Consider the following 144,179-nt stretch of genomic DNA (forward strand, 5'->3'; position numbering starts at 1 on the left):
GCCAAAGTTCATATTTTCGGCAAGCATCTACCGAATTGGTGATTCAGCATGTCAATAACAAAACTATGCACCCTTTTCAATAGGTTCTACTGAAAATATATAAAGTTTCACCAAACTCCTACGTAAGTGGTGCATATTTTCAATAGGATCCAACTTAAAAGTACATAAAATGTACAAGTTTTTAACATGTGTTTATCGAAATATCTTCACCTTTTCAGTCGAGACCTAACGAAGAACTATATCGGGATTTAGGATTTTAGAAACAGTAAGACAACATTCAAATTGAATGCAAAATGAAAAAAAAATATATGAAGTCATACCTCATGTAAAGTTTTTAGACTTTCAATTTGATATTTCATTCATAAAAATAAACTTTTTTCATTAATATTCAGATTATAAAAGTTTATTTAAAAACCTACCTAAATAGTCAATTCATATTAAGGCATATATGTCATTTTAAGTAGGATGTATTCAACAAAATGTGAGTTGTCAATAAAACAACCCATAATTTATTTAAAGTTTGAGTGATTGGACACATGACAAGTGGTGAATTATCTTAGTAGTTAAAGACTTCCTCTTTAACCTGCTATGTTCTGAGTTCAGACCCTTTTCTTCTTCCACACAATATAATTGCAAATTTGATTGGGAAGACGGATCTCAATGGTTTGACATTTACTTACAACTAAGAGACAAACCTAATTGTGTCAAGAAATATGAGTGGCTCATAATACCGAACGGTGCATGCCGGCTAATTGAAGGAAGGCCATATTTGGTGGACAAGTGCTATCCTTGGAATGAGAGTTCAAATCTTTTACACTCAAAATCGTATGTGGCTTATTTGTGACTTATCAAATTTGTTAACATTTGATCATTTATTTAAATCTTACTTACCAGTATTAACTCTTCAACTTATCTCCTTAATAAAAAAAAATTTAAAAAATTAAATCAAAATGACATGTGTCACTCAACTAAATAAGCCACATATAGTCTATAAGGAGTTTTGGTTACGAAAATTTGAACTCATGGAATGATGCCTCTTCATAATAACTTTGATTAGTGTATCTTTATTCTATCAATAAAGTTTGCTTTGTTGTATAAGAGTTTCTCTTGGGAGATTAGTGAAGCAAGCCTAGCTTTCTTTGTTTCTCATTAGAAAAAAAATTTAGTGATATCGTCTTTTTTATATACAATGATATTCTACATTTAAGAGAAGGAGAATTGGGTTAGATCACATAATGTGCAGGTTACTTACTAAGTATTATACTCAACACAAATAAAATAGATTATCGTCATCTATTTGTATCGAACATGAGACTCCTCAAGTACAAGTGAAGAGAAATACCACGTTAAATAGTATTAGTTGCAAAAATTAATGATGAGTGTTACTATTTTTCTTACGTGAATCACCTTCTAATTACTTATATATTTTATATTCTTTCTCTTCTTTTATGGAATGAGAGATTCAAACTCGATGTTAGATACCGTAGAAGTGGCAACAACACCTCGTATTAAGAGTAAATTTTAGTGTATCTGGAGTATTGCTATGGGGTTTTACAATTTTACTGAAATTATAATATATTTTTTTGTTGGAACAAACGAAATTATCTACACTAGGGGAGGTGAGCTTAGCCTTATAATGGGCTAACAATAATGTGGTTCAAATTATCTTTTGGCGAGAATCAAACTTAATATCTCTCACTTACAAGTGAAAATGAAGATCACCATATCGTAGTACTTAGTGACCTCATATTATGTTATATTGTTTTGTGTATCTGACCTGACCTAATAAGTCACGAAGGAGTTTCTTTTTGTCAAGATTGGGGTTTTGGGTTGTTTTACTTTTGTTGGCCCATTTCGACGAATCGTCATTTGTTTGATTTTTATTCTTTTAGTACAATTGATATTCTATACTAATTCATACTTGAGAAACAAAGATTAGAGGGGTTGAACTCAAGACGAAAAGGTTGAAGAGTTTGGCCCTGGTTGCAATCAAAGCTTGCAAATTTCATTTCATTTTTAATTTACTGGGTGGACGGGAAAGCAACAAAATTATTTACCCAAAAAAAAAAAAAAAGCTAACTTAATAAATAGCATTGAATATATTAAGGAGAGTACCTTAGGTGAAAAAGAGATCTATGGGATGTTGGTAGCTAACAATAAAATCAGCCCAAGGTGTAGGTGTTCTCAAATGGTTGATAAGTACTCTCACTGCCTCACATGGTGGTTCCAAATTCTGCAAACAAAATGACAATGGATCAGTTCTGCAGCCTCAGAACTACCACTTGCAACACATAACAAAGCAAGAAATGTATTGCATTAATAATGTTCAAATAAATCTGAATTATGAGATATTATTTCATGAGATTGTCATACCATCGCGTGACGTAATCTTTACTACTTAATAATAGAATACTCTTTATTAATAAATAAATAAAAACTAATAAAAATACTATTATACCCTTTCATGCATAATTGAAAGAAAATATCATAAAATAAATATCATGGGTATTAAGTAATTTTGCACAAAAAATACTCTGTTTTTTTTTTCTTTTCTCACCCACATGTTATCAAAACATGTCTCTAATTTAAAAAATCTAAACTACATATTAAGAAAACACTGTTTGTCAATCAAAAACTAATAAAATTGCTACTATACCCTTTTAATACAAAACTGGAAGAAGATATTAAAAAAGAAAATAATGTGGGCCTTAAAGTAAATTTGTATAAACAGATTTTTACTGTTTTTTTTTTTTTTTTTTGGTATAAACTTCACAGCTATATCAGTTTATCCATACCCTCTCAACTCATTCTCTTTCTCTCTCTTTCCTAATAGCCAACCCCTAATTTTTTGGGATGCCTGCCACCCTGTTAAAAACAAATAACTCCGCTCATAAAAATGTTAAAATACAAATATTTCTCAACACACAAGAGTACGTGACCTTTGCTAGTAAAAATAAAAATCACCCTCCCCACGCCCATGTTTTCGGTCCCTCACTCCCTCCCTCTTTAACATTTCTCTCCAACTTCTCTTTTAATGCTTTCCAACAACAAAATAAATCTTTCATATTTATACACATAGTGTGTGAACTTCATCTCATATTTAATAAGAATTATCTATCAAGGTGCAACATTTGTATATTAATATTACATCGTATGGTTAAAGAGACATAAATAAACAAGGTGTACGCATAAGAAGAAAACAATTGTGAGAAAACCATTTCTCTGTCAAATTACCCATTTCAGGTTTTGAGTAATTTTTAAAATAAGTATTCGAAATTATCTCTCATGTTGAACCATAACATATTGAAATTTGTCACCAATCTAATTGAATGTTTGATTCTTCGTTAAATTGATGACATAGTGAGCGAGATACCCATACTTGGGCTTTCGTCTAAGCCATATTTGCACTACATAGAAAAAAAAAAATTTAACATTTTGATGGAGAATTAGACGTCAAACAAACGACAAGTGTAAACTGTTACAATTTTCTCATGATGCAATGAGACAAAATTAGAACTTGTGACTCATTTTGAAAACTAGATCAACCGTGACAAATCATCACGCGATGGCCTCACCATAATAATGGGATATAAAATTCTCATGCATCCATGAGAGTCGAATTTAAGATCCCTCTCATTTACAATTACAGAAAAATATAAATAAACCGAAAATGAATGTTTCGTCTCTAAAGTGAAAAAAAGGGATAAAAGCCCTCAAACAAGTGGTACTGCCCAAAACGTTTTGTGGTGACATAAAGACTTGATTCCAAACTTTATCCACCATCATCCGAATCCCCACCGTCCAAGAGTAACAACCCCGCGCGCCACCCCCACAGCACCACCAAACCCCACCCCCCCCCCCCTCCCCCCCCCCCCCCAACCCCCCCAAACATCATCATGAACACATGTCAATGCATCAAGACCGTCCATTCCAAACTTTTAATTGAAAAACCAATAAATTATTTTTGAAAGAAATAAATTAGAATAAGGAGAGAGAATGGTACTGAGTAAAAAAGAAAAAAAAATAGTTTTGACAAACTACACTTGTTCTTATTCCTTTCAACAAGCTGTGAGGCTGTAAGAGTGTAAGTTCTCTGCACCATAACTTATCAATCCAAACTCTAAACTTAAAACTGCAAATCCTTTTATTTTAAAATAAAAAATCGTACCAGAAATGTACATTTGTATTCGCCCTTCCAACTTCACAGAAACAGCCTCCAGATTTTGAGCCAAAACCTGCAAATTGAAATAAAACAACACAAATCTACGTAAATTTTGATTCAACATCTCTAATTTCTATTAAACTCCTTTAATTGGATTATATTCGAAAACTAAAGAAAGGAAAAAAACAGAAACGGAGTACTCATGCATTAGAATTTACATTTGTCCTTGACTTCTCAAGAATTCAATTCAAGAAGAAGAAAAAAGGGTATCTGAAGAAGTTAAAGCGCTGTTAGAATTACCTTTGATTTGAGAAGTTTCATCAAATTCCAGAATTGGAGGCAGGGAGTAATCAAAAGGCTTATCAGAAAAACATGATGAAAGTCGAGAGAGAGAGAGATTATTAGGAGTTGAGAGTAGAATATATGAGCGAGAAATTGAGATGTGTTTGTTTGGATGCAGTCTTTTGTTGTAAAGTTGCAGTGTCTGTATGTTATGGTGGTGTCTCTATGCTTTTCTACGTTGGATTACCACTCTCTCTCTCTCTCTCTCTTCAAAAATAATAAAAAAGAAAGGAACACTTGGGCATGGCGTGGCGAATAGTGGGGCAAATCCTTTTAAATCCTTAAAATATGAACGAATCAATTCAATTTCGTCCAAAAAATGATGCGACACCAAACAGCTCTTGCCTCTACTTCTACCAATTTTTGTAACACTTTGCAAGTGGTTTTGGGAGTGTGCGAAGCTCATCGAAAGTGCTTTTATATATTCCGTGCTAAAAAATTAACAGTTAGATTTCGATATAAGTATCTAATGCTCGTACAATTAAGCGGTACGTACTGTTTTAGGTAGATTCATAATGGGCCTAAAATGATTTTAGTAGTGACATTTTAAAGAATGAGCAATACGGTAGGACTTCTAACTTTCAAACTTCGGCGGGCAATTTTGGGGCGGGACACTATTTAATGCTAGGTCGGACTGGACAATTTCCGGCCTAAGCATGAATATTTCATGTTTGCAAAATTGGACAGCATACACCCTTCATTTATCGTCTGTTTTTCCAGTCTCCGTAGGTATTAAAATAGTGTTGATGTAAGCTCCTAATAACGACCATTGATGGATGGTTTACACAGAAGTGGAAGTGGACCAATTCCTAAATAGAGAAATGGAAAGATAAAACAAGTCGCAAAGCTAATTAACTAACGATAAAATTAATTAGTCTTTATATGTGGTAATTATTTGTGTATGACTTTTGTTCATTATGCAAAGGGAAATGAATAATGATTTATTGTGAGGCTTATCTCAAATATCTCACCTTTTAGTGTTGTTGTATATCATATAAGGACGTGTGATGTTGTACAAAATTTATGAATACTATATCAGTGAGTTTTGTTGGCTATATGTATACATGATATCTTATGGGGTACCCATTTTTCATGGTAAGCCAAGGAGAATTCACTTTCAAGCCTTGGTAGATAAGGCTAAAGCTTGTCTATCAAATTGGAAAGGTAAACTTCTTTTAATGCCAAGACAACTTCAATTGGTGCAGTAAGTTTATGAAAGCTTCTTTTTTTTTTTCATGGTTTCTAGTTTATCAATTGTCAGCGTGCCTTTTAAAGCATCTTACTGCTTGTGCGTGGAATTTTCTCAAGAGACCTGGCTTCTCGAAAGTTGGTAACTATTATTGACTAAAGTATGGTATATGGACCCAAGCAGGAAGGTTGGCTTGGTCTACGTGATTTAGCTTCTTTGGACTTGATGGCTTTACTTAGTTTCGGCTAGGATGATTTACAATCCTTTTTTTTGTGGGGCTCTTTTGCTTATCAATATTGTCCTCTTGTGCCTTAAAAAAAAAGATATCTACTTACGATCTTCTGTGTAGCATGGATTGAAGCATGCTTTACCTATTCTGAATAATAATAGTTATTAGATTATCAGTGATAGGAGGTCAGTTTCCTTTTGGTTCGACAAATGGTTGGATGACCCAATTATTAACTCTTCATTGTCTCCAGTCATTTCACCTATGATTCTTCCTTGGTTTTCTGATGCTATTGAATCTCAAAGTTGGTGATTGCCAGATTTGTTCCCATCTATGGTGCAACATATTTTACGTCTTCCTTTGCCTTTAAATGTAAAGGATGACAAATTGATTTGGAAACCTTTGCCTACTAAGATTTTTTCTTTTTTCTTTTGGATATTATCTTATTCGAAGGAAATATAATGATTGTGCTTAGGCTAAGGTTATTTGGCGACATTTTATTCTGCCTCAACTATCTATTTTGGTTTGACGGATTTTTCATGATAAACTTCCTACTAAGGGTACTATAAATCGACGTGGTATTTCTTTGGCATCCATTTGTTGCTTATGTCATAATTTTGGGGAATCTACTGCTCATTTTTCTTCAGATGTTGGATATCTAGGCAGCTTTAGAGGTGGTTAGCATGTCATTTGGTATTTCTTTGCCTCTTTTAGACTCTTTGGTTGCGTTCTAGGATGTCTATGTATGTAAGCTTTTTTCCCAATAGATACATAAATCTTTGAATTTTTTGGGGTTTTTCTACTTTTTTCGGCTATTTGGAAAAACTCGAAATAAGTTTATTTTGAGGGTCGACCAATCTACTTTCATTGTCTTTACATGTCTATCAATTATGGGATCATCCATATTGGAAAGTTTATTCCTAGTTACTCTCAGGGTTTGGGCACTCGTATCATTTCTTCTATGAGGATCCAACTTATCCCTCGCAAGGCGCCTACTGTTCTTCCTGTGATTTGGTCTTCTCCTTGGTTTCCCTGGATTAAATTTAATATAGATGATTTGCCTAAAGGAAATCTGGGTCTTGCTGCATGTGGAGGAGTTTTTCAGGGATTGCCATGATCAGTTTCTTGGTGGTTTCTGCCAATGGATTGGTCATCACAATTCTTTTTTTGCAGAATTATCAGCAATTATTATTAGTGTCGAGTTTGCATATCAGCGAGGTTGACATTACCTTTGGTTGGAAAGTGACTCTTCAAGTTTTATTTCTACTCTCCAATCGACTGATTTTGATCCTCCTTGGCCTCTTCGTACACGATGGTCTATTTGTTTGGACCGCATTCAGAAGACGACATTTCTATGCCTCTCACATATATCGTGTAGGAAATGTTGTTGCAGATAATTCTGCTAACATGAGCTTGTCTTCTCTAACTTTGGTGTGACATGACTCCCTTGCGAGTAACTCGTGCTGCTTTCGTTTCGGACAATGTGGGCTTGCTTGACTTCTGCTTCTCAAACTAATGTGCAACTTGCCATACAAATTTATCTCCCTTCCTTTTTTTTTTTTCTTTCTAACCTTGTAGTGTTGTTTGACTTGTTTTGCAGGTTTAGACCTTTAGGTTTTGCTTTAGAGAGGTTAGGTTTCATGTCTTTTTCCCTTCCCTCGCTCCAACTTCCTTGTATCTTTTTTGTTTTCATTTCTAGAAGGGTAATGTTAATGTCTCCCCTTCTTTTGCATGTTTTTTTTTTCTCCATTTCTTTGTATAATGAGGGGTAAGTTTATATTCCTCCTGGATAGGTATAACTTTTTTTTTTCTTTTTTTTTTTTTTTTTTTTTTTTGTTATCTATAAAAAAATTCTCATACCGTCGAGATTTTCCCAAAAAAAAAATGACACATTAAGTGTTTGTTGTTTGTACAAAACAAACATTTGTTTGGTAGCCGAAAATTGCCATTGTACATTTGGTCAATCAATCTAATTTCTTTAGTATGGAAACTCTTTTATAATATTAAACTTTGATTTGTTTTATCAAATTTGTTTCCTATCGAACTCACAATGCCGAGAAGAAAACCAAAACTTAACAACACAAACTTGATTCAAAGCAAATTTATTCAAATATGAAAATTCCATGCATGCCACTTAGTACTACGGTCTAGTGATATTCCTCAGCACTTGTAAGTGAGAGGTCTTAGGTTGGATTATCGTCAATGACGAATTTGAACCACATTATTGGTAGCCCATTGTGAGGCTAAGTCCACCCCATCTCCTTAGTGTAGATAATAACGATTGTTAAAAATAAAAAATAAAAAATCCATGCAACTCAATTGGTGGTCAGTCGAAGCACTCAAAGGACTGTGACACTGTCAAGAAACTTCAATTTTTCTTCCAAAGAAATTCTTCCCTTCATTTAGCCTCCCCTCCCCTTCCCCCCTAAAGAGAAGAGCGGGAGAGGTCCTCTAGATACAACGACCATAGTCACAACCATAGAAACGTAGCGGAGTTTGGATACGAGAAATCATACACGAAGTGTTAGAGATTTCAATAATAAATATATAAATTATTGCTTACTGCAAATGCGATATCTGGCCTGATACAATGCATGACATACATTAAACTTCCGATTACATTAGCATACTCAAGCTGTGCAATATACCTACCAGAATTATTAAGCAAAGTTTGAAAAGTCACATTGCTTTAATCTGATGAAGAGCAACTGTTGGGCAAATACCCAACTTCTTCCATACGAATATATCAATATATTATTAAAATATTCAACAATTCTTCCCTATTTTAAGAATATATAAAAAAATGATATTGCAACAATTCTCTCTTTTATAATTATCACAAGCATACCGATATAATCATGCATACAATAAATGTGTCTTTCGAATTAAACCTTTAATTGGTGTAAGTAATTCGAAGTTATAATGAATGCGATGATGACCTAAGTTTAAACCAACTATTCTTATGTTAAAACTAGAATCACTACACACATGACTATGTCTTATTTCCTTAAAGAAATTTCTGAACTAATTAAGCATTGTTGTGGCCTTGTGCTTCATCCTGGTTTCATAAACATTTACAAGAGAAAACCCAACTCTTGGCAGAAGCGGCACCACTTCTTATGTTCATATAGGTGAGGTTCCTTCCCATGTCATTGCTATTATAGACATAACTACAAATAACCTCATTAAGAGATAAAACTAATCCTCCTAAACATAGCAGTCTTGCACTGATCATCCTGGAATGAGTTATATATTAATTTTCAGTACTTTCACAACCACTTAACAATAACTTGTTATTACCCATTAAACTTTTAAACTAGTGATGTTCTAGACAAAGTCGGGTTACCATTATTGGTGGCTAATTTTCAGTAAAGGGTTTTAGTCCCATTCCACTAGATGTACTAACTACCAAAGCTCTTGAAAGTGCTTTCATTAACGGATCCGCCAAGTTATTACTTGATTTAACATAAATAATATTAATAACTCCATCAGTTATTAATTGCTTGACATATTCATGTCTCAAGCTAATATGTCTAGACTTTCCATTGTATACCTTATTGTATGCTCTAGACAAAGTCGTCTCACTATCACAATATCAAGAAATGGATGGCATTGGTTGTAGCCACAACTCTATTTCCAATAACAAATTTCTAATCCATTCCGCTTCTTTACATGCTGCCTCTAATGCTATAAATTCAGATTCCACAGTTGAATGTGTTATACATGTTTGCTTCTTCAAAGCCCAAGAAATTGCTCTTCCGGCAATTGTAAAAATCCACCGAGATGTAGACTTAGTATCATTAGCACTTGTTATCCAACTTGCATATGAATATCCTTCAAGTATTGCTAGAAACTCATAGTAAGTTAAACTCAGGTTAATAGTTCTTTTAAGATAACCAAAAATTCTATTTATTGCTTTCCAATGAGCAGTACCTGGATTACTAGTGTCTTTTGGATCAACACTTTTAAGAAGAGTTGTATATCTTCAACTAAAATGAAAGGACTCGATGAACGGGTGTCTTAATACCTATAAATACCTATTGTGGCATAATGTTTTACACACAATTTCATAAATGTATTTCTACCTTCCTTACTCTCTTTTCTCTCCATCACATTCATACAATTTCTTTCTAGTTATTTCTAAGGGAATACAATTCGGTTTTGCTAAACGAATATTCCATACTTTGTTGTACCTTGGAAGTGATTTGCCAAGAACCCTTTAGCAAACTCATTCGAGTGGTGGCAAATAACACTTTAAAGAAACGATTCAAGTCGTACCTCAAAGTCATCTTTCGGCTTATTCTCCATAATTCTGCATTTACTCTAACACGAAGTAGAGTTTATAATCACAAACAGTAGGGCAATAGAATGACAAGATCATGACAACAATACAAGAGCAAGGCACAGTCACATCAAGACAACAACATGGCAAAGCAAGCATGGCAATGCACACACACAAAGCCCCCAAAAAAATTATAGGGTAATTACATAATACCTCCTCAGGTTTGAGGTCTATTACAACCCCACGCAACATCTTTAAAACATTTCACTTTCATACCTCACCTACTATTTTATTTCAATATAGTACCTCCGTTACATTTTTCATCCATTGATTCGTTAAAAGCTAAAGTGGCTGCCACATTTGTGCCATGTGGCAAAAAAAAATTTAATTTTTCTTTTTTAAAAAAACATGAATCTTCTCAAAAAAAAAAAAAAAAATGAAAAACGCAGAACCCACCCCCACCTTCCCCGCAACCTCTCCCCACCCCTCTTCTCCCTCCAGAGCCGAGCTTCCCAACCACCTCCCTCATCTCCAACCCCTTCTTTCTTCTCACCCTCGTCTCCTTCACATGCGTCAGAACCCCCGCTGGTATGGCCTCATTTTGGCTCTTCTCCAACACCGAGCACAGCGACAATAGCTCTCCTGCCGCGTACTCTGTCACCCAATCCTAGATCTTCATAAACACAGAACTCACGCTAATTTCTGCCACATCCTACCTCCAATGCCAACTCTGACGCCATCCACGTCCCAGCTATCCCAGCTATTCCAACTCATGCTCTGCAAATCTAATGACTCTTTTCCATTATCCAAACTAAACCACCCTTTAAACCCATCAATGCTCAAGTTCAACCCGACCCATGAACCCCTATTACGACGAGGCTCCAATCTACTCCCAGACCTCTCAGTGCCTTGAGCAATGTGGAGCACTCGAGCCCGATGACCGAGCTTCCTTAGTTGCTTCGTACGAGAAGATTAGGGTTTTTACGAGTTTGAATCGCATATAGAAGATTGAATTGCAGAGAATCGGGGTGTGGTTTCGAGGGTTTCAAGGGTGTGGATGTGGTTTTGGTGGTGAAGGCAAAGGGGACAGATGGAGGGTGAAGGAATTAGGGTGCAGATGTGGTTTTGGTGGTGAAGGGAGGGGTGACGGATGAAGGGGGAAGATGAGGTTTTGCTGATGGATGGAAGGAACACATAGAAGGGTGGGAGCCAATGGAGGTGAGGTGGCCAACAGCTCTGTGGGATCTGAGGAGAGGGCGCCATTTTTATAGGTGTGAATTCTTCTGGGCATCAGCTGTGGAGAGAGAAGGGAGGGTGGGTGGGTGTAGGAGAGGGAGGTGAGTCAGGGGGGGGGGATAGGTTTTGGGGATTTTTTTTTTAATTTTTATAATAATTTTTCTTTAATTAATTATTTTTAAATGTATATAAAAAAAAATTTGCCATGTGGCACAAATGTGGTAGCCATGTCAACTCTTAATGGATCAATGGACGGAAAATGTAGCGGAGGTACTATATTGAAATAAAATAGTAGGTGATGTATGAAAGTGAAATGTTTTAAAGATGTTGTATAAGGTTGTAATAGACCTCAAACCTAAGGGGGTATTACGTAATTTACCCAAAATTATATGACAAGGGCAAAGGCACATCGAATCTTAGAAAAACAAAATTTTATAGCTAGAGAAAGGCAAAGGAAAAGCAAGGAAGTGCCAAGTAAGGCAAAGGCAAATGCAAAACAAAACCCTATAAATTTCGGATTTAGAGTACGGACAAAACAAAGGTACAAGTAGGCAGGGCCAAAACAGGTTTCATGCACCTAGATTCAGGAAGAAACTTAGCTTCGTACACCAACCGAGAGGCAAGCATAGCGGGTTCAATGGTGGTCATGGCTCCGATTCTTTATTTTTTAACAAAATATTCGAGAATTTTCTCAATAAAGACACTCACACATACATTTATTCTTCTTGATAAAGAGTTATTTATAAGAGATCAAGATACAAACATTAACTCAAAAAGATATTAGAAAAAATCTTAATTAGACAAGTAAACCTAAATGCATATTACTTCTTCCTAAAGGTAGGAAATAAAACACAATCTCAAATGCTTTTCTATTTTCTCATTCTCCAACAATATGTAGGAACTAGGGATAAAAGGAGGAGAAAAAAGGGGAGAAATGGAGTAGAATATGTCAAACAAAAACTTGAAAATTGAACGTCCCTTCCCATTCTTCTTTAAATATTCTCTCTTTTCACTAAAACTATGAATCAAAATTGAAAATGAAAAAGCTACCGAATTGTAGTAAACATGTGTTAGTTATCAATTTGGTTTCAATTAGCTCACTCATTTTTAATTACATTCAAATGGAAGTTAATGTGCACCATGAGAATTAGAATCGGATACTTGACATAACAAATTACAACTTATATTGAATGGTTCCTCCTAATTGCATTGAGACTTTTTTGTGATAAAAGTCGACACATGTGAAGCTGTACAAGTGATTTAATTAATAATGGATCATTGTCCTGACCTTGAAATCTTGACAAATGCTTCGTAAGAGCACGAAGGGTTATAGAAATTTGGTGAAGAATACACTTCATCAGAGCACAAGGGGATCATAAAATTTTGGTTAAGAATACAAGATCATTCTTTTGACAGTTAAAAGTTGAGCTTTATATCCTTAATAATTTATGCAGATACTGAATGTTTGCAAGTTGATGTGCACCATCAGAAATAGAATCGGATACTATATGCTATAGCTAGTATTTCATCGAAACTGAAACCTCAACAACTACTAGAAAATTTGACTTTACCGACAAAAGTAGTTTGTCGATAAAAGTCAAAATCTGTCAGCAAAGTGTCTTTCCCGAGAAAAAAATTTGTCGGCAATTTTGTCGCGCAAATTTTGGTATTTTGTCAGCTAAGATTCAACTTTTCCCGTCAAAATCTTATTTGTCGGCATTTCCATCTTTTCCGACAAATATTTTCGTCGGTATAGGCCTTTTTAGCCGACGAATAATACTTTTTAGCCTACAAAATGTTTTTGTCTCCATGGATATTTCGTCAGCACAACCATCTCTTTGCCAACAAATTGGTTTTGTCAAGAAGACATTTAATTTATAAAAAAAATGCTTTGATGATCAGCTCTTACATATGCATATCCAAATATAATAGACAATTGTTAAGAAATAATATTTTACTGATTGATAAATGTTGAATGTACATCCAGAGTGCTATACAAAAGCATCGTTAGTGAAATCATAAAACAATTGAAGGATGTTACACATGAACCAAATAAAAAATATCAAAAGTCGTGGACTGAAACTGTTCATACAAAAGCTCCCATTGTCCTGGTCTCTCGTCCATCTCTGCAGCAGGATTGGCTTATGGCTCCTCAGACGACGCAAACTCTCATGTAACTCAAACTTGAACTCCCTGCATCGACTAGCCATGAATCTGTTGAGGTAGTCATAGTTTTCGTAAACAGTTAGATTGAAATAATGATTAGAAGCTCTCAAATGTGCTAAATATCATTCCACTAGATTGAAATAATGATAGAGATCGTAAAAAATATACTGGAAGCTTCTCAGAGTCTAACTCCTAAAATTAGAGTCTTTATTTCCACACAACACAAGAAAATGAGCATTCCCAGCTTTAGGTCAAATTACCTTCAAAAGTTCAATAACCCCACATATGCAAACTCAAACATTTAAAAAGATTATATTACGAGTGCAATTATATATTTCTCGTTTAATATTAGCAATATCAGAAATGTGAGCATTTGGTGGCTTACCGAAGAGCATCAATTGCGACCTTAAACCTTGGACGATACAGCACCATAGTAGAAAATGGGGCAGAGCTGCAATAAGACCATAGTAGTACAATAAAAGATGAAAACTTAACGTCATATTAGTATCAAGCATATAGTGAGTTTGATTAAGCATCGGACATTTACCATACATAGATTCTTAGAGGGCAGGACAAAGGTTCATCCAACCCTGTAATGAACATTTCAAACCACCTGCCAATTGAGAGGTTTTCTTTAGTCCCTTAATAAGATGCAAATAAAAATGAATGAAAGGAGGTACAATAAGTTACACAATAATTAAGATTAAGAGATGACCGATGCCATACAACAACTGTTTTCAGCATAAGAACTCCATGTACAAGTCTCGCATTTTCTGTGTTGACATTGAATCCAAGTCCAATTGCACTTCAGGACAAGATCCTAAAATGCAACATACAATAAATTTAAACCACTGCACTGTTCAGAACCAAATGATACTAGCATAGTACTATCTACATGGTTACCTGCTGAATGTGAAGCAAGGTGCCAAAAAGACTTGCTTCTTGGACAACATTGGAAGGTTTCTTTGCTCTAACTCACTTCAGAAAGCACACATCACCAAATGAAAAGTACCGTTAACATCACTGTCAACAAACACGAGCAAATAAAAAATATGAAGCCATTTTCTAACCTTGTTTGACAACCTATTCAATTCCCTTCAACTAGTACTTTTGAAAAATTACAAGAACCAAGCATTGACCCTGCTCCATAAAAATCTTTCAAACATACCCAAATTAAACCATTACAAGAACCAAACATTGACCCTGCAAATAAAAATCTCGTTGCTTCTAAGACAATTTAAACCCAAGTTAATATCCAAACACAAAGAAATCATTCAAGGCACCTCCATATCACCCAAAATGGCATCTAGTTAATTAAAAATGATATTAAATAAAAAGAAAATAACTAAACCGCTATACCTTTGGCACATTGCGGGTTTGATTGGGAATTGAACAGATGGGCCGAAGGAGAGAGAGCCGGAGCAGATCGAGGCTGAAGGAGGGGGGCTGTGCGAGAAACAATTCGGTATTTGTGGAGATTTGGCGTTTTCGTGTTTGAATTGAGAGGGCGATGATTGCAAGGCCGTTTTAACCAGATGATCGGGATGAGAAACCAATCTAGAGCCTAGAGGGTGATGACTGCAAGGTAATTTCAGAGTTGGAGTAGGAGGTGGCATCGACGACGTTGTACAATAGGAGCGCAGATTCGAGTCCATGAACGGAAGACGACAGAGCTAGAGAGACGAGGCGGCAACAGATATGTGAGAAACGAGAGAGGAGCCCGATGCTAATTTTTTAATTAATTAGGTTTAGGAATTTGAAGACTACCAATTTTAATTCTAACCGGCAATTGTTCAAAAATAAAATTTAATTTAACGGCAAAATATTTTTTTTGTTGCCCGCTTAATTAAAGAAAACGCGCAACTTAAAAAAAAAAAATCATTTTCAAGAAGGCGGGAAAACTCCCACCATATTCTAACCCAACAAAAATCAAGTTTGTCGGCTAACAATATCTTTGCCGACAAAATATTTGTTGGCCATAACCTTAAGTCGTCGGTAAAAGTCTTTGCCAAAACCTTAAACTTGGCGCGCCTATGTAGCCGACAAACCAAAAAAATTGTCGGGTAAAAACTTTTTTGCCTACAAAATAAGTTTTGTTGGCTCAAAATTTGTCGGCAAAATTAGATTTTCTAGTAGTTAACGTTAGTAATTTCATAAGTTCTTAAAGTATGCGTTTGTCTTTCCAAATCATTCATCCCTATATATATATATATATATATTTATAACGTATTTGCTTCGATAATGCATGTTCGTTCATTATCGCTATTGTACTCTCAATTCATTAATAAATAGATATGAATTCCAATTGGGAGTTATTTAGCTGCTCATGACCCCAATAGTTTGATAATTTTAACGTGTGTGTATATATATAAATATATATATATTTATATATGTTCTCTATACACAGCTGCAGCAAACTAAAAGAAAGAGAAAAAAAAAATACTGAATTACAATCTGCGCTTTTTTTTTTTGTGTAACTCCATATATTGTTATTTGTATATTTCTACTTTCCTTTGACTTTCTTCTTCCATCACTTGTGTGCATGGTGTGCAACAAGTATTTGATAAAATGTCTCACTTGATAGGTCTCGACAAAAACTGATAGAACGCAACATAAATTTACGAGTTTTTGGGCAAAATTATGCGTTCATATAAATTTTTGGCTCCATCATTTTCTATGATTAATGATTTTGCTATACTTTTTTGTGTGAAAAGACATAGTATACTACATTCTTTTTGCCGAAAGATAAGGATTCTCATGAACTAATCATCTTTTGACTTGTGAGGCCCTTTTGCTAGAGAAAAGTGATAATTAAAACGATGAATGAGCGATGATGAAGGGCATCTTCAGGAAAAAAAAAATTTATATCAAAAGATATGGATTCAGAGTAAGGCCCTCACTAATAAAAGTGACTACAAGTTTAAACAGTGGGATTCAGAGTAAGGGCCTCATTAAAAACTTGCCATAAAAATCTCAAGAAGAAATCAATCAAGAAGTAAGTTGTGAATTGCCCTGTCGATTAGAGTACATCTTCTTCTTTAAACTCTCTCCTTTTTTTTAAGGGTTTTCATCACAATGGTCCCTGAAATTGACTCTTACCATCAAGATAGTCTCTGAAATTGAAAATTAATAAATGTAGTTCCTGAAAATAGGTGTCGCAAATTAATGTGGTTTTTCTGTCACAATTCTGTTAAAAATTTCATTCAATGTTGATATGGCACATAAATGTGCCTCACATGATTTATAGGTTTTTATCACAAATGATCATTGAAATTGACCCACACCAAGATGGTCCCTAAAATTGAAAATCGATGAATGTAGTCCTTAAAATAGGTGTCGCAAATCAATATGATCTTTCTGTTGCAATTTTGTAAAAAAAATTTGTTATGTGCTGATGTGGGTTTAATAATTAATAAAAAAAATTGTCTAAATACCTTTTTGCACAATAGAATTTTGTTCTTATAGTAGGGCCTACTCTGAAGAAATATTCCTTCCATAAATTCTGAAAAGCACAAGACTTAACCAAGGCCTAAGAGGGGGTTTGGAAATAATTTTCAACCAACAATAGATGCACCTTGATTATAACCTCATTATCTCAAGGCAGACCTTGCCGTTCTTTGACTCACCAGACCACCACGGAACCGCCAAACAAGTTCTCGAAGATTAAGGTTGTGAGGATGTTGTTCGCTTAAATGTTAACAGTGATGTCCTAGAAGTTGTGTCAATCGGCCAAGTTGTCACCAAAGGTGATCTTGATCTAGGTTCAATTCGGTGAAAGGTGTTGAAGTGTGTAAACATGTGTGTACTATGATTTTTTGTAGAGAATAGACAACAAATAAGGTAGAGGAATGTGGATTGGGATCGGAGGTGATTATAGGACTGGGTTTTTTGGTTGATAACTTTTTATTAACTATTAAATTATTACACCTATTTGTAATTTTTTTTAAAATTTAATTAGACTTGTGCGACCCATTTATGTGTCACATCAGCACATAACAGAATTGTGACAAATGGACTACATTGATTTGGGAAACTTACTTGTGTGACTACATTGATCGATTTTTAATTTTAGGGACCATTTTGATGTTACAGGTCAATTCCAGGGACCATTTTCATGTCACGGTCAATTTCAATGACCATTTGTGAGAAAGAAAAAAAAAAGACTTATGAGATATATTTATGTGCCACATCAACACTTAAAAGAATTTTTAACAGAATTATGATGGAAGAACTACATTGATTTGCGACATCTATTTTCAGGAACTACATTGATTGATTTTCAATTTCAAGGACTATCTTGATGATGAAGGTCAATTTCAATGACCATTTATGATAAAAACACTTTTTTTTAATATAGATTAGTATAAATTATCGCTTGTATTAAAAAAAAAAAATCAGTTAAGTAAAAGAGCACCACAACCATCTAACTTAACAATACAAAGCTAACCAAACTAGAGAAAGGACACCATCATCATTCATCACAATTCTACTCTTCATTTGATTAACCCAAAAAATTAACTACATTCGTAGCATCAGTTTCAACCATACGATCAGAACGTCCCGAAATCCCCATTCTTGAGCAAACTTGAGGACTTCAATCTATATATGAGTCTATGACAACGAACTCCATTGTTTAGGGGTGGAGCAGTAGGGCCTTAAAGGTGAAACAATCACAATCTCAAGAAATGACCGTACATATTAAATGAAAAAGCAATTGACTGTAAAGGGTAAAAATTTTAGATTAAAAACTTGTAAAATAAAGGAAGTTGGTTGAGAGGAAGATAGTTATGCAGAAAGAGCCATAGAGATGTGATAATTTATAGATGAAGCTGTACAACTCTCATAATTTTGAAATTTCAAAACTAGTCTGAATTCAGAAGTTCCAAATTCAGCATGAGTTTATGAAATTCCGTACTTCCGATTTTGATATTTGAAATGATACTCATCTATGAAACTTTTTTGAATTGGAATTGAAAACAAGTATTTCTGATCCGATCTAGCCAAAAATAAAGCCTAACAAAATACTTCCAAAATAATCTTTAATTTCTTGTGCAATTTCAAGTATACTATAAATCTGAGTTGGTGTGGATGTCAAGTTATCAACTGAGAATCAATCCTAACATTATCACATATTGTTTAACCTCTGAAGTGCTGGTTAAATTTTCTTGCTCCCCATTTGTTGGGTGCTTTTGAGTCCCACTACTTTCTTTTGAGTCCACTACTTTCCAGTTGGGATATATACTAATTTCTTTTTCTTTTTGGTCGGAATATAATATAAACACATTTATGAATTTCAGACCTACCATAATTAACTTGAACACATAAGTTTGACTGCATAAAGTCTAGAGGATTGACACTGAATGTTTTAGTTGACAATTTAAGGCAAATGATGTTAAAATCTGTAGTTGGACAGTTGCCTTGAGATATAGAATGATTTCCCTCAACCTATCAAGGATGGATTCGGTTATATGGGTGCTGTTAAAAAAATCAAAGGACCAGAAAAGAAGAAATATTGTTTATAAACTCTCTTCTTATTATAAAAAACAATAAGGAGAAGACTACATATTCTCAATACTGTTATACAAGGCGTAACCAATTGAATAAAAACAATTTCAGTTATTTTAAAAACGATTTCAGTCATTTTAAAAGTACTTTCAAATGAGTTTCAAACGAAGTTGAGCTTAAGGTTCTTTCTTTTTCTAATATGGGATTTGTACTCTTAACATGCACCTTCACGTGAGAGATTTTTCAATGTGTCCGGTTTCAATATATCCAAAATACAGGGTAATACACCACCTATCACTATACAAGTGGTGAGATACTTGTGTTAAAAAATTTAACAACTTAAACTTCTCACCACTTATATAATAACCCGTGTTGTATCATATCATGTTCCAGTCACAATGAAAAGTTTCACTGATGTGAGATACTTCTATCTTCGTATCCTCATGAACCATACGATAGTTTTGTAAGCCCTTGAAAAAAAAAATTCTTTCACTGATGTGAGATTCTTCTATCTTTATATCCTCATGTACCATTCGACAGTTTTATCTTTAAAATTGTCAAAACCTAATTCATATTTGTAAGAACTGTATTTATAAAGATTTAATTCTATAAACACAATGCCATTGTTCTTTCCTTTGGAGAGGTATGGATAACCGTAATGATATATTCCACCTCACACACATGCAGTTTATGGTGAACACTATTGCTTGGTCCAACCTAAGACATGGTGATACCAACTTACTGTAATCACGCTGAGTGATGCGAGGTAGATTTAATTTATAAATTTAATTTGCAAATTAAATGATGTCATCAATAATAAATAAACACATTAATCTACACTTAAGTAATAATCTAATCATCAACTTTCATGTCATTTAGTTTACAAAATTTAATCTACAAATTTCAGCTCCCTATCATTACCCTTGCCAAGCCTAGGCATCCAAGAGCAAGTCCAATGTGGGCAACAGCCCTGTGGCTAGGCAATAATTGTAAGACAATTGCCTCCCAAAGTGGCGCTAGCCCATTCGACCAATTGGGCTAACAGAGAGCCCGTGGGAGAATTTAGGCGGAAGTCCAAGGCCCGAGCCACGGTATAAAAAAACTTGCGTCAGCCGCGTGGAAAACATGCGTGCGTGGGGGCGCTTCTCCGACAATATTTCAAACGATGGGCCCGCGCGGCAACCCATTCAGTTACCGTTGACATGGTAAAATCTGGACCGTTTGATTTCCATATCAATAGTCCACATCTTTTAGCTTTAAATTTTTAAAAAATTAGTGAAAATTTGATATGTTACCGTTACGCCACGTGTCACAATCTAAACTATTGAATTTCAAATTTTTGTAATCCCACGGTCCATATTAATTAAGTTATATAAAATTTAAAATTATCAAAAAAAATTATAAATTATAAATTTTTTTCTATAAATAGCTTACTATTATCTTCCACCTTACACCACATTTCCTTATTTTCAAGTACTTTCAACCACATTCCAATCTTTATTCAAACAACATAAACACACCAAATAAACCTCATAAAAATCTTATCGAAATCTATCCACAAAAATTGTACGTTCAGATAAGAACACGTGGCGTGACGAGATCGGTTAAAAATCCTATCCGAAATTAAAAATAAATTTATTTTTTATTATTTTATCAAATAAAAAATACTAATATTTTAATACAAATTGCCTAGACTATTCAATTTAGGAGTAAAGATGCAATAGACAATTACTATTAATTAAAGACGATTACTATTCACTTGAGGGGGATTGAATTGTCTATTGTCAAGGAAGGCAACCTTCCCATGGAGAGTACGCGTGTTGCGGTCGACTTTGTGCTTACATCACCGTCCATGCATGGTTCTCCACCTGAAACGACTACATATTTTCCTAATTTGGTGGGATGCAGCTACAAACAATGGGGATCTATGCTGCTGACAGATTATCACATCAATCCATATAAGTGTTGTCCCCTTGTAGTACATAGATACTATTTCTGAAGCAGAAACATGGGATTCAAATTTAATCCGGATCCTCACATCTTATCTATTTATCATATATTATTCGGTTATAAATTATTTTGATTTTTTTATTTAAAATTAAATACAAACAGTACCTAACAAAAGTTGGTAACACGATATACGATGAACAGATAGAATATGAGGATCCCAAAATATGGGGAAAGAAAATTATTACCATCCACATCTTATTATATGTTCTCAAAATCGGCCTAGGTAATGGAGGATCTATGCAATTTAGGGAAAATGTGGAGAAAAATCGGGTGGGCACTAGGCGGGTTACGCATGCTAAGTGACTAGGCGAATATGCGGGCTAGGCGGTGACTAGACGGTTCCATTGTTTTTAATTTATTTTTTCAATTAAGTTAAAGGGTTTTCTGGGTAACCTACTAAAAAAGAACTTATATATGAATTAGTGAATAGGGGTGGACAAACGGGCCTTAGATCCACTGGTCGGGGAGCGTTATAGTGACTCAGGGCGGGTCTACATAATTTATAGAGAAAATGGGGCGGGGCGGATCCAAATTTCTAAATACACAGGCCCCCGGCCCAAACCATATCATACACACATATAATTTCACATGAGTCTTCTCACTGCCTCAGTCCTCACTTTCACGATCTCTCTCATGAACCCAAACTGAATCTCCTCAACCCTCCTTCTCAAATCTCGACAGTCAACAGTTAAGTGCTTCTGCCGGTCCACGGATCCAGGCGCCGAGTTTCCAGGCTCATCTTGTTTGATATGCTCTCTAATTGCAAGTACTAAGTACTCCGTAGCCACTGCCGCTTCCTCCTCCTTCTACTTTAATCTTAGTACTCCACCAAACCTCTACCCTCACCACCTCCTAGGCCCATGCTTCTCTTTTTCTTGCCACCTAATTTCAGTTTTATTTTCTGAATTCGAATTTGGGGATTTAGGAATTAGGGGTTAGTTTGCTAAATTATTCAATTAAAATATTCAATATTGCTATTTGTGTGTTGAGGCTTTATGGATTATCAAGTGGACCTTTAGTTTTCAATTAAGCTCTTGCTTCTCTTCTTCTTGCCACCCAATTTCAGTTTTATTTTCTGAATTCGAATTTGGGGATTTAGGAATTAGGGGTTAATTTGCTAAATTATTTGATTAAGGGATTCAATATTGCTATTTGTGTACTGTGGCTTTGTTGATTATCAAGTGAACCTTTTGTTTTCTTTGATTTTTGTATGATTTTATTTTTTTTGTTGATTTTGTTTTCAATTGATATGTGGTTAGGGCTTGAGAAATGCTTGAAAAGTGTTGAATTTTTTTTGGATTAATGCGTTTCATTTCACTTGTTAGATTTCTTCTAGGTTGGGGTCTGAGAAATGCTCGAAACTTAGAATGGACCCAACAATCAGTTATTAAAGAAAAAAAAAAGTAAGTGGGCTTATGGACTCGGCCCGAACCAAAGGGCCAAGTTGGATCCAGTTCCAGATTCAAAAATTTCATTACCCAGCCTGGCCCACCCCGTTGCAATTGAAAGCGGGTCCTATCACACCCTGATCTCGACATACGTCCAGGATTGACACGTGACGTTACGAAGTATCCGTATATCCAATAGATCCCGCCTCCGGGATATGTACAAAGCATAATTCAAGATTCGAATTGTGTAGCAATTTTCGTATACATTATGGTTGCATTTAACCTCCTCGTTGGGCTGCCTACGTACCCTAAAAATGGATCAAGTCATTCGTAGTTCACCATTCACTACACTTTGACGTTTGTCACAGTGCGTTCAAGCAGAAAAGTATAGCATTTCTCAATCAATCATTTGGACTTGACAAACATGAATTATTTGATTCAAGCTACATAACAAACCCACGTGACAATCAAGGTTTCTATTTCCTCCATCGTATAAATCACTATGTTTCAACATAAAGCACAATAGTATCCAACATCATATAAAGCACAATAGTATCCTCTAGTCACATTGATCAACTAATCTAATCGTACTAATAACAATCATATCCAACATCATTCCACAACCACTTCAAGTAACCAATTCCATGAATCAAGGAGGCACAATAGTAACATTTAATTACGTTAATCAATCAACAAGATCACATATCAATGCATGAAATTAATAAAGGAATTCTACATAATTCCCTGCCTGGATTCCAAGTAATAACATGATAATTCTAATTTATAACCATAATGTCTACTGTGAGCAATTCGTACTCACTCGAATCTAGGGTCGAACTAACTTTATGGAAATGAGCAAGAGTAGGGATTCCGAACCACTCAACGGAATCCAACCCGAAATATAATCGCCTATCGGAATGTACCAAGTACAACTAATCCTCATCACCCCTAGAATGCGTATGGTCCCCCATCACAGATATGCCAAGCAGAACCATAATCATAATCTCATTGTGCAATGAGTGATCACCCATCGTGGATATACCAAACATGATCACCCCTGAATACGTATGGTCCCCCAACACGGATATACCAAGCAGGACCACATCCTAACTCTAGGTAGTGATCACCAACACGGATATGCGAAGCATGATCACTCCTAGAATGTGTATGGTCCCCCAACGCGAATATACCAAGCAGAACCATATGCATAGTCTAATAACGTAGGCAGTGATCACCCAACGTGGATATACCAAGCAGGACCATTTCATGTACGACTGCTACATGGTGTAGTAAATTCAACACATAACCTACCCACAACTCAACCCCTATGAGTTACAACATAGTCACATACGCCATCAACTTCTCATGGACACCAACTAACATGTCACACAAGCATATAAGTTATACAAAATACATCTAATAGGATTCTAGGATCACATTGTCATAACATTTATCATACTTATCATTCACATTAATAAGAAGATAAATAAACACACACACACACACACACACACACACACACATATATATATCACAATATGACGCCCCATACATGTAAACCGATGTATATATTATATGGGATAACCCATTAACCCATATAGGCCCACTAAGCCCTACATAGTCTCTAGTAATACAAATTTTAATATCTAAGATCATTTCGTAGCCTATTGACCAAAAATCGAGTCTCAGTCAAAGGTGGGGTCCACAACCCTATACAAGTCAATTTGGAACATCCACCCATGTATTTCCAATCCATAACTTTCCAAGGTTCTCATTTATCTTCTAGAACAATATTCTAAAATTTCAGAGCAATCCAACGGTCGGATCTCCACCAATTGGTAGAAGTAGGTTGCTATGAACGTTTGGTTTTACAAACTTAGAAATTTAATTTGGGAAGATCCGTACATCGGATTCCCAATCCGTCAGTTTCTATGGTCCTCAAATATTACGTACTATAACGTAAGGTTTGGTGACGATCCAATGGTCGGATCGTTGAATCATAAAATGGATAGGTGGCCTAATATTCCATACTAGGTTCAAACTATCGAACAACATCAAATGGTTATCAAATTTGAAATCAGAACATCGAATTTAACTTTAAAAGGTAGCATCGACCCACTGGTCACGCGCTGTCGTGGGTGGCTGTTTCCGACAAACAGAAACCCAATTTTCCGACCTACTCTAAAAATTACCAAATTTTACAAAAAATGTAGAACTCAATGAGGCAAACATTTTTTCATACCTGGGCCGAAGCCCAGTTCAGTCGGGAAGTCGCCTAAATTCGCTTTGATCCACTGGAAACCCTAAAAATGATGAACTTTGATTCAACATCAAAATGACCTCCAACGCCCTGATCTTGGCTTGGGTTTTGTTCCTAGTCTCAAAAGTGTTTGAATAATGGTGGTGGTCGATGGTGGTGGCTTTAGAAATGGCAGATTGCCATCGTGGGTACCCTCGAAGTTGTCAGCTTCGATCCTCACGAAACCGAGGCCAAAGACCCTCTGATTTTTGGTGGAAAATAGAGAATGGAGGTCAAGGTTGTGTATGTAGGTAAGGTTTGGGTAGAATTCGTAGGAAAAACAGACGAAAATCGCCGGAATTGGCTACCTACAACCTGGTCTGTCATTGGGTCAACAAAACGGGTCATTTGGGATCCAGGTTGGCTGCTACCCTCTTCTCTCCTTTCCCTCCTTTTTCTTCTTCCTGATTGGCCATCCCTTCCCTCATTTTCTCTCCTGCTTCTCTCATTTTTCCCTCTCTCTTATTGCCACTTGGCAACTTCTATTCATTTTATTTATTATTATTTTTTTCAACAACTAAAACATCTCTAATTTCTTTTCAACTCCAATTTGCAAACAGTTTTCACCTATGCACTTAGGGCTGGAAAAATATCCCAAAAATCCCAAACCAAACCAAAAAAATCCCGATCCCAAACCAAAAAAATCCCAAACCAAAATTCCCGAAATTTTCGGTACGGGATTCGGTATTGCATCTCCATTTTTTTCGGTATTCCCATACCGAACCGAAATAAATATTATATATATATATATTATTTTTTTATTATAAGAGAATTATTTCAACCGTTCATTGTTTTAGATTTAATCTGTGCCGTTCATTTGTTTTTAGGTCAGATCCCCCATTTCAATTTTCACTTCCGTTCCATCAAGAGCTTGAAGCGCAGCCACTGTGCCACCATTCTTCCTTCACCAGAAGCACCACCCAGCTTGGCTTATAACTATTATTTTTGCTTTTGAGTTTGTTACTTTATTTATTTTAAAACCTTGGCTTGTAACTATTATTTTTGCTTTTGGGTTTGGTACCTAATTTATTTTTATTGCATGCATGATGCATGTGTAGTGGGCAGATTGAAACTTTGTTATTATTGAAACTTTGTGCACAAATGGGCAGTGGGTAGATTGAAACTTAATTTATGAAACTATGTCAAATTTGTGCAGTGGGCAGTGGGCAAATTAGTAGAAATAACAAATTGGCAGTTTGGGCCCAAAAGCATAATATGTCAAATTTTAGTCCAAAAGCCCAAAAGTATTTCGGGATTCCCGATTTGTCCCGAAATCCCGAAATTATTTCGGGATTCCCGAAAATTGGGATTCCCGAAAATTTGGTTTGGGATTGGTATTGAATTTGGGATTCCCGAAAATTTCGGTTTGGGAATTGGGACAAGGGTTTCGGTATGGGATCCCATACCGAACCACCCCTATATGCACTTGTAGAATTGAACTCTATCCAATTATACTTAGTGTGACCTCGTAAAGTCCACCAATTTTAATGATTACTGACCAAAATTCAAACTTCGTAGTTAGTTCAATTAAAACCTAAATTTAATATAAATTCACAAAATAATATAAAATCTCCTTAATACAGATACGTAGTTTGCAATAGTGAAATCCAAGAACGGGATTTCACAGGTCCAGTCTAGTCCCTCCAAATTTGGGCCCAGCCCTTGCCCATTTCTATTAGTGAATTTTCGAATTTGGTTTTGGGTTTTTCTTATTCTTGATGCATTAGTTTGTGATGATGGCAATGCCATAATAGCTTAAGTTTTAAGTTTTAAATTTTTTTTCAAATTCTCAATACATGTTTAGTTTTATTTTTTAGAGTGTAAGTAGGCATTTATTTATATGTTGTATAATAGATTTAATTAAATCCGCCTAGTCTGCCTAGGCCCTCACCTAGCTGCCCAGGTGCTAGGCCTCAGCCGGCCACCAGACTAGCGCTTAGCATCTTTTAGAACATTGATTTTATAAGACCAAGCAAAACATTGTGTGTAAGTAGGTTTCTTATTTGCTTGGATAATGCTAAAGAGACCAAATTTGCAAATCAAATGATGTGTCACTAATAAGAAACTAGCAAAGAGCACATACTTTGTGTGTGTGAACAATTTTTCTTAATAAGTGCATCAAAAGTGAGGGTAAATTGGGAAAATATGACTGTCATTATCTCAAAAAAAAAAAAAAAAAAAAAAAAAAAAAAAAAAAAAAAAAAAGAAAAAGAAGAAGGGTAAAATAGCCGAAAATAAGGATATGATTGTCATTTTGTCAAAAGGTACAAAATCACTATTTTGCCCTCTTCATGTCCATATTGTGTATTGAAAAGTAATGGCAAAATTGGAAAAAGGGGGAAAAAGTTGACAATGGCTCTTCTCTTAATAGAATATAGAAACACGTTAATCGACACTTAATTAATAATCCAATCATCAACAACCACATCATTTAATTTATACAATTTAGTGTAAAATTTGATCATCTTAACATTACTCTCTCCCCCTTAATGTAATAGGGTAGTTCATCTAGTGGCTTCAATTGTAGCTCAAATTGGCGGCCTTCATAAATGAGACCATATTAAAATAGATTGGTTGATTAATGTGTTAGCATCTAATGTAAATGTTACTACATATGCGGATCTAATAAAATTTCTTATCGTTTGACAAGAATAAAATTAAAATAAAATAAAAAAATCGTGTGTGTTTCTAGTGACTAAAATTAAAATCTATCAAATTATATATGGTTGAATGTAGGTAGTGTTTAGACGAATGAATCGAGTCCAAATTATTCCTTTCTTTTATTGATGTAAACCGTTTTAATGGAGGATAAATAAAACACGGGACTTCAAGTGGAGGAGTTAATCATACTCTTAATCACTTCAACTTTTAATCCCCTTGCCAAATTTTAGGATAGACATGAGACATCAACAAATATGTATGTACCAATTCAACACCATTTTTCTCCCTTGGAGTTTAGACAGTCGACAAAAGCAATCAAACAAAAACATCTCGCTCAGGAAAAATTTCAATATAGTCACCATGCACTTCTTCCTTCGTTATTTTCTCCATTATAACATGCAAAATTACTATTTTATAATGCGAATTACATATCACTTGATCGATTGAATTTCATTTAAGAACTAAAACTTCCTGCAAATGAGGGTGCAATCTTTTGTGATTAATCTAACTTAATGCAACAACCACAAAGTCTTGGAAATAATAATTTAGATTACATGCCATAAATCCCTAGAGTATATGGAGTTGTTTTTACAAAACTAGCGGAGAGTAAACTCATGATCCATCATTTAGATGAAAAGATCTTATTCTTGGAGAAGGCATCAAAAGACAAAGCCAAACTCCACGACATGTCCAAGTTTTCAAAGCCTTACAAACAATGTCTCCTTTGTTGGAAACCATGAAAAACCAATCCCCTTGGCGGGTTGAAGGAAAATGACGAACTACGTGAGAAGCTACAACCATCTTCAAGGAAAATAGGAAAAAAATTACCTTCAGCCGTCAAACGAAAGTATAAAGTGTGTCATTGTCTTCATCAAGGTAGAATTGCTATCCTGGAATGTAGAAATGGGCGCTTTCCCCTTCAGAAGGTAGGGCGAACTGAGACAGAATCAAATGAAGCATTAGTTAGATTGCAGATGAGAAGCTAAAAACAGTGGACATAAGAATATAAACAGCAATACCATCTGCAAAAATGAAACTAAACTGCGCCGTTGGATCCTTCACTTTGTATGCTGTTGAGGTACAAAGTGCACTCCTAGGTGGTGGAAATTGTCACTTTCACCTTCAAGAACACGGACAACCTGTTGGAAAGAAATCTTGTAAGTTCATATTGAAATTTGAAATGCAGCATGGAGACATTTGTAGTAAGATATACACAGATCTCTGTTTACGCAGTGGTATTTCTAACTACCAACGCCACAACATATATCTAATGTGTGTTTCATGAGCATGCATTTTTCATTTTTGAGAAAGGCGGTTCACATTGTTGTCAAACCAGGTTAGAGTATATCACTTGATCTTGCACCAACTTCATTAACAGTTCCCACAAATAATAAGAACCACATGGGTAAAATTTTGATTACCTCTCCCATTGATGGACGCATTTCAGGACTTCTTTGTATGCATAAGTATGCAGCTTTAGCCATAAGGTACACTCCATATGTCTCATACAAATCTCCTAAACGACGATCAATGAGTTCATGTAGTGCTAGCCTCTGGATTATTGGTTCTGCCTAAAATTTGCAGATATGGACTAATTAGTTGGAACCGGAGAATAAAGCACAGCTGTTTCTGCAACGAGTAAAAAATGGTTTTTCTTTTTGCCCTTTTGCCATAAAATAAGATGAAAAAACACATCATGAAGTCCAACATACCCACTCCCGTAGGGATTGAACTTGCCCTTCTCCATTTGAATCAATAATCTTGCGGCCGGTTATTAGTTGTAACAGAACCATACCAAAGGCATATACATCTGTCCGTACAGAAACAATACCGTTCTCTGCATACTCTGGAGCAAGGTAGCTACAAGGACCAAAAACTAGCACTAGTTTAGTGAAAGTTACCAACACCAGAGAATGTGGAGTGTGAAATCAAATGTAGGAAAAAGCGTATAGAAGTCCTCACCCTAGTGTGCCAATTATCCTTGTCGGGTCAGTGTCATCACCCGTTGTCTTCCATTTGGCTAAGCCAAAATCACCTAACTGAGTTTAGAAAATCATTCAATTAGCTAGAATAGTTTTCATAGTCTTCAGATCTTTGATAATAACTAGTCAGATCTTGCAGTCAAAACCTATTCTTCTCAGAGACGAAAACGAAAGATTATACTCCAAAGTCGAACAAAAGTAGAAGCCAGAAATGCAAAACGTAAAAATTAAATAAATAAAACAAAAAGAAGGGAAGGAAAAAAAAGAGGAGAACTAATAATATTTGTAATATACAAGTCCTCAGTATTCTGGGTCATAGGTATCTACTAGTTCCTAATTTTTATGTATCAATACTCCATCTGAACCAACCGAAGTGCTTCATGCACCACAACCTACATTTTCGCATATCAAAAGAAGGGAATTGTTATCAGCACTCCAAAATAGTCGTTACTAAAAGATGACTTTTTTCAAGTGCAAAGAGCTGCTGGCTAGAAAGAAATATAAACATACATAATTCCTAGAAGTTTTGCAGCTCATTAGCATAGGACTATGCAGATGACTCTAGATTTTTATCACAAATCTGGAGGGCACCAAGACTACCCAACCAGATTCTTAGAGGAACTTTAATTTATTACCATCACTACCCGCTAACCAAATCTTGAGCATATTGATAAACCAGAAATTTAAATGCACACTATGCATTTCTTCAAAGGACCTCATAAAGAGACAGACATAAAAAATATGGCAATTAATTTACCATAGGAACGTAATCATGTGTTAGCAGGATATTGCTTGGACGCGTGTCTCGATGAATTATAGGACCTCCACGACATTCTTCATGTAGAAAACGCAATCCTTTTGCAGTTCCAATGGCAATAGAATGTCTTTGGTGCCACTCAAGAACTGCCGCTTTTTCATCTACAAAAATAGCCAATAAGAATTAGCAAAAGAAGATGCACTTATCATGTCCATATAGTATCAACATAAGAACTAACAGGAGGAAAAAAGAAAAGTACTGGGGAAAATTTTAACAGAAGTTTACCAAATAAGTGCCATTCAAGAGAATTGTGGCAAATATATTCATAAACCAAGATATTTAGGTTCTCCTTGCAACAATAACCCAACAGCATGACAATGTTCTTATGGCGTGCAAAACTCAAGACATAAACCTCAGAGTGAAATTCCTTAAATCCTTGTGTACTTGCTTCTTTTCGCACTTTTGCTGCAATCTGCTGTCCATCCTTAAGCTCACCTTTATACACATGACCATATCCACCTTCTCCTATTAAGTTTTCCTTGGAAAAATCATTTGTTGCAAGCAGTATCTCTGAGTAGCTGAATGTCATGGAATCTTTGACATACATTTCAGTCCTTGTTCCGCATCTGGAACACAGAATTGGGGCATCTGAGCATCTTTCTTGGAAGGCGTTATTTTGCTTCTGGATTTTTTGAGGAACAGTGGATGGTTTATTGTCTGCTTTGGTTTGAACACCTGAAAAACAGAAAATATAGTCTCAAATTGTACAGTTGTGAGTGCTACAACCCTGGTCATTACTAAAGTCATACTTTGTCACTACTAACACCTTGATGCAATGAGTTTTTCTAAGCTAAGATGAACATGAAAGAAGGCATCAAGAACTTCTTTGTTAGCGGACTAGCTTGGCATATATGTTTGATGTAAGGTTTTCACTTACTTGATGTCAAACTGAATGATGTAGATAGTTAGAAAGTCCAGTTTTTTCTAGTAACCGTATGAATCTATGTGATTCAATCGATGAAATTCAAATGTGACAGGTTACCAGTGTTAACCATTTTGACGAGAAACTTATAAAAAGTGTTAACTCCAAATATTGGAGAAACAAAGAAAAGTTCTTGCTTTGCTACCTACATACTGAGATACTTATGCCTTAATATTCACATAAAACAAGCAAAGGATTCGGACTGATAATTTTAATATTTTTAAATTTAGATAGATAATAGAGCATAAAAAACTTTCCTCATTTGAGGTTCGTATCACATGACGAAACTCTACCAAAAGTTCAAAGATGGCTAAGATTTAATGCATGGATATTACAGCTGAGATGAAATCCTTACAGCAGAATCAACAGTATATATCTTGAATTTGTAAAGCATCTTTTAGAAAGGAATATGACAAGATTCTGACCTGAATTTTCTTGCTTACAGGAAGACCCTAGATTCAATAAAGTACTGTCGTCTCGTAACTTAAATGTAGGTGAAGTCACAAAGTGTTTTTGCAGAATCTCAGAGCTTTCTGGTGAATCAATGGATACAGGGTCGCTTCTGCAAGTGATGAGTGGTTCATTGTTTCCGTTACCTTGATAGTTGGATAGAGGAACGGGCTTGGACAAAGAAAAAAACAATTTGTGTTCTATAGTTTCAGTTTCATCCGTTATATGAGGTCTCACAACTTCCACAGCCAAGCTATCTTGAATTATTGCAACCTTGCACGGTATCTGCTTAAGGTAGAACGTCAAATCCCGTCTAAGGTGCCTGTGATAAGCTCTGTGAGTTACAATTGAAGCTAATTCGAAACAGAAAAGAGAATTCAAAAAATAGAAGGAAAATCTTTAATTTGAAAAAAATATCACGTTTAATGATTTTTTTTTTTTTTTTTTTTTTAGTACATCTATATACATTAGAAGAGGGGAAGTTCGGTTAAGCTACACAATGGGCAGCCTAGTTTGATATCAAATTCGCCATTCACGAGATTCGAACCTAAGACTTCTCCTAATTTGGCCCTATACGTTTGATGATTCTTAGTTTAAGTAGGCAATTAATCTTTAAGCGATAGTCTGAAGATACCCATTTCTTTTTACTAATTGGATAATGACGGTTTGCGGTTCAGCACTAATATGGAGTACTCTGAACGATTTACAACAGAGATAAAGAATAGTGATCTTTATAGTGTAGGGCCAGATTCTATGATTTTTCACTTAACATTCCAATCACATGGAAATATAGCAGCATCATTGAAGCAAGGATCCCTTTCCCATTCATACCTACTCCAATATTTGGAGTAAAACTCAAATTTTAGGTTATAAACTCCAACCTTAGGGCAAATATGAGTTTTAACCCAAAACTCATTTATGGGGCAAATTTAGGCCATGATTCTTCCTGAGTTAGTGGGCCCACCATATATGTGTATTTTATTTTAGTTTTATATTTATATATTAATTGAATTCAACGGTTAAGATTTAATATGATCACATCCAACGATAAAACAAAAGATCTAACAGTCCAAATTTAAATTCAACGGCTAAAGTAATTAAAAAAAATCTTTCATGCATTTCATACTCTTTCATAGTTTTCCACGAGTTTCCTAATGTCGGTTTAATGATTTTTTTAATATTTATCGGAATTTAAATATTTTTAGGTTAAAATGTTCATAAAATTAAATTAGGATAGTTTACATAATCACTATTTTTTAAAGTTAATTTAAGGAAAAAATTATCCTAAATTTATTTTTTAATAACCTCAGGCTAAAAATTAGTCCAGAAGGATTGGAACAGAAAAACTATTTCTGGCTTAAAACCTAAATTTTCTGCATTAAAAATTTCAGATTTTAACCCAAGGGTTAGAGATGGTCTTATCATCTAAAGGGGTGAAGAATAGACTTTATGGGTGGGACTTAAGTCATGAATCAGCACAAACAGATCTGATATCAACTGTAAGTTTGTAACTAAAGTGAAATCTAATACACAAGTAGAGGTAAGGAACTACCTATCAAGTACAACCCAAGCTGCATTGCAGGCCATAATCTCTTGCAAAATAACCTGTTTAACGGGAAAACCAGCAGTAACTTTGACTTCAATGCTGACCTGAATATAGCAGGGAAACTAGCAGGGTGAGCAAAAATTGAAGCAGCATTCAAATCTTAATGTTCAGGTTAACAATGACGAAGATGATGTTCATTACAAGTACGAAAAAGAACCGGCACATCCATGGTCACCATGTTAATTATAGTGTTACAAGTAGTACAAAACGCATACTAACATACCCCAAATTTTCAGATTGTGACACAACATTCAGCTCAAATTGTTAGATATGTCATCATATTATTGCAAGATTTGCTAATATCATGAATTCATGATAAGAAAAATGAACTTTCAGCAATCTCGGAAAGAAGATGTCTTGAGTAAAGACACATTTGGTTGAGGGAAAGCCAACACTCTGTTAAGGCAGGGACATAACGAACTCACAACTTTACAAATCATTTAAAATAGTAATTCTTAGCCTCAGATAAATATGTTACCCCTTGATCTTCACACTTTCCCGCACTTTGAAGAAGCATGTTAACATACATGTCAACTTTCTCTGTAACTTCTTCCTCTACTGCACGAATGCTGCTTTCCAAAAAATCCACGCCTGGTTTTGTTCGATATCCCACTGCCCCAAACAAAGACAAAAGAAGCACATATAACACATGCCAGAAGAAGCAGACTTAGTTTTTGAATTCCTGCTCGTAATGTGTTTGTGGGATGATCTATCAAATAACAGCAGTGATCATTATAACACAACATATAAGTTACCGATACAAGCACAGATGCATTTTGCAGAAATACACCATAATGAGATGGATAAGATTCGAATGTGTACGTACGATCAATGTTGACAATGCAAAGATTTGCCAGTAGGTAAGATTCAAATATAGATTCACACAAACCCTTCACCTTTTACATCTTATTAACCACCCAACTAATGATATGAAATTCAAAAGTTGCTAGGCATTGATAAGAGAAGTTTCTTAAAAACCCCATTCAAGATTTCATGTCATTTTAGGAAAAAAAAAAAAAAAGGATAAAAAACCATTAAAAAAAGTGCAGTTCAGTGAGGCCAATTCATCAAACACTTACTCGGGTGGACAACCCTATGCAAAACTCCAAGCACAATGATGGTATCCCCTGAATGTAAAACGTCACCCCTTTTCTGGAGACTGTCAATTGCGAGCGAAAGCTCATGCATGCCGCGGTCCTTGGTGGCGTCATAGGCAATAACAACGTGCGATGGTGTCAGGGGGCTCGCCATTTACAGAATATCACACACACAACACAACAACTGGAAACTGGGTCTTGAATTTGAAGCTTTCTTTTGAATGTTATGGTGGTGAAAATCGAAAGTGCTATTTAAAGGAAGATACGTGGAATGATTTAGCAGTTGGAAATCGAAAAAATGGCATCGAAATCGGTATACGATTAAACTTGAAAGGGATTTTGATTGGTTGGCCAATGGTAAGTGTTGGTTTGGAGTTCTGGCAAAACTTTGTTCCATTTTCTTTCTTTGTGCTTCGAAGCATTCACTTTGGAGAGCGGGAATATATGCCATGGATATTCTTGCCTATTCCAAGGAAATGGCGGGGGAAAGTTGCCGTCTTCTTCAATAAAGCCAATGGAGAAACTCTGGCACTGTATTGGAATATGCTTTTTCACGGCTGGTGTTTTAATTTTTTTCGGTCAATTAACGGCTAGTGTTTGGACTGCTAAATCATTGATCGCCAGGAAAGATTTGGGGACTCATCTTTGTGTCATTGAGTCATGTCCCGCTGTCTAGGCATGCAAATATTGTTGCTGCATGCATGCAGTAAAAACAATGACAATATTTGCGTCCCCCAAGGTCCACTTCGTTGTCCTCCTAGTTTTGATTAACGAAGAATGTTTATGTGGAAATAACCCACCTCCATCGTGGACCCATGTCTATCGCCGTAGAGTCAGCAGCAATCCTTGTTAGTCTCTTCCTTCTCTTTCCCTCCCTTTTTCTCTTATTTTCTAACCATCTTCTTCCTCTAGTCGTCTCACTTTTTCGCTTAGGGCAAGAATAGTCTTCGTGGTTGTGGTATCTCTCTTGCTCTGTCGAGGGATAGCCTTTATAGCGGCTATGATTTATTGTTCAAACTCGGACCTTTAAGTGCAAGTGTCGTTCAGAGTTGAGGTGATGGTTTTTGTGTTTCTTATGGTTTTTCTGCATGACTAATGACTATGAGGAGTAAGCTTGACATTTGCTGAAAGTGATTTACACTGTAATGCTTTTATGCCGACCATTGCAAGATCATCAGAGGATGGTTCTACGGTAAATTATCTTTCTTTATGGGTTGGTGTTAGGACTCTCCCTAATCATGATAAAGATTAATAACATCGAAATAAATTAGATAAAGTCAAAACCATAAGGTTCTGTGTGAGTAAGAGGCTCTCTTGACCCTCGTTGCAATTCCATTCCTTCTCCAATGACATCTTCAGGTATACCCTTGCACATAATGTTATTCTAGTATGCTTAATTAAACACATGTTGATTTATATTGTAATCCTTGATGAAGACTAACCCTAATTAGGTATAACAGTGGATCCTCAGAGACTGAGGGATTATGTATGTGGTCCAATATTTTAGTAGATATGGTATTGAGTTTATACATGCGGGTTCGAAACTCCTCCTCCCTTAAATTATTGTAGTAATTTGAACTCTTCCCCTCCCCTTAAAAATAATAAATTTATATAAAATAAAATAAAAAGTGACTGAGGGGTAATATTTTGTCCCTAATGTGGTTATAATTTTAATTCTTCTTCCAACATGGGTACGTTATTGATTGTAGATTTGTTGCTACAACAAAAACATCAACAAAGTCTTTATTCTACTAAGTGGGGTTGTCAAAAGTAGATTCCTTACTAATAACAAAAAATTAGTTACAACATTTGGCTCCTTTACCATACAAAGGTCATATATAATGAAAATTGTTCATTATCTTTATCGTTATATAAAGATTATCTCTAAAAACACATTTCAAATTAAATGAATTTGAACTATACTAAAGAGAATGAATACTTCTTATTATATTATTTGTACCCTAAAATAATTGTATGCTGTTTAGTAAAAGATGAATAACTTCTATACACGTAAGGAACCCTAGCAAACAACTTGTCCGTTTATTACTAAAAACTCTAAAGTTCGTGTCTCCGCCCCCCGTAGGAAATAGAAACAAAAATGCTTCTCTTACTATATTTTTTTTTGTTGAAGATAACGAAAATGGAGATGGGACCTCACATATGTTGGTGAGCGTTGTCTTTATTGGAGACATGTTACATGTTATAAATGTGGTAAATGTAGCATTACTCAAACAAAAAAGCTATGCAATTTTAACTGTTGAAGGCCAATTTAGTATTGCTTTTTTCATCAAAAGCTACTTCACTTTAAAGTTAATCAGTAAAACAGTGAGCACCACCACCACGTACCACTACAAAAGTTGCTTCACTTTAAAGTTATGCAATTTTATCCTTCTAGACACATTTTAACCTTAAAAGTGACCACCACCTACCACTACAAACCTAACCTCTTACACCACCATTGTCATTACCACCATTGTTCTTGCCACCACCACCACTACCATAATCCCACCACCACCACCACCACAACCACCATTGCAATCATACCCACCACCACTACCACAACTACCACTACCATCGTTGCCGCCACCATGATGACCATAAACACAACCACCACTGCTACCACTGCAACCGCCACCATTTTTGTTGTCGTTGCCCCTACCACCATTGTTGCTTCTATAGCCCAACCACCACACCCCTTATTGGTATACCTCCACCACCACGATCACAACCATTTCCCTCACCACCATTGTCGACGTCATCACCCACACTATTATGTCTATTTTTGTCATTATACATGATTATATTGCTTTTACATTAAAATTTACCAAATGCTTTTACACTTTTTTCATACTTACAACACTTTTTGAAATACAGTTTATCAAACGCTCAACAGCTTCATTTTGCAACTGATTATTCTTAAAGCACATCAAGAGTAGTTTTTATAAATAAATAAATAAAAATAAAAAAAACCCAGCAATTCCAAATTGGCCCTAACAATCACCCTAAAAAACAAGAAAACAAACCAAAGAATTGAAGGGAGAGTATTACCAGTAATCTCATCTCTTTTGTTGTTTAATTTTGATCCATTATTACATGCTATTACATTTTTAATTCTTTCGGAATTTAGAATCATGTTGATTCTCTTTAGAATGTTCTACAAAAGGTATAGAAAATAAAGTAATCCGTATCATGAATTATATTTTAAATTATAAAAAATGTCGATTATGTGAAATGATATTCATATTCGAATTTTATCGATGTGCTGGACTGGAGGCTGGAGCATCAAAGTGGTTTGATACTTTGATGATTCTCTATTGTGTACACTTTTCTCTCCGAGATGAGAGATTTTCTCTCCAAGCTGAGAGTCTTTCTCAATATTTGTGTGAGACTTTTAAACCTAAGATTTTTCGGTGGCATCGACTCTAACTTTGGCTGGGGTCTGTTGCCGTGTCCTCTTCTCTCCCATTTCCTTCTTTTTTCCTTGCCTCTACTGTTAGTTTCTCCCAAATTTTAACTCCGGTTTATCCAAATCCTCTACCCCCGAGGATATTCCTCTTTCCAGCTCTTCCTTGGTTCGATCTTCAACAACGTTTCCTATTGAGTTTGTGTGTAGCGTTCCGGTGTTTACACCAGCTAAGGTGTTTCCAACACCACCACTTTCTCTTTGTTGTCTGCCGGTTCTCACTCTGTTGCCAACTATCCCTTGTTTATAGTTGTGCTCAAGTAGTATATCGAGGTTAGATGTGGTGTTTGGTGATGCAATACTCGGTGGAGGTGGACAGAAAATCATTTGGACGGACTGGAAAGTTGATGATGGAGATGGCAATGGAAGCTTCTCGGCTACTGTGTAGTTTTTTGGGCCTTATTGTTTGTTGGGCTCTCTTTCTGTTTGTCAGTATTTTTAGGGCCTTTTTTGTTTGTTAATAGGTGTAACTTGGGTCTTTGGTTTGCTTGTAAATTTGTGTTAGTTGTTTAATAAAATCTCCCCTTCACCCTACTTTGATGATTCTCTAAGAATTCTAATTTTTAATTGCTCGTTTGTTTCATACACACTTTGTGTGTAGTTTTTAAACTTTTGTTTTTAAATTTGAAGTAGAGAGGAAGAGAGGGAGAAAGGGAGAGAGGTTTTTTTTTTTTTTTTTTTTTTAAATTAGAGATGATAAAATCACCTGTAGGTGAGGCTCAGATAAAAAATAGCAAAATTTTATTTTGTAAAATTACGTTATTGTCCTTAACATTTTTGTTGTGAAAGAAGACAAAAATGTCTTTTCACATTCTTTTGGTTGACAATAAGAGTTCCATTAATAAGTAGTTTAGATAAAACAAATGTGAAGTAAATTAGTAAAATATTAGTAAACTATAGTTGAAAAAGTGTTTTTAGCAAAAGTACTCTCTTAATTTTTTTTTAAATTTAATTTTTAGTTTCCAAGCAATTCTTTAGTCATGAGCGTAGCCACTTTTAGTACAAAAGAAACTTACATCTGAGACCTGAACATTTTGTTTTGTTAGCAAATTGATTCAGCCACATATTCTAGCAATAGAAAGAGATTGGCTTCAAATTTTCATGTTGTGCAAATAACTTGAGGATGGTTAGTCCGCCATTTCCTTACTTCCTTAAACCAAATAAGTTTTTTGATTCATTCTTTCTCCCACTCATATTAGGACAAAGTTTGAAGTTTGATAACTTGCCTTAGTCTTTAATTCATTGGATCCGATGACAAAAATTTGAGAACGGTCTATAAGAAGTAACAAAAGGTGTTTAGATGACACATGCTCAATATTTATTGGGTGCATTGATCAAATTAGTGAGTGCATTTAGATGCCCCATGACCAATATATCTTGGGCTAATGCACTTAAGCTAAATGCTAAAAGCTTTACAAGGCCTCACTAAATTGGGTGAATTTGGGTTTAACATAAGCCTTACAAGGCCTCCAAATCTTCGCACTCTATAATTTGCAATTTTGACATGTTCATACACCTTATTGTCCGATTTTAAATAACATAAATCATTATTTGTTCAATTTACAAGTGAGGATTATACACACACACACATCATGTGGCAAATAAACACATGTCAAATAAGGACATATGCCAAGTCATTACAAAAGTTTGGCATAAATAGGGTGGACATATATAAACAATTAATATTTGGGGAATGAGATGGAAAAATAGGGGACTAGGGCTTGTTTGGAAATGTTTTTAAAATGAATGCAAACATTTTTAAAGAAAATACTTTTGTGTTCTAAACTTGAAGGGTATGTTTGATTGCCCTCCTTAGCTCTCACTGGATTGGACAAGATTACCATTTAGTCTAATCCCGTGTTTGTTTACGGAAGGGCCTAACTTTAATGGGACTCACCCCGACTAAATTGGACTAAACACTTCGCTAAAGGGGCTTAGCGAGACCCTTCGAAATCGGGCGGACTGCTAAGACCTTAGCTTCCCTCTCCCATTTAGCACATCCATCTACTTCGTCCTCGCTTCCCAAAACCATCCTCAAGACCAGATCCGGCAAAACCGAAACAAAATAGAAGAAAAATCTGCAAACATTCTATTTTCAAAACCACATCCAACACCCAAAATCTTAGAAAACCTAAAAAAAAATCCGAAAGTGAGATGAGCTTGAAATTTTCAATCACACAACACCGAGAAAACCAGAAACCCAAAAAATCTGCAGTGAGGTAAGCTTGAAATTTTCAATCACAGCACCCAGAAAACGTAAACCAGATCCAACCCCCATCTTCTACCTTCGGGGCAATCACACATGCAACCCGCTCCAACTCCTAAATTTTCAATCTCTTTCTTGCCTTGTGGTTTGATTGTGAAGATTTGCAGTCGATTATGAAGTTGGGAGATGAACAGCTTCTGGGTTTAATTTTGATGCTAATTTCTTTCATCAAAAAAGGGAGATGAACAGAGAACAAAAGGAAGAAAATAGGGAGATGGACAGAGAACAAAAGAAGAAGATGGAGATGAAGAGGGAAAGGGACGAAGAAAAAATTAGGAAGAAAACAGAGGGAGTGGGGCGGAGAAAATTAAGGAAGAAAAAGGGGATGAACGGAAAGGTTTCTAGAATGAGAAAATAGACAAAAGTAATAATAAAATATTACTAAATATTTATTAAATAATGTAAAATATTAATAAATATGAATTAAATAATATAATATTGGAATTTATTATTAGTCTGTTCCTTAGTCCTGACACTGCACTAAACGCTTCACTAAGTTAGTCCAGCTTAGTCCCTGCAACTAGTCCAATCCGAGATAGTTTGGTGCAACAAACGCCCCCGAAGTGCTTATTGGAAGAAACATCAATTTTGTGCTTCTTTTAGGAAACACCTGTTATGTGCTTCTTCTAAGAAGCACTTCAAGTGTTTTTTCTAGAATGCACTTGCATTTTTATTAAGAATTGGTTCCAAAACATTTTCACTAAAAGTGGTTTCCGTTATTTTTAAAGCACTTTCAAACAAGGCTTAGAGTTTTAGGCTGATTTATGTTTTGCAAACCAATGTGCACCAAAACGACTGTGTGTTGTGCGACAAAGACACACTTAATAAGTATTTAAATAGTATTATTTGGTCAAACTGGTTAACATTTATTTTCTTAAGATAAAAATTAATTTTTCTAGTTCAGTAAATTCAAGTACCAATTAAAACATGGAAACTTTTTTAGTAATGCCTTACATATCTTCTTACGATTTGCCCTATTCTGTCAAATTGGTGGTTACTTTCCACATAATCAAGTTGAGAGAACTTATGTAAAATGGAAAACTAACTCATAGTTGGTTGAAATTGGTACGTTTTAAAACTTTAGGGGTAAGAACTAAATTGAAAGTTTATCGGGCAAATCAAAAGAAAGTGTGAAGGCATTTTGTCCATTAAGGGTGTGTTTGTTTGGCATCACTAGCCCTCACTGGACTAAGTTTAGTGGGATTAGCAAGGACTCGCCTCGACTGAGTCCCTCGCTAACAGGTCTTAGCGAGACCCCCTAATTTGGAGAGGACTGCTAAGCCGCCCTCTAATCCCGTCATCTCCCTTATCCTGCAATTCGATCCTCGCCCTGCTCTCTCCTTGCCCAGCTCCCTCATCGTCGTCTTCCTCATTCTCATCTCTGCGTCTTGCTCACCCTCAGCTGCATCCTGCTCGCCCTCATCTGTTCCTCTTGTCTGGTAAACTTCGAATCTGACATTATTTCTTCGATTTGTTTTGCAGATCGTGATATTACTGGGCTTTATTTGATTTACGTGTTTTGTTTGATAAATTTTCAATAATAGACCTTTGCACTTGAACAAATTAGGGTTTTGATTTCTAGGGTCAAATTGAGATTAGAATTTGGGGTTTTCACATTTTATGCTATTTTCAGTCCCAAAATGATGATAATACGAAATTGTTGTTGTAAGGGTGGATGCAAAGTTAAATTCGTAATTTAGGTCTAGTTTCAACAGATTTTGGTATCAGAGTTTTTGGATTTTGGTATTGGGTTTGAGAAATGAGTTGAGTTACATTTAGTAACTACACTCACAAAGACACTCACACACTGTCCTGTATAAATTTCATCTTAAACCTTACGGGTGAGATCTCAATTATTGCAACAGGTTCACAAGGTTTAGGCAACTGACATGGAGGCCCTTAAATCTCCACTCATGGGTTTGTTTGAAAAGCGCCATGCACGCAAGTTCATCCTATATGTTCAAGATTATAGTGAAACTAATCCTAAAACACATGAGGGAATGGACTTAACAAGAGTGACAACTAGAGATTTCATCTTATGCCCTACAAGTATGCATACGTTTGTTTTTATTTATAGGTCTGCAAGGGACACAATATCTTCTCTGTTCTTCTGTATCTTGCTTGAAGGGTGAAGAAAAATGCTTATTCCCCAACACTTATTGAAAATTTATTGCATTTTGACAGGTTAGGAAGGTTGCAAGAGCTATTGCCCAATTCCAAACACCAATGAATCTCACTTAATGCAGGTTATCCTGCCACAGAAGTAGTTGGGTCACATATCAGATATGTGAGTTCTCTTATCTTTTGTTGGGATCAATATTTATTTTGCAATGAATGCCGTGTGCATGTTTGAGAAGGTCATTTGTAATTGTTGCTTTAGAAAAAACAATCCCATGACTAGGTTGTTTTATGGCAAGGAAATGGGTTTTCTTTAATAAGAACAAAGGAATGGTATAGTTTACATGCATACAATGTCTAAACCACAATTTTTAAATTTTTGTTATGTAATTGGATATGCAGTTGCAATGTTATATTGGGTGGAGGGTATAGTCAGTTATATTATTCTATAACTGTTCGAAAGGTTTCGTGGTAACACTTGCTTGATGCATATTAGTATTATCCTACTATCATTTCGACTCCAAACTACCGAGTAGGTCTCTGGGGAACTTGTGTATACTTTGAACCAATAGCTTGTTTGTGGATATTTATTCATCCCGAGTTATCCCTGTTTAGTTTTTGTTGTATTTTCTTATTACTAGTGGCCAATTCTTTGGTGCTTTATTGACTGAACAAGTATCTTTTCTGTTGCTCCTACTCTCACAATGTTGCTCCAAGGGGAAACTTTATTGCATTTGTATCAACAGACGCAGAGACTGATCATCCCGAGACTGAGCTAAAGCCAGGGATTGACCTTTTAGGGCCTATTGACGAGATATTTTTTAAGACTTATGACAGATGTGAGCTTGTTAATGAACCCAATTTGGACAATTGCTTTATATCAACCGTGAGTCTTATTCAAGCCTTGACCTGTACTGGGCACTCTTCAATATGATTTATGCACACTTGACAAAAGGCTTCTTATGTTTAACAGAGTTATGATGCCTCCACACACTTTGAGTGCACTGTCTTGGATGTACTCAACATGTACACCTTAATAACAGGGAAGGTAAGAAATACAATTTTATGCATTGCCCAATTAGTTTGGTTCTGTTGTTTTTGATTTCATGTCATCCTTGAAGTCGATGGACATTTCCTTGATTAACTAACTTGCGTTTGTTTCTTGTTTACTATTTCATAGAACCATGTATTTCATATAAGGTTTAACCAAATTTCCTGGAATGTTTAAGCAGGTTCTTGACCTCAGTGTGGACCTAAGTGCTGCTAGTGTTACAGAAGAATGAATAGCAAAGCTGTATATAGTGCTTGTGGTGATAATTGTGCTTTGTTCCAAGTAAACTGAATTGCTTAAGTTACCTTACCTATGGCGGTGGTAATCCTCATGCCGTGGAGGTTTATATGAGTTATCACTCAATTTTAATCATAGACTTGATATGTTATATATTGTCATTTAAATGTACTTCAAGTTTCAAACGTCGTTTCAAATGAAAACTATGTGTCTAGATTCCGGACATGCCCTTGTGTTGGTTCAATGTATTTTTAGGTTGCGGAGTATGTGTTGCATGTAAACAAAATGATAACTTGTCAAAGAACCATTTCTTTCAAGTTAATGATGTGAGGGGTGGATTCGGTTCTAATCTACTAACTTTAAACCAAAGGTGAATAATTAAGAGCAGATTGTTGGGAGAACACTTTGTTATATTCATGTTTGGAATAATGCTACTCTTGAATCATGTATGTTTCTTTCGTTGGCAAGAAAATTTGGTTTTTGTATTTTTATTGAGTCTCACTCTCATGCAATATTATTAATTTTAATAATATCTTTAATAAAAAAGCAATTAAAATAAAACAATAATGTAATTCTAGTCTGAGTAAACATCAAACTGGTGACACTATTGTTTTCGTTATCCTACTTCTTAGTCCGACACTGCACCAAACGCTTAACTAAATTAGTCCAATTTAGTCTAGTCTAAGCCAGTCCAGCTTAGTCCTTGCAGCTAGTCTAGTCCGAGACAGTCCGGTGCAACAAACGCACCCTAAAGTCATTTTTTGTCTCATTAAACACACTTTCAAAAAGCTTAGTTGTGTTTTTTTTATTTTTTTTATACAATGATATTTGCACTAAAAAATAAAAGAAAAAATTAGTAACAAAATTTTCATTTATGAAATCCAAACTTACAACTTTTTATTTACAACTAAAAAAAAAAAACTTTTAGGGCGAAAGAAAAGTTGGAGGGCTAAAGTGGAAATAAATTTAAAATCTTGAGGGAAAAAGTAAAAAGTTGAACCAAAATCGAATGGCTGGACGGCACCGCTGCGCCCCTTTGGTCATTTACAAATTTAAATTTGTATTTAATGGCATTTTCGCCTTCAACCCTAAACCCCTGCAAACCTAGTTCTAAAACCTCCGAGGCTGATAAACCCTAGCTTTTGGGAAAACCCTAATTTATCCGTTTCCTGTGAAATTGGTTTTGAGTTTTGCGTTTTCAAAACCTCGAGAATCTCTTTCTTCAAATCCAATTCTTATGAAAACAAAAACCGGCCTTAAAAACCTTTAATTCTTCGCTGGTTTGAAAAGTTTTTCGCAGTTCGTTTCTGAACGATATTATATATAAAATTTTGGTTCCTTGAGTCGGCGTTTGTATTGTGGTTTTTCGTTTCTGAAATTACTTGAAGTACATATTTTTCAAACCTAAATATATATATTGTTAGTATAGTTTAATACTCTTAATACTTGAGCTTTCAAATGGCCATTGATGGTAGTTTCAGCTTGGAATCAGCACTGGGGAGGTTTCTTGCTCGGTGCCCGGAGCTCCAATCTTCTCCAAACTTTGATTTTCTGTCCAAAAAGGTACGGAAATTTGCTGTCATTTGTCAAGCTTTATAGGTTGCTGATCAATTAAAAGAAAGACAAATTCGTGGTTAGGTGTTACAGAATTAGAGTACTAGAAGGATGAATGATTTGAACTAATAATATTGCTGGTAAAATTTACTCTGTTTTTCGGCGTTTGGGTTTGCGCAGGGAGATGGTGTGACCGAAGATGAAGTGGTCAAAGCGCTAGTTGGGGTGTTCTTACATCCAAAATATACGATTCCTTTGATTGGATGTTTCCGTCCAATAGCTCAGAAGATCGTGGGCAAAGCTGTCGATTTGTTTCGGCTTGTGCCGAATTTGAAGTCTAATTTTGATGGGGGATCGGTTTCAAAATTTTGCAGAGCTACTAGTTTAAAAGAGGTTGATAATGTTATTGAGTTCTACAATGGAGCTGGGAGGGGTCTAGATCTCCATGAGCTTGCTTGTCTAGCCTTCTGTCGATCCCTTGAATTGGATCCTTTCTTGTGGGAGTACGTTCACTTCTCATGTCTATATATGTGATACATGTATGCATATGTCTTTAATGGATTCTTATATGTTCGTATTATGTACTTGTTCATGACATTCACCCACCTTTTAATGGTTGGAAACAGTTACTTGTACCATATCGATCTTTCTTTTCTTCACTTGCAGGTCCATAGTAGGTTATTTTCAATTTTCTCCACCTCCATTTCAACGTGTTCTGCTGGGACCAAAAGTTTCTGATCTCCGTGTTGAGGTTAGTAAGCTTTGTATGAATAATTTGTGTGAAATGGAATGCTCTCTCTCCCCCTTACTCTCTATCTTACTCTCTTTCCCCCTCCCCTTGGCCAATTTTGTTGTCTGACCTTTAATGGTTCTTGATTCCACAATACCCATGGTTCGGCCCCTGTTTGGAATTTCTTTAGGCTGATATGAAGCATAAAATAACTGAACATTTTCTCATTGGTGATAAACAAAGCACCAAACAATGTTAGCAGGTGAAATATAAACTTGATAGAATGTGGTGAACAAATTGTTCAAAATTACACTTTAACACACTTTCCACACTTTTCAAGGATACACAATTGGAGATTTCTTAGCTGTAACTGATATTATGTAGAGATCTGAAGTTTTGTTTCATGAGAGGGTTCTATTCTTGAACTTCTTGTAAGTGAAGTGTTGGTGCTATCAATTATGTGGAAACAAAATAGACTTTGATCTTGCAACCCCCTGCATTCATGAGCTGAGCGTTCCACATTTGTTGAGCTGCCCCTTTTTGATATTTGGCTTTAATGTCATACTTTTTCTTTTGTAGGATGGAACTAGGGTATTGCTAGCCGTAGGGGTGTCCTACCGCCTCCTCATAGTGAAGTATGACTTTTTCTCTAAACTTCAGAAATGGTCCTGTTTCCTGGACCTTGTGGAGCAGTGTGCAAAACTTGACCTGCAAGATAGTACTTCAGAAGTTGTGAAGGTTATCAAAGACATAAGATGGTGTGGGCTACAAATAATTTCCCTCATTCTTAAGTTAAGTTGTAAAGCAACGGAGAACTTGGGTATTACAGATGAGGACGCGTTTTCATGTTTCTTGCGGTTGGTCTTATTCACTTCTTCCTGAGAGTTATTTCTTAAATAACAAATTTAATGACTCATTGTTGGTGCAATGTTTATCTTGATATTATTATTTCAGATGGGAGGAATTCTGTCAGGACGTATCATTAGAAAGCGCTGGCTGGTATGTTGAATCATCCAAACCAAATGAATCTGTGGATGGAAGCAGTATTTGCTGTCACAAAAGCAGTCTGCAGTCTTTTGGCCTTAATTCTGGGTCTGCTACTTCATCTCAAGGTCATGTGATTGACCCACAAGCAAAGCGCCAAAGGTGTGCTTCTTAGAGTATTATCTTTTCCTTTTGATTGTAACATGTTGTGTTATCATAATGCAAATTCACAAACTACTGTCCTTCGCTCACACTCTCCTCATCAGAAAAACTGTGTATCTCTTTTCTCTTATATTCTTATTCTACCTATTTGCATTTGCAACTGTTCTTTTATTTTCTCACATTGCCAATTAACTTTGTTGGTATATTTAGGGATGAGAGATCAACTGGCGATCCGTTTGTTGTGACATCAGCAATGAAGAGAACTGTTGAGATGGTGCTGTTAGCTGTGAAGCAAAGGTTGCCCGTTCTTCTGTATGGTCCCACTGGCAGTGGGAAATCTGCTCTCATCAGCAAGTTGTCCCAGGATAGTGGCAATCAAGGTATATATTGTTGTGTCCACTCTAGTTGAAAATCGGTTATTTAATTTGTGGTGATATATACCTGCAACAAACTGTTTCCATTGAAAATTTAGGGTGGGATTTAGGATGAAACCAGTGTTATCTAATACCTGCATTTGAAGCATATTTAAGTTAATATTGAATTAAAAAAATCAGTTTTTACACAAGATTTCATACTGTGACTATCCATACCTAATGTGCCTGCTCTATTGCAAGTGGTGGATTCCCTAGAGGTTAGGGTATTCCTCTTCAACCCACTTCGTCTTGGGTTCAAACCCTCCCCCTCTTAATGTATATTAATTGTAATGAAAAAGTCCATGCTGTGTTGCATTACATGTGTAACACTTTTAAAGGTCATATATGCCATGGTTTCTTTTTTGAAGAAAAGATTCATATTATATGCCATGGTTTCTTAAGAAGTCTCATCTTTGGAGTGTTTCCTTAGGTGTAAGCTCTTAGCCTCTTACATAATTATTGCCCTATGAACAATCCTTGGGTAGTTGAATATCATGTAGTTGAACATTATGGGAAAACTGGTCTTCTGTTTTAGAGAAATTCTTATGTAGTCCATATGAGTTCTTGGGTATCTGAACATGGTTTAGCAATTAGTTTAGCCACAAAAACAAACAACCAAGCCTTATCCCACTAAGTGGGGTCGGCTGTATGGATCCTAGAAAGCCATTGTGCTCGGTTTTACACCAATTCTTCCATTAGCTCCAAGTACTCCATATCTTTTCTTATCGTCTCTTTCAAAGTCTTCCTCTATCCCTTTTGCCTTGAGCCTTCATCTATAGTCTCATCTTCTAACCGGAGTATCTGTAGGTCTTCACCATAACTTCTACTACTTCCATAGATTTTCCCATTAAGGTTCCTATATTCCCCATTTCTAAACGCATTCTACTCTCTTTGACCCCTACCCTCATGTTCTAGTTTCTTTGACCTCCCTCGTCCAGTAAGATTTTAGCAATTAGTTTTGCGAATTATCTATATTTTTGCAATTATATATCCTTTACTTTCTGTTTAGTTTTCCTTGTTTCAGGGATGTTCCATTGTTGTTTTTTTTTTTAATTTTTTTAATTTTTTCGCATGACTCGTATCTTATCTGGTTGTTTCCCAGTTCTATCAATTCACATGGATGATCAAATTGACGGTCGAACATTAATTGGAAGTTACGTCTGTACGGAAAAACCTGGTGAATTTAGATGGCAGCCAGGGTCACTTACTCAGGTTTGAAATCCTTCAATCATATGCAAGTGTACTTGTATAGGTGCTGTTTAACCTCAGTTGCTCAAATCAATTTCTCATTTTTGCAGGCTGTTTCTAAAGGTTATTGGGTTGTCTTCGAGGATATAGACAAAGCACCATCTGATGTGCGTTCCGTTATATTACCTTTACTGGAAGGTGCAAACCTGTTTGCAACTGGGAACGGACAGGTAAGAAGGGTTAGGAGTATGATGATTTTTTCTTGTGATAAGAAACAAACTTTTATTAACTTCAAAAATAAGTACGAAGCGTGGATAAGAAATCCACCAACTATAACAAGCCTAAAGAATGTGAATTCAAGTCTTTAGGTTACTGGATTTTTATGTGAGAGCTTAAATTGAACACATTCAAAATTTGTATTAAAGCTTCAGGTTCTTCAAAAACCCACTTCGAAGAGATGCTTCTTCAGGAAGCAGTAAAATTTGCTTTTAAAGCCTACAAGTACTGTTGAAGTTTTCTAAAGCGCTTATGGAACTACTTCTTGTCTTTATCCTTTCTAAAACTGGCCAGGAGTTCTAGTACGGCACATTCTAGCAGATATTGAGACAGTTCATTAGTGTCTTTGGGATATTTTTAATCTTTTCTGCTTGTTACCTACCCTTCTGCTCTCTAGAGGTTTTGGTAGTTACCATAAGGTATCTTAAATTGATATATGTCCGTCCCTCTGCACTTCTGAGGTTGAATCTTGTTTGCAGAAAACCTTTAGCATTTCAAGTTCCTATCTTTTCCAATCTATTCGTATCTTAAAAAAAAGTTCCTATCTTTTTGTAATTGAAAGGTTCTTGCCACCGTAAGAATATATATATATAGGGAACTGTTATTAGCACTCTAAAATTCTCATTCTACACTCCTCACAAGTGTATTTTTCTTTCTAATTATATAAAGTTTGGATTGCCAAATGAGATTTTTGGAGTGCTAATATATATATCTGTGGGATTGAATTTTCCTATCTTTTTGTAATTGAAAGGTTAGTCACCATAAGAATATATGCACACACACACACACACACACACACACACACACATATATATGCGGGATTGAATGTTGAGAAACTATTTTTTGTCAACTATGATCTGCCCCCGATTATTGATTTCCATGTACACTGTATCTGGTATGCCCTTCCTGTTTTGTTTTAATTTATTATTTTCCTTTCTTGGGCTACAAAAGGGCTTTCTAGATTTTTTTTTTGTGTACTTGCATTTTACTAGTGGTTGAAACATTTGTGATTATTGCAGGAGATCACGGTGGCAGGAAGTTTTCGGATTTTTTCCACTATTTCAACTCTTAATCTTGATGCTTCGTGCATTTCGGGAGGTTTGTGACCCCATAGAGCCACTCCCGGTTTCTTTTTTGTCCTTAGGCTTAATTTACATAACACTATTTAATGTCATTGGTTTCAATATACAATTTGTCAGTATTTCATAAAAGTTTGATTGGTCAATTTCCATTGGTTAATTTCTTTTGAAATAGAATAAGTCCTGGTGTGGGAGAGATTAGTGGAACTAAAAGTCTTCAATTCAATCCTTGTAGGAGCATTGAAAAATGGTATTGAATTGATTTAAACAAGTTGTTGTATGCTGTCAACCATTGTAATTCTAGATGGCATAGTGTTGAAGGTTCATCTGTAAATTAGAACAATTCTCTCGTCGTATATAAATGCCAGGCCACATGATTAATGAACTTTTTGTGGCAGGTAGGAATTCACTTTCCCTTTTTTATAAAGTGAAGGTTCAACCCTCAACTAGCGAGGAGTTGCAAAGCATAGTGAAAGAATGGCATCCAAGTTTAGAGCCTCTTGCTGCGAAACTCACAGGTGTGTCCTGACTCCGTTTCTTAAAATTAGTTCATATTGGTTGATCCTTAGTTCTTACATACTTTTGGCTGGTGACTGTTCCAGAAACATTTGAAAGGATTAACACTGCCACATTACAACAAAGTAGTGGATTTCAATCTGGAAGTTCCGCTTCTGTTTATTACCAAAGTAGATTCTCATTAAGGTAAGTAAAGTTGGTTACTGGTTTTCATATTGGTTTGTTCGGGGTTTTTATATTTTTCTTGTTTGATTTAATGGTAGGGATCTCCTCAAATGGTGCAAACGAATAGCAGGCCTCAACTTTATATTTCAGGGAGATAATTTATCTTATAAGAACCGTTCTTGTATCTATCAGGAGGTCTTAATCGATGAACTTCCTTTTTGTCTTTTGTTTTATTTCGTGGCTAGCTTTCTGTATTAAGGTTTTGGAACATTGTATCATGATTTAGGCGGTTGACATATTTGCGGCCTTCTCAACCTCTACGAAGAATCGCTTAGCTTTGATGCAAGAGATCTCCAGGTTGTGGTTGTGGGAATCAACCATTCCAGACACCTTATACCCTTCTAATAAGCCGGAAGTCCAGGTCTAGTTGATTTCAGAATTGAGATTGCAATGTACTTTGTGTGTGATTAAGTGGAACTGTAAGTTTCTCATAATCAGAGTTCTACTGCAGGATTCAAATCCGTTGGATTTAAGAGTTGGTCGAGTTTCCCTACCTCGAGCAAAAGAAAAGACTCAAACAACTGTTAGTCAGAGCTTATAACACTGTCTATATTTAAGATAGCTTCAATACAGATTTGGTGATATTCTTGTTTCTTTTGCAGTCGCGTGGTAAGAAGAAACCTTTTGTTGAGATTCGTAGTTCCGTTCACTCGCTTGAAAGAATTGCTGGATCTGTAAATTGGAATGAGCCTGTTCTCTTGGTTGGTGAAACTGGGACAGGAAAGACGACACTGGTACAGGATCTGGCTATGAGGCTTGGTCAGAAGCTAACAGTTTTGGTAATATTGCTTCCAAGTCTTTCTCCATCTGACTCTTTTATTGCTTTCTGACTTATCCTCCGGTTGCTAACTACATTATGGGTGTCTCTATCAGAGGTTGATCTACTTTGACTTTCTGTTTTGTTCCAGAACTTAAGTCAGCAGAGTGATGTTGCTGACTTACTAGGGGGATACAAGCCTATGGACATGAAATTTGTATACAATCCCCTGTATAAAGAGTTTCATGATCTATTCTCTGAATCGTTTGATTTGCAGGTAGTATTTGTCTCAAAACTTCTTTTGTTGATTGTGGATATGTAACTTGGTGTAGTAACCTGTACCGTTATTTTCTTATATGCAGGTTAATTTCAAATTTTTTTGGGAGCTAGATAATGCTCTTAAGAAGGAGAATTGGGAAAGGTTAGTGAAAGGTTTTGGGCTCGGCGCTAAAAGATTTTTCCAGAAAGTCGAAGCAGCTAGATCTGTGTCAGTTGGACAGTCTGGAAAAAAGCGCAAGAAAGCTCTAGTTGAGGATCGAATTAAAGCCTGGGAAAAATTTTCACTGAAAGTAGAGAATGCAAGTGCACATGGAATGATATTTTCATTTGTGGAAGGAGCTTTTATAACTGCACTGGAAAAAGGTGAGTGGATTTTGCTTGATGAGGTGAATTTAGCTCCTCCAGAGACCTTGCAGAGGGTTATCAGCGTGCTGGAAGGAGAGCATGGATCACTTTGTTTAGCAGAAAGAGGGGATATTCACTACATAAAACGACATCCCAACTTCCGATTATTTGCTTGTATGAATCCTGCAACTGATGCTGGCAAACGAGATTTGCCCTTCTCTTTGAGAAGCAGATTTACTGAGTATTTTGTTGATGATGTACTGGATGACGAGGATCTAATTCTATTTGTTCACCAATATTTGGGTGGCAAAGATTCCAAAGTAAAGAATATTGTGTCTTTCTATAAAAAATCCAGGAAACTAGCTGAAGAAAAGCTGCAGGACGGAGCTAATCAAAAACCGCAATATAGCTTAAGGTCTCTCTACCGTGCTCTAGAATATACGACAAGGGCAGAAAGAGAATTTGGATTTGAAAAGGCAATGTATGATGGGTTCTGTATGTTTTTTCTCACTTTGTTGGATAGCAGCAGTTCTTTGGTTATGAAAAATGAGATCTTGAGTTCTTTGTTAGATGGAAAAATTCCAGTTGAAGTACCTTATATTAAGTACCTGAGTAACTCAACTATTGAAGGGAGGTCTGACAACTCTAAGAAGTATACCGAAACTAAAAGTGTTGAGGAGCGTCTCAGGAATTTGGCTCGTGCTATTTGGATAAAGAAATACCCTGTTTTATTGCAGGGACCTACATCTAGTGGCAAAACTAGCCTTGTTCAGCATCTTGCTGCAATAACAGGTCATGAATTTGTACGAATCAATAATCATGAACATACAGATTTGCAGGAATATCTCGGTTCCTACATAACAGATGCTACTGGGAAGCTTGTGTTCCATGAAGGTGTACTTGTGAAAGCTGTACGAAATGGTTATTGGATAGTTCTGGATGAGCTTAACTTGGCTCCGTCTGATGTGCTGGAAGCATTGAACAGATTACTGGATGATAATAGAGAGCTTTTCGTGCCTGAATTGCAGGAAACCATTCATGCACATAAAAACTTTATGCTTTTTGCGACTCAAAATCCACCTGGTTTTTATGGTGGGCGGAAAATGCTTTCCCGAGCTTTTCGCAATCGTTTTGTAGAGATACATGTTGATGAAATTCCTGAAACTGATTTGATTGAAATCTTGCGAAAGCGGCAGCCTGATGTTACTGAAATAAGGTCTCAGAAAATGATTAAAGTGATGACGATATTGCAAAAGAAAAGGCAAACGAGTAAAGTTTTTGCTGGGAAACATGGGTTCATTACTCCGCGTGATCTGTTCCGATGGTCTGATCGTTTCGCACAACTTGGTGGTCGTGATCAGGTGGATTTGGCCCGAGATGGTTATTATCTTTTGGCAGAGAGGCTTCGTGATGAAGGCGAGAAATGTGTTGTTAGAGAAGTTCTAGAAAAAGAAATGGGTGCTAAACTTGTTGAAGACAACTTGTATCTTCAGGTACTCCTCTCTCTGTTTTTTTTTGGGGGGGGGGGGGTTCTCTAGAGTTTGCTTTCTTGGTTCCTCACATGTTTCCTTTTGGTTGTATTTGTAATTTCTTTTGAATATGCATGTCCAGTGAATTTTTTTTATGGTGATTATGTTCTGATTTTTGTTTTCCACTTTTTATAGGAATATGTTCCCAGCTTTCCTGATGGTGCTGAAATTCCCAAGAATCTTCAAAAGTAAGTAGTTTAGACTTGAATTTTGGTTTGGTGTAGTAGGTTTTGATTAGCTTCTGAATACTGATGATAAATTTTGTTGGTGTTAGTTGGACTAAAAGTATGCGAAGATTGTACTTCCTAGTGGAGCGTTGCTATAAAATGCGAGAACCTGTACTTCTTGTTGGTGAAACAGGGGTTGGGAAGACAACTGTCTGTCAATTGCTGAGTATTCTTCTGGGTTCAAAATTACACATTCTGAACTGTCATCAATACACCGAAACCTCTGACTTTCTCGGGGTTAGTTGTGAATTTTTATTTTATTTTGTGATTTTTCTTTTAACTCCTACTTGGGGATTCTCTGTATATATAAGGTTTTGGAATGTTACTTTATTTTTATTTCATTCAAGATCGAAATGATAATTAGTGAATGCATTGCAGGGGTTTTATCCTATTCGCGAAAGGTCGAGATTAACATCGGATTTTAAAAAAGCAATTGAAGAATTGTTGATGACACAGGTTTTTAAGCGGTTCCATCTGGACTCTGTAAGAATCCTTTATTTGTTTACTTTTCAAGCCTATTCCTTATCTGGTACACATTACCATCCTGAAGCATGCGTGGGACTAGTTTTTCTAATTTTTGTGGGATGTACTGTAGATCATGGGTAGTATGCGACTATGTGTTACATATTTGATGTGTGCGTGCGTGTGCGCGTGCGCGTGCGCACGTGTCTTATAAATGAAATATACAGCACCAGCTTCAGGTCGGACCCACCCTTTTTTCCGTTCTTTCAAGAAATTGGGATTGTTAATGGTGTCTAATCCACATTCTGTTAGATGATCTAAAACCGTCTTTTTAGATCTCATTTCGAGAGTTATGTTGCCAACGATCAATCGAATCGAAAATCAATTTATCCATTGATAATCATGTTGACTTTTGCTTATTTATTATTATTATTTTGCATGAAGATTTTAAAATTAGATGGTTCAGTTCATTGAACTAGAATGCAAACTTGGATCATCTAGCAAGCCCTGTACAAACAAAATAGATAAAGAGGGATCCTTGTCAAACGATTGAAGCTCTTTTATTAGGTCTATATGTAAAGGTCATCCGTGTAGAAAATCAGCCAAGTCAGAAACAATTTGGTTGTCTAACCGTGATCAAACAGACAGAGGGACACATAATTTCTGATACATACTCAAATAGTTGTGATGATAGTCCAATGGCTAACTGCTGTCTAAATTGACTGATTTTTCATAGGGTGAACACTTTAATTAAGACCTTAAAAATAGATTATTAAGATTATTGGATTGTTTACAATGCTCTCTTGCATTTCCCTTTTAAAGATGGATCAATCATAAGAAGCTGAAAATGCTTCAAGACTTGTGTCAAGTGAAAAGTATTTTCATTTTTTTATTTTAGTGAAAAATAGTAAGGTTGCTTAATGTCCATTATAAATTATAATAGTGATTTTTTCTCTTCTTTGTAGACTGTCTCTTCGGACATAGGTCAAGCCTCTGCAACATTGTCTAATCTGAACAAGACGATAAAAGCTTACAAAAAGGGTCCGATTTTGAATCCTGATGTCACCAATGAAGATGTGATGACTTTGGAAAGGATAATATTGAAGCTATCTGAGATGCACCAAAAGTGGCAGAAAATGTTTGAATGGTTGGATGGGCCCCTTGTGCAGGCAATGAGGAGTGGTGATCTCTTTCTTGTGGATGAGATTTCCTTGGCTGATGATAGTGTACTTGAGAGGTTGAATAGTGTCTTGGAAACAGAGAGAACGCTGTCTTTAGCTGAGAAAGGAGGTCCTGATCTGGAGAAAATTGTTGCTCATGAGAAGTTCTTTTTGCTTGCGACAATGAATCCTGGTGGTGATTTCGGTAAGAAGGAACTATCTCCTGCTCTTCGTAATCGGTTCACAGAGCTATGGGTTCCCCCTATAGATGATAGAGGTGAGCTTAGAAGTATTGCATCTCAGAGGTTGTCACCTGAATTCTCATCCATTTTGGATCCTTTGCTGAACTTCTGGGAGTGGTTCAACCATCTAAAGTCAGGAAGAACACTTACTGTGAGAGATCTACTATCTTGGGTGGATTTTGTTAATGTGACTGGAATCAAGTTAGGACATGTGTATGCATTCCTTCATGGGGCATTCCTTGTTTTGCTTGATGGATTGAGTTTAGGTACTGAAACTTCGAAAGGGAACAGCAATGATGTAAGGGAGCATTGCTGGTTGTTCCTTTTGGAAGAATTGAAGGTTTGTTGGGTTTCTTTCAACTTGAATTGTTGTCTGCTCGGATTGCTTGCAGTTTCTAATTTTGTTCTTTTGCCTGTCCATCAATTGGCTTCCATTGTGAAACATGACTCCTAGTGGTTTTATTGTCAATTTAATATCTCCATGCTTGCATTCATTGTAGGTAGCAGAGGAAAAACTTAGTGAATTGGATTTCAAAAAACTTTCAAAAATGCAAAACTATGGTTGGGGCGCTCCTGAAACAATTGAACAGGATTCATCCAGTGGTAGCATGCAGTGTGACAACATTTTTGGTGTGGATCCTTTCTATGTAGAGAAAGGTAACTATGCGATGCAACATGCACTCACTGTGTTTTATTGTTTTGAAAAGGTTACCCGTAGGCACTGTAAGGAACTGTTTTCTTCTCTCACGTTTTGTGGCACTGTACTTTAAATTATTATGATTGAATCATTTTGATGTTTGGTCTTCAATTTTAGTCACTCTGTCCTCCTATGATGTACTATAGGTTCTGAAAGTTGTGACATTGAGGGGTTTGAAATGTTGGCACCTACCACCAGGAAAAATGTCTTGCGGGTACTGCGAGCTATGCAGCTTCCGAAACCTGGTATATCTTTTCAAGTACCAATGTTGCTTTCGAGTGTCCCCTTTTTCTTTTTGCTTTTCATAGCCTATATTACATCTTGTTTAAATATCTTAATTTGTTTATGCTCTCCAGTTCTATTGGAAGGTAGTCCAGGTGTTGGGAAAACAAGTTTGATTGTTGCATTGGGCAAGTTTTCTGGTCACAAAGTTGTCAGGATAAATTTGTCCGAGCAGGTTGGTATTATTTTCCAGCTTTCATATTTTTATATAGCATAGACATGTTTTGCTCACTGTTTTTTGTCTCTATGCATCTGGGGATGGTTCCTATGGTTCTGATGCAGACTGATATGGCGGACCTGTTGGGCTCAGACTTACCGGTTGAAAGTGATGAAGGATTGAAGTTTGCGTGGTCTGATGGGATCCTATTACAGGTTAAAACACCTTGTGTTTGAAGTTTAATATCTGTAGCTGTGACATGAATCCACCTTACTCTCATTTTCTTGTCTTACGTGTCAATTCTTGCAGGCTTTGAGAGAAGGTTCGTGGGTTTTGCTTGATGAACTTAATCTTGCTCCACAATCTGTATTGGAGGTATTATGAGGACCCCTTTTGTTTCTCTATGCAATTATATTTGTATCTCTTTCTCTATTCCGTTTTTCTATGGAAACATATTCGTTTCAAGGACTCCTTTATATTGTTTTGTATGTGTAATATGATTAATGGCGAAATGTGCCTTATTAGGGTTTAAATGCTATCCTGGATCATCGAGCTGAAGTTTTCATTCCAGAGTTAGGCTATACTTTTAAGTGTCCCTCGTCCTTCAGAATATTTGCTTGCCAAAACCCTTCCCATCAAGGTGGAGGCAGAAAAGGCCTTCCAAAGTCCTTTCTCAACCGTTTCACTAAGGTATTTGTCTGACTGTCATTTGAATTCCGTATATAGTTGTGTGAACCTCGCTTTATTATGTATGCTTGCAATAGGTGATGATATGAATGTCTTTCATTGTTTCAGGTGTATGTGGATGAGTTAATTGAGGATGATTATCAGTTTATCTGCAGTTCCCTTTATCCATCAATTGACAGAACTCTGCTTTCAAAACTGATTGTGTTTAATAAACGGATGTACGAAGAAACCATGGTGTATCACAAATTTGCTCTGGATGGTTCTCCTTGGGAGTTTAATCTACGAGATGTGATTCGATCGTGTCAACTCATACAGGGTTTGAACCGCTTGTTATCTTTTTTGTTTTTATTTCTTCGCAAAGTTGTATTTTGGATAGTGCTGTATTCTAATATTTTGTTTTCAATTCAGATGCACCCTTTATGTCCAAGGAGTATTGCTTCCTGGACATTGTTTATGTTCAAAGGATGCGTACAGAATCAGACCGTAGAAAAGTCCTACAGTTGTATGAGCAGATTTTTGAGAGGAAGCCACATATAAATCCTTACCCACGAGTTCACCTCAGTTCTGGATACTTAATTGTTGGAAACACTTCCATAAGAAGGAATTGTGTTCAGTCATCTAAACTTCCCTGCAGCACACTTAAAATTTTGCCTGAAATCCGTCAAAGCTTGGAAGCAACTGCACAATGTGTAGAGAATAAATGGATGTGTATCCTGATTGGTCCAGCATCGTGTGGTAAGACCTCATTGGTCAGGTTACTAGCTGAGCTCACAGGAAATGTGCTGAATGAATTACATCTTTCATCTGGAACTGATATATCAGAAATACTTGGATGCTTTGAACAATATAATGCCTTCCGAAATTTTCGCTTGGTTGTTGCTCAGATTGACTCCTACGTAAAGGAGTGTTGCAATTTGCGATTAGAGTCCTCAAAGGATGCAGTTTCACTTAGCAAAGGTTTTATTCCCAGATGGTTTACTTTCTTGTCGAGCGTTAATTGGGATTCTAATTTTACTTCTACTTTTCTCGAGGATACAGGGAGATTTTCCAGTTCTCTTGCTTTGTTAATTGAAGTCATTGACAATCTAAAGTTGGTTATAACTGGGGCAAGCAAAGATCTTGATGAACTTAGGATGACAACTATCAAGTTGCAAAAGGGTTATGAGAAGGGGCCAATTTCGGCAAAGTTTGAATGGGTTACGGGAGTATTGATAAAGGCTGTAGAGCGTGGAGAGTGGATTGTTCTAGAGGATGCAAATTGTTGTAATCCCACGGTATGTAAGCTTTGCCATGCCTATGCGTTATTTACCCTCTAACATTCATGTTATTTGTCACTGTCCAGTAATGTTCACTCTCCCTATACGTGTTTGTCATGTGACATGGTTTTTTTTTATTGTTAAATTAGGTACTTGATAGGATCAATTCTTTGGTTGAGCTGTCTGGATCAATTACAATTAATGAGCGTGGGGTTGTGAATGGAAAACCACTTGTTATTCAACCGCATCCTAATTTTCGAATGTTCCTGACTGTAAACCCAACTTATGGTGAAGTATCCCGAGCAATGAGGAACAGAGGAGTTGAAATATTTATGATGCAGCCGTATTGGCTACTAGGCGAGAGTAGCAGATTCAGTCGTGACCGTGAGGGTACTGAACTAAATGATGTAAAAAGATTCCTTGTTCTTTCAGGCATTCCCTTTGCCAAATTAGTGCATTCAATGGCCAAATCACATATCTATGCTAGAGCAGAAGGATTACGTGCTGGTGTTTCCATCACATATCTTGAGCTTTCCCGATGGGTTCAGTTGTTCAAACAACTTCTAATGAATGGAAGCCAGCCTTTGTGGAGCCTTCAGACAAGCTGGGAGCATATATATCTCAGTACACTGGGTGAGGTTGTCAGAAGAAATGCAATTAGTCATGTCAAATACACATATTTACCGGTAACTGAATTGTGTGAATCTAAGTTGTCAATGCACCCATCTTTGTGTTTGCCTGGAGGATGGCCAGCGCCATTAAAGCTGAGGGATATTGCATGGAACACGAAAGAAGCTCGTGTGAAGACTAACTGCATGTACCTCGAGTTCCTGGGGGGCAAGTACGCATCATACCAATTACAACTCGCAAGTAGTAGGTGCTCTATGCACCAGGATTCAACTGCTCGGGAACTAGTGACTTACTTGAGGGGTACAGGGATGCTAAATGAAACTATGGTTCACAGGGCTTCCCCCTTTTTGACCTTAAACTCTGTGGAGAATGCTGAAGTTGATAAGGCCTTAGCAAAGGTTGAGAAAAAGCTACTTTTTGCTGCCAAATGGGCCATTGAACAAGCTACTGAAAGTGATCTCAAGCTGTACCTTCTATGGTTTAACTCATATTGTTCTCAATTACAGTGCTTCCCTCAGTTCAAGCATTTTGTGGATTCTATTATACAAAGTAAGAAGCATCGTATTTGGGAATACATGTCCCTTCGATATCATGACCTTGCGTCTATTCACAAAGTAGAATTTGAAAAGCAGCTGATACCACTGCTCTCACTTGAGTTGGTGGATGCAATTGAGTCAAATGACAGGTCCAATTATCAAAAGTGTTTTCACAATGCTTTGAATTTTGTAATGCAACTGAGGCTCACTTATCAACAGTGGAATACTGAGAAAAGCTATGATTATAGTAAAGCTCACCTGCTAAATAAAGGTCGTTACTTAGAAGTGTTACAATCTTTGCAGAAGTTGGAGGGGGAATTCCTTTCTAAGTTTGCTGATTCATCTGTCATGCTAATTGAGTCCCCATCTTTTGATGCACTCATTCAGTTGTACACTGACCTTCTTGAGGATCATATATTATTTTGGAAAGGTTTGAAGTCATCTGACTCGGATATGTTGCTAATCTTTTGGCGAATGGTGTTGAAGCATGCTGCAAAATTGAAGGACTTCTTTCCTGAAGCAGTGTATAATCTGCTGGTAGGCTAATAGTGATGTACTTCTTTAGCTTTCTTGTGATGTATTTTTGTCTTGATTTTTTTCTGTTTTTGTTTTGTCTGGAATAGAAAGAGAGCGGGAAGCTGGAAAGTTCTTTGCTTTTCCACTCAAAGAAGTCCTTGCTGTGGGTTTATGGCGGTCACCCAATTTTGCCTTCTTCTGTTAGAATATTTGAAAAGCAGATTCAGATTTTGGAACTTTGCGAGTCGGTTTGGCCAACACGAGCAAGATTATTTGTCCATGGTAGGACATTAGCTTTCTCTATTTCTTTGGTTACATTGACTTTTGAGCTTATATAATGCTGTCTATGTTTGGTTGCTGTTACATTGACTTTTGAGCTTATATAATGCTGTCTATGTTTGGTTGCTGTTACAGCGAATGATCCTGTGATTGGGGTTGCATCCTCAAGTTCTGATCTCCGCTCCCTTGTGTTGGAAGGTTGGTTTTTATTTTTTTATTTTATTATTTTATTTTATTTTTTATTTTAGCATACTTCTTTGATTGTGCTCATCCAAATTGATTTGTGGCCCCGTCATTACAAGTTTTATGATATTATTAACTTATATAGGTATTTCCATGTCATCATGTATCACGGGTAAATCTGATTCTTATGAGGATGAGGACCAAGTTGTTCAACGGCTGGATGGAATTTATCAGGTGGGAGACCTTCATGTTTCCACAATCACCATTTTGAGTATTCCTATCACATGTTAATGAAATACATATCTGTACTTTTTTTTTTCTTTCGGCAGAGTCTTTTGCAAATGTTAAAGGAAATAGTCAAATTGAAGGAGGCTTCAAGGTCAAAAAAAGTTTTGTCCGAAGTGACTGCATCTGTTTGTTGTTCTTTTGGTGACGAGGCATTAGGTCAGACATTTGGGCATGGCTGTTGGCAGGACACATATCCTCTGACTGATAGTAAAAGCTTTGCCCTGGATATGAAACTACTCCAGGATCTATCATCTATCATTCTGGTCAATAGAGAAGAAAGACAGCTGGTAAGATCATCTCAGTGGTGCTTTGAAATTTATAACCACAAACTATATACGACATCATTCTAAGCTCATGAAGGAATTGCTTATAATTCATAGTCCCTCCTGTGCTTTTTTTATTTTATTTTATTTTTTTTAACTGTCGGCTTTAGTTGCTTCCAGTAGACTCATATTATTTAAGTTTTATACTTACTCTGGAAACTAAGGGGTTTAGAGTAGGTATTTTCTTGTTGTACTTGTTTAGGTAACTGCTTGAATGGATAAGTTCTGTAAGCAATTAGTGCATAATAGTTATTCATATTCATTTCTTGTGTCTACTTATCCTTTTTGAGAAATCAAAATTCCAATTTGGATGCTGTACTCCATAGTTACTTTCCTAACTTTACTAAACATAGTTATTGGAAAACTGCATCCCCGTGGAGAAATGTAGGATATATTTTCCTTTCCCCTTCCTATTCCTTGAACTGAACAGAGCCCAAGTTTTTTGGAAGCAAAAAGATGAGCATGGTGTTATGGAGGTGTTTTGTAAATTTTGGGTGATCTAAGTGGAAGGGAATAGGAGGTAGCAAGGGCCGATGATTTGCCACTTGTTAGGGTGTGGATTCGGCTTCCCTGTGAGTGTCACTATGTTGAGAGTTGGTTTTGGATTTAGCTGTGCTCTTAGCCTCTTAGTATTTATCCTTGTTACTTTTCAAGTTGTTGTTCAGTAGATACCTTTTCCCCTGCATTATATTGCTCTTTTCCTTGTCAATGGAAGTATTTTCTTATGGTCTTACCTCCAAAAGAAAAATGAACTTGTTTTTAATGCAAGCATGTTTTTTTATGAAGAAACAAACTTTTATTGCAAAGAAACAATAAAAATACAAAAGCCCGCAAAGACACACAAAACAAGATAAATAGCACCATCATCCATATGTTTAGAAACTATAGAAACAACACAAAACTAACTAATAGTCGCATTCTAGTTACGCCAAATTTCTGAAAAAGACAAATCTCTAAATTCTGTCGTAACCAAAGCCCACAGAGATGACCATTACCGAACATTATCCCACATATCCTCCCTTCTACTGCCTTCGTTGTTCTAAAAAATCGGCTTGTTTCTTTCCATCCAAATGACCCAAAAAATAGCTGAAACTATACATCCCCATAAGACCTTGATTTTCTTCCCCTTTCCTGATAATTTATGTTCCTCTACCATAAGAGAATAACAATGCCTGGGTAAAACCTAACTGATACCGAACTCCTTAAACAACTTCAATCAGAGATTTAAAGCCACTGGACAGTGAAGAAACAGATGGTCAACAGGCTCTGAACTTAATGCAAGCATGTTGCTACCTTAAAGGACAAGTAATTGTGTTAATTTTACTTATCTTTGAATGACAGGAATTGGCCAAAATATTGAACCATCTGAAGTATGCATTGACATTCTCAGTGAACAATTCATCTAGACCCCCTCAAATGTTTCTTCCCCATCAGAAGATTTTCTGGATAATGGATTTGTGGAGTTCAGTTGATTCAGGTCAATGAAATTTTCTGTTACATTCGTTTACCTGTTATGTCATCAGTGTGCTTATCTTTTTTCTTTATGCTGCAGTGAATACAAAAATTTCCAGCTTTGTACTCGAGATGTGGTTTCGGTGGCATCAATCCTTGTGGATTTATTGCCCAGTTTCTGTCGAGGTACATATGTTATCTTATGTGGTGGGATATTTGCGCTAGCAAATTTCATTCACTGACTCATTTCCGGTTTCATGGTACTCTAATTGCATGCAGAGCTTCTTAAGCACAGCTGTTTACGATATTCAAGTACGTGATATTCCAGTACCTGATGTGCTGATTCACCCTGTGGTAACAGCAACAGTCTTCCAGATACTGTAAGATGTTTGCTTCCTTTTAAAGTATTACTTATTCTACACGTACCTGGCCTGGGTAGAAACTCTTCATGATGGTCTTCTATATTTAATTTATAAGGAAAATTTTTCATTCATAGTACTTCTAGTTTTGTCAGTTTCAAGTTTTATTAACAGTAACGACTATTTCTCATGACACATTTGAACCTTATCATTGAATACATTATTACATATATCTTTGTTAATTTTTTCATACCGAGATGCTTGTTTAGCTATTGATGTGTCTTTAACATGTGATCTTGTCATCGCTTTCCTCTCTCTCTAATTAATTAGGAAAAGCACATCTTCTATCAAGGATTATGTTGTGGGCTCTCTGAAGCTTAGAGTTGCATCGTGTAATCTATGGCGCAGTTCTCTCCCAGGAGCAAATTTACCTTGTTTTCTACTATCCACTGCTCGTTCTCTGTTCCAGCAGGTAGAGTACCTTTTTATGAGTTGTTGACTAAGCTTTTCACAAGTATAATACATATATATTCATATGATGCTCTGCTTGTAGATTATATATGCACACGAGAAGTCTTTTGACTCTGACCAATTCGCTAAGATCAAGTCAACTTTAGAGGTATGTTGTTATAAGTTGTCTGAGTATTAAATAGTTTGTTGAACAATTAAGTGCTGCATGGAATTGGGTCATGCCATTCTGTTTTTACATTGGGTTTAGTCGTAACATTCGGAATTTTGTTACCCATATTCTTCTCCTGTAAACTTGTGATACTTTTCAGAATTTTATTACTTCGAATTGGTTTATAGTTTCATTTCATTCTCACTTCATAACACTAGGATTTGTAAGCGGTTTATCATGAGACGATACTTTCAAATTTTTATTACTTTGAACTGGGTTATACTTCCGTTATGTTTTCACTTTGTAACACTAGGATTTGTAAGTGGTATACCATGAAATGATCATTATTTGGCAAGGCTAATTACTATGTCTAGAGGAAATCAGAATTAACTTTTTCGTTAACAATGTCTAATCTTAACGATGTCTAATCACAATGAATTTCCCAAAATAATTAGATATTGACTGCACTATTGTTCTTCGCTATGGTAACAGCAAGGAACCGGTGTTGTGGGATCTCTTATTTCAGAGTCAAGTCATCATGGTCTGAAGGAGTCGGTGGATATGTTTATCGAGCCACTGCTTCAAAACCTCTATCCCCATTACTCATCTAAAGGTATTCTTTAGGAATTCTTTGTGCATACAGTTTTGGCGCTTGTGAAACCCTCATCGTTTTCATAGTGTTCAAATATATTTAACATTTATTTTGAGTTCACACTGAAGTTATCTGCATCCATATCCAGATTTTGATGTCATTCATTCTTGTGACAATTTTTTTTTTCTTTTTACTGGCAAGGCTGTTTGTTGGTTTATAAATTGTTTTCAATTATATTTAATATTTACTTGAATTTTCAGAGGTTGGCTTTATTCAAGGCTGTGTTTGGCTGCGTCTTGGGATATTACGTCTTAATCTATTGCTGTGCTGTGATGATTTGGATCCTGCCATGAAATACCATTGCAAGAATTCACTGTTAGCAGAGAAAATATCAGCGCTGAAACTTGAAATTAAGGTTTCTTCCCTGAATATATTTTTCTATTGCACGAGTTGTTACAAAAGTGTACTGACATTATAATCATCTTTTACACGCAGGCACTTATTGGTATTTTAGTAGGCAAGTACAAATTGACATTTGTGTATTTGGCATAATCCTTTCGGTGGCTGATTTCTGTGTCTTGCATATTGCTTTGTATATATTGAATTATTTCATTTTGTTCTACTGAAAGTTTGTTTGCTCTGAAGAAACATGTTAACATACTTGTCTATATGTGTGCATGCTTCTGCAGTGGCACTATATGTGGTTGCATCACTAATTCTGGTTTTGTTTTGATGTTTTCCCGAAGATCTGAGGTGTTGCTGCAGCTTTCATGTGTCTTATAGAAGTGTAATCCTTGTTTATTGTGTTGTACTGTTTGTTTATTTTGTAAAGAGTTATGTATCTTATTAAATATCTGTTGGGAGCAGTTACATCCCAAATAAGCGAAATAGTGCATCAAAAACTGTTTATAATGAATGTAAGTTAATAAAGTATCTTAACGTATTATGAAGTTACAGCTGTGATCATCTATACTGACCGGTTACAAGTATCATGTGCAGTTTTACGGTTTATTTCAAATAAATTATGAACTTATGACTGCGAAACTAGTTTTTAATGATTCAATGAGATTAAAGCTGAATTTTTACAATGAATTCTTGTTTTCTGGCTAGGTTCGGCAAAAAAGTGAATATTTGGCCGGGCAGATTTCTACAAGATATTCTCATGAGAAAAGGTCACAGGCGTTGAACAAGCTTGAAGTGGAGCACAAAAAGCTACAGAGAAAGGTATAACAATTTTACTTTTGCTCCACACTATCAATATATTTTGAGAATTCATATACTTAGTGGAGTCGTTTTTGGTTCAAAATGCATCACTCTATTTGTTACCTTTTCCAGCGAGAAAACAATGCACATGATTAGCGATGATAGCTTTGTCTGCTTCTTCTAAAAGGCATCTTGTCTTTTTAGAATATATTAATGACCATTATTGCAAGTCATGTGTTGTGCCTGTTGAGCTATGTGAATGGTGAACCTTATTGTTTTGGATTTTTATTTTCTGTATGTTTAAGAGCGAACCTCTCAGTCATACTATATACCACCTTTTTTTTTTTTTCCTCACTGAGGTCTTTCGTGCACATGCACATGCACTTTGACCGATTAACTGGTTGTGTTTGTATTATATTCAATCATATGGTTCATAATACCTCTGTATTTTTAAAAATTCTTTTTTGAGTTTTTTTGGTGACCATCCTCAGTTTCTCTTCTCGTTGTACTTCATGTGTCTCCTGTAGTGCTTCTTTTCAGAAACCTTTAGAATGCATAGCTTATGCTTTACTGAGTGTGCTTCTGGGCATAGGATACCTCTTACTGATTGTACTTGATGGATTTTGGTTTAAAATTTTGATATTATGTTCATTCCTACTGTGTGTCATAAATTTTGTCAAATGTTTTTCAAACCTTGAGTGCTATGATCATTTGCTCTTCTTTTTGTACTTCTGGTGTCTCCTTTTAGTGTAATGTTTCTTTAGTAGCAGCCCTCTCTTGAATGCATAGATTATCTTTAGTCATTAGACTCATTACTGATGTTAGAATGTCAGGACCCGAATTGGTAATCGGTGGAGAGGCAATATATCTTTTAAGCTCTTTATGCCAGGATCCTACCCTAATTGTGGGACATTCTGAACTGGTTCTGCTTGAATGAATAGGATCTTATTCATATTCTTCTTGATGGATCTTGGTGTCTGAAATTTAAGATTTTGTGGAATAGCCTCTACATATACTATATTTTCAGCTTCACCGGACTTCAGGTAGCATTTCTTCTTTTTTTTCTGACGATAATCTTTTGTTTGGTGCTTAGATTGTGTTCCGCTCTGACTACCGGAAATTTAAAGGCTTGAAACAAGAATGTAACAAGTTTCTTGAACGTGTCACATCTGATGAATTTTTTCAGCATGTTACATCTGATATGTTTTGCAAACACATTTCATGTTCAGAAGTTTCAGTTGGTAGTGTTGATGCCATTAATTTACAACAGATTCTTGACCAAGGCATTAACTGGCAGGTATGTCTCTAAATGGCGTGCAATATTATGCTTGATAATTGTCAGTCTATTCATTCTGTTTTAAGCTGTTATTATGTTTTCAGCTTTCCAATTGTTTTAACCCTTGATTTTAATTCTTATGTTTATCTCAGAAAATGGCAACTGGTTTTATTGAACAACTATTATCAGATGAGTACCGTGAGTACACAGATTTTGTTCAACCAGTTCTGGTTGCATTATATGAAATTAAATTGGGCTTGGCGCTGATTCTGTCTGGCATCACACAAAAGATAATCCTAAGTAGAGTTGAGATGGCCAATACAGATATGCTTATGGTATTTTTTTTATGCTTTTATGTTTGTGGATTTTGGCGGTGTTTTGTTGCTTTAATGACTTACTTGGAGAGTTTGACAGGGATCAATTTGCTCATTCATGAGATTCCCCCGGGTATCAGTTCCGAAGACCATTTCTATTGACTTAAACAGTGGTTCGAGCGAATTTCCCTATAACATAGAAATTCCTACAATCTTGAATGCTGATGACATAAGTCATCTTGAGAAGTTGATCACCTTTTCCAGTGGTGTTCTGAGCGATGATATGGTGTGTATTGCATCTTATAATCTTTTTCTACACAGGGTATCCCGTTTAAGTGTGCTTGAAGTCTTACTTCTAGATTATTTCATTCACTAGAATTGTTTGGCATAAAATTCAATGCTCATAATATATTGTCCTACAGATATCTGTTTCACAACTTAAAGCTTCTCTGCACCGAAACATTGTTGTCCGTGTTGCACATTTCGTTGCTAATGCGTGGCTGATGGATTATGCATCTTTTATGGTTTGTTTCTTTCCCATTTTGAAACTGTTTTGAGTGAAATTTACTCAAAGTTATTGACTTCTGATAATACATTTTCTTTGTGATTCAGGTATTGGATAAGATATTTAATATGTTTGCAAGTCGTTGGATGAGTATGAAGATTCAATCTAAAAATGAAGAGGAAGCACATTCTCAAAAATTCAAGTTTAAGCCTCGTGCATTAAAACTTGAGAGTATAATTGATCTCAACATATCATCTCTTGGGAAGTTATTTGCAAATGAAAGCTTCTTAGAATGGAAGGAATTTCTTTCTAAAGATATGCCTATTGAAAGGGTAATGCTTCTGTGCTTTTCCCCGCTTCCTCTTGGAAGTAATTTTCAGAGTTTGTGTATTTGTTCATTATTTGCGTTCTGGTTGTAGATTTCATGTATGCGTATTCTTCCTGGGTATTTTAATACTTCTGTACTTTTTCCTGCTATTCTCATAATAAAATATTACCCATTCAGGAGGAAGATTTGAAAGAACAAGAAGATTTAGAAGAAGAATGGAGTTTTATGGATGATTCCCTTGTTGACGACGTGGTCAATGCTCACAATCAGTTATTTGGTTCATGTAATCTCGTTCTAGCAGTAAGTTGTCTGTGAAACTTAATCCACAACTACTATTAACTGCTGAAATCAACATCTTTTTATTTTTTGCCTCTATGCTGTATTTTTTCACTCCTGATCCATAAGTTACACATTACCTTTGTTCTCCTCTCATGCAAAGAATTTTGTTTGATGCCGATTTATTTGCTATAGTGGCGTAAATTAAGTTTTAGGGGTGCTAAGGAGTAATAGTTCCGCGGACATAGGCATAATTTACTGTAATTCTTTGTTATGTATGTTCCAGACTATGATGGGCCTTAATTTTTGTGATGTATGTTCTTTTGCAAATCAAGATTGTTATCCGTGGAGAAATTTTTTTGATGTAAGTTCAAGGAGGCAGGAAAATATTTGGTCCGAACTATGGGTTGGAAATGTTTTGTTTTTAGTTTTGCTTGGCTATGGAGGGTGATGTTCTTCTATTTTTTTTCTTGTTTGGTGGATTCTTGGTCCACTTTTATGTAATTTTGTTTTACTGAGTACTAAGGTGTTCACCTTAGAAAATAATACTAAGAAAACATATTTGGTGTGTCACTTTCTTTTTCTGATATCCTGTATGTGTTTACATTTGAGTGACATTGTTTATTTTTCATGCAGCCGGGTACTTTCCATGTCAGCGATCTGGACAAAACGCTTTCATTCATTGATTCTCATACGCTTGGAGTAGGGATGATCAAGGGTGAAGATTTTTTTGCGGTGGCTTTTTTTCTTTCTTGCTTTTCTGTGTTATACTATGTTTGCATAGTAATAGTCCTTTTCATTTCCAGGTTTAGGGGGTTCATTTCTTTCCAGTCTGGATGCTGCACTTGTACCAGAGAATCTGTTTCGTATTTGTCTGGAGCATGAGCAGAAGTTTGTTTCTTCTGATACGTCAGTCCACAAATATAACTTTTACAAGGTGTGTAAACATTTGTGTCCTAGTATGAATATTTTATCTTCAGTAGCATCATACCGGTAAACTGACTTCCATATCTTATTTTGTAGGATTCAAATGCTCCGAAGATGTATGAAATGGTGAAATTGCTTACTGGTCTTCAACAGCGAATTCATACCCTTTTAATTGAGTATGAAGATCATCATGAACTTCAGAAAATCATGAATGCTGTTGAAATGCTTATGAATATTCCACTGAACACCTGCCTAGCTAAGGTATTGATACTTCCAATTAGTACCGTAAATTTATTATGTTTAACAAGTATTTTATCAAAAAATCTCTACAAAAGATCATTTCACCGTTTTTGATGCCAGAAGTTATCTCATGCCAAGGCTACAGTTTTCATCCTTGTACATTCTTTTCCCTGCGTAGGCCCTTTTAGGATTGCAGTTTCTAATTAACAAGCTCCATACATTACAAGAAAATGGTTCACAATTCGCGTTCTCTGGTAAGAGTTCTCATTCAATGAGCATTTCCTTCGTGGTGGAATTTGTTCATTTTTCAATGTTCACTTTCTTCTATGCCTTCTTAATTCTTATAGATCAAGTCAAGCCCATTCGTGAACTGGTGTTCTCGTGGCAAAAGATGGAGTTCAATTCCTGGCCTGCCTTACTTGATGAGGTGCAGGATCAGTGTGAGGTTAATGCTGGAAAGGTAAATCAAAGTTACTTGTAATTGTGAAAGTTAAATCAATAGAAAAGCAACAATAATTAACCCATAAAAAAATTGAGTAACAATAATGTTGAAGAATGGCCAATAGAAAAGCACCATATCACTCATGTTTGAGAAAATATTTGAGCCTTTCTGGTTTGTGCTTTGTGGTTTTAATTATCAAGTATTGTTCAAGTTTCAATGGCTCTTTATACCCAATCCTTAATTGAATCATAAATTTCGACTACTGCCGTAATGTAATATGACGGTAATTTTTTAATTAGGCGAAAAAGCCCACTTAAAGAAATAATACCTTTACCCACCCCAGTACTAGTCACTCATCTCCTCCCATTGAAAATCCTAAACAAAATTGGTACAAATGAATCTATTATTAAAAAATGGATGATCAAATGGTAGTTTGGGAGGCTTCAAATGCGTAGCAAATGAACAATATCCATTTTTATCTTGTTTAAATCTTTTTGTAATTTCTAAAACTGGAATCACGGGATATAACCTTCGGCTCTGCATCACCTTGTAACTTTCAAGTCAACAACCAATCAACATAACAAAATTGGGTTGATTCAAGGCTAGTATTTGAGGAAGATGTTATGGTTTACTTATGAAATCAGAGATTTTTAATAAGACGGGTGTAAGATAGAATCACGTGTCAACTTACATAAAAATTAAGTTCAAATGAGGCTCTCTTAGCTTAATTGATGAACGCCTTGATTTTGCAAGTTCATTTCTCTAATATAGTGAATAAAATTTCTTAGTTATTGATTGATTTTGCATATCTAATTTTATGCTTTTGTCTTGTCATTCTTGCAGATCTGGCTTTCGCTTTATTCAGTTCTACGACCTTCTGATGCTGTTGAATACGAAGAATCTACTACCCATAGGCACGTTCAGAATATGTTTATTTATTTTTTCTTGAATATTATTTATGGGAAACTTTGTGGTTTACTGTTAGATTGTGTGACATGTCTGCAATTTTGCAGTTTGGAAGACTTCTTACGTTTATCCAGTATTGGTGAATTTAGAAGGCGTCTTCAACTTCTTTTTGCTTTCCTTGGCCAAATAACTACTGGTACAAACCTACAGGTTTATTCAAGGTATGATAGTAAAACTTGCGTACTATTTTTTTGCTCTACCGTACTGGTAGTAAAATTACTCTTAATAGGTTCATGTCAGAGATGTTAAAATTATAGTTTTCAGGAACAAATGCTTCCATTTAAAATACTTTTTCCTTCGGCAAGGGATATTAACTGTTAACAATCATGCAGTGATTGTGAGAAGAAAAATGTGAAGATTTTATACAATGCATTTGGGTATTACGTGCAATTCTTACCAGGGTGAGTTCATCAACTCAATGTGCCCTTTTTTCCCATTCTCTGTTTTCTTTCTTTTCCCATCACAATCTTTGAGATATTGCATTGTTTTCATCAGAATTTTGGCACATATGGATTCTAGTAGAAGGGATATAGAGATGGAACTCAAGAAAGAACTCAAACTATGCCAGTGGGAGCACTGTGAGAGTTTTCTGGACTTTGGGAAAGTCGAAAGCACAAGGAAGAAGCTGAAGAAGATTATAAAGAAGTACACTGTAAGTATATATAGTTTATTCCACAAACTTGATGTTCCTTATTGCTAATTGGGTGATCTCATGACTAGGTGTATTCCACGAACTTGATGTTCTATTGTAGACTTTCTGTTACCCTAATATCTTCTATGTCGGTCAACGTATATTGGCTTGGTTCTGAATCTGATACACTAGAATGTAATTTTTGTTACATCTGATGCTTTCCCTGAGAATTTAATTTCTTTTTAACTAATATCCAATTGTCATGTAACTTCTTTAATTTGGCTGGAATGTTATCAGAATTCTGGACACACTATTGATCATGATCATTGACCTAGTGTAATATTGTCTGATGCGTGGCCCTCGTCTGATAAAAGAACAATACTTGGTTATGTGTTTTTTCCATATTTACTTTGATGAGGTAATGATTATATGCCTCTGTTCTTGTTTGGATAGGTCCTACTTGAACAACCTGTAATTGTTTTTCTTGAGCAAGATATTGTGAAGGGGGCTGAATGCCTGCCTCAACAAGTTCAAAAGTTCCTCATGGATAATGTTAACCCAAAAATAGGGACGGCAGATGCTGTTTTTGATTGGACTGTGTTGAATGACAAAGATAGGTGTATGTGGTACACTGATTGGATAAAAGAAGCAGATTCTGCTATGAAGAATCTGAAGAAATTACAGCCAGATAGAACTCTTGAATTTGCATATCCAGAGTCTAAAGGTGCTGGAAGTTTCTTCTATCTTCATAAAGTTACTTGATTTTCTTTTATTTCACTCTTGGGTTCTTACTTTTTGAATTTACAATACAGAACTCTGCTCAGACATTGCTGCAATACTAAGGCAGTGCCCAGCTTCTCTTGTCCCTTGTCCTTCATACAAGGAGGAATGGAGTGCTGTGTGGCTTACACTTCAAAAACTATTTAAAGATGCAGTAGATTGTTGTGATTTGTGGAAGGATGAAAGCAAGAGTCAAAAGAAGAGACGGGCTTTTTCTTGCCTTCTAAATCTTTTAAAAAGCAGCGGGTTGTCAAGGGACATTTTTATAGAGGTATGAACATTGGATTTTAGCTCTTGTTCTTCAGAGCATATTCTTCATATATCCATATATAACTGTGATCAACTGAGCCACTAGAAATAACCATTGTGCCGTTACAAAAAATAAACTTAATATATAAGTGTTGCCAGCACCTTAAATTAGTTCCAACGGTATATATTCTATAGGCAGGTGAGCGATACAATCACATGTAAACTAACTTTTTCTCTTCTATTGAATGGCTTCTGATAGGACGAAGTTAAATCTTGGTGGTTTGTTCATCCGTCATATGATGTTCAGCATGTGCTGCTGACACAAAGTCGACTGCCCAGTGGAGATTCTGATGCTGTTCTTGATTTGACTAGTCAAAATCTTGTTACTGAATGGAAGACAACGAACGAATACTACTTCAGTAGCGTAGCATCTGTGCTTTTTACTCACAAACAGGTGAGAATGGCTAGATTTCAGAAGCAAGAACCTTGACAACTAGATCTTGTCATTTTGGTTTGACCACTGAGTATTTATGTTAATTTATATGCGTTACAGAATGGAAGCCAAGATCCTTTTCTTCACCAGCTCGTTGAAATACAAAAAAATCAGCAGGAAGCTGCCAACAAATTTGCAGAGCAAATGCGGGACTTGAAGGAATGGATTTCTACTCTGGAGAAGTTATATTCAGATTCCACTGGTTTTGATGATGGAAGCGGTAGCAAGATATCTATTGGTCAAAATCAACAGGCCACCTTCAAATGCATGTGGCAGCAAAAGGTAATTTGTAACTGTGGAATTCTACTTTTCATTTGAACGATTGTTGATTTTCGTCTTAATTTAAGATGCTAAGGATTTTTGTTTTGTCGCAGCAATTATTTGATAGTTTGTGTGCCACATCACATGATGAGTTGTTGTTGCTGAAGACATTCCAGAATACCCATTTAAACAATTGTCAAACTGTCAAGAATGAAGTAAATGAGTTTCTTACTTCTATTGAGAAATTTATTCCAGTTCTGCAGAAATCTAAGGTCTCTGTTTCTTGTTCCTTGTGTGTTCTACATTTCTATCCTGCATTAGATAGCTCCTCACACTCACACTACATTTTTGCTCAACTTTGTAACAGGAATCTTTGGACAATTGCCTTCTTGGCCCTGATAGAGCTATAATGACATTTTCTGGCTCCTCGCAATTCTTTCTTGTTTCAAAGCATATGGAACAATTGGTGTTCCAAAACTTCAAGGTTATCAAGGCTTTTGAGGATCATCTTCTTGCTTTCCATGGGAAAGATGCAGATAGAAGCTCGGTGAAAGATATTTTGCTTGGTCATTTTGTAGACATACTTAAGAAGGTATCCCTGGCTTTTTAATTCTTTTTTGGTGCTCGAGTGTTCTTTTCTTCTTTTGGTTGCAGTGTGACCCTTGTTAGCGGTAAACTAGATATGGCAAATGAATTCTTAGCTGTATAATTATAACTTTGTAAGGAATATGGAGTTTTATGTTTTTGCATTTTTCAGGGGAGGTTGATGGAAAGGGAGTTCAATTCAGTGATAATAAATGAAAAAAATGTTTCAGTTGGTGCACATGATGATGACGGCGGTGAACTCAATTTTGCATTTTGGAAAGCTCTAAGAGCTACATTTGAACATATCGTTGGTGCGATGCAAACATTAGGTTCACCAAGTAATAGCCATGTTCATCCAGATAAATTGGGTCATATTACGTCTTGGAAAAAGATATTTGACTCATCGGTGAAAATTTTGAGCTTGGACAATTTGTGTGATAAGCTCCGGACAACAATCCTTTGTGCTGTGAGTTTTGTTTTTATTTTTATTTTTTAAGAATTATTGTATCCATGTGGTTTTGTTTTGTCACTTGTGTATGCATACCCATTAAATTATATAATGTCCTGTTCTCAGGAAAAACTGGTGAATCATTGTGGTGGACGTTCTCCGAATGCTTTGCTCCAAATCGAAGTGCAGTTTGAGCATCTACATTTCTGTTTGGACATATTGTGGAAGTTTGGTCATGCTCTGTTGAAAGAACTTTTAGCTATGTGCAAAACTGTAAGTGGTCTAGTCCGCATCTCAATCACACATATATTCAAATTTGCTGTTTCTCATACCCCTTTCTTTGGGCCGGTGGGGCAGGAAGTGGGAATGTGGAACTAAAGCTTCATTCAATTACTCCCATTCCCGTCAAACCTTATTTCTATTATCCGAAAATGGTTCAAAAATTGTCTGGCGATTCTAATGTGTTTTTTTTTTTTTTTTTTTTTGGATTTCTCCATGTCTGAATTTTTTCTGTGATCTTTCTTTCTGCGCTGAGATTTAACGTGTTGGTGGTAATCTTACTCTCATTTCTCAAGTGAGCTGTTCCTTGCTTTGCAACTGGTTCTGCTACCTACCCAAACCGAAATAACTCATTCTGCCTTCCTGCCTTAACTCAGCCATTAAGCCTTAACTTTTACAGACAATTTGCACTAATAAAAACACTTGCATGGTATTATATAGAACATACAATATGGAAATTATAGGCCCTGACATCTTTTATGTATGTTATATTGAACGGAAGTTAACATTCACATGATTATGTATTGGAAACTATATTATATTTGTCATGATTATTGAATTTTTTATTTTGAGGAGATTGATATTTATATTAATGTGCAGGTATCTTTAACCATTCACATGCTTGCAAATGTTTTGGCTTTATATTCAAAGGGATCTGGGGTCTCTTCTGAAGACCAGGAGGAGGATGCTACTGGTAATACATCTCAAGATAAAACTGGAACGGGTATGGGGGAGGGTGTAGGACTGAATGATGTCAGTGATCAGATCACTGATGAAGATCAACTTCTTGGAACTGATAAGGTATTGATTTGAGCACATTGAGTTTTTAAACCAGTTTATTATTGTAGGTTTATCGTTTGGCACATCATGACAAGATGTTATTAAATTTTTCTATGCATGCATGTGCAGGCCAGCGAAGAACAAGATGCTGCAGGTGAAGTCCCAAGTAAAAATGATAAGGGGATAGAGTTTGAGGAGGATTTTCAAGCTGATGCATTTAGTGTCAGTGAGGACTCTGAAGAAGACGCAAATGAAGATGATGAAGATCAGCAGTTAGAGTCTAAAATGGGAGAAACTGGAGCTAATGGTGAAACTGTTGATGAAAAACTATTTGATAAGGATGATGATGAAAATCTCGATAATACTAATGAGAAGTATGAATCTGGAAATTCAGTTAGAGATAAAGATCCAAGTTCTAGAGAGCTTAGAGCCAAGGAAGACTCTGCTGCCACGGCCGACGAACCTGGAGATCTTGATTTAAATAAACTGGATGAAGAAAATGGTGAGACTGGAAGCCAGGATGATCTAAATGATGGAGAGAATGCGGATGATATGAACTTAGACAAACAAGAAGCAGTTGTAGATCCTACAGGATTAGAGCCCGAGGAGTTGAATCAAAATTCTGATGAAACTGAACCTATGGAGGTTGATCCTGAAATGCATGATGAGAATGCGGAGAATGAGAACCATGAAGAAGAACAAGCAATCTCAATTGATGAAATCATGGGAGAGGCAGAGACCGAACAAACGGATGCAACTCCTGAAAATGAGGATCATGAAGATAATACTGAGATGAATTCAGAATTAAGCAAGGATGAGTTAGAACTGGGAGTACCTGACTCACAGAGGGATATGCCCAACACAGAATCTTCAACACAACCAAATGGTAACATGAAGGCATCAGATCCAGGAGATGTAGCACCAGAGTTGAATTGGGCAAATAGCAATGATATTCATACTGAGCTTACTCCTGTGAGTGGTTTACCTTCTAGAAATACTTCAGAGCTGGATATGATGGTTTCTGAGGCGTCAAATAATGGGACAAATGTTGGTGAGCAACCAAAATGTCAACTTCCTAGGCAAGAATCTTCATCGGATAAAAAAAGCGAGCCAAACCCTTTCCGTAGTGTCGGGGATGCACTCAAGGACTGGGAGAAAAAAGTTAGAGTATCTGTCGATCTCCAGGAAAACAACATGGAGGTACAGGATGAAATTGGGAACGAAATTGAGAATGAAAATGCAGATGAGTTTGGATACGTTTCTGAGTATGAAAAGGGGACAGCTCAGGCTTTGGGACCTGCAACATTTGAGCAGATTGACAAAAATGTAGATGGTAATAAGTCCAACGCCAATGAAGATGATCCTTCAACGCATAAAGATGGCCCTGTTGAGATGGAAATTGAGAAGCAAAAAGTAGAACCACAGCCTAACCGGAGTCGTACTCAAGTGCTAAAGGATAAGACCGAGGACCAGATGCGTCTCTCTGGTGCAGAAGAATTGTCTGGTGATCAATCTCAAGAAATTCATAGCCATCGTGACGGTCAAAGCACGGTAGAGGACGTGGTCTCTGTCAAGAAATCCTACTTTAGTGACATAAAGCAGCTCAGTGAACTTTCCGTAAATGATGGTGACATGGGGAAAGCTCAAGATCCTGAGGAAATTTCTGATGATGTTATGGGCAATGCTACTGCTGTTTGGAGAAGATGTGAGCAGACCACGACAAGATTGTCACAGGAGTTGGCGGAACAATTGCGTCTTGTCATGGAGCCTAATCTTGCCAGCAAGCTCCAAGGGGATTATAAGACTGGCAAGCGGATTAACATGAAGAAGGTTAGACACAAGATAACTCAACCAGTGTCCAACTTCAGTTTTTCTAAAACATAGTTTAATAAGTTTTCTTTGTGGTGTAAACTTTATTAGGTGATTCCATACATAGCCAGTCATTATCGGAAAGATAAAATATGGCTGAGACGGACCCGGCCTAACAAACGTGATTATCAAGTTGTCATTGCTGTTGATGATTCCCTTAGTATGTCTGAAAGTGGCTGTGGTGATGCCGCTATCGAAGCTCTGGTGACAGTATGTCGTGCAATGTCCCAACTAGAGATGGGGAGCCTTGCTGTTGCAAGCTTTGGAAAGAAAGGTAACATAAGGGTGCTGCATGACTTCGATCAGCCTTTTACTGGAGAAACCGGAATCAAGGTGAGTGCCCCTTAATGCCAGTATTATCTTGAACTGAAATACATAGCAACATAGAGGTTATTTACGTATTTTGCTAGGGCAGTAAATTGTTGCATGAAGCCCTTTCTTTTCATATTTCTGTTCAGTAATGTTAGGGCCCATGGTATATGGCATGTAATGTGTTTTACTGATATTGTTGTGCAGATGATCTCGAGTTTGTCATTCAAGCAGGAGAATACTATTGCTGATCAACCAGTTGTTGATGTGTTGAAGTATGTGAACACCAAGCTCGATGAAGCGGTTGCAAGAGCACGCCTCCCCTCAGGATGGAATCCACTACAACAGCTCATTTTGATAATCGGAGATGGCCGGTTCCACGAGAGGGTAATATTTTTTTTTTCTTCTCCTTTTCCAAGTGGCCAACGAGCCGTTATTGCTGCTTGTCTACGGTTTCATTTTTTCTTAAACAAAATCAACTTTGCAGGAGAACTTGAGGCGGTATGTTAGGGATGCCTTGGCTAAGAAGCGTATGGTTGCATATTTGGTTCTTGATAACTCACCAGATGGTTCCATTATGGACCACAAGGTAATTATTCGTACTTTTTTCTTAATATATGGTGTCTGTTTTCTTCTCTCTGTTCTTTTATTATGTCGTGAGTGGATCTCTAATTCCAGAATGCCTTTCTGCAATTCTTCCTTTAGGAATATTCTTTTGAGGGTGGGTGCAAGCTGGTAAATTACATGGACTTTTTCCCATTCCCATTCTACATTGTACTGAGGAACATTGAAGCACTTCCTAGGACTCTTGCTGATTTGCTGAGACAGGTAAGCATAATAGTTCACAACGTTTTTCATGCCTAAGTGCTGCGATTTGGCCAGAAAACGCAGTGCCTCTCCTTCTATGTATCTGAAATCTTTGACTTGCTGTTTGCAGTGGGTTGAGCTTATGCAGTACACAAGGGACTAACCTAATCATTCGGTGTGAGCTGCAAAGATCGCGTTGAGTGGCGCAAAAGGTCATATTTTCATAGCAGGTTAACCAGGGAATGAGGATGATGCGTATTGTGTATAATGTAACTTGTATAGGAAACAATTAGAGTCATCATCAGTGAAGATGAACAAATTTTTAACTTTATTCACTTTTTTTTCTGGTGAAAAAGATCATTCTTAATTTGAGTAATGTTTCATTGGTGTTGTGTGGTAATTCTAAATGGCTTTCCATTGGACATGGACGATACCAAATTAGAATTAGCCGTGGTTTTTGGTAATTACACAAGGATTTGGATACTCTACTAGATAGGCTTGAACAGCTTCCACATACACCTTCGCTGCAAAAACCATCTCAACGATCCATGCTTTCATCCCAGAGTTCCGTCGCCAGTTCAGTACCCTTCTTATGCCAACCCATAGGTTTTGAGATACCCTCTATGGCAAGTAATCATTAAATCTCAATATATTCATTATTTTTACCCTGAGGCCATTAAAATTCTTCTCATTCGCGAGCACTTGGTGTTTGTCGAGAGATTTTAACATGTACCGATTGTTGCTGACATCAACAGCTAAGTAACGCATCTTGTCGAGGGATTACTGGTGTGTCTCTCTAAATATTTGACATAGTATCAGAGCCGGTTTGATGTGGGTCATGTGGATCCGTATTGTGCCCGAGTTATCGGATTTAATATTACACCATGCTTTTGCTCTTAATGTCCGATGTAGATTGGTTGGGTGAGTGGTCCAATATGTGGTGTTCTCACGTGAGGGGGCGTGCTCCCATATTGAGGGATTGAGAAAATAAAATAAAATATATAAATGTATGGTTCTAGACCTAATAACACTGACGTCTTTTGCGATAAAACCCAACACATAACAGTAAGTGATTAAGTTGAGATAAAATTAGTTTTGTTAAGGGGTGGACTAGTGGGCCATCTCTCTAAGTGAATAGGCATTTCATAATCCTTGGTGGGTCCAAAGGGTCTAGTACCAAACATTTTTAGGTCCTCGAAGAAATATTGAAAAAGTCTTTATATGCATTTGTCTTCGAAAGTGATCTCATTAGGATTTCATAAATAAACAAAATTCTCATTAGATTGAAGTAGACAATTAGAGCATTCAGGGTCCAACGCAATTCTCTGAAAGTCGTCTCATTAGTATATGCATGAAATTGTTAAACAAAATTCAAGGTCCAACGCAATGTATAAATTATGAGGAAAAAAAAATAATACAAAAGATCAGCATCCATAAGCTATACCAGTTTCAATTCTTGGCAAAACGAGATAATGTGGCCCACCACACTGCGGGATCGCTTTCTTTCTCTAGATTGAAAGCTACGGTCTTGATCGACTGTGGAATCCCACCACACTCCCTAACTATTAACGTTTCTATTCTTTTGATTTCTTCATTCTTCATAACATCTTTATTGGAGTTCACTATTTTCCTGAACATCTTTAGGGCATCATCCTCACACATTCCCTCTATTTTGATATCCTCCTGTTTCCACGATTCATCGCGCTCACCGATCTCGTCGTCGTAGTAGCAACCACTGCGTCCAAGCACGACCCTTCCGTGTTGGCCTTTACGGATGCCAATCCTCACCAAATCAATCTCAGAAGAAACTTGATCAACAAACAACAAGTAGCTCTTGTTTTCCAGCTCTTTAGCTATAATTTCTGCTCTCTCATGGTTACTCATCAACTCATCCGCTTGTAACCCTAACTGCTTTTCGAGTATGTGTTGTATGTCTCCCACGCCTTTCTCCTCAGTCATGGTTACCCAAAAAATGACGTCAAACGGCTGAACAGTGTTAGTAAGTTCACAGAATCTGTCGTGCACGTTCTCCAGCACTGTTGTTTTTCCCACCCCGGAGGGTCCCCATATGCAAACCCTAGCGCACTTGTCACGACCATCTTTTACAAGCAACTTTAGAAACAACACGTCAACATAGTTATTGAGTGATGGAAAATCATCTATCTTGAGTGCACCCCTCTTTATAAACCGATCGGGCAGTGCAGGCGCGCTCTGATTCCTTATCGTGTCGAGTTTGATCTGCTTTCGCAGGTTGGCGATCTTTTTTATTTTCATGCGAATCTTTAGATCAAGGCACCAAGAAGATTGAAGGAGTCCACATGATTGGCCTTGGTTGATCGTTCTAGTCCTCTCCCTCTCTTTATACCTTTTCTCCAAATTCTCAATTTTTTGTCTCTCTTCATCGACCTTGCGAAGCCAGTCCATGCACTCACTTAGCCATTCGATTCTGTAAGCGTTTGCGGCGAGCACCTTTTTGACATCGGTCTCTTCGTTTTCGAGACGCTTTCTTTCATGCTCGAGTTTCTCAAAACCTCCCTTGCCAAAAGCCATGGTATTGGAAATTTGGAATAAAAGAAAAAGGAGAATGTAGTTACAGATCAATGATTAACAGGGGAGTAATAGAGGTCTATTTGTACTACTCATGCTCACGGGCTGACCAATTTCTATTAGGAAACAATTGCCTTTCCTTTCCTAACAAGGGACGGTTTGATTTGCTTTCTTGTTATTGTTTGTTTTACCATCAAGTCTAGGTAAAATATATGCGAAAGCAACAAGAAAAGTAAGGAGTTCCAAATTTTACATTCCTAAAACACCGGGACAAATTAACTATAGAACAAGGATAGTAAGTACAATCCTAATGAAGAGACAACTTGCAAACACAGAGAAATTCATTCTATATGGTTTTCATTTGGACTCTAATTAAGATACAACTCGTCAACAGAGATAAATTCTTTCTTAGTGGTTTCTCCTTGGACTTGAAAATTGGATATGTAATCGCCACTAGCACTACAATTAGTGGTTGTACAACTTAGCCTCAAAATCATTTTTTTATAAATAAAAATTTAGCCTGAATATCCTATTCCTTAGTGTGAATATATGATTGCACCAAATTGATTATATATTGTATTAACTTTTTTTTTATTAATAAAACTTATTTAGTTTGATAAAAAAAAAAATTTATTATATGTAGGTTTTTATCACAAATAATCTCTGAATTGACCCACCTCATCAAAATGGTTCCTGAAGTTTAAAGTCGATCAATGTAGTCTCTGAAAATGGGTGCCGCTAATCAATGTGGTCCAACCGTCATAGTCCTATCAAAATTCTGTTATATGCTGATGTGACACATGACGGCACCTCACAAGTCTAATTAAATATTTTCATGTAGATTAAAAAGATTTAAATAATAAAAAAAAAAAAATTTGACATAATTATGAGAGAAGAACCACATTGATTTGTGACATCCATTTTCATGGACTACATTGATCAATTATCAATTTTAGAGACCATCTTGATGGGATGGTTAATTTTAAGGACCATTTGTGATAAAACTCCTTATATGTAATTAATCACTTGTGGATGACATTGATGATAGGATTAAAAGCACACCACAAAGTAGCACACAAATGTCCTATTGATTTTCCTTATTAACATTAAGATTTGTCAATTGTAGCATATAAAAATAAGGGTCTTTCCTACAGAAGATTGTTTTATCTAACTACTTAAAATGTCACAAAAATTGGGTTGCTGTCCCTACTGACCAGTCACCGAAAAATAATTATTAGACCGACTTACACTTATCTAAAGTCTACGAAATTTTATATGAAGACACTAGACACACAGAGCTACATTGACACAAACTTTTGGAATTTTTGGAGTTGATTTGGTATTTAAATTAAATCGAACAAAAATAGTACAGAGACATATTTTAAATCATAAAAATAGATTGTAGTTCACAAGTTAAGAAAACGAGCTAAGGAAGTGTTATCCAGCACCAAATAATCATGCAAACATGTTATATTTCATTCAAATTCCTTTTATTTCCGGATTAAGATGCTCAAGTTGCCTCAATGTTAGAACTCAACCTATTACTCTTTCTTATGTAGTATGTTAAGAGAATGGCGTTTTCAACTTAACTTAGTCCCTAGCATACAATCTAGAATGACGTGTTCATAGATTTAACAAGTAGAAATCATTAAGAACGAAAAGAGTTTGAGTCATCACAAGGCATTGTAAGTACTGGCGTTGTCTTACTTATCCTAGAAATTGGTTCACATGTTAATCGCAATTAACAAGTTCTAGAACATATGTAGGTCCTCATTTGACAAGGGCAGGCACACACATATTCATAGTATTAGAATCCTAGATATGCTTACTAAGTATGCATCCGTAGAAAACACATAAAGAGTTCATCAATGAGACAAGTAGTGAACCAATTTTCATCAATTCATAAAAGTAATTCAAACGAAATATCATAATAAACTTACAATTATATTTGGGGCTTCAAAACAGCCCCTAACTACTAAAAATTTTGTTACACAATCCTTAAATTAAAACAAAAGAGAGACATGAGTTTGAGAAAATAGAACCAAAGGAAATCGACTGAGGCCTCCTCTTTCCTTCCTTCCCCAACACTACTTTTAAACCAATTCTTGCTGCATCATTTTCTTCTCCTTAACTCACCCACTAATAGCCATTCTTGCTGCATCATTTCTTCTCCTTAACTCACCCACTAATAGCCATTTAGTGATGACAATAAGTGAGAGGAAATGGTAAAACAATTGTAACTCCTTGGGTCGCCTTTATGCCAATTACTCCCTCTTAATCCTCATCTTTAATTCCATTCCCTTTTATATTTGATTAAGTGTCAGCTAGTTTGTTCTTGACTGCATCAGTTTTGGCTTCTAGATTTATTAGGTTTATTGCTTTTATTGCAGTTACAAACTGTTAAGTCTCTTGTGAACATTTTAGTGTTAAAACAACCATAACTTCTTCTAGAAAAATGATACGAACAATCCATGAAATACTCCAGAAAATAGACATCCGTAGCTTTCAAAGCATATAAGGATCATTCTCTAATTCATTATGAGTTGTCGCAACTTGCTTCCAAAGTCAGCTGATCTGCACAGGCAGTTTTGACGAACTTGTTACTTAAAATCCCACTCGTGCTATTTTTCTTTTCTTTGCTTGACAAATCTTACAAAACACAAAAACAAAGTAAATAGCTTAAAAATACAAGGAACTAACTAAGAAAAGACAAGTGAATTTGATGTAAACTATATATACATATAGTCTTATCAATTGACACGACTAAAAGACTAGTTCTAGATGCTTTTAGAGATCCATATATTGCCTGTTATTTTCATTTACTCACTGTTCAGATGGTGGAAATAACTTGAAATTTGAACAAAAGTTGAAATTTGTAAATTAACATGCACCAATTTTCTTATTTAGATTCATAAACATAGAAATATAGAATTTCTGCGTGGAACAAAAAAATTGACTTTGGGACCGTTTAAATTCCATGTAAATATGTAGTTGTCATTACTGTATTTCCATGAGTGAGAGTTAAAAAAAACTCAAGCATGAGTGACCACCATTGTTGCAACCACTACTGTGGAGCAAAAAATAATCAAGAAAAATATGAAGGCGACACATGGCTTCTAGGGTAAAAAGGACAAAATTACCCTCAAGAAACACCGGAACTCCTACGCGCGAGCAATGGACAATCATCCCTCAATCAAGTAAAAAGTGTCCAAAATAGGTATTTATTCAAAACCTATTTCATCCATCCTCTTCAAATCTTCTCTACAAGGCAACCCCAACACATTCATTTCAAATTATATTAATTAACTAATTAATTGATTTATTGCCTAATTAATCTATTAATTGGCTAATTAACTACAAATTACACTCAAAAATGCCACAAGGGGCCGGTCACCATCTCTCCAAAGAGGGCAAGGTAACTCCCAAAACATTTCTTTCAAATTATATTAATTAACTAATTAATTGATTTATTACCTAATTAATCTATTAATTGGGTAATTAACTACAAATTACACCCAAAAATGCCACCTAATTAATCTAAACACTTTTCCCTCAAAATTCTAACCTTGGCATTAGAGGTTCTTCGGCCGAAGCGCGCCCCCCCCCCCCCCCCCCCCAAAAAAAAAAAAATCATCATGGGCATGTGAGACTCTTGGCCTTGACTTAAGGTGTTATTTGTTTTGTAGGTGAAATTTTGTCCAAGATCAAGGAGAAAGAATTTGCATCCACAACTACCACCATAACCATCGTCGCTGCCACCAACCCCACTCAACATCATTATTGTTGGCGCCCCCATTACCCACCATCAACTATCGTCGTTGCCATTAACCATCAACATCACCACCGCCACAACCCACATCAGTTACAATCAACACCGCTACCACCACCACCCATCGTTATGGGCCAAGCTACATGGGGACAAGGAGGAGCGGCCGCCCCTTCGGTCTCCAGAAGCCACCATTAAGTGTGAGGATTGCACCCCTTTGGTCCTCTGAATTGCTACCGAAATCTGCTGCGCTACTTCGATGCATCTATGTTTTATGCTTCACTACTTCTCATGCGTTTTTTCCTTCTTTTTTTTTTTTATTTTTTTATTTTTTTTTATTTTTTTTTATTAAATACCCAGGCCAAAACGACGTCGTTTTGGTCCTGGGATAAAAAGAACATAGAATGACGTCGTTAAGAAGGGATATGGTAAGGCTATCATTATTCAAGAGTTTGTTCTCAAGTCCGGTCAGATTCTCTTTAAAGGCCATTATATGCCACAGCTGGTATATGTTAGCCAATAGGTACTTTAATGCAATGTTGAGCGAGGGAATAGAGCCCAATATGCATGCTTAAAAATTATATGAGTCACTTGGTTATGCCCACAAGGTGTTTGACGAATCACCCTACTTAACTATCTCTCTTAAATGCCACGCTTAGGAGCTACTGTAGAGAGAATTGATGGGAAGATACCTTGTATCTCTTCCATAACATGATATATGAGTCAAGGGAAATGATGAAAAGCCCAATAATTTAACCATACACATTGCTCTGAAGGCATGTGCAAGGTTAAGGCACTCACATACGAGAAAATAATACATGAGTTTGTGAAGAAACATGACAAGATTGCATTAAATAATCGACACCGCTACTACCACCCTCCCCTCGATCCCCTACTCACCATCATCATTGCCAGCATCGCCACCACCCACCATTATCACCGCCACAATTAACACCACCTATAATCAACATTGCTACTACCACCTATCATCACCATCACCACTGCCACCTCCAACCGCCATCATATTGTTGATGCTGCCATTGTCGCCACTACCACCACCACTACCTACCAATATCATCGTTCCTGCCACCTCCACCCACCATCAACACCGTTGCCCCCCACCCACCATAATCACTGCCACCCTCCACCATCATCATCATCATCACCACCACCCTCCATCAACACCACCCATTACCATCACCGACGTCACCACCACCACCACCATAATCACCTTCATGACTGCCTTCACCACCCATCATCATCACCAACGTGATAATGATGTTACTAACCTTAAATTATAAGATAAGGATAATACTTGCATTCCTCATTAGGGATGAACTCATTCCTCCACTTGTAAATAATATATTTTCAAGGCATAAATTTTATATTGAACTGTTCAATATCTTAATCTTTCTTTGAAGATCATATTTACAAAAAATCATTCAAATGGTAGATCCTTTAGTCATTTAGATGTATAATATAAATGAACGGGGTTTGCCATTAATATGTTACTTAATACCTACACCTTGATTTATTTGGTACATTTGCATACTAAATGATCTCTAATTCGAATGATTTTTTTTATAGGAATAATCTTCAAATTTAGAGTTAGAAATTGAACGGTTCTGATTATAAAAATTTTACGGTAAAAATATGTTACTTGGAAGTGAGGAATGAGCTCATCACGAAGTGAGAAATGCAGGAAGTATTCGTAAGATAATAGGAAGGATGAAAAAATTACTTAGTAACGCCCTAAACCTTTGGTGTGATATATATCCCACCCGTACGTTCATTATCTGATCATGGTGGTGAGTCGGTGAGTGATACTGAATCACGATTAATATAATGGGAGGTGATCGATTTCACGGGTGTCACCTGTTCATGCTTAAATAATAGACACCACATGCCTGTGCTCAAAAGGAAATAGCAATTTTACATAAACACTGTGTTTTGTCTTATCTTATGCATGCTTTTGCTTTTCAGGGGACAAATTACATAGTAATTTACATAGTTATTTGTGAAAATACTTTCATGTTAATAATGCCAGCTAACTTTTTTCAAAAAGCTTTAGCTTTTGGAGGTTCTGAATGACCAAAAATAGCTGCAAAGTAGGAGTATTAATATTAGTATCTTAGTTCTGAAATTTTTATAAAGAAAAGAAAATTAAGGACTAGAAGCTTAATTGATTCTTTGAACCATTAACTATTTGAACTTTCGAAAGTTGATTAAACCTATGCACTATAATACATAGTGGAAGATACTCACGTGAATTTTTAACCTCGCCTCATGTTTTGTTCGGCCAATTTATTTATTATCTTATATACAAAACACATTTTCACCTAATTTAACTTGATAAACCTCACTTTACAAGAGCTTATAGTTCAGTTTGGTTAAGAATATAAGTATGACTACTTAATGAAATATCAAAGATGATTATATATTGGATAACATTTCTAGAATTCTAATATTTTTTTCGCATTTGAAAGATTAATATAAAGTAGAATATTGCCTTGATAAAAACAAACCGAACTCATTCTAATGACTTATACTTTGAGTTGTAAGGACAATTGTACCTTAAGACAATGTCAATAGTTCAAATTTCCTTCTCATTTCTTAAATAAAATAGTAAAAATGACCTTTTGGCTCTCATGTTTTATTTAGTTAATTCAAAAAGAAGTTGAACAATCAACCCTCATATCATATTATCTACAAAATACAGTTTAAGTACAGAATCTCTCAAACATCACCTTTATAAAAAGTCCAAAAACATTTAAGGCTTATAATTAAGGCTGAAATTTAACTAAACGACCTCCAATAGTTGCTCTAATCAAACAAAATAATTACTAGGCAGGTAGAAGGAGCTTTTGCTGTTTGGTATTTGCCTTTCTTTCTTTCTTTTTTCCTTTTTATAAAGGCAAAGACAAGTTAAAGTAGCATTTAATCAAGCAATAGTAAATTCCACTTTAGGATATATATAAAGTGGAATATTGCCTGGATAAAAACAAACTTAACTATCAATAATCTTTCATTATTTCCCTTAAATTTTCGAGATTAGCTACAATATTTATACGTATTTAGTGAAATTATTTTGATAATAAGATATAACTTATATAAATATTACTATTTAATACAATCCATGTAACTTATGTAAATACCAATATTTGACGATTGAGTTTCCCTACAATACTTACATGACTTTTGTGAATATCATCATCTCAAGATTGAGATAGTGATTGTATTAGATACTTTCATTATTTCCTTCAAATTATCAAGTTTTACTACAACAGTTAATTACCATGTCATGGTAAGGCATAACTCATGTAAATATCACATTCTAACAATCTAGATAATAATTATATTAAATATATGTAAATATTGTGAGAAAATAACTCAAACTCAATACATAAAAATAACATATTGCTCCACCCGACTTGATTATATAAGAATTTAGCAAAAGAGAAAAGGAATCAAAAGCCTAATAATTTGGCATCTGAGCTCCTCCTCAAAAAGAATTAAAAAAAAAAAAAAAAAAGCACAAGAAATACATAGAGGAGGACGAGTAAGGTCCCCACATCCACCCAGCACTGCCCCATCTAGAGCCCCTTGACTTCAAAAAAATTTCATTTAATGATCCCCACCCTCCCAAACCCCAACCCAATGCCATGATATCTCCATTAAAAACTTGGTTGCCAAAAAAATGACAAATACAACAAAAGAATAAAAGGGTGAGTGATGATAACCCCGAGCACCCACCCACCTGCCAATCCCTGCTTCAAACACACTACTACAACAACCCTACCCCTCACACGATCCCCATTTTCTTTGTTCTTACATCATTTTCCTTCCCTTTCCTCTCTAATTTTCTCAGGAAACAAACACCATGCTTGATCCCAACACAAACCCACATGAACACCCATTCCTCTTCAACAGCCGCGCCGACGACCACCAAATTAAAAGTGACACAACAACAAACTACGATTCTTGGCATTCCGTAAATTACGCTTCCCGGGCTCCTCAGAAAACTACTCAAAAATATGGAAACCACAGCATGGGAGGCCGGATCAACGTCGATACTACTACTGCTTCCGGTGACGAGTCTGACTCGCCGCCGTTGCGGAAGACGACGAGCCGCGTGAAGAACTATCGGAGTCTGTCCCCGACTTCGCAAAAACAAGCGATCGCCAGAGGACAGACGGAGCTCATGGAGATGGTGAAGACCATGCCTGAGTCGTGCTACGAGCTTTCGCTGAAAGATCTCGTTGAGCATAAGTATAGGCCAATGGGTGGCGACGAAGAAGAAGATCGAAATCAATGTCGAGGTCAAGAGGAAGAATACGATGATAGAAGTACTGAGAATTTGGTAAGGAAGGGAAATGGAGACGTAAACGAAAACGAAATGAAGAAAAATGGTGAGAGGAAGAAACTGGTGATGAGGAGTGGGAGCATAGATAGTGGGGGGTTTCTTTTGAAGATGGTTTTGCCAATTTCTTTGGGGGGTAAGAAGAAGAATAATAAGAGCGTTAAGGAGAAGGGTGAGTGCTTGGTGGTGGATGCAAATAGCAATAATATGAGTGCAAAGGTGTCTCCAAAGCCTCAGGGGTTGGATGGATCTGTGAAGGTAGTGGGTGTGGATAATGAATGGTGGAAGATGAAGAGATTTTCTGTATCAGAAAGGAGTGAAAGTGGTGTTTCTAGTATCAATAGTGGAAGCATAAAAAGCAGTGGCAGCGGTAGCAGCAGCAGCAGCTGTAGCAGCAGAAGCAACGGCAGGTATGTTATCGATTTTAACTCGGAGTTTCACTTCCATTCGAGCGATAGGAAATTTATTTTTTCTTTAATTTTATTCTGGAAACCATGCTATTTAATTTTGAGTTTGTCTTCAATTCATTCATACACCAATTTCCATGATTGTTTTAAAATTTTCGGAACAAGTGATCATTCATTCGTGATGAAAACAGGGGAGTCTTGAGTTTATTAACTTCATGAAAGAATATAAAAAACTTCTAAACCAAAAACAAAATCTATTTAAATTATGGGTTTTGGTATGCGTCTGTGTATGGTGGAATGCTTGCCCGTTCGATCATTTTCCATTGGATCATTGATCGCGCATCAAACACTTGTTGCTTAAGTGCATGTCACACACCCGAGCGTAAAAGAATTTTCGTTTGAATTAACAGAAACAATCCTCTAAGTAAGCATGTGGGACATTTGGGTGAAACTTGAAATACATCTAAATTTCTTAATTTCGGAGTCTCCATTAACGGAAGAAAGGGTAAATGCAAGAAAGCATAAAAACGTGTGGGAACTGGTAAAGTTGCATGTAACTCACTCACATTCTAGAAACTGATTTGCCAAATGTCATGACTATAAGATTGAAACATGTATACAAAGGATTGTTTGGTGCAAAAGTTGTGCAAGTTTTGGGGGGCCTTTTCAAAATTTGGCACCATTAAATTTTTTTTGTGACGTTTACAAAACATTACATTGTAGTATTTTTAGAACTATCTCAGATATTTTTCATTTGTCAAAAATATCAACATAGGGCCTATGAAAGTGTTAACTTAGTACAAACAAGTTTAATAATATATACAGCAAATAGTGTTGTAAGAATTAAACATAAGGTGTTTGATTTCTATATATAAGAATCAACTCACAGTCGCATTAGTGAAATAAATTCCTTTTACATTATAGCAAATTGTTTTTAGAAAGTATTGAGATTAAAGTGTTTGTTAATAATGGGTAACATTACCTTGAACTTAGGGTTAAAACTCCTCAAAATTACAAGTGACAGGTGATATATCAATTTTCAAGAAGTATATGTAAATATATTTTGATGTTTTTATATATATTCAGTAGCAGCCATGACATGGCTTGTAAATGGACGGTTCAAATGATCGAATGAGTGAAATTGTACACACATCACTTTCAATATTTAGTTCAACGCAACACATAATATTTAACTAAATCCTAATTTTTTGTCCCAAGTCTATTTGTTTTATCTAATTGTGTTTCTGGTTGCATGGTTGCAGGCGCAAGAGCAGTGGATGCTGGTCGTTCATCCTGCTCAAGAAGAACAAGAGGCGGGATTGAATGACGATTTGTACCTTCTATATACAATACAGCATGGAGATTAATATTAATTAAGTGTTTGTGTAATTACGTCGCAAATAAAAATATGCTTTTGAGATATTGTAGAATATTGCAAAAGAGAATTTCCGTAGCTTGTGGTGTGTATATTCGTGAAGATTTTGGGAGAGTTGGTATATCTTTTCATTTAATTAATGGAACTTATAACAATTTCGTGCCTTTTTGTGTAAAATTCTGTTTAAAAAAAAAAATGAAAAACTAAAGAAAAAAAGGTTATTAATCCTTTACGCTTCACACACACACTCTCTCTCTCTCTCTCTTCACATCACGCCTCACTGGATGAAAATTTGTAAAAAGATTTTGTGAACTGGGGATTTGAACCATGCTAGAAATTCCAGAAAATGAGATGATAGTGTTGAGAATATCCAATGTCAGACGATAAAGTCTATAACATGTAAAAGCGCATGTCGAAAGTATTGAGCATGTCAAGCAACCAAGCACAAATATCCGATCGTGCTTTGCTGAATGTGTGTTCCTGCTGTTGATTTCACAAGTATTTGACCCTATAATATGTAAGATATTGTTGGCTTCTTCTTATGAAATAAAAGAACGAAATTGCTTGAGCTTGGCTTGAAAATTCATGAAGTTTGTTTTTTAAGTAACTTGAAAGAATATAATTATTATGTTTGGAGGTAGGTAGGCAGGCACATATTTTTCTCGCAACAATATGCCACACTTGTAAGCATGGAAAAGGAGTATCTTTGGTATTATAAAAAATAAAAAAAATGTATAGAAAATTGAATGATGATTCCATTCTGCTCTGACCAAACAATAACTAATTACATTGATACATATATCTATAAAATGGTTGTTCCTTAACTACCTTACAAGAAGTTGATTGCTATCACGAGAATGAAAGATTTTTAGTGTGTTCGAAATACAGATACATACGTTATATGTTATTTGTTGCTGTGAGCAATCTTTAGAAATAGGAATGTAAATATTATGTAAATATTAGAGTCCTTTATTAGGAAGGATATCTCTTGTGTCCATTTTAGTTTTCCTTTGAGAACAAGGATTGTATGTACTTATATACCAAATTATGCAATACATGAAAATTAAGCCGTTAATTTCTATTTGGCATTGGAGCCTAACCGTAACCCTAAAAAATTCTACCGTGCTACTGCTGCTGCATGTTCAAACTGCAGATTTGTGTTCTTGCTGCGTTCGTTGTAGCAAACTGAAAGCTGCATAAGTATTGCCTACCGTGCTTTGTGGGTGTAATTGTGTGTGATCCATGGTAGGTGTTATAGAAGGATCAGGGCTAAAATTGGAGGGTAGGTCACATGGCTTGGCCAACAACTCAATTTTGAGTTCAGTTGTAATTCATAGTGATGCTTCAAATGTACCAAGTACCGTAAAACTCAACGGATCAAATTATCCTCTTTGGTCCAAAGTATTGGAGATGCATATCACTAGGCGTGGTAAGAAAGGGTTCATGATAGGGAGCATTAAGAAGCCTAAGGAAGATAGTGCCGAGTATGAAACTTGGGAGACTGGAAATGCAATTGTGAAATGGTGGTTGATTAATTGCATGGATCCTACCATCATGAGGTTTTTCATCCATCTTTGAACCGCTAAAGAAGTATGGGCAGAAGTTGCTCGAACGTATTATGATGAGTCTGATATCTCTCAGATTTATGAGTTGAAGGTAAAGTCATTCCGACTTCGACAAGAAGGATGGCCTATTGGTGTATATTATGCCGATCTTAAAGCTGTCTGGCAAGAACTGGATTAAAGGAAACCAATCAAGATGGAATGTGCTATTGACTTGAAGACACTTCAAGAAGAAATCCAACTAGACCGTGCGTATGCTTTTCTAACAGGACTTGATGGTATATTTGATAAGGTATGTAGTGATATTTTGAGAACTCAACATTTACCATCCGTCGTGGAAGTGTTTTTTGTTGTTAGGTGGGAAGCACAATGCTATGCTACTATGATGGGAGGCAGTGCCATTGGGAATCAAGGAGGAACACCCCATCTGGCGATGGTGTCACGGCCACCATCGTCTGGCCGGTCATATAGCTTGTCGTCATCAACAAATTCTCGCCTATTTACTCAAGAAAATAAAGATGATTTGAAGTGTAATTTTTGTAGGCAAACCCGTCATACGGAAGATACACGTTTTCAAAAACATGGCGTACCTGAATGGTTCCCGGAATTGAAGAAAAAATTGCGTGTAAATGAGCTAGCTGTTAATAGAGCCAGTGTGAGTCTTGCATCCATAACCACTACAACACCTAGTAACAAGGAGGTCGTGGAGATTCAAGGGGATCCAAGTCAAACTTTGTTGACTAGGACCAATCCTAGTGAATCCTCACCTATATGGTACTGAGCACCATATAGGTTAGATTCTGTACTCTGGTGCAACTGATCATATGATATTCGATAAAAAGTTATTTACGTGTATGACAATGACTCATCAAAAGTGTGTAGCAATGGCGAATGGAACCATTACTATGGTGACTGGGGCCGACACGGTGGACCTTACGCCGTCTCTCTCTCTTCACCACTGCTTGCTTGTTCCATCATTTTCTCATCATTTATTATCTATTCCCTAACTTAATGAGCAATTGGATTGTGTTGTACTTATGTGTCCATTTTTTTGTTTACTTTAGGATATTCAGACAATGAGATAATTGGGTGTGGCACTAAGAGAAAAGGGTTGTATTATGTGGATGACATCGTTCCTGGTAGAACTAATGCAGTTCAAGCATCCCGTACTAGTAATCTGCAAGAAGTTTAGTTGTTGCATCATCGATTATGACATGCTTCTTTTGGTTATTTAAGGCGTATGTTGCCTAGTTTGTTTCATAAAATAAAAGAATCAGACTTGCATTGTGAAGTACGTATTCTTGCAAAGAGCCATCATGCTTCATTTTCTCCTAGTATGAATAAAAGATTGTTTCCGTTTGAGCATGTGCATTTAGATGTTTGGGGGCCTTCGCCTGTTAATACCGTTTCAGGGTTAAGTGATTTGTTACGTTTGTTGATGATTGCACTCGTATGACATGGGTATATGTGTTGAAACATAAAAGTGATGTTAGTATGATTATTTGGTCTTTTTCTCAGATGGTGGCTATACAATATTCCTTTATTATTAAGGTTCTCCGTTCTGATAACAAGGGTGAATATGTTAACTCTGAGCTATCTTCTTTTTTCCGTGATCAAGGAATCCTCCATGAGACAACTTGTCCTCATACCCCACAACAAAATGGGGTTGCTGAGAGAAAAAATTGTCATATTTTGGAAACTGCTCGTGCATAGCTTATTGGTGCGTCCATACCTAAGAGTTTTTGGCCGGACACGGTCGCATATGCAGTGTGTGTAATTAATCGCATGCCACCATGGGTTGTAGAATTCCATACTCCACTCCAAGTATTGATGGAACATGTTCTTGTTGTCTCTACCAACACTCTTACTCCTTCGTTGTTTAGATGTGTTGCTTATGTTCATGTCCACAAGATTCATTATAGTAAATTAGATCCCTGTGCTCTTCGGTGTGTCTTTGTTGGATTTGCATCCCAACAAAAAGGTTATAAGTGTTATCACCCTGAAACCCGCCACATGTATGTCACCACGGATGTGACTTTTTTTTTAATCGGAATATTTTTATCCTCCAACATCGTCACCTTCTGATCACAAGGGGGAGAATGCTAGTATTTGTGATCTTAATGGTGTTTTTGGGTGGTTGGACGTATAAGACGTACTTGCTTCAGGGGCAGTGCACCGTGATAATGACAATGCCATACCGATTGATGTAGTAGAGCCGCGGTCCTTTCTTACTGAGCCTGCTATAGGGGTTCAACCATTGATTGCTGAAGAAGGGAATGCCGAGAGTCCTTGTGCTGGTGTTCAAGTAGCTACTGCCGAAGTCAGCAGCCCCGAGACTTGCGTCGAAGTTACTTTTCCTCTTTCTAGCTCGATAGTGCCGTCGTCCAATACGTCTTCTCTGAATATCCTTGAGGTAAGTACTATTGATGCTCATGTAACTAATGATGTTATAAGTACATATAAGTTGCCACCAAGGCAAAATTGTGGTGTGCCTCCTGACAGGTTTTCTCCGGAAGGAAAAGTGAAGTATCCAATAGCCAATTATATGTCATGTAAAAATTGTTCACCCAAACGTTAAGCTTGGGTGAACAATGTGGAGTCAATTCAAGTACCAACTCAAGTAGAGGATGCTTTGAAGAATCAAGAATGGGCTGAAGCAATAGATGAAAAGATGAGGGCACTACAGAAAAATAATACATGGGAAGTAGTGAAGCTGCCGAAAGGAAAAAAACCAGTTGCGTTCCGATGGGTTTTTACAGTTAAAAACAAGGCTGACGGATTACTCGACAGGTAAAAATCAAGGTTGGTACCGAAAGGATATAAACTTTTTCTCCGGTAGATTGGCCATTGAAACAGTTTGATGTAAAAAATGCTTTTCTTCATGGACATCTAGAGGAGGAAGTGTATATGGATTTTCCTCCAGGAAATAATATTGGGCAAAAAATGGGAGTGTGTCAATTGTGGAAGTCACTTTATGGGCTTAAGCATTCACCTCGTGCATGGTTTGGGAGATTCACTCAGGCCATGAGGAAGAATGGGCATTATCAAAGTCATTCTGATCATACTCTATTTGTGAAACGGAGAAACGGTAAAGTAACAACCTTAATTTTTTATGTGGATGATATGATAATAACAGGTGATGATTCAAATGAGATTGTCAAACTGGAAAAAAAAACTTGTTGCCGAGTTTGAGATAAAGAGTTTGGGTAATTTAAAGTATTTTCTCGTAGTAGAGGTTGCTCGTTCATCCAAAGGTATTTTCTTGTGTCAACGGAAATATGTTCTAGATTTGTTAAAGGACACATGTATGCTTGGGTGTAAACCTGTGGATACTCCTATTGTGGAGAAACATCAATTGGAAATTTATTCAAATCATGAACCAGTAGATAAAGGCAGATATCAGAGATTGGTAGGAAGACTAAATTATTTAGCCCATACTCGTTTGGATATAGCCTATGCAGTGAGTGTGGTGAGTCAATTTATGCACTCACCAAATGTGGATCATATGGCTGCTGTTATGCAGGTTTTAGCTTATTTAAAGTTGGCCTCGAGGAAGGGAATTTTGTATAAAAATTCCGGTCATTTAAAAATTGAGGGGTTTACTGATATTGATTAGGTAGTTGATCTGACTGATAGGTGTTCTACTTCTAGATACTTTACGTTCGTTGGTGGAAATTTAGTTACTTAGAGGAGCAAGAAACAAAAGGTGGTGTCTAGGTCTTCTGCAGAGGCCGAATTCGGAGGTATGGCACATGGAGTATGTGAAGTTCTTTGGTTATGTAAGTTGCTTTGGGGTCTTTGTTTCAAATCGAAGGAGGCCGCAAATTTGTACTGTGACAATAAGTCGGCACAAGAGATTGCAGAGAACCCGGTACAGCATGACAAAACGAAGCATGTGGAGGTTGATTGGCACTTCATTAAGGAAAAGCTTGAGAAGAAGATTGTGTCAATATTGTTTGTGAACTCGGAAGAACAACTTGTGGATATTCTCACTCATGTCGTGTGTAGTAGGATTTTTGGTGACTCAATTGTCAAGTTGGGCATGTGTGACATCTATGCTCCAACTTGAGCAGGGATGGAGCTAGAAATTTCTTCTAGTGGGGCAATCCGAAAATCAACTAAGAAAACCTTATTATAGTATGCTTATACCTAATATGATAATAGGGATGATTTCAAATGATGATGCATCACAATTCCAGTGTTACTAAAATTTTAGTGTAGTAGTGGAAGGTGACAAAGTGATAAAAAAATATTAATACATGATTACGCGGGAGAGGTTTTTCAGTTTGAATGATAGAATAAGAGCATTTTTGCTCATATAATATTTAATATGGAGTATATACGGTATGAATGTATCTTGGATATTAGATACATATATTTTCTTCAAAGATAACGCGTGTGTATTATATAATTGTAGTCTACAACTTAACAAACGAATCACTTGAGTGGGGGCATATGCCCCCAGTGAGCCTTCCTTGGCTCCGTCCATGAACTTGAGGGGGAGTGTTGCCGTGAGTAATCTTTAGAAATACAAATGTAATTATTGTGTAAATAACAGAGTCCTTTATTAGGAAGGATATCTCTTGTGTCCTTTTTAGTTTTCCTTTGAGAACAAGGATTGTATGTACTTATATACCAAATTATGCAATACATGAAAATTAAGCCGTAAATTTATGTTTCATTATATAAATGGAGAAACACTTACAAAAAAAACTTCCCTCCACTTGTATAATACCATATGATGTACCATTTCATATTTTGGGCACATTGAAAATTTTTTGCACAAGAATTATTGCCATTTTATTGTCAAGAGCATAACCTCATGCCTCAATACTATATTTCCAGTTACATGCACATGGACCAACCAAAAGTAGTTACAATATATAGGGTAGTGATTTTTATGCTTCTCCTTCTGCATGCATCTCTTTTTGTTGTTGTTATTTTTCTCTAATTTATTTAATTAAATAACTAGAAAAACAAGAAGCAAAATTATAGAAGATGCTAGGACTCGGGTTTAATCTAATTTATTTTCCTTTAATTTGTTTATCTCTTCGTTAATTTTTGTTTTTGTTTTTTATATTGCTAGGATTGCCAAGACTCAAGTTGTTTTTGTAATCATTTTTGTTGATGACTTTCTTTGTTCAGTGTTTTTCTGGGCTTCGAGTACCCTTTAGCTAGAGGAGGTTTCGGATTTGAAATGCTATGTGTGTATTTGGTACCCTTTAACCCAAAACAAAAACAAAAATTACAAAAATCACTTCTCATAGTGAATAATTCAAACAACAAAAGTTGCATTATTTGCATGATCGCCGCATGGAGGCCAGCATAGGCCAGACCCCATTGTAACATCCCACATTGTCCAGGGGAAAGGATCCTGTATGCCTTATATGTATATTCCCATCTCTACCTAGCACGAGGCCTTTTGGGAGCTCACTGGCTTTCGGTTCCGTAGGAACTCGGAAGTTAAGCGAGTTCGCGCAAGAGTAATCCCATGATGGGTGACCCACTAGGAAATTATCGTGTGAGTTCCTAGAAACAAAACAGTGAAGGCGTGGTCGGGGACCAAAACGGACAATATCGTGATACGGTGAAGTCAAGTCCGAAATATGGTGGGGACCTGGACCGAGATGTGACACCATTATGTATTTTCATCATTTGGTTATGTTTAATTGCTAGAATTATTATTTTGCAGACCAACTTATTCTTTATTAGACCCTAATTCGAATTAGTTGAATGAAAAAATGGTCCATGTTTTATCATTTCCTGATTTGGTCCCCATACTTCTAAATTCTAATAAAATCAATTTAGTTTGTGGATTTTACCTTGTGACCTCGTTTGTTACTCAGGATTGGCGACAATCTCTCTAAGAAAACGAGGCATATTAGATAGCGTGATGGACTCCAAACACTTTCTACTTGATGTCACTTTCACAAGATGGCCAAATCTCAAACACTATCGGTTGCCCAACTTAAAACATGGGTTTTCGAGTGCCTTGTTGCTAAAGGGTTGCCAAAGGGAACTGCCAACAAAGCCATCTATTTTTTGACTACTCGTATTGTTCAGCTCAAAACCTCCATTGCACCACAATTTACTTAAGAAGCCCTTGAATATATGAGGCATGCTTCACTTGATCTTGTAGCATAACCGACCCCAGTCCTGAAGCCCATTTTGGGTCGTCCCGCAGTCCCCCTCCTAAACCCTATTTTGGCTCGTCTTCTTTGAAACTTGTGGTCTCAATCAATTTGAAATCAAATTCTCTGTATAATTTTCTTTCTTTGTTCTATTGATTCACTTGTATGAATATTAGTAGTTCATTCCCATTGATGCGAGAGAGACATGTTAAGTTCCAAGCAATGTATTCTGATAACACTGACAACAAATACAACTCTTTTTTTTTTTTTTTTTTCTTCCCCTTTCTAGTCAGAAACAAACTTCATTAGAGAAACAGGAGAACCACAAGCACTAGGCAGAGAGACAAGGAAAGCTATATTCACTTCTTGAGTTGTACATCTCAAAAACTAGGGTTTTTAGTCAAAATGGTTTCTGAGATTAGCATAAGTCTTCATTTTGTTCCATGATAATGAAAATCAATAGAAGTGGTCCTTGAGTTTGTCCACCTTAAATCATTTTGGTCTCTTTATGAAAAATTTGTCAATATCCCCATTAAATGGAGGGGTTGTTTTGACAAAAATATCATTAAAAAGTAGTCACGTGACAATTTAATTAGAATATTGACATATTTTTTACGGAATGATGAAAATGATTTACATTAGACAAACTCAAGAATCACTTATATTGATTTTCATTGTCAGAGACTAACGCAAGAAGTTATGTCAACCTCAAAGACAATTTTAATTAAAAACCCAAAAACCATAAAGTCCGTGAAAAGGAGAAACTCTAGTGTTCGGTGTCTGGATCACTAGTTTCCGGCGGCCCACACTGAAAAAATCACTCATGGCCCATCCCCTATTTGAGGCCTACCATACCCGTTTTTTGACCTCACCTTCTCTCTCTTTTGGTCTTTGTCTGGACAGAAGAATTTTTCTATCAAGAGAATTGTGTCTCGAGCTTAAATAAATGGATCTACTTTTTAATTTATTTAATTTTTTTTAGTAGAGGTTAATCCCAATCCAGATTCCAAAAAGTATATCGTTTTTTCATTCATAAATTGATATTTTGTCTTAAATTATGGTAATAACAACTGAGAACTTATGACTGGTTTGAGATTGTGGTGCTTCAACAAAAACAAAAACAATAACAAAAATTAAAAACAAAAAAAAGCTTATTAAAATATCTGGAATATCAATGACAGTAGAAAAGCATAAAAAAGCAAAAAGAAGGTCTACCATACTTAAAAAGAAAGTGTGTCTTTTTTTAAAACCATAGTAGTCATTGCCCATTTATCAAAATTTTAAATGGCATGTTTCACAAAATTACAATTTTTGCGTCTACATATTGTCTTTGACAATTATTATCACATTAAATACCATATTATTTTTAGTCATTTAACATATTCAAAGCATATTCAAAGCATCCAAGAGTGTTTTTTCTCCTTTCTCTCTCAAAGAAAATTCCCAAAAGAAAACCTCGCTCAGCCGCCGACCCTAGCCTTTGGTTTTAGGGTCGGTGGCAGTCCTCAATCTCTCCTGCTTTCTTCTACTTTTCCTTCTTTTCTTCCTTTACTTCTCTTTACCTATGCTTTTATCTGAGCTCTGTCTCATCTATCTCAGCTTTTGTCTTAGTTTTGTACCCTCTCCTCAATCAACTGCCGGTCACCGCCATCCTTCTCATCCCTCCCCATTACACCCTTTTCTCCTACCTGCCTCTTCCTGCCCTTCATCTTTTCCAACCCATAACCATGAATTAGATCTTTGAGTGTTGGGCTCTATCTTGACACAAGACCCAACCCACACAACCTAATGTCGATCCCGCTTACTGGAAAAATTGGGGGAAGTGTGGAACGATTCACGTCGGAACAAGGGTGTTTTATACACCCCCTTTGCCCTCCCCCTCCTCATGTTACGTTTGATTATTTTTCTTGCAAGTGTGGCTATGGAGGCTTTGGCCCTTAGTGGATTGACTCTATGCAACACTCTCAAATCTAGTTTTTGGTTCGGATGCATTTTTCAGTTTTGTGTGATTTCTTCCTTCGCGGAGGTAGTAGCGGTTGCAGTGGTGGTGACTGGTTTTTGGCTACTGGAGCTTAGAGTTTTACTGATTATTATTTCTTTTGTAGCCTACAAGCCTAAATCTGTGTGGGCCTCCCTTTGTGGCTGGGGTTGTAGCTTTCCTTTTTGGGCTTGTCTTCTAGTTTATGTTTGCTTTGTTGTGTAGGGTCTCTGTTTAGGTTTAGGCCTTTCTAGCACAAACTGTACCTCCCTTCCATTAATGAAGTTTTATTCTTGACAAAAAAAAAACATATTCAAAGTAATTTATATAAAAGTTTACTAGACACTCAAACATTGCCTTTTTTTTTTTAATTTTATTAAAAGCACTTTTACCAAAAAAAAAAAATAATAATAATAAAAAAAAAGTTTACCAAATATTCAACAACTTTATTTTACAACTGTTTATTCTCACACCACAACATAAGCTGTTTTTTTTTTTTTTTTTTTTTTTTTTTTTTTTTTTTTAAGTACATCAATACCAAACTAGCCGTCATTACGGTTGCCAACTGGTCTAAATGGATGTTTATTTCTAATTTTATGAAAAACCATAGTTTAAGATTAAAGATTAATCAAAATATTATTCTCATTGTAGGAGGAAAGTAAGAAACTCTTACTTATGAAAAGCTAAATGTACCATCAACTGGTCTAACTCTTTGAGTTGAGACTTGAGATCAGATTCGAATCTGATTCAAGTTTGCTCTGGCTTCAATCACATGGTGCTTATTGGATTCCAAGTAGTCATTATAAGTCATTTCACGATAAAAGGGTGGGTTGTGCTCGTCTACAAACTCAGGTGCAGGCCTCACAGTTGATTCCAATGATGGTCCAAAAAAGAAGGGTAAACTCTTCCTTTCCACTTCGTTGGTCAAAGCCACCCGATGCAACAAGCTCTTGTACTTCCCATTGGTCAGAATCTGCATTATGCATGCAATGCATCATATTCATGAACAACCCAAGAAGTTTTTTCCCCAATTATTAAAAATAAAACAATAAAACAATTTGAACATATACAACTGATATAATTATTGACACACGCTTCCTAATACATGTGAGTTATACCATTGTATGTGAGTCTTACGTTTATTAGACAATATTTTAGTTTTGTGTGTCCAAGTAATATCACTCAAAATAAAATATAGCACAAATATTTTAATGAATGAACCAAATAGGATTACAGTAACAATCACAACCACACCCTTTTCCTCTTTCTACACACCCCTTTTTTTAATTATTGTCGGATTGAATAAATCAAACAAAAAATAATAGACATGATTAGACAGAAGTGTGTAAGAAAAAAACAAAAAGTGTATACATAGTTCCCATAGGTTAAACACTATAATTTTTCGTACATATTTTTAGTCTTTCCATGTAATTGATCCACGTGTTTGGCTTTAGTCTTAACACATGTGATTAGATTTGGATTAAACACTTTAATTTTATCAAGTGAGAAAATTGGGGGAAATGTTGAACTTTGTAGCATTCGCGTTAAAACTGTTGTGAATTAGATAGCGTTTATTCGTGGAGAAGAATTTAAATGAACCTCTATATGGTCAGCAAGAATGACAAAGATGGAACTCGGAGGAAAGTTTGCATTGAACCACTTTTTCTGGTGCTCAATCTGAAGTCCCCCATCAACGTCTTGAGCAAGGAGGACAAGTAAGCCAGGGTCACGATGAGGGAATTGGCCAATCTGATTCTTGTCGTCCGATGAATGCGACAGCGCCGGATAGTAATTTGGTCCGAAAACATTATAGCCAGATTCCAGGTTCATTTTCTTCTCTATGTAGTCCTCTTCAAGCCCTAGGGATTTTGAAATCCCTCTAAGTAATTGGACTCCCATTTCTCGCATTTTCTCACAATACTCTTGTAAAACCCTGCTAATTAACATCATACGTAAATTAGGTAAATGTTCTTTAAAGATGTAAATTAGGTAAATATGCTTTAAAGACGCACAACTGACACACTTGCTAACATTCTTTAATATAAGTGGGTTCCACATATAATGATACGGCATACCTCTATTAGAAAGTGTGTATCAATTTTGTGTGTACTAAAAGTATTATTGTACACATTAACATGGGATACATGTTAGTTAAGTTTAAAATATTCTAATTTCGTATTGATGGTATGAGGTTTCCTTTTTGTTCAAAAGTGAATGCATGCATGCATAGCCAATATGGTATGTTAGTATGTTTGATAGAAGCATGCTTGTTTACGTGGAATTGGCAGGCTTTGTTGGGCAATGAAAGGTGGGATGTGCTCTCATGTGAAGAAGCTCTCTTTGGGTTCTGCCACCCCACCGGAATCTGATTTTATCCTTCGAATCATTTGTCTCATATCGTCGCTTCTCCTCGTCATTCTGATAAAAAAATTTGGAAAGCCAATTCATAACACTCCCCATCAGGCTGTCCGGGATCCCATGATTCGTCACCTGCAAAATCATCAAGTTCAATACAACTAATCATCCTCCTTCTAGCTAAATGTGTGTGGTGATATATATACATACATATATATATGGTAAGGAAAGTTGCAGACAACTGATCAAGGAGAAAGAGGGATGTAAGTACGTACTGTAAAGAAGCCAAAGTTGAGGCAAGCTTCGTTAAGGTCACTGATGGCTTTAGTACGTTTTAGAACATCACCGGAGATGAGCATGGAGTAGTCAATGACTGGATTTGGAAGTACATAACATGATTCACCTTCATATCCTGAAAAGGAGTTGACCAAATTCTTATTTTTCGACACACTGCTCGAGTAAAAACAAGGCCTTTGGCTTTGAGTAGAAAGCAGTAGAGTAGTTGCTTCAGTTCCAGCCATTTTTGCCTGTGTGTTTGTGTTGAGAGAGAGAGAGAGAGAGAGAGAGAGAGAGAGAGAGAGAGAATGGTTGCAGTGGAGAAAAGCTCAGCTATGTATGCAAAAACCAGGCTCACAAGCGACCCTTTTTATAGAATAAACAAGGATAACTTCGTATAAACACACATAACTCGTGAAAAATTAAAGAGGGACCAGCACTAAGCATGTTTTTCGTGTCCGGAATGTATAAAAGACGTAAGGAGATATGGCTGCACATGTTTCATGGGACGCTTTGTCATTATCTGTTTTTTTTTTTTTTTTTTTTGGTCGAATGTCACTATCTGTTCATGTCGTTAAGAAAAATGCTATGACTTACACATAAATTTAGATTAAATTTAAATTACCTCTTACATGAGATTTATTTGTATTAGAGTGATAATGTAATTAAATGCGGTTCACAAAATATAGTCTTTCTAACATAACTCATTATGTTATACAACAATTTGTTTATTTTAAAGGAAAGTGTTAGGCAGAATATATTTATGTGTAGTACTAGTATGTGAACTTGCGTTATTTTTTAATATGGGTGGAACTTACTTGCATTGTTGTGCTCTATTTTTTTTCCTTATATTTTGTTCTTTGCGTTAAAATTTTCAACGGCGGAAATTGATAGTGCAATTTGTGTATTGAGTTTTCCTGGTACAAAAAACTAGAAGCTTGATTGTGTTTTTTAAGTTGTGTCTAGTCTTAGGATTGAAGTTAGAAGTCAAGTCGGGGTTGGACGGTTCGATTGGAAGATACTATCAAAATAAACATGTACTTTAGGTATCGTTTGGTACGTGGGACGGGACGGAATGGAACATAGTGGGATAAGACGTTCCGTTCCACGTTTGGTGCGCCTAAAACGGGTGGGACGAGCTGTTCCACGGGACGAGTTTTGGGTGAATTTTCATTCCACCTCACCCCCCTGGAACGACTCGTTCCACATCCGTGGAACACAAAATTATAACCTCTCCGTCTCCTTCTTCTTCCTCCTTGTTTCCATCCGAGGGCATCATTGCTCCCGCTCCATTCCGTTCTGTCCTGTCCCGTCCCGTCTCGTCCCATTCTGTTTCGTCCCGTCCCGTATGCATACCAAACGATACCTTAGGTAATGTTTGGTACGCAGACGGGACGGGATGGACATAACTAAGCCCATATCAGTTAACCCATATCTCAGCCCATATCGTCCAGTACTCCCCCTTAAGCTGGATTGAGCCAAGCTTGTCAAGGAGACGCTGAAAAGGAACTGAAGGAAGTGCTTTTGTGAACACATCCACCAGTTGATCATGACTGCGATAGATGGTTTAAATAACTTGGGATTAAACTTGTGCCCTAATGTAGTGATAGCCTACCTCAATGTGTTTGGTCATTTCATGGAACACTGGGTTAGCAGCAATATGCATGAGTGCTTGATTGTCACACATGAGTGACATTGGAGTAAAACTAGAGAATCCCAAGTCTAGAAGTAACCCTTTGAGCCAAATTAACTCACATGTTGTCGATGCCATTGCACGATATTCAGCCTTTGCACTAGAACGTGCAATAACTTGTTGTTTTTTGCTTTTCCATGTGATGAGGTTTCCTCCAACAAACGTACAATAGCCAGTGGTAGACTTCCTATCAATTGCATTCCTAGCCCAATCTGCATCGGTGTAACCACTGATTTAAGTAGAGTGGTTGTTCCTTATAAGAATACCTTTACCAATAGAGCCTTTTAGGTAACGTATGATTCTTTTGACAATGAGAAGATGTTTCATAGATGGTACATGCATGAATTGACTAACCAAGCTCACAACATAGGTGATATTAGGTATGGTTATGGTAAGGTATATAAGCTTTCCAACTAACCTTTGGCAATGACTCACATCAGTGAGAGGTTCTCCATCCATATCAAGCTTTAACTTACTATCAAAGGGAGTGATAACAGGCTTAAAATCGAGTAATTCAGCCTCAGTGAGAAGATCCATAACATACTTGTGCTAATTTAAAAACAAAACCTTTTGAGATGTTGCCATTTCAATGCCAAGGAAATATTTTAGTCTCCCCAGGTCCTTTATGGCAAAGGTGTATGATTGAGAGATTTTTTGAAAGCTTCAATTTCAACTTCATTTTCACCTGTGATGATGAGATCATCCATATAGATGAGAACCACCAATATACCAGCTGATCCTTTACGAGTGAACAAGAATGAATTTGCATTACTTTGAACAAAACCAGCAGCTTCCAACACTAAACTCAACTTGGCATACCATGCACGTGGAGATTGTTTCAAACCATAGATTGCTTTGTGTAATCAACACACCATACCATTTTTACCATGAGAAGAACCTGGTGGAAGTTGCATATATACTTCCTCTTGTTAATCCCCATGAACGAACACATTTTCTACATCCATTTGATACAATGGCTAGCCATAATTCACATATACTAAAAGAAGAACCCTAACGGAGTTCATTTTGGCTACTGGAGAAAATGTCTCCTTGTAGTCTACTCCAAACGTTTGAGTAAAACCACGTGCAACAATTTGGCCTTGTGACGTTCAATTGATCTATCAGCCTTGAACTTTGTCTTATAAATCCATCTACTCCCAACAACCTTATTCCCTTGTGGTAACTTCATAATGCTCCATGTTTGATTGTTCTCCAAGGCATGAAGTTCATCCTTTATCGCATTTCTCCACTCAGGAATTAGTTGAGCCTCTTGAAAGGTTTGTGGTCCAATGTGATGAAAGATTTTAGCTAGGAATGTGGCATGATTAGGGCGAACATAACTATAACACAACACCTCAGTGATGAGGTGTTTAGAAGCAAAGGTGACATTGTCTCGAAGCCTTACTGGAGGTTGTCGAGCACGCACCGGATTACGCCTTGTAGAAGGCAAAGTGGGAGCCTCTTCCTGACTTTCATCTTGAGTAGACTCAGTACCATCTTCCAGGTTTCTTGGTTGAGAAGACATATCAGTAGTGTCACTCACAATCTCTTCTTATCCATGATTGCTAGTGGTTTCAGGATCCAAGTGCATTGAGTGATCAATGTACACAGGCAAACCCTAAAGCTGATCAGTGCACATAAGTAGTGATACTGCTATGATACCATGTGGAAGTTGATTTAAATGTATATTTCATAGATTGAAAGAATGTACAAGAGAGTATATGTAAAGTGAGGGAGATGGTTACAAGCAACCTTCCCTTGACAAACTCTACTAACTGGGTAAACCCTAAGGCTGTCGCTCCTTAAATTAAGGAAGTTCGGCAAACAACTAGCACACAACTATCAACAAGTCATCTAGCTGTCAATCTTCCTCAAATTAAGGGATTAGGCCTAATAATGAATCTCATGGAAAGAGGAAACTGAAAACTGGCAGCATGGGTATCAGTCACCCTATATCTCAACACATATCGTCCAATAGCCACATATAACAATATTACTACAAATTTTATTACTATTTACAAGAATGCCATCTAAGCATCAGGCTAAAATCGACAATGATAAAGCTAAGAATCACAATGGAAGAACTATTCTGAAGACGCCTCCTAATCCAAGGCTTTAACCAAGGCAGACAAAAGGTAGTATGCATGATCAGGATTGAGATGGTGATAGGAGAATTAGAATTAAACACGTTATTTCATGCAATTGATGCAAGGACTTTCTACAATCTACTCTTGGGAAGACCTTGGGTTCATAAGAACGGAGTCGTACTGTCAACCCTATATCAATGTGTAAAGTTCTATAGGGGTGGAGTGAAAATGATACAGGGTGATACTTAGCCGTTCAATAAAGCAGAGCCACACTTTGCTGACACAAGTTTTACATGGATGAAGACGTGGTATCAGAGGCTCTCTTTATGAAGATTCAATCAACAGGTAAAGCTATGTCTAAGAAAGAAAAACAACAGACAATGTCTCATATGGGGAAAAATAGCAACAAGCAGAGCTGGGCGTCTAAGAAAATAAAATCATCCTCAAAAGGATCAAACACACCAATCCTTGTTTGAGGAAGAAATAAACAAGGGGCCCTTGAGAAAGTTGCAAAAAGAAGACGTGACGTTCTTGGAAGCAGCTGCAATTGTGACTCTACCCAAGTTGAACAACCCAAGTGTTTTGAAGCCTTCATTACAAAGTTTTGTCAGACTAGTGCAAAATGTAACAGAGCACGAATCTTTTCCAACCAAGAGAATCAAGGAAACCCTATTGGATTTTATTATATTGCATTTATTTCCCATTAATTAAAGATTGTTTATGCTTCGATCCTAACGCTTAAAACTCATGTCAAGGGCTGGATACGGTTTCATTAAGTCTTGTATGCTAGGAAAGAATAGCTTGAGTATCACCGGAGAAAGGAGACGTGAACTCAATAAGACCCAGAAAAAGTTGAAGAAGCATGGTTATGGAGTCAACCTTGCCAAAGTAGGTCTTGGCTTCACAGCCACAACACCTGTCAAAATCTCAATCAAAGGAAAAAAAGAAGGTCAATACCCAAGTGTGCAAGTGATGAAAGAAAAGGAAAAGTCGAAGCTCATTCCACGAACTTCAGTATTTGATCGCTAAATTGGTTGTTCCAACCTGGGGTCAATGAAAAAATAACCCCGTGCATGGTGCATGAGCTAAAATTTAAATAAATAAAATGGGCATTTTGATATAGATGTCTAGCTTTTAAAATTTTGAGATTAAACATTGATGACTTATAGAGTTTTGATTAAATATCTTCCTGCAATTTAGGTGCCACATGCATTAGAAGTAACCTTTTTTATAATGTAAAATTACCCAACTTGCCATTATATAAATATGCCTTTTAATTCCTACGTAATACATCAAAACTCCTAAAATCTTGTAGATAAATTTTGTAGAATTTAATTTCAATAAAAAGTCTTTCAAATTACACATGAACACAACTTGCCATTATATTTAATACACATTTTAATTCTTAGGTAATATATATAAAGTCCTAAAATCTTGTAGATAAATATTGTAGTATTCAATTTCAATAACAAGTCTTTCAAATGACACATGAAACATATATTTCTTCTTGGTACATATTCAATACGTTACTTAATATATCTTCTTGGTACATACTTGGTATGTTTGTATTCTTTTTTGTATATATTTGGTACGTTTATATATCTTTTTGGCACATTTATATTTATTTAAAAAAAAAAACATATTTGGTACATATATTTCTTCATGGTACGTATTTGGTACGCTACTTTATATATCTTCTTGGTACGTATTTGGTATGTTTGTATTTCTTTTTCGTATGTATTTGGTACATTTATATATTTTTGGTACGTTTATATTTATTTTAAAAAACATATTTGATATGTTACATTATATCTTCTTTGTACGTATTTGGTACGTTTATATATATTATCAGTACGTTTATATTTCTTTTCAACAAAAAAAAAAAAAAAAAAAAAAAAGAAAAACGATCAAAGAACAAACTGAAAGATACAATGAAGAACAGATTTTTGTGTACTCCAAATCCTTGTGGGATATGAACTAATATACAAGACATACACAAATTACAATTCAATTTAAGTCTCGAAGTCCGCTTGTCCATACCGAACTAAACAGCAACAACAATGTCACAGCAAGACTATACCGCAGCAGCAAGCATAGTTGATTCAGGCTTATTTGGTTTATCACAAACAACTCGGCAATTTTTGCTCTTTGACTTCCTCCACCTTTTTTGTCATTTTTTTCTTTTTTCTTTTTCCGACGTTCCAACGCCAGGAGGGATTCCAACGTTCCAACGCCATTCCAAATAGAAACAAAACCTGAAAATTTATGGGATACATATCATCTTTACTTGCAATTTGGAAAACTAATGAAGTGCATATCATCTTTATCTTTGAATTTCAAAATTCAAAAAATGTCCCCCAAAAAATGGCCGAATAAAAAACCCTCTCCACAAATTAAAATTTGCAATGATCATAGCTTTAGTAGGCAAAGAATGTAGTTTTTCTTTATGAAGTAATAATTTAAAGCAATTCTGTATTCACATAAACTATTAAAAGACTTAGAAGATGGATCAACGTACCAACCTCTTGATAAAACCTGAAGCAATAAAGAATCTTGATGAAACTTGCTCAACGTACCAATATTAAGCCACCAAAAATAAAGAGTAAATAGCAGAACGTGCTAGCATTATGCTGCCGAAAATAAAGAGTAAATAGCATATCATATATACGTCTAATTATCTCAAATGATAACAAGATAAAATTGTGAAAACAACCATTAATTGAATTGGATAAACCCATTCAAGATTCAAAAATGGGAGATCACAAAATCAAGCGTGTTAAAGAAATACACGTTAACATCAAATTCAACAAACCAGAAACTACTTCCTAAAATAAAGGTCATGTACAAAGAAATATTAGCCTAAAAGGATATATTTGGAATTCAATAATTAGCATTTTAATTTAAAAAAAATACAATAATGACATGTAATTTAAGTAAATATAAAAATGATGATGTTGCTATCGTTTAAGGCGGCTTAATCAAATCTTAACATGGAACCAATGTTTGATCTAAAAAATATTGAAAAGATGCAGGAGATTCTAATTTTTTCTAAGTAAAAAGATACTTAGATAGGGTGAAAAATAAAGTCCTCTTATAAAAAGAATAAAAAATTTCTTCAAATGCCAAAATAATAAACTGAATAAACTTTCTAGCCTCACATCTTATCTTGCATACGTTTTCAACTGTTTAGTTTGTAAACATGCATAATAGTAGAGGGATTGACTTTAACAACTTAGTAGGGACATAACCTTATATCAAGTTATTATCAACAACAATGCATGAGTAAAATGCAATACTCTTCGTCTCTACCCATTAATTAATATAGTAAAACTCAATGAACAAAAAAGTGTGTAGGATAACACCGAGTCCTAAAGACGTGGTTTTACGCGTGAGCTCGCCCCTTCTCGACCATCAAATCATGGTCGGCACAGATGGTCCGTACGCTTAATCCGTACTTTAAACACACCTGTCTAAAGATAGAAGGCTTAGCCCATTAAGGTTACCCTGCATACTTTAATAGGAGTTTTAATGAAAAGGGTTTCCCCAAACTTTTATTAACCAAAACCACCTAATAACTTTATTGAATGAAAATGACTAAAACTTTAATAATAAAGACTTCAATTTTAATGAAAATGACAAAAGTGTTGCAATCCTATTGGAATAGGAATGTGATTGTGTAAATCCTAATAGATATGAGAATGTATCTTATATTCCTATTAGGAGTAGATTACCTATTAAATGTTGTAATCCTAAAGGGTAAGGAATTAACCTTCCTTACTACTATAAATAAAGGCATAATGGGGTGGAATAACACACACCCACAATTACACATCTCTTTATTCTTCTTCTCTACTGCCGCACCTTTCTCTCTCTCTATGGCCTCCATAATTGTTTAGTAAATTATGCCTACAACACGTTATCAGCACGCTCTTGACGCTGCGCTAAAGAGAGTTTGATCTTCAATCAAGGGAGTATTACGTTTTAATCATTCCTTTTATGATTAATTTATTATTTTATTGAATTGATCTACATGATATTGATTCAATTTAATTTTTCTATGTTGAACATGATATAACGCATTGGAGATGCAATTCCAGCTTTCCAAGAAGGAACTTCTACAAATTCAAAGGATTTTGTTGTTTTCTGCCAATCAAGTACGCTTAAAATAAAGTAAGATATTTGAAACGATCTTGAAGCATGAAAACATTCCCCATGATGCATGAACCCCACTATGTTTATATTTTCCTTCCGATATATATATATATATATATATATATATATTATATGTTCATATATTTGTCAATATATATATATATATATATATTTGTTTCATGCATTATGAAATTAAATCGCTATGTGGAATTTATGAGTCAAGTATATTCATAAAGTAGAAGCATATTAGGGTTTCTACAACCCTAGAAATTTCGAAAAGAAAAACAAAAAGAAGGGAAATTGGACATCATGCAGCACCATTGCCGTGAGGACCATTATGCTGGCCTGAAGCCTAGTCGTGTGGAGACACTCCTAAAAACAATGTCACTTCGATGTATGGACCTTGGCAACAACCCTCTGGGTTTTGTTGCGGAGCACATGGACAAACCAGGCCTTCGACCTGGATGGTTTAACCAGGGCCCGTATCCCAACTCCATAAAGGAAACCTGCAGCATTTCCCGTTTGGACCTATCCCATGCTCTCGGCCCAAATTTGCCAGCAGCAATAGGCTGCTGGACCTTATCCTATATCCCGACCCATCTTTGTTGCAAGCATGCAGCTTGCATGCCCAATTGGGCTGCTTTTGCAACCTGCTCGAGTCCAGCCTACAGCTTGAGGCTACATGAGCTTGTCTGAAGCAGCAGCCAGCAATCCAATGCTGGGCTGCCTCATTTTTCGACCTAAAAGCCAAGTTTTGGCTTGTTTTTTATTATTTTCAGCCCATATTTTTTGCGCCCTACTCACGACACCCAAGCCCAATGTTATTAGGATATGGCTTTTGGAATCTAATGCTAATTTTGGCATTTTAAATAATTTTAACCCGAATGTTATAATTATTTTGCTTCTATGATCGACCCCGAATGGTCCCGATCTATTAAATTAATTAAAAGTGACCTGCAGTCCATTAATCTGATAATGAATCCAAAATTATTGGCCTGAAGCCCACTTTTGGACATTAACGATTTAATAATTTATTTTTATACTTTGAACCATTGACATACTTTCGTAGTCCCGAAGCACTCACACTTGAGTCCCTGAAGCAACTCAAATCCGCTACACTTAGTTGTATATTGCCTTATGTGTTTCTTGCAGGAACCTCTCATTTATGAACTAAACGTTTATAAACTAAATTGAACCTGTAGTTTCAAATTTAGTGCCTTTGAAACCCGAAATTTTCATAAAACAATACACCCATGAAAACCCGAATTTTTTATGAAAACCATGTCTTAGAATCCGAATGTTCTAACTTTGATGCTTATGGATGAATCATTCCCATAACACCAATCACAATCTTGTTCCCTCCAATTCAGTGGATTGTCGAACCATCACAAGTTCGATTTTCCAGATTTGGATGTTTCTAATAAAAACCACTTTATGTGGGGTACAAGACGTGAATCTCCACTTGACTATTAAAGTAGCTAAGAAACCATTGAAGGCAAGGAAGAGCTGAATAAGCCTCCACCATGATCTTTGTTTGAAGACTTATACCCGAAGCATTACAAATAGAAATACCTCCCGAATGAGGATTATATGGCTCTTTGGCTTGCTCTTACGGACCATCTAATCATGAAAGACATTGCCTGAAGCACACCATGATTACATCTATGAATAAGTACAATTCTGAAGTTTATAAATCTAATCAAATTTTGACTGGAGAATACTTTTCTCGTCCTTCCATGTTTCTAACTCGCCTCTGAAGCAGCAGTGTAGAAAACGAAAGTTTACCAAATTCTTGGATCTGATTACTACCACAAACATGAGAGAATGGTATGGACTCAGTTAGGCTGGAGTCTACCGAATAGCTCGACCCAGTTCGGTCAAAGCTTAACCGAATGGTGATGCACTGCTTCTGCAGGAATACACCGAATGGCATACTATTTCACAATCCAATTTCGAGTTTGTTTTTACAACATATGGTAGAATCAGGGCTTGCCAAGGTGTGGCCTCATGCCCGAAACGTGATCCTTGGCACCTAAGACCTAAAACTTTAAGAATAAAAGATAATATTCCCAAACCTCAACCCTGTAAAATCTACTTCCGTCTCGATGGAATAGATCGTTGGTTATCCACATGCTCGTGCCCCTACCAATGTTGTTGAGGAGTACCATTCTAGTAGTCATATGTGAGACTAATTTTGGTTCCACCAAACATCGTTGGAAAAGCAGAATTTTGACGTGGATGGCTTTGTTGGCCGAATCCCCTTAGTAAATCATTTACTTTGTGAACATTTTTCCATGTTCTTGGATTTAAGTTTGGTGTATGTTTTACTTATGGATAATCTTATTGATATTGTCCTCGAATATGAGTTAATTGAATCATGTTTCTTAATACATGTGATCAATTCAATCAAACACGTGATTAGGTAAGAATGTGGGAAAGTTAGTTGTCTGGATGAATGCGTACTACACACACTAACTTTACACCTAAATCACATCTCTAACAACGACTTCAGGTCTATCTAACCTGATTAAGAGCATTGGGATGCTCCTCGTTGTATGAATGGTACTGAATTACCATTTAATTGACCTTAAATTCTCCCTGACGTTGAGTTTTTAAGGATATTCGAGATGACAATGATCATAAATGAAACCACTGAAGAAAATAGAGTGAAATATCTTTGCATCACCTCCAAAAATGAGCCTGAAGGTTTGATTTGGGGCCAATGGGTTGTCTCCCAACTGGGAATACACCACATGTGGCCGGCATAAAGCCTAGTGATTGAGCAGTTTACTTGTTTTAACATGACCATTTAGGACACTTAGGTCGATCAATGATGCTATGACGCATCTTCTTACCCAAAGCAAGGATTTTGTGCCTATAAGCACACTTTTCCAAAACCCGCTTGTTTTAGGAAACTTGATTTCTAAATCATCCATTGCAAAGATACGAAACGACTCTCTTTTCACAATGGATTCAAGGGAATATATGTGGACTAATCCAACCAAAACGCGGACCATATAAATACTTATGGTTTTGGTTAATGAATCGACAAACTGGTCACATGTTTGTCCACACACATTACTGTTAAACCTCTTAGCCGATTATGGGTTCACTACCCTACTTATCCCTTAAAGTCCGGGAGACTGGATAATGCTGTAGAGTTTATATCGACGGTTTTCGATAAAGTATTGCATGTCGTTTTGGGTTTCTAATTGAACATCGAATTCCCATGTTTACCCCAAATAGCCTCGCCTAGCGATCATACAACGCAATTTAAATGATCGCCCAAATTTTGGTAAAAGTATCAAGTTTTCGGTTTTTGCCTAGAGCTATGCAATCTTGTACGCAGTTATGTTGGTCTTTAATGAAGGATGTGTATCCTTTGTCGTAATGTATTTGGGTGTGCATTCTATGTGCCAAGTTACTCCGTCGTAACGTACCACTATGGGTCCTTAAAGAAGGATGTGTATCCTTTGTCGATCATGATTCTCCTTCACAGTAGCTCTTTTCGAGCCCTTGCATGCGATCTTTTTACCACTCATTTGCGGGTTGTCACTTTAATGAGATAGTTTTCCCACCGTTAAAGGGAGATAAGAACGTCAACGTTCCTGTAGAACGACACAAAGTTGCGTAGACGTTGCCCACTATGTCTCATCTCAATCCCCATACCGCACAAGTGTGATAAGCAAGTGCGATGAATTCTAGTTTTCATAACGTTGCTCCCTAAGCATTCCTCTGATCTAGCTAAAGTGACGAGATCATATTCCAGCTACAAACATGCCTGCAAGAATAGACGTACTTAACGAACGTCGAGTCAACATCCTTAAAGGGTGTGCCACCCCTATTGGATGGTTTGGATGCCCCTGTTGGACAATATGGTACACCGGCAAATAGCCAATCAATCTGTCTTGGCCTGGAGCACGATAGATCATTTGATTTATAGGATTCACTTCCCTAGAAGAGGAAGACACGGTACAACAATGAATCTAAACTCGATCATTGTCTCAAATCATTTCCATCTCATGAGATTAATCCGAATTACTTTCGAGACTTGAAGTTCTTGGTCCAGTATACTAGTTTGGATAAGCTAAATGAAATTGAAATGAGATTATCATCGATGATGTTTTTACTTATATGGTAGCAACCGACATAAATGAAAAGCGACGATATCAAATCGTGTTCCGTTGATTAAGTGACAACGTAGAATTGATTGGACAACTGAAATTACAATCCAGGTCAAATTCCTTACCAAAGTGTGTTTGGACCTGCGTTCCTACACTGCCCAAGGTAACCCTATTATGTTACAAGTGGGAAAGAAAGCGTTATGAGATGAATGAAATAAGTGCGATATGATGCACGCCTTACGGTGTAAGGTTTCTATCAAAATGTCATGTGATTGATAGCAGCATTATGAAATATGGTTAGTGTTTTCTCTATGAGGATATAGATATGGAGATTTACATATAAGTTCTCGAAGAATTACATGGACTGGTTCAAATAGTTCCAAAACCACGGAACACCCTCTTAACTCGTTTTAAGGCGTTCACTTACAATCCGACGGATATGGTATACCCATCTAAGTGATTATTTGATCAGTCAGGAATATGAATTATGCTCTTGCGTGTTAAACTATGAAGTCTTATTCCAAATTGCTAGAGTTACAGTTTATGTCGTTGACACGAATCTCACTAAGACTCCGGAATAGCTTGAGAAAACTGCCTCGCACCTGAAGATGGAATATGAGATGACGAATCTTGGGAAACTCGTTTATGCCTTGACCTGAAGTTGAAGCATTGTTCTGACAGTATTTTGGTCTACCAGTTGAACTACACCTCGAATGTGTTACTTTTGAGTATACCTTTGATCGTCCATACGTTATATGCGAATGAGACCTTTGAAGAGGTTATGGAATCCGAAATTCTATATCTAAGTTCGACTTTGCACTTCGTTGTACTTAGCTTATTGTATTTAGACAAGACATCTTCTTCGCTGCTGATCTTAGTAAAGATGCAGCATCACGCCTACACTCAACCACTAAATTTGTATTAAAGACGTACCCTGAAGGTACTACATAGGCAATCCCAACGCATCTCGAGCGGATCCAACCCCCCTGATCCTCAGAAAGATACTTGCCTTGTTTGTTATGCTGACACTGGTTACTTATCAAACCCGCATAAGGCAAAATCCTCAAATGTTTATGTCTTTACCGTTAGGGATATCGCAATATCTTAGAGGTCCACAATATGACCTTAGTTGCGAAATCTTCGAAACGTTCCAAGACTCACCTCACTTAACTACGCCACAAGTGAGACATGGTTATGAGTTCTTGTTGAGCATATTCGAAGTACTTGCTGTGTTCTCATCCATCGTTGAGTCCCAAGAACGATCCATGAAGATAATGCCACATGTATCGACCCGACCAAGCCATGCTACATCAACAAAGTCAACGCCTACACATATTGCGTCTACATCTACATCAACAAAGCATCAAGAGATTGAAGTCATGCAAGCCGATCCCAGACAACCTTGCCAACCTCTACACAATGTCACTGCTGAAGTCAACCTTCCAAAAGCTTGTCCGAGGAATTGATATGCCTAACTACTCATATGCAATGCTTGTAGTTCTCAATTAGAAGTTATGTCAAACTCAGGATGAGTATCCAGAAGTATACTCATTTGATCTTAATATACTCTTTTTCCTTAGGATTAAGAGCATTTTTCCCATTGGGTTTTTGCTACCTAACTAGGTTTTAACGAGGCACCCATCCTGGGTTGATCATACCCTTATAAGCTCTTCTACTTGCGTCCAAAAGACGTATAGTTTTGACTTAATGCAACTTCTCACTTTTCTCCTTAGACTATGGGTTTTCCCCACCTTGGGTTTTACCCTAGTAAGGTCTTGTCAGTTTTACTTTTTATGCATTCTTCCGTTGATTTAAGACTCACATTCGCCCATTGTGTCGACGACTTCATCAACTATACTTACTTCATCACTGAAGACCTGATGCGCCATTTACTTGAGTATTTACACACTTAAGGGGGAGTGTTGCAGTCCTATTGGAATAAGAATGTGATTGTGTAAATCCTAATAGATATGGGAATGTATCTTGTATTCCTATTAGGAGTAGATTACCTATTAAATGTTGTAATCCTAAAGGGTAAGGAATTAACCTTCCTTACTACTATAAATAAAGGCATAATGGGGTGGAATAACACACACCCACAATTACACATCTTTCTATTCTTCTTCTCTATTGCCGCACCTTTCTCTCTCTATAGCCTCTATAATTGTTTAGTAAATTATACCTGCAACAAAAAGTTTAATATAAAAAAAAACGTAATAAAAAGGTATCGTGCATCAATTACACACTCTTTCCTGAATAAGGATCCTCTCCAGATCCTCTTTGTGAGAATCTCAGGGATCCTCGAATCGTTCCGTTCATCATACATCGTGCTGTCAAAAATCATTGTAAATTTTTTATTTAAAATTAAATATAAACAGTACCTAACAAAAACTGACCGCACGATGTATGATGAACGAATACGAATGAAGGATCCCCGGGATCCTCACAAAGAGGATCTGGAGAGGATCCTCATTTCTCTATCCTCTCATTCACTATTTCTTAAACTGAACATTGAATATTTTTTAAACTAACTAATTCCGAAACTGAATACGGGTATTGCACTATTTTTTAAACTGAACATTGACTCCTTTTTTTTTTTTTTTTTTTTTTTTTTTAAACTAAACATAGATACTATCACAATTTCGTAAACTGAACATTGGTACTATCATTATTTCTTAAACTGAACAGGTACTATTTTTAAAACTGAATACGGATATTATTTCTAAAATTGAACACGAATTGGTAGACGCCTTCCACACCATTTTGGTTGGGATTTTTTTTTCTTTATTTTTGATTAAATTCAAAGTTTTAAAACTCCTTATCTTTTCTTACTTTAATTGACAGCATGCATGTAAAGAATTAGAGAGTTACTTAAATGTGTTGGCTGGGCTGCAGGATTTATTGGTTAACTCAAAGCCTAGGGCAGAATCTAGGGAAAGATTCTCCGTGATTAGCCGTACTGGCTCTCGCCTTGAGTCCACTTCAAATCCAACTTAAAGGATAGAAAATAAAAGCATACAAGCTTGTGAGCCGAATAAGCTATATATTGGCCCATCGTCATTCGGCAATTATTCCTTGTATTCGAACCGATTGGACCTGAGAGATTAAGACTATTATCCAATTCCCAAAGAATTTTAATAAATTTAGAATGTTATTAGGCCCACCTCATTATTCTATTTCTACACTCACATTATAATCCCACTCACCATAAAAAATTAAAAAAAAAAAAAAAAAAAAAAAACCTTACTATCTTCCCACCCACCATTATCCCCAAAAGTACCCTTCAAATCCCCACCCTCGACATTCACCAACACAACCTCCCCCTTCCCATATAGAGAAAGAAACTCCGATGACATCCATATACGGCTAGATGCATTTAGTGCGTTTGGTATTTGTATTACAACGAGCTCGACGAATACAACATGATCAATTCGTGAGTCAATCATAGATTCAAAAATTTAGAACCCAATAAACATAAATTAAAATTTAGAAGGAATAAAATGAAGATGAGATGTTTGGGAATTGAGATTACAAGTTGTTGGGAGTGTGGTTGGAAGTGAACCATCTGATTTTGTTTTCCATTAGCCCTTAGATGACATTTTACATGAGAATAATTTGGTAATTAAAATTTTGAATAAACAGTGAGTGTAGAAATAAGACAGAAGGGTAGTGAGAGTAGCACTCTAAATTTATAGGAATTTTTTTTTTTGAGTAAATTTATAGGACTTAACAATAATAATTTTTAACTATTATCCAATGCCCAAAGACCAGGTTAATTATCAATTCTTATTTTAATAAATTTATAGAACTTAACAATAAAAATAAAAATTATCAGGATGGTTTTTTTTTTTTTTTCGTCCAGGTAGAGCATTAATAAGTTAGATGTTAGTTTAATATCGATGGGTTTAAACTCACGTCGTCATGCAATGGCACAACATCTTTATATCACTGTGGTAAAGGGCTACTAGTTTTTGTCTTTAACTTACCTCCTTCGGAATTTAAACTCTTTCCTCTTTTCTTAAAATTGATTGGTGTAAAATACCACTTATAAATTATAATACAACAAAAGGAATAAAAATAATTTCAAAGTTTTATTTTACGTTTGGTGTATATCCCCTATATACCAGTACGCACCTACCATAAGTTTGTCCACATTTAATGAATCTATATTTATAGATAGAGTGAAAGAGAGAGGCATCTACAGCAAAGACTGTTGAGGAAAAGTCGACATTTTTTTTATTAGTAAATAAACTTAGAAGAAAGGCAAGTTGATGAATTATTTTTATATTCACATGCCAAGTTGAATTGTAGATATATAAAATTTGACAAATTGAGATCATAAGAAACAAGTTTTTCAAAATACCTTTGTGTACCGGTATATTCGTTCTGATAGATATAATGAAGTTATGATGACCAACTTGATGGTTATTCTATAATTTGAGAAAACAGATCCAATCTTTATTTTGGAATTTGTATCAAAGAGCATATTTATCTTATTATTTAGAATTTTCTCACGTCAAAAAAAAAAAAAAAAAAAAAAAAAAAAAAATGGGGCGAAGACCTCATGCAATGTTTGAATAAGGAATTTGCTGGTCGAGCATTTACAATACTTGCATCTTAAATTTTTAACCACATTATTCATATACATGGAAATAGTGGATTACTATGACAGTTAGGATCATTCTTTCAAAACTTCATCCTTATGAAAGAAAGTTGAGATTCTACTATAAAATTAATGAGGAAGATAAGTAGTAGTCAAACCTCTTTATAAGTCATTGCAAGATTTCTTCTTTCAATGATGTGGACTCTTCTACCTTCATATCCTCACAAGCTCCCATCACGGTAACTAATTTTCAAGCCAAACACGTGGACAACACAAATTGGATAATGCAGAGCTCGCGTAAGGCTTCACAGATAGACCAACCTATTTTGATACCATGAAGAAAATTGTAGTTCTACTATAAAACTAATTGACAATATATGAAGTATCCCAACCTCGTAAAAGCCCTTGCAATGGTTTCCTTTTACTATGTAGGATTTCTCTACCTTCATGTCTTCACATTCTCACACCCCTTAGTATAAATTTAAATAATTAATATCACCTGTATAAAGAAAAACATTTATTCATATACTTGCATATTACTTTTGATAAGAAAATTTTCTCGTTCCAAATTAATCTTTGATTCACGAAGTTGTAATTAACTCCAGAGTCCTGAAGATGTACGCGATCGGTTTTGCAAGAAGACGATCGGTTTTGCAGGTCTGTCTGACACTAGCACGTACGCGATCGGTTTTGCAAGAAGACGAATAAAAGAAATAGAAATATTGGCATAAATAATTTGTTTTCTAAAGATTGTTTTTTTAATATGCACAAACAAACAATTCTGCTTACAAAACATTCGTAACGTCACAACCTTGGGACATACTGTATAAAACCAAGATCCACAGTTTCTAAATATCTCTCATATATTGATTAATTAGATAAATTACAATGATGCAGCAATGTATATATAGACAGTACACTGCTCTTACAATTACAATTATATCCTTGTCTAATCTATTTATTTACATAAGAATCATAACAAACATTTAACTAATTTTGTTTGACTCTTTACACCCCCTCAAGCTGAACTTGGAAGCATCGAAAGGTCCAAGTGCAAGCTTGGATTGCAGATACAGAAACCTAGATTTAGACAGAGATTTGGTATGAATATCAGCTAACTGATCTTGAGAACACACATACTGGACTTTGAGTAGATTAGCAAGGACCAACTCTCTAATATAATGGTAATCAAGTTCAATATGCTTGGTGCGAGCATGAAAGACTGGATTGGATGCAAGGGATATGGCAGACAGATTATCACACCAAAGAGAAGGGACTTGAGGAAGCTGGAGACCAAGATCTTTGAACACTTTGCAAATCCAGGTGATTTCAGCGGCTGTGTGCGCTAATGATCTGTATTCTGCTTCAGTGGAGGAACGAGCAACCGTGGGTTGCTTCTTAGCACTCCAGCTAATAAGATTGGATCCCAGGAATATGCAATAACCACTAGTAGATCGACGATCGAATGGACAGCCAGCCCAATCAGCATCAGAATAGGTAGTAAGATGAACATTACCTTTCGTGAACCACAAACCATGACTGACTGTGGCTTTGAGGAATCTGAGAATACGTTTGGCTGCTTGAAGATGTGGTTCGCGGGGAGCATGCATAAACTGACAGACTTGATTGACAGCAAAGGATAAATCAGGTCGTGTCCAAGTTAAGTATTGCAAAGCACCCACAATAGATCGGTATTCTGCTGGATCAGGTAATAAGGGACCAGTATGATCGAGTTTGATAGATCCAAGAGGAGTGAGGCATGGTTTAGCACCATCCATGCTGGTCTTTTGAAGTAAGTCAAAAATATACTTGCTTTGATGTAAGAAAAGACCAGCAGCAGATCTCTGAACCTCAAGACCCAAAAAATAGTGCAAAGGGCCTAAATCCTTCACGGGAAAAACAGTACTTAGTGTCTGAATGAAATGTTGACAAGCTGCAGGATTTGGACCTGTGACAAGTATGTCATCGACATACACCAAGACAAAAACAGGAACAGATTCTTGGAGCACAAATAAAGAAGCATCAGATTGAGATTGATGAAAACCTAAGGACTTAAGGACTGCAAATAATTTGTCAAACCAGGCCCGAGGGGCTTGTTTCAATCCATACAAGGATTTACGAAGCTTGCAGACATGAGTCGAATAACTTGGATCACTGAAACCAGGAGGTTGCTGCATGTAGACATCTTCTTGAAGGTCACCGTGCAGAAAAGCATTACTGATATCCAATTGATTGAGAAACCAGTCATATTGAACTGCAAGAGATAGAAGAATCCGAATGGTGACAGGTTTTGCAACAGGACTAAAAGTTTCCTTGTAATCCAAACCAGCTTGCTGATGAAATCCTTTGGCCACAAGCCGAGCTTTGTAACAGTCTATAGTACCATTTGGATGTTTCTTAACTCGAAACACCCACTTACATCCAACAATATTTTGTTGGGAGGTAAAAGGAACGAGAGACCAAGTGCCGGTTGACTGCAGAGCATTTATTTCATCCTGCATAGCAGCCCTCCAGTGAGCATGTTTTGAGGCCTGAAGATAAGTTGTGGGAAGAATATCAACCGTATCAGGTAAAGGGTGTTTGGTGGCGGAGTAGGCTTTGGGTTTAAAGATACCAGCTTTGGATCTAGTGAGCATAGGATGAGTATTAGGAACAGAAGAAGGGGCAGAAGAAGGATTCACTGAAGAGTGCTCAGAAGAGGTCACATGAGGTACTGGAACATCAACAGGTACTGGAAGATCCTCATGAGGTACTGGAACATCAACAAGTACTGGAAGATCCTCTGGAGATACAGGAACATTAACAGATACTGGAGGATTCACGTGAGGTACAGAGTGAGCAGCAGGGATTGTGAAGTGCAGATTGACAGACGAATTCACGGGAGAAGTATCAGCAAGAACATTAGGTGCACCAGGAAAGTCAGATGATATACTCTGAAAGGGAAAGGTAGTCTCATCAAAGATTACATGCCGAGAGATATATACTCGTTGTGTAACTGGATCAAGACAACGATACCCCTTGTGTTGAAGACTATACCCAAGGAAAACACAGGATTTACTCTTGCTAGCCAACTTAGATGTAGTATAGGGTTTGAGCCAGGGGTAACAACAGCAACCAAAAATTCTGAGTCGAAAATAATCTGGAGGAGTGCCAAAGAGGAGTTCCCAAGGGGACTGCAGTACACCACCAAGGGGAAGGCGATTGATTAGATATGTAGCAGTGGAAAAAGCTTCAACCCAAAACATATGAGGCACTTGAGATTGCACGAAGAGTGTACGAGCAGTTTCAACTAAATGACGATGTTTCCGTTCAACACATCCATTCTGCTCAGGAGTATGAGGACAGCTAAATTGTTGCAAAATGCCATGAAGTTTAAGAAAATTCTGAAATTGATGACTGGTAAACTCACCCCCTGAATCAGAGCGAACAACTTTTATTTTATTACCAAGAGTGTTCTCTACATAGGACTTGTACTCCACAAAGGTTGAAAATACAGAAGACTTGGACTTTAAGGGAAAAAACCAACTATACTTGCTGTGATCATCAACAATAAGCAAGTAATATCTATAGCCACTCACTGATACAACAGGAGATGGTCCCCAGACATCACAGTGCAACAAATCTAGACTTTTAGTAGAGACAGATTGATGAGTACCAAAAGGAAGCTTGTGATTCTTTGCCAAAGCACAGTCTTTGCAGAAGAAGGCCAGAGAAGAGGTGCCTTGAACAACAACTTTATTGGTAGACAAGACTTTGCGAAAAATAGCAGAAGAGGGATGACCAAGTCGGCTGTGCCATATGCGAACATTAGCAGAAGTACTTACAAGTGCAGTAGAAGCATGAGTGACAGGAGAGAGAACAGAGGAACCATGAAGCGGAAAGAAGCCATCTTTAACTTGGCCCCGCAAAAGCGTCCTCCCCGTAAAACGATCCTTGACAGAGGATCCATGAATGTCAAGTGTTAATGAACAATCATTATCTTTAATAAACTGATAAGCAGAGAGAAGACTATGTTTCATTTGAGGCACATGAAGAACATTTTGCAATTTAAACGAGTGAGCAGGAGTATGCAAAATAGATGTGCCAATATGATCTATAGACAGACCTTTACCATCTCCGATGTACACCTTGTCTTCACCATGGTAGGGAGTAGGAGATTGAATATGTGATATATCATTCGTAATGTGAGAGGTAGCACCCGAATCAATGAGCCAAGGAGTGGAGGACTTTGCAGTATAGTGAGCACACATGGCAGCAAGTTTAGCTGGAGGAAACTTGCCGGAGATTTCGGGATTCATTCTGTCGAAGCAATCAAGAGCTTCATGACTAGTAGAGCCACAGATTTGACAAGGAGTTTTGGGTCCTGAAGAGGAAACATGACGATTGAATCCAGAATTATAAGATCCTCGAGTGAAACCAGAGTTGAAATTCCCACGATTGGAACCACGATTGTAGCTGCGATGAGAACCACGGTTAAAGCCTCGGGTAGAACCACGATTGTAGCCTCTATTAGAATTATACCGAAAAGAATTCTGAAGTGGTGATGCTCCAGGATTGTGAGCAGCAAGAGCTTGTGGTGGTGTAGGAAGGAGAGGCGGTTGGCTTTGCACAGAGAATGCATGAAAGGGCTCAGAAGATGAAAGTTTCTTGCGACGCTCCATGGACAACTCCTTAGTGAGCAACAGGCCATGTAATTCATCCAACGAAGTAGAAGAAAGGCGAAGTAAGATGGAATCAGTGAAAGATTCAAAATCATCAGTAAGACCGGCAAGAGTCGCAGCAATGAGATCACGATCAGTAACAGATGCACCAGCGGCAGTGAGAGAATCGGAGATCTCCTTGATTTGTTGAAGATAGTCAGCCATGGATTGAGAGCCTTTCTGAACATTTTGAAGCTTCGAACGCAATTGATGAATATGTACATCTGAGATACCACAAAAACGCTGCTCAAGCTTGAGCCAGAGATCACTAGCGGAGGAGACACCGACGGTGAACGGAATAATTTCCTCAGATAGCGTCGAATTGAACCAGATAAGCAAATTCTGATCTTTCTCATACCATTGCTCAAAACCTGGATTGATGGAGCGATCTGGAAGAAAGGGAGATGGACAGGGCTCAGTGCCATCAACAAGCCCTAGAAGCTTGTAGCGACGGAGAATCGGAGCAAACAAAGCTCGCCACGGCAGATAATTGGATCGCCGGAGCTTGATCAGAACCATACTGCCAATGTTCTGAATCGTGAGAGAATTATACATCTGAGAGGTATTGAGATTTGGGGAAGAGGAATTAGGGTTTGAGGGAGGCACCGACTCAATTGGAGAAGAAGAATCGGAGGGAGACGCCATCAAGATTCAAGAAAAGGAAGCAAGAATCTGAATCAGAGGAGAACAACACCTCAAACAATCACGACGGAGAAGACGATCGGAGAAGGCGATCAGAGAAGAGCGGAAGAAGGTAGGATCGAAGAAGCCGTGAGGCGGTGTGGCGATGGTACCATGTATAAAACCAAGATCCACAGTTTCTAAATATCTCTCATATATTGATTAATCAGATAAATTACAATGATGCAGCAATGTATATATAGACAGTACACTGCTCTTACAATTACAATTATATCCTTGTCTAATCTATTTATTTACATAAGAATCATAACAAACATTTAACTAATTTTGTTTGACTCTTTACATACTGCAGATAATCCTTTATAAAGGATTCTACGGTAAAGACTGATTAAGAAATCTACAGCAAAGGCTGATTAAGGAGTCTACAACAAAAACTGATTAAGGAAAATGCCATGCAGTTTCATTGAGGCAAAGTCGATGTTTTTATTAGTAAATAAACTTAGAAGAAAGGCAAGTTGATGTGTAAATAAAATATGACAAGTTGAGTAAGGGTTTCATCAAATGTATTTAAAACATTAATACACTTAATTTGTAGCATAATTATGATGACCTTGATGATTATTCTATAATTGAAAAAGAATCCAATCTTTAGTTTGGGTTTTGTATCAAAGAGCATAACTATCTTATTATTTCGGAATTTTCTCACGTAAAAAAGAAGGTGAAGACCTCATGTAATATTTGAATAGGGAATTTGTAGCTCGAGCACTTACAATGAATAGTACTATCCACACATTCATTTTTACTTTTCACACGCCCTTCTTAATTTTCGGCCATCAAATCGAATGAATTGAAGAAGATCAATGGTTAAAAATTAACAATTGATATGTGAAAAATAAAAATGAATGTGTGGCACTTTCCTTTACAATACTTGTATGTTAAATTATTAACAACATTTATTGATTATATAATGGAAATGGTGGATTACCATGGCAATTAGAGTCTTTCTCTGTAATGCATTGTTTTCCACATTCAAACCTCCCACTCTCACTGTTAGATTATATATATGGTTGTTCAGATTGTGACACTTGTCATGAGATTAGAGACTGACTTAGTTTGTTCATAAGCTTGTAACATCAAAGACTATAAAGTCTAATATCTTGTATACTTCTTCGTTAAGAAATAGAATCATGAATTATTCTTCCTTCTTCTTCCTTTCTCTCTGAAGCTCTTTTATCTCTTACAAAGTTTACAATACATAAACCAAATCATTATGTTCAGCTTACCATGGTATCAATTCCCATTGTTGCTTACGCTTGAAGTCACATTCCCATTAGGATGAAGAAGTTAAAATCGTTTGAAATTGGGGGGCATTTTGGTAATTTTCCCAAGATGCTATAATTGGAGGGAAAACCTCCAGAAAGTCCAAAAGGTTCCCAAAAATGGGCACTTGATTACAGATTCGTTTTGGGAGCGATCAGGTCGCCAACTCGTCAACTTGACCCACTCGTTTCTCCTCCATCCGACCTTCGTTTTGGGTGATCTTGTTGTCTAGAAAGCTCTTGATGAGTCCTACATCTCTATAGTGTTAGATTTCTCATTTTCTTTTCCATTTTTCCAGTTCGAGGTAGCAAAGTCCCTAGGGTTTTCCGTAGTTTTATTATTTTTTCCGTGATTTCGGCAACCATTTCCTTCAAGTGAGGTATGAAACTTCATGTACTCTTCATAGTCTTCAAGTTGGTATGTTGGTTCCTGGTTTCGTATTTGTTTTAGAGTTAGGTGTTTAGAACCCTCGAAATCCAATTTTCTTTAGTGAATTTGGATGGTTTCCGGTTAGAATTTGTCATTGGCCTAATTGTGAAAAGGGTTTCCTTTGTTGAGCTCTAGCTACCATGTAAATTTGAGCTCATTTAGTTAATGTTGAAAATTCAGGTTTTCTAAACCCTCCACCTTGGCTACCACCGCGTGTGGCGGTGCGTGGGACCGTCCATAAGTGTTGTCTAAGTACCAAATACCTTCTAGTGACCCCGTGAACCTATGTCTAGCTCGTTTCTCGAAATTCAATTGTTTGGTGTGGAGATCAAATTGGACTGCCACTCGTTTGTGTGATTGACGACAATCCGATCGTTGGATCATCATACAATTTTATGAGCACCCTAATTAGCTGTTGACCTTTGAGAACTTACAAATTAGAAAATGTGCGGATCTTCCGGATTGAATAACTTTAGATTGTTGACCTTAGTGGACCTACCTTATCGACCGTTGATGTTCTAGTCAACGTGCTTTACTCTAGGGTGTTGTTTATCTTTAGTTTGTTGTTGAGGCTTGATGGAGCTTAGTTGGCTCATCTTAATGACGTGTCATTCCCAGTTGACGTGCGTCTCGATTTACATGCAAGTGGCACTTGGCCTCAGTTTATGTGTCAGTTTTACTAAGTTTCCTCAGTGGGGTTTTATGTGTTGTATGAGGTTCCTAGAGGCGGAGTTCATGAATCTAGAAGTGCAAATAACCCAGATGACTGACATTAATATTATGAGATATGGTTATTACCCATGAAATTCCTTGTTATATGATTTGTGGATATGACATGGATTTACAAATGCTTTTATGGAAATGTGTGCTACTATGCTATGTTTACTTGATGATGCTATGGGAAATATATATACTTGTGATATGTGAGAGCTAGTAGAAGACCGGTAACCCAGTACATGGGCTAATGTGGGATTAAATCGGAATCTACACCATGTAGCAGTGGTACATGGATGGTGCTGCTTGGTTAATCCGTAATAAAGGACCATACTACTTTGGGATCGTGCTTGGTTAATTCGCGATGGGCGATCCTTATTACTTAGTTATGGCCATACATATTTAGGGGTGATCATGCTTGATTAATCCGCAATGGGTGATCACTACCTATAGTATTTGTTGGAGTGACTCTGATTGGTTAATCCGTTATGGGGGGTCACTACATACATGATGTTCACATGAGTGGTTCTGCTTGGTTAATCCGCAATGGGGGACTCTATCCTGATTGGTTGCCTAATGTAGGCTTCGACTGAACTGTGTCTCTCTATAGCCCTAGACTATTTATTACATATACGAAAGATGAGATTACGGGCTTGTGTGGCTCAATCTAGAAAGTGACGATTAAATGAAACAGTTTACATGATGGTGCTGCATTAAAGAGAATGGTCTCGGATGTGACTCATTCCTACTCATAGCGAAGAGATGAAATTATGAAAAATATACCAATCTCATTCCTATATGTCATTATATTATAGATGGTGTGTCATTCATACACAACTTCGGGTTGTGTGATGATTGAATGTTATTTCAACAGACGTGTGGTGAGATTCGAAAATTAAATAACCATTCCTATACGTATTAATGAGGTGTATGGTGGTTAAATTATGAAATATGTGGCACTTGGACCCTTGTGATTATTCGGAAAATGAGAAAAGCGAGTTGTGAGTCACAATCCAAAGAGAATGACGAAATAATATTGACAGTGGATATGGTATATAGAAGAAGTGTCCTATGTGGACGTAGCACTACTTTGACATTTAATCATTTGACGTATTTATATTCACATATATGGTATTATTGTCTCACACACAAACTTCGTAGCTTATTCAGGTTTTGATTTTCCCGATGCGTCATTCCTATGGCGTAGGATTATTTTGCAGAGTAATGAGTAGTTGTTAGAGAAGAGGTTTGCAGGCAGTGTAGCTATGTGGGTAAGGCACTTAAGAGTAAGTATTACCACCCTTTGTTGTAAGTTATTTCCGCTGAGCACTGATGTATATTATATGTATGAGTCTCAATGACTCTATGTATTCTATATTGTATTGATATTGTCCTACTATTACGTGTCGATTCCGAGCATATATCAGGATTGGGGTGTGACAATTAAGATATATTATGTTATGAAATGTCTAAGAAGAAACTCTATTTTTCTAGACATGTGTTTAATGAGCATGAGTTTCCATACACAGACTTATTGACACATTCCAGAACCACATATTCACCTCATGTTTTACCAACTGCATCTTGTTATATATCTATATATCTATAGTTACAGTATCACCATTGTCTAGTTCCACACCTCAATCCATTGATGTTTGCACTAATGTAGCATCATTTGCTCATCATTCCTTTACTCCAGTAATTATTACTCCAGAATCATCATCATCTCAATCATTCACAAACACAAATCTCCAGCCTATTACTGGTACATTAGACTCTTCTTCTCATTTCCACGTGGCACCTGATCTTAGTCTTGATATTCCTTAAGTAGCACATGCATTTACTTCTGACACTCTTTAAATGGTGTTGTCCATTCCTCCACTCAATATCATCTTATTCATACTAAAAGTAAGAGATGAATTATAAGGAAGAAAGACGTAGTAGCTATTTTACAAGAGTATGGGGGAGCTGGTTGTCTTTAGTTAAACCAGCAACCTAAAAATCAGCTATAAAGGTTCTTGTGTGGTTAAATGCCATAAAGGATGAGGTTGATGCACTTCATGCTCAAGGTACTTGGAGTTTAGTTTCTTTGCCTACAAATAAAAACTTGGTGGAGGTGCAAATATATTTTTAAAGATCAAGAGACACTCAGATGGTACAATTGTTAGACGTAAGGCCAAAATAGTGACCAAATGCTTTAGTTAAGAACCTGGATTAGACTATAGTGAGATTTTTAGTCCTATAGTCAAGCCTATGACAGTGAGATTAGTGTTGGCACTAGTTGTTCATTTCAATTGGTCTCTTAAGCAATTAGATGTCAAATATGTCTTCTTACATGACATTTTACATAAGGAAGTATAAATGACACAGATTCCAGGGTTTAAGGATTCCAATCATCCTACTTTAGTTTGTAAGCATCATAAGTCTCTCCATGGCTTGAAACAAGCACCTAGGCCCTGGAATGGTAAATTTACTACTTTTTTTCTTTGTAAATTTGGTTTCATAAATACATACAATGATTCCCCACTGTTTGTAAAGCAAGTTGAGTATGCAATTGTGGTTTTCTAGTTATATGTCGATGATATTATCATCAATGGGAGTGCTCTTGATGTTATTCAACAGGTTATAAATGCTCTCACTACTGAGTTTTACATTAAGGACTTAGGTCCATTACATTATTTTTTGGAAATTCAATATACCCGGACTACACATGGATAATTCTTATCGCAGACTAAGTACATTCAGGATTTATTAACGAAGACTAAGATGCTTAAGTTCGAAGCCTATGATACACCTTGCTTTCCTTACAATATGCTTCTTAAAGATGATGGTCAGCCATATGGAAATCCAGCTTTACATAGAAGTATTGTAGAGGAATTGCAATACTTGATTTTCACTAGACCAGACATAGCATTCTCTGTGCATCAAGTCTATCAGTTTGTGCAGAATCAAATTATATCTCATTTCACTGCTGTCAAAAGGATATTAAGGTATTTGAATGGCACCATTTACTTTGGCATATCTGATACCATAGGAAATTTACTTTTGAAAGCTTTGAGTGATGCCAATTGCGTAGAGGATCTCAATGACAGAAGGTCACTACTGGTTTAGTGGTATTTTTAGGCTCTAATCCTATTTCCTGGTCCTTAAAAAACAGTAAAAGTTTCAAGTCATCAATTGAAGCTGAATATAGGGCTTTGTCTTCTACTTCTACATAAATTAACTTGGATAAAGCAGCTTTTTGGTTTTCAGTAGGTTTCATTACCTTATACCCATGTGTTGTTTTGTTGATAATTTATCTACCATTGCTTTGTCTTTCAATCCAGTGCAGCAGCAAAGGACCAAGTATATTGAAATAGATGTTAATTTTGTCAGAGAAAGAGTGGCCAAGAAACAGCTCTATGTTTTATTTGTGTTATCTTTTAAAGACATCCTTACAAAGGGGTTAAGTTATCCTCTTTTTCATACACATTGTGGCAATCTCATGCTTTGATCTTCAAAGCATGAGTTGAGGTTAGAATATATATGTGGTAGTTTAGATTGACACTTGTCATCAGATTAGAGACTTAGTTAGTTGATAAGCTTGTAATATCCAAGATTGTAAAGTCTAACATCTTGTATTACTTCTTCATTAAGAAATAGAATCAAAGAATTGTTCTTCCCTCGTCTTCCTTTCTCTCGAAAACTCTTTTCTCTCTTACAAAGTATACAATACATAAATTGAGACATTCTATAGAGCTTAACTGACACACCTTCACCCGGAATGTCCACTAGGACTCCAAATCGAGCTGTGTTGACCGACACCTGGAAGGTGACGAAGCCATAAAGTATAGGGATGTAGAAAATGTGAAAATGTGAATAAATTTAAACCTAAAAGTACCTAAAGACAAGAGTGCGATGTGAGCGGGAATGAACCCATTTCACATGCGACGTCAGAGCATAAGTAAAGTACAGTAGTGTGGGTAAGGATCATACCCCCATAGGTAGCCACATATGCTGAGATTTGCCAAGAATCCTCGTCGATATGAACCTTCAGCAACTAAAACCTGGAGGGGTGCAAAAACAAGGGTGAGTGGGCCTAAAAATAAAGTTTTTAATAAAAACCTTTTGAAAACATTATAACCCTTTGCCATAAAACCCGTATAATTTTCCAGAAAATAATAATACATACGTATATAGAAATCATGCTCGAGAGTAGTGAAAACCGAGTATATGCCATGTCAAGTATCTCAGCAATAAAATAAGTAGGCCAAGTGAAATAAATCAATGTAAATGATATGTCAGCCGGAATCACCTAATATGACCTGTACGGCTGAACCTATAGCTCATTAACCAATTCCTGCACACAAGTCGGAACCACCTAATGTGGTATGTATGACAGGGCTGGGTGTAAATAACTACGCTCAAGTGCTACGATCATGTGAAGGCTGTGCGAATAATCGCGGGTCACCTACTAGTCGGAACCACCTAATATGGTCTGTACGACAGGCTTATGCACCAAACTTGAATCCAAGGTGAGCGTGCAGTGTGGGAGCTGAACATCACATGAAGGACTGTGCCCTGGCCACAAGCGGAAACACTAACACCGGAGTGCAGGATAATGAGCTATACATGCCTCTACGTATAACCATAACCAATGCAACCACTAACATCATACAGTACTCACTTGAAACTTACCTAGCCTCTGTAACGTCATACAATAATATGCATATACATACCAATGCATATAATGAAATGAAATGCAAGCATGACATGGCATTTAAAAGAATGCGCTCGTTTCGAAATAGTTTATGGCAAAATGTAAAGCATATATATACGTGTGTGTGTGTGTGTGTGTGTTTGTGTGTGTGTGTGTTTGTGTATGTGTGTATATATCTAGAAAACCAAAAGCCCACTCACCTGGAGTCCACGCTACAAGTCCTTAGCACAACATCAAGGCATCACGAACAACCAGCGCCTAGAACAATTATCAAATCATGTCTTAGAATTCTTATCAATAGAACCTATAACTTACATATCCTATTCAGGAAGATCCGTAAGTCAGATTCCTGATCCGTAAGTTTCTAATATCCTTAAATATTACGTATTATAACATATCAAAATTTGGTGACAACCCAACGATCGGATCGTCAATTGCTATAATAATCAAGTGGCAGACCTTAATGAAACTATGTTCAAATGATGAAAATTCGTCAATCAGACTTCACCCATGGAATCAGGGTATTCAAATTTAGCCTAGGAAGGTTAGGGGACGTCTTGGCCCACGCGTCGTCGTAGGTGGTGGTCTAACACACCCCGACCGAGATCAGAGCATGCTGGCCATCACGTGGAAGTGAAGTAACCATGTGCACAGTGCGGAAGCTAATAAATAATAATAAAAGTACGAATAAATAAAAACCCAACTATACACAAAGTAAATAACATACATGTGCAAGCGTAAGTGTGAGAAACAAAGTTCAGAGCATGGAAGACCTAGTGCAGTCCGGGAGAAACAACACTAAATAAACACACCCGAAGGTGGTCCTACACTGGTGATAATCTGTCAGATAAACCAGGAAAATCCTCTGGGGGAGCCACCAAAAGCACTAGCCAAACTAGAACCTGGAGGGGCGCAAAACAGAAAGCGTGAGTGGGCAAAAACAAAGCTTTTCAAAAACCATTTCATAAACAAAGTTCTAACCCCTCGCCGTAAAACCTGTATACTTCCTAAAAAAATAGAATATATACATATATATAAATCATGCTCAGAAATATGCCATGCCAAATGCCTCGAAATAAAATGCAAGTACTCAGGTAATGCCAAACAATGATGTAACCTGTCAGCCGGAGTCACCTAACGTGACCTGTACGGTTGAATCTAGAGCTCAAATCTCCATCTCACTAACTATACCTGCACACGAGTCGGAACCACCTAAAGTGGTCTATACGACAGGACTGGGTGTATAATAAGTACGCTCAAGTGCTATGATCACGTGAAGACTAGGCGAATAATCGCGGGTCACCTACGAGTCGGAACCACCTAAAGTGGTCTGTACGACTGGACTGTGCACCTAACTTGGATCCAAGATGAGCGTGTGGTGCAGGAGGTGAACATCACATGAAGGACTGTGCCCAACTCTAGGCGGGAGCACTAACACCGGGGGTGCATGTTATGAGCTCTCTATGCATCTCAAATCACTACTGAACATAAACATAAACCATAACTTACCTGGCACTTACCTGTGCGTCCACAGCACCAACACACACACACACACACACACACACACACACACACACATATATATATGCAACTAACAATGCATAATTAAATTGGCAAACATAATGCATGGCATATAAACGTATAAATGTTTCATTTCACTTTCTGGGAAAAACATAAGTATATATGTATATAGGTATATACGGAAAACCAAAAGCCCACTCACTGGTATGTAGAAGGGTCGTAACCCCCTTGCCTCGAGTGACCACGCTCGTCCTCGGGATAGGTCTCACCTATATACGAAACAACTATAAATACGTTAATTTTAAAGCACATAACCAACATCACGAAATAACTTCTCATACAAAGGTCAAATGGGGTGTATGAATACACCAACGCGATCTACTCAACCTCACGAACATCCTCATATTTTTAGAAAAATTTTCCGACGCCGCACGCACCGGCCAAGGCACGGCCACACGCGCCGCCCACTCGCAGGCACGTGCCTAGCACACTGACGGCGTCAATTAACGCCGTCAGGAATATTCCATTAAATCTAACTGATGCCGTTAATGCCGTTAGGAATATTCCGTCCAAACTGACGGAATATTCCGTCGTCTTCTCCAGCCAAACTCCGGCGCCGTCGCCGGCGTCGGAAAGCCGGGAAATTTTCAAAACTTTGTATCTTCTTCGCTTTTCAACCAAATTTCACAAAATTGGTACCAAAATGAAGCTTACAACAAGAGGAACAAATCCATACCACTTTCAAGCACTAAAACCAACGGAATCTCACCGGGAAAACACCACCAACTTCGGCCAAACCTGCAACTCACGATCCCGATGTCCAAAACCTTCAAACAAACCACCCCGAGCCTCCTAAGGACCTCACCAAGCTTCCTACAAGTTTGAAATTCCCAAAAACACAAGAATTAACGTGTGCATGAACAGTGACCAAATCAGGGGATCTCGAGTTCGACGTGAAAACGAAGGTATCCTTACCTGAAATGGGTATGGTTGAACTCCTACGGACCTCACGAGCACAACTATGTAATTTGTTTCCTCGATCTTTGAAGGTTTCAAGGGTTTTGAGTGTCGTCCGTACAAGAAAATAGGAATATTGGGAGAAAGAGAGGGACTCGGGACAGCGATAGGGATGAGGGTGAGTATAGGGGTGTGTGTGGTCCAAACTCCACCAATCAAAACTAAAAAACAACCACACAACGAAAAAAACCACACTAGGGGCAAAATCGTGATTTCACACCTACGGTTCAAAAAGTCCGGAACGGGCTGTCACATGGTCGGCCACCCCGACTCGCCGGAAAATTCAACTATTTCTAAAAATTCTCAAACTTCACAGAAATGAAGATCTCAATGAGTAGAGTAACTGTTATACCTGCAACCAAGGCCAATTTTCTTTGGAAAAGTCTTAATTTCATGAAAATCCATCGGCACCCTAGAAATTGGTGGTTCTTGATTCGACTCCAAACAAGCTCCAACGCCTCTAAGGTTGATTAGGCTTTGTTTCTGGGTTCATGGAGAGTCTATTGGTGGTGTTAATTGAATGAATACATTTTAGGTTTGGTGGATCTCAGCCGAGGGTCCTCACGGCACCCATGGTTCCCGTCGGATGTTTTCCCCAAAATACAACCAAATTCATTATAATTTTAGGTGGAAAAGGAAGAGGGAGGGTAGTGGAATGTTTTCCAAGTGATGGATAGAGGTGATTTACCGGAAAAATCGCTTGAAAAGGTGTCAAAAGGTGTGGAGGAGTTGAGTTGGGTATGGGTTAAGGGAAACACAGCGGGTTCCTCTCCTTCTCCCCTTCTCTCCTTCACCCATTGGTCACCCTCTTCTCTCTCCTCTTCTGAATGGGCATCCCGTCCCTCCTTTCTCTCCTTTATCTCTCATCTCCACCGCCCATCTTTTCTTCCTTTTAATCTAGGCCACACACGTGGCTTTCCAGATTTTGCTCCAAAAATCTAGGCCACACACGCTCACACCCCTAGCTAGAATAAATTTGAGTAGTAATATCGTTTGTATTAAAAAAAATATTTATTCACATACTTCAATGTTACTCTTAATAAGAAAATTTTCCCGTTCCTAATTAATCTTTTATTCATGTAGTTGTAAATAACTCCCGAGTCCTGAAGATGTAAACTATAATACGAAAATTATACCTTCGTTGATAAAGAATAATAAGATTAATTACAAAGGGTATTTATACTTTACTTGCTGTGCTTACAACAGATCCTAACCAGCTAACTAACTATTGACAGCTATAACAAATCTAACAAGACACCTTAAGCTAAGTTTTCTCTTGTACAATTTGGTCCTTCGTAAACAATAATGTAAATGTAATTAACCTGGTCTGTCTGCCACTAGCAAGAAAGCGGTTCTGCCGGAAGATTAATAAAAGAAATAGGAATATTGGCATAAATAATTTGTTTTCTAAAGATTATTTTAATATGCACAAACAAATAATTCTGCTTACAAAACAATCGTAACGTCACCAACTTGGAGTCTTGGAACATAATGCAAAGATTCTTTACAAACACATGCACCAAGGCAAAACCAGTTTGTCGTTTAATTAGGATGCATTGTTTCCTGGCTTCTATAAATTTATTTCGTTTAGCTGAAGAGAAAAGGACCAAACAAGCTAGATTGTGTTCACATATACTGCCGAAACATGGTTTGTTGTAATAATATTTCAATCAACTAGGGTTTTGGTCAAAATTAATCAACCAACATGAATTAGTTTATGAGTAATTTCCTTAGTTTATCCTTAAGTGGAACATTTTTCTAGCCAAGTGGGGGCCACACTCTCCCTATAAATGAGAGTAACGTGGTCGCATCAATGCATGCAAAACTCATCCGCCTGACTTCCTAAGCAAGTTCAGAGCAACTAATATTCTCTCTTGATTATCCTCTCCAACAAGCAATTAGCAGACATAAAATGGCTGCTGAGACAGCTCCAGTGCTTATTAATCATATGACTATTCAACCCAACCCTGCCATCTCCCTTGCCTCCATTAACTCACCGTCCATCATCAACCCTAATGATTCTGTTGTAGCTGTTGAGGCTGATGAAATCCCCACCGTTGATTATTTCATGTTATTCTCTGATGATTTTGATGAACGATCCAAAGCCCTCGAAAACTTAGGCCATGTCTGCAAGGACTTCGGCTTTTTCTATGTGCGTATATATGCTTGTTTTATTTTTATTTTTTGTTGATTTTCGTCTATGCTTTATATGTGCCCTAACAATGTCAGAAAAAACCCCCCTATTAATATTTATGGAAACAAATCTCCCTTTATTACTTTTGCTTTCGGACTTCCAATCATATTGAGGGTTTAAGCTAAAACCAAATATTGAAACTTATATCCTTAATACAATTCACCCTTTTTCTTTGGTACATTCAATCAGATTTCCCTAATATCGCTTTAAGAAAAAGAAAAGAAATAATGTTCTTGTCGATATACTTAGCTGCACGACATGACCAATATATCTTAGGTATTATAAGGAGCAACTATTATTACTCTAAACTAGGAGGAGTTCAGTTTTCTTCCTTAATCCCCTCAAAAAATGAAATTAGAAGCCTATTTTGTTTCCATATTGATAGATAAAGTATATATAGTACAAGCCAACATGATTATAAATAAGAACTAGTAAATATTTTAGTCAGAAATCTTTCATACTTGGATCTGAAGTATTAATGCAAGTATATACCATATATATTAGAGGTGCTTTCCTAATTTTTTATGCATTAACCTTGAACACTAATTTAAAGTTAATTATCACCCAACTATTTGTTCCATGCACATTTCATTTCATTTTTTCTCATGTAATATGTTTAATAATTGGATTCGACTGCTGATAAATTTTTGTGCTCCATATTTTCAGCTTGTAAATCATGGCATCTCCAACGGCGTGTTTGAGGGTGTTTTCAAAGGACTTTCTGACTTCTTTAACCCGGAGGAGATAGAGGACCGAAAGCAGTATGAGAAAAAGAGTCCAACGGATAGAATTCGATGGGCCTTGCGATCTTCTCCTGGAGAGAATAGGGAATATCTGAAGGTCATCGCACATCCCCAGTTTCACTGCCCTTCTAAACCAGCTGGTTTCAGGTATATTTATGGTGATTTAGTTTGTCTACTATGTTATGATATTTATCGTTATTTAATAAATCAATTTACTGTAAATTCATCACTTGTGTTACGAAGTTGCAAATTATAACATAATAATTTTTTAAAATTTACATAAGTATTACAACTATGGCGCGTTTGATAACGTTTTATTTTCTGTTGTTTTGGTTTATAAACTAAAAAGAACGAAAAGACCAGAGAGAGAGAGAGAGAGAGATTTGTAAATGAAAAATCGAGGGAGACTGACTGATGAAGGGATATATGTTTCTTCATTAAGGGGAGGCAAACCATATTTAGTAATAAGGAGAATAATTATATATAGGATTCACTCCGCATTAAATTTCAATAATTTCAATCGTTTATTTTCCAAATTTCACTTTAGAGAATATGTTTTCAAAGAGTAACGTTACACTTACTATTTATTTGTACTATCTTTCTAATATAGGTAGTATGTGGTTCAATATCCTAGTAGATAAGTGTTAGGTTTCCACCCCTACGTCCCGGATTCAAAGCTCTCTCATCCCCTAAATTATTGTAATAGTTTCAAACCCTTCCCCTCCCCTTAATAATAATAATAATGATAAGAATAACATTTTTGGTTTCCAAAATATTATCCCAATTGAAATGGTTGAGACATCTAGTAATTATGAACATAATGTTCTAGGAAGCAATGGATATTCATGATAAGAATTAAATAGGTAATTAAACGAATAAAATTTTTAAGGATTTATGAGAAAAGAATTTCAATATAGACAGTTCCGATCGTTGTACAAGAAGTGTAGTGGGTTTTGCAACTAGTTCTCATTTCTTGTAAAAATATGAGAATCTCTCTCCTTAAGCAACATGTGTACCTAAGCCATTCAATAACTTTTTTTTACATTATACATAATTGCTTCTATACTCTCTTTTCATGTTTAAGACTTTAACCTATAGCTTAAAACAAAAGTGCCACAAAACTAGCATAAATAATACTATAATAATCTCATGTTCGATCGGATCCCCTTTTGTTGTAAATCAAAAGGAAACAAAACAAAAAATTATATATGTATAGAAGCACCCAGCTAACACTTGATGAAACTAGGGTTTGGCACTCCCTCTCTTATCAAGAACTAATATATTTTAAATTTTTGACTGACGTACTTCGTATTGTAATGTACGACATTTTTTTCATAAAATTATATAATTTTGCGGTTTTTTATTTCAACAGTGACGCCTTGGAAGAGTATTTCAAAGCATCGCGAGAGATAGTAAAAGGTCTGGGAAAGGCAGTGTCAAAAGGCTTGGGATTTGAAGAATGCTACGTAGAAAAAGCTTTTAAGCTTGAATCTGGTTTTGATATGTCTGCCATGAACCTATACCCACCCAATTTCATATCAAAAGGATCAATTGGTGTGCCTGATCATACTGACCCGGGCTTCTTTGTGTCACTCATACAAGATGTGAATGGTGGTCTGCAAATACTATCCAATAGTGGTCAATGCATCAATGTTAATATCCCCCATAATGCCATTTTTATAAACCTTGGTGACCATCTTGAGGTATATTCTATCACTAAATTAATAGTTTGTTCTTTTACCTGTCTTTGTAGTGGTGTGTACTTGTATTTTAATTTTTGTGTATAATATAATTTAAGAGGAGGCAGCTTCAACTGTAGGGTTCACTCTGTGTTTTGCATTTTAATGTTCCGACGTCTAGCTTTAGGTTTTTTTCTTAACAGCTTGATTAGTTTTCTTAAAATAACTGTTCTCGTCAATTTTTTTTTTTTACAACAACTAGTATGTCGTATTAATTTTTTATTGTCTATTTTAGAATGATTATATTTGAATAAAAAATTATAAGATAGACGTTTTGAATTATTAAAACAAAGTTCAAAACAAAGTTGTACAAGGAGTTCTTCAAATAAAGTTATTTAAGTCGTCCGTTATGTGGACCCTTCCAATCTGTACAAATAATTTCTGCTCGGTTAAAACAAAATACATTATTAGCTTCATATGTATTATTTTAATTACGTTGAGGCAGATCTTAACCAATGGGAAGTACAAGAGCCATGTTCATCGAGTGGTGGTGGACAACAACAAAGTACAGAGGATCTCAGTTGCAACACTACATGGACCTTCGTTGGATGCACTAGTGGGACCAGCACCAGAGTTCGTAGATGAAAGTCACCCACCAGCATATCGTGCAATGACCTACAAACAGTCCATAGAAGCTAACGGCGGTGATGAGATTGATGTCCAGTCAAGCATCGACCAAATTCGCCTTTATTGAAACCAGTAAACATTTGAGCTGCCCATAATTAAACATATGTGTCAATAAAAGTTGAACTAGTGAGTCCGCTCCATTGACCTAGTTCAAAATCTCCATCTCAATTATAGTAGTGTAAAATATCTTATTATCAAACAAAATAAAGTTGAACAAGTGTTTGGTTCGAACAAGTTTTTAGGAATAGAAAATTTAGTTTGGTTGTGTATGGTTCATCTTTGTGTTATCTGAATCCAAATAATTGTATTAGTGATAATTGTGATTGTGCTATACAAAGGTGCGTGTTTATCTAATTTCCAACTTTGCAAGTTTGGCAACAAAGAGAAAGCCTACTATCCAAGTGACATCGAACTTTTTTTATTTATTTTTGTTTTAAAGCCAAGTGAAGTTGGTTAGTTTTGCTTTGTAAACAAAAGAGAATTGGGTGCAACATACAACGATGTGTATGTTTTATTGTGGTTATATTCTCTTCACAGGTTATATATTATTGTGGCTATCTTCTCCTCACAGGTTATATGTCATGGGGATTGAGGAGAGAAATAATCACAAAAGTGTTTAAATCTCGTTGCAGCCAAGTTTTAACCAACACTCTTGCTGGCTCCGCTAGTTAATGAGTTCGATGATAGCACATTATCCATAAATAAAAATTCAAATACAAAATCAGTAACATGTAGTAAATCACAATGTCTTAGGCTATAGAACCGGCGTTATTGGATAAAAGGGGGATGTTTCATGTCTCTCTCTGTACCGTTACTCCTGGCCAAACAAATGCTTGAGTTATTAACAGAGGAAATATATGGTGGGGCATTTGAGTCATTTCATGTTTTGTACACATCATCTAAGGTAGTTAGATTTGTTATATTCCTTAGTCATTAAGTTTGACAGCTACTATAAACAGAGCTGGATACTAATGTAATGTTTTTTGGTTTTTGGATAATACATCAGCTTCTTTTACAAGTTTCTATTTCTCTCTCTCTCTCTCTGCAATTTCCATAGCTTCATACTTTAAGCTTTTCTGTGTTCTTATAGCTGAATTTGCCATAGTTATGATGGTATCAAGAGCTTAGTTTGGTGAATCTGTGAAAAGGATCCTGGCGAGCTCATCAGGCTTTGGAGTTTTGAGTTTTTTATTTTTTTATTTTTTTATTTTTTATTTTTGGCGAATGATCTGTAAGGTGATGGTTTCTGCCTTCGTTGAAGCAGTGTTGGTTTCGGTCTGTTGTTGAAAAATCAAGTTCTATTTGATCGATTCCTGTGTTTTTCTGGTGAATATTTTCTAGAATTTGTGTTCAATTTCATGTTGTGGCTATGGATCTGTGATTTGTTTATGTGATAAATGTTAGAGCACGAAGCTTATTGTGAATTAAATCTTTCTGATTGATGAATTGATGAGTGTTTTGAGCACGAAGCTCCGTCCTGTTTGGGCACGAAGCCTTGATTATGTCTGATTGATGAATTGATGATTGTTTTGAGCACGAAGCTCCTTCCTATTTAGGCACGAAGCTCCTTCCTATTTGGGCATGAAGCCTATTATGAATTGATTATGTCTGATTTTTGAATTGCTGATTGACTTGAGCACGAAACTCTTTACTGGTTAATACTCTGCGAATTGATTTGAGCACAAAGCTCTTCGTTGTGTTTTTTCATTGAATCTTGTTGTACAATTTGGTTGATTGTTCTGCAATCTTGTGGAAGATCTTTGTTGATACAATTGTAAGCAGTTTAGCTATGAATACACTAAAAGTGGAAAGTCTACTTGGTATGTTAACCATTCGACTGCAAGATGATAATTTTGTCAAGTGGTCATTTCAATTTCGATCGGTACTTAAGGGATATGATTTGTTTGATCACTTTGATGGCACCTCGGTGTGTCCACCGAAGTTTGTGTCCACTGAAGATAATGGTATAACTACTGAGATTACAACAGCTTACAAGGAATGGATTAAACGGGACAGAGCTCTTGTTAGTCTTCTGCTTGCTACGTTAGGTGATGAGGCAGTGGAATATGTTGTAGAATGTAAAACTGCACATAAAGCTTGAATGAATTTGCAGGACAGATATGCTACAGTTTCAAGAGCAAGGGTGAATCATCTCAAAACTGAATTGTTGACTATCAAGAAAGGGTCTGATAGTGTTGAAAAATATATGTTGAGGCTTAAAGCTCATAAAGATTAGCTTATGGCAGCAGGTGAAGTAGTGTATGAGAACAAGCTTATTGTTGCTGCTCTTGATGGTTTACCAGCTGAGTTTAGTATGATTCGTACTGTGATTGTGGCTCGTGAATCTCCTATTTCTTTGAAAGAATTCCAAGCACAATTGTTGGCAGTTGAGAGAACAACTGAAGATTCACAGTCTACTTTGAATTGTCCCATGTCAGCCATGTATTGTCAAGGAGAATCATCTAATGCTAATTCCTCACAAGATTAAGGAGCTTCTCAGTATTTCTCTGGTGGCTATGGTTTTGTCACTGAAGCTTATAATTCTTCTTAGATTAATGCTTACTGACCAACTGGCGGCATTGTTTCTCAAGCTTCTCTACCTCAGTTTCATCAACAAGGGAATGGAAATTTTCAGAACAATAGGGGATATCAAAATAATGGAGGCAACAATGGAAGATTTAAGAATAGGTCCATATATAATGGGAATAATAATGGCAGATTCTCTGGCAATTCAAATGGTTTCTCTGGAGGTTCAAACAAGAATGGTTTTTCTGGTAGTTCTAAAGGAGGTTCAAATTGGCAGAATTGGAATGACAATGGTGGATCTAAGACAGCAAAACTTTGCTTCTTCTTCACAAACAAATTAGGTGTTAGACACAGGGGCTACACATCATATGACAGCTGATCTGGATAATTTGACACTTGTTACACCTTTTGAAGGCAACAAAAAGATCACAGTGGGCAATGAAGAAGGTCTACCTATTGCTAATATTGGTTTAGGTTTTCTTTTAACTTCTTCCAAACCCTTAACTCTTCAGATGATTTTACATGTTCCTCAATTAGCAACTAGTTTATTATCTGTGTATCGCTTATGCAAAGATAATCATTGTTATGTTATACTTAATGAATTTGGGTTATGGGTGCAGGAAAAGGCAACAAAGAAAATTCTACTAAGAGGAAGGAGGAGTATTAGTGGCTTGTATTACATTCCTCAGCAGTAGTTCAACTATTCTCAGCTATTAAATAATACACATCAAGCTCTTTTGGGACAACTTACTTCTATCTGGCATCACAGACTTGGGCATCCTACCAATGAAGTTCAGTTGAAAATGTTGAAAGAATCTCAAATATCTGTTTCTTTAGATAAAAGTCCACTGTTATGTTCAGCTTGTATTGGGGGTAAGATGACTAGACAACTATTTCCTTCTAAATGTAATAAGTCTAGTGTTCCTTTTGAGAAACTGCATACTGATGTATGGGGATCCTCACCCACTGTATCTCTTAAAGGTTACAGATATTTGTAATCTTTGTAGATGAATGCACAAGGTTCACTTGGATTTTCCCTCTTGTTAATAAATCTGATGTCTACACTCTATTTGTTAAGTTTCATGCATTTGTTGTGAATCATTTCAAATTAAATATTAAGACTCTACAATCTGATAGAGGAGGAGAGTATATGAGTGGAGTCTTTAAACAATTTTTGGACACAAATGGGATTTTACATCTTGTATCTTGTCCATATACCCCTCAACAGAATGGTTTGGCGGAAAGGAAAAATAGGCATATTATTGAGACTACTGTGACATTATTGAGTGCTGCAGGATTACCTCAAAAGTTTTAGTTTCATGCTTGTAGTCATGCTGTGTTTTTAATAAATAGAATGCCATACCAAAACTTAGATATGATTTCTCGTTATCTTAAGTTGTTTGGACAATCTCCATCTCTAGTTTCCTTGAAGGCCTTTAGTACTGCAGTCTATCCCTACTTAAGA

At 36.5% G+C, this 144,179-nt stretch overlaps 7 protein-coding genes and 1 pseudogene across 7 annotated transcripts in view; 4 read left to right on the forward strand and 4 right to left on the reverse strand.

The window, feature by feature from the left end:
- LOC137726614 (ACT domain-containing protein ACR3-like) overlaps nucleotides 1-4,696 on the reverse strand; it is an 11,329-nt gene extending 6,633 nt beyond the window's left edge. Inside the window, exons 1-3 of the mRNA XM_068465551.1 lie at nucleotides 4,463-4,696; nucleotides 4,169-4,235; nucleotides 2,116-2,233 (exon numbers count right to left, since the gene is read on the reverse strand). The gene's annotated coding sequence lies outside the window, so the exon portion shown is untranslated. The remainder of the gene's footprint in view (nucleotides 1-2,115; nucleotides 2,234-4,168; nucleotides 4,236-4,462) is intronic.
- Nucleotides 4,697-28,351: 23,655 nt separating this feature from the next.
- On the reverse strand, nucleotides 28,352-34,494 carry LOC137725110 (probable serine/threonine-protein kinase PBL7; annotated as a pseudogene).
- A 10,053-nt stretch (nucleotides 34,495-44,547) lies between these two features.
- LOC137725384 (midasin) lies at nucleotides 44,548-78,794 on the forward strand. The gene is made up of 72 exons (XM_068464046.1): nucleotides 44,548-45,038; nucleotides 45,210-45,532; nucleotides 45,696-45,780; nucleotides 46,339-46,616; nucleotides 46,714-46,905; nucleotides 47,116-47,285; nucleotides 48,421-48,530; nucleotides 48,617-48,736; nucleotides 49,802-49,880; nucleotides 50,260-50,379; nucleotides 50,464-50,563; nucleotides 50,641-50,737; nucleotides 50,829-50,963; nucleotides 51,054-51,125; nucleotides 51,205-51,381; nucleotides 51,511-51,636; nucleotides 51,722-53,476; nucleotides 53,648-53,700; nucleotides 53,787-53,976; nucleotides 54,118-54,222; nucleotides 55,167-55,943; nucleotides 56,104-56,260; nucleotides 56,447-56,545; nucleotides 56,657-56,757; nucleotides 56,865-56,954; nucleotides 57,049-57,114; nucleotides 57,265-57,429; nucleotides 57,535-57,742; nucleotides 57,835-58,700; nucleotides 58,832-60,385; nucleotides 60,472-60,646; nucleotides 60,779-60,841; nucleotides 60,972-61,060; nucleotides 61,156-61,401; nucleotides 62,779-62,914; nucleotides 62,990-63,075; nucleotides 63,169-63,269; nucleotides 63,579-63,720; nucleotides 63,802-63,867; nucleotides 64,360-64,480; nucleotides 64,720-64,874; nucleotides 65,570-65,683; nucleotides 66,756-66,959; nucleotides 67,091-67,273; nucleotides 67,353-67,538; nucleotides 67,675-67,776; nucleotides 67,865-68,089; nucleotides 68,263-68,385; nucleotides 68,998-69,079; nucleotides 69,168-69,298; nucleotides 69,385-69,549; nucleotides 69,707-69,782; nucleotides 69,876-69,988; nucleotides 70,814-70,884; nucleotides 70,984-71,097; nucleotides 71,269-71,337; nucleotides 71,432-71,588; nucleotides 72,021-72,291; nucleotides 72,380-72,618; nucleotides 72,856-73,050; nucleotides 73,150-73,371; nucleotides 73,464-73,622; nucleotides 73,718-73,942; nucleotides 74,108-74,401; nucleotides 74,510-74,656; nucleotides 75,263-75,463; nucleotides 75,572-77,272; nucleotides 77,363-77,644; nucleotides 77,828-78,007; nucleotides 78,108-78,209; nucleotides 78,326-78,448; nucleotides 78,558-78,794. Exons 1-72 carry the CDS (start codon nucleotides 44,934-44,936, stop codon nucleotides 78,588-78,590), a joined length of 16,344 nt encoding a protein of 5,447 aa, XP_068320147.1. The 5' UTR covers nucleotides 44,548-44,933; the 3' UTR covers nucleotides 78,591-78,794.
- Nucleotides 78,795-79,876: 1,082 nt separating this feature from the next.
- LOC137725111 (disease resistance protein RPS2-like) lies at nucleotides 79,877-80,977 on the reverse strand. The gene has a single exon (XM_068463704.1). The coding sequence runs from the start codon at nucleotides 80,975-80,977 to the stop codon at nucleotides 79,877-79,879; it is 1,101 nt and encodes a 366-aa protein (XP_068319805.1).
- A 7,508-nt stretch (nucleotides 80,978-88,485) lies between these two features.
- On the forward strand, nucleotides 88,486-90,966 carry LOC137727031 (uncharacterized). The gene is made up of 2 exons (XM_068465976.1): nucleotides 88,486-89,510; nucleotides 90,770-90,966. Exons 1-2 carry the CDS (start codon nucleotides 88,621-88,623, stop codon nucleotides 90,828-90,830), a joined length of 951 nt encoding a protein of 316 aa, XP_068322077.1. The 5' UTR covers nucleotides 88,486-88,620; the 3' UTR covers nucleotides 90,831-90,966.
- Nucleotides 90,967-101,205: 10,239 nt separating this feature from the next.
- LOC137724043 (2-oxoglutarate-dependent dioxygenase 19-like) lies at nucleotides 101,206-103,442 on the reverse strand. The gene is made up of 4 exons (XM_068463014.1): nucleotides 103,184-103,442; nucleotides 102,829-103,043; nucleotides 102,153-102,486; nucleotides 101,206-101,526 (listed from the first exon to the last, which is right to left on the reverse strand). The coding sequence occupies exons 1-4, from the start codon at nucleotides 103,427-103,429 to the stop codon at nucleotides 101,284-101,286; spliced, it is 1,038 nt and encodes a 345-aa protein (XP_068319115.1). The 5' UTR covers nucleotides 103,430-103,442; the 3' UTR covers nucleotides 101,206-101,283.
- Nucleotides 103,443-129,690: 26,248 nt separating this feature from the next.
- Nucleotides 129,691-130,759, forward strand: LOC137725112 (uncharacterized mitochondrial protein AtMg00810-like). Its single transcript, XM_068463705.1, has 3 exons — nucleotides 129,691-129,717; nucleotides 130,217-130,270; nucleotides 130,379-130,759. Exons 1-3 carry the CDS (start codon nucleotides 129,691-129,693, stop codon nucleotides 130,757-130,759), a joined length of 462 nt encoding a protein of 153 aa, XP_068319806.1.
- A 6,025-nt stretch (nucleotides 130,760-136,784) lies between these two features.
- On the forward strand, nucleotides 136,785-140,475 carry LOC137724374 (2-oxoglutarate-dependent dioxygenase 19-like). The gene is made up of 4 exons (XM_068463121.1): nucleotides 136,785-137,037; nucleotides 137,746-137,969; nucleotides 139,195-139,525; nucleotides 140,007-140,475. The coding sequence occupies exons 1-4, from the start codon at nucleotides 136,798-136,800 to the stop codon at nucleotides 140,253-140,255; spliced, it is 1,044 nt and encodes a 347-aa protein (XP_068319222.1). The 5' UTR covers nucleotides 136,785-136,797; the 3' UTR covers nucleotides 140,256-140,475.
- The last annotated feature ends 3,704 nt before the right edge of the window (nucleotides 140,476-144,179 follow it).

The sequence above is a fragment of the Pyrus communis genome, chromosome 2, assembly GCF_963583255.1.
Source record: "Pyrus communis chromosome 2, drPyrComm1.1, whole genome shotgun sequence".
Taxonomy (NCBI): domain Eukaryota; kingdom Viridiplantae; phylum Streptophyta; class Magnoliopsida; order Rosales; family Rosaceae; genus Pyrus; species Pyrus communis.

Bases quoted from the DNA above. Each gene is read 5' to 3' on its own strand.
- LOC137724374 (XM_068463121.1), top strand. From the start codon at position 136,798: ATGGCTGCTGAGACAGCTCCAGTGCTTATTAATCATATGACTATTCAA. The intron at 137,038-137,745 runs GTGCGTATATAT...CCATATTTTCAG, and splicing joins AGGACTTCGGCTTTTTCTAT to CTTGTAAATCATGGCATCTC. The intron at 137,970-139,194 runs GTATATTTATGG...TTATTTCAACAG, and splicing joins TCTAAACCAGCTGGTTTCAG to TGACGCCTTGGAAGAGTATT.
- LOC137727031 (XM_068465976.1), top strand. From the start codon at position 88,621: ATGCTTGATCCCAACACAAACCCACATGAACACCCATTCCTCTTCAAC. The intron at 89,511-90,769 runs GTATGTTATCGA...GCATGGTTGCAG, and splicing joins AGCAGCAGAAGCAACGGCAG to GCGCAAGAGCAGTGGATGCT.
- LOC137724043 (XM_068463014.1), bottom strand. From the start codon at position 103,429: ATGGCTGGAACTGAAGCAACTACTCTACTGCTTTCTACTCAAAGCCAA. The intron at 102,487-102,828 runs GTAAACAAGCAT...GTTAATTAGCAG, and splicing joins ACAAAGCCTGCCAATTCCAC to GGTTTTACAAGAGTATTGTG. The intron at 101,527-102,152 runs GTTCATTTAAAT...TGCATAATGCAG, and splicing joins TTCTTGCTGACCATATAGAG to ATTCTGACCAATGGGAAGTA.
- LOC137725384 (XM_068464046.1), top strand. From the start codon at position 44,934: ATGGCCATTGATGGTAGTTTCAGCTTGGAATCAGCACTGGGGAGGTTT. The intron at 56,546-56,656 runs GTATATCTTTTC...TATGCTCTCCAG, and splicing joins TATGCAGCTTCCGAAACCTG to TTCTATTGGAAGGTAGTCCA. The intron at 69,299-69,384 runs GTGTGTAAACAT...CTTATTTTGTAG, and splicing joins ACAAATATAACTTTTACAAG to GATTCAAATGCTCCGAAGAT.
- LOC137725112 (XM_068463705.1), top strand. From the start codon at position 129,691: ATGAGGTTGATGCACTTCATGCTCAAG. The intron at 129,718-130,216 runs GTACTTGGAGTT...GTGGTTTTCTAG, and splicing joins TGATGCACTTCATGCTCAAG to TTATATGTCGATGATATTAT. The intron at 130,271-130,378 runs GTTATAAATGCT...TTCTTATCGCAG, and splicing joins CTCTTGATGTTATTCAACAG to ACTAAGTACATTCAGGATTT.
- LOC137725111 (XM_068463704.1), bottom strand. From the start codon at position 80,977: ATGGCTTTTGGCAAGGGAGGTTTTGAGAAACTCGAGCATGAAAGAAAG.